At 42.4% G+C, this 144,179-nt stretch overlaps 1 protein-coding gene and 1 long non-coding RNA gene across 3 annotated transcripts; one reads left to right on the top strand and one right to left on the bottom strand.

The window, feature by feature from the left end:
* Positions 1-14,532: 14,532 nt before the first annotated feature.
* LOC113904107 lies at positions 14,533-109,862 on the bottom strand. Of its 2 annotated transcripts, XR_003514411.1 has the most exons (4): positions 109,764-109,862; positions 106,535-106,695; positions 20,332-20,456; positions 14,533-18,778 (listed from the first exon to the last, which is right to left on the bottom strand). It is a non-coding gene; the product is annotated as an uncharacterized LOC113904107 (long non-coding RNA). The 2 variants fall into 2 exon arrangements; XR_003514410.1 differs by lacking the exons at positions 106,535-106,695; positions 109,764-109,862 and adding an exon at positions 21,043-22,407.
* On the top strand, positions 54,310-57,604 carry LOC113904106 (serine/threonine-protein kinase MARK2-like). The gene has a single exon (XM_027560852.1). It carries the CDS (start codon positions 54,724-54,726, stop codon positions 56,647-56,649), a length of 1,926 nt encoding a protein of 641 aa, XP_027416653.1. The 5' UTR covers positions 54,310-54,723; the 3' UTR covers positions 56,650-57,604.
* Positions 109,863-144,179: the final 34,317 nt, after the last annotated feature.

Raw genomic sequence — 144,179 nt, forward strand, 5'->3', positions numbered from 1 at the left:
CCCAGTTTCACTAAAAGAGGGTGCTCTGGGGGGTTGGGGGGCAGGCTGTGCCCATGCTGCAGGTATTCGTGCTGAGCCGGATAAAGTGGTTCCTGGACCCTCTGTTACAGAGGCTTTTTTTTTTTTTTTTCATTCCCTTTACTTCCTCTCTCCCCCAAGACCTAGATTTTCACCTCAGAATCCTACACAAAACTGACAGAGAAACACTCCTTTTGCTGAGGTTTTACCAGAGACCTATCAATGGTCTCTTTTTCATTCAAATTGGCCAATTCTTGGCTAGATACAGGGACAGAGACAAGGGCTAAACAAAGCCTGGAAAACAGGAATAACGAGGAGGGGGGAGTATCATGGGCTCACATGGGCCATGATTAATTGGTGTCACCAGAAGAAAACCCTCTTTGAAAACTCAGTGAATATTCTAGCAAGGGCATATTTCACATCATCTCCAAGTTTATAATTATGCTCACTACACTCCAATGGAAATCTCTCCCCAGATTTTACTCTCTAATGGCCATGTAATAAAAGGCAATATATATTCTTATGCTAAGCCATAAATAGGGAGCACTCAGCAGCACTGTCTTTCTGAGGAAATCTCGGGTCTTCGGGGATGCATATGCGTTCACACAATAAGGAGACACAAATCAACATGGTGGCCAAGCAGGCATGGGTGAATGATGGCCTCGGCTCTTAATGAAACCAAACCATGAAAGGCATTAGAAAGATTGATTGGTGTTAAGTTAGCTGCCAGTGTTAGCTGGGGTACCCCAGGCTGTAATGAAACTGCCAGGGGTTATTTATGGAGACAGAGGGTTTAGGATGTAACTTATGTCCAGCAGGCTGGTGTGTCAGACACACATTCTTGACCCTCCACAGTGAACAGAGCAATAGACACCCACTTCCATGTGGCTCCTTGGAATGTATGAGAATGGCATTCTTTTCTAAAACTTTGCACCAGGTTGAAAAAGGACAGGTTGCCAACCAGAAGGAAAACGGATCAGGGTTAGGTATAGTTTGAAAATATTGACTTGAGGTAGGGCAAGAGAAGATGTCAAAACAATTCCTGCTGAAAGGAAACCAAACACATGTATTCATATGCAAAAACAATGCCATTGTCTAAGCCAGAGGATAAGATATAGGCCTATTTTCAATGTTTGGGAATCCTCTTCTACCCAAGGCTCCTTCCATGAGAGCCAGAAAGATGGGAGAAAGAAGGAAAACCAACATTAATTCTGATCATTCAGTCGTGTGCTCAGGCTCTGGGGACACAGAGCAGGGACAAGGGTGGAAGGTGGATCTGGGTGGAGGAGCAGAATTACCAGTGTGTTGCCACCTTCTGCAACCCAAGCCTCTGCTCTGTAGTGTTAGGTTTATGGGGATGTGGGGAAAAGGATGGGACAAAGCTGACAAATAGGACTTCCCGAAAGCCACAAAGAATACACAGATTGTAGCAGGGCCAAGAGGCTGGAAATGTCACCCGATCAGAGAGGATCTTTAATTTCTGCCTGATTGGCTCCAACAGAAGGAAAAGGGGAAATGGGGGCATGAACTTTGTGCTACAGGCATGACTCCTCAAAAGCCATCTCACTCTTAGTGTGTTGCCTCCAACTCTAAAGAGATGTCTATGAACTGGTCTTATGTTCTGGTGGCTCTGGCATCTGTGCTGCTCTTTGGCCTGTGGACACACCACTGCAGTCTCTGCCCTCCTCAGCACAAGCTGTCCTATTCTCCCCTCCATGTGTGCTCTGTGTCTTTTTCCTCTTCTTATAAGGACACCAGTCCCTGGATTAGGGCCCACCCTGGCCCAGTATGACATCATTATGACTACTTACATCTGCCAAGACCCTACTTCAAATACGGCTATATTCTGCAGTTCCAAGTGGCCATGATGTTTGGAGGGGATACTCTTCAACCCAGTATATCGCCCAAAAGACATCCATGTTGTATCTCTGGAACCTGGGAATATCACCTTCACACCAAAGGAATGGATAATATGTTAGATGGTCAAAGATGTAATTGAATTAAGGATTTTCAGAGACAGAAGACAGAGCTTCCCTGGTGGCTCAGTGGTAAAGCATCTGCCTGCCAGTGCAGGAGACATGGGTTCCATCCTTGGTCAGGGAGGATCCCCATGCGGTGCAGCGCCTAAGCCCGCGCACCACTACTACGGAACCTGTGCTCTGGAGCCTGGAGCCGTAACTACCGATTCCCGCCAACCCTAGAGCCCTTTTTCCACAACCATGGAGTTACGCAACTGTGAGGCTCTGCTGTCGAGCCCAGGAGCTGCAACTATTGATGCCCACGTGCCCTAGAACCTTTGGCCCACAACAAGAGAAGCCGTTTCAGTGAGGGCCTCTGTTATTGCACCGCAAGTACGGTAGCCCCTGCTCACCGCAACTAGAGAAAAGCCCATGCAGCAAGGGAGACCCAGCACAGCCATAAATAAATAAAATATGTTTTGAGAAAAGAGAGAGAGAGCGAAGAGACACATTCAGGCATGGAGGAGAAGCTGACATGATGATGGAACAGAGGGAGGTACAACCACAGGCTGAAGAAGGCCAACAGCCACCAGACACTGAAAGAGGAGAGGAGTGTCCCTTAGGGCCTCTGTAAGGCGTGTGGCCCCGTCAACTCATAGGTTTTACCCTTCTGGCCTCCACAACTCTGAAAGAATAAACTTCTGTTGTTTTAAGTCTGTGGCAGTTTGTTCTACAGCCTCAAGAAACTGTTATAAGGCACTTCCTAAAACCATTAATTTGCCTACTCTACTGTCAGTTTATCCTTATTCGAGCGAAAACACTCTTCTTGGTGCAATAAATAACATCAAACAACTGTCTCTTCAATACTTGCTTAGAAATCACCACCTAGCTCTGGCCACGGATCCGGAACTATTCTGTCACCTCTTTGCCCAACCCAAGAAAACCATTGAATGACTCATTAATGACTCGTCATTAAAACAGACCCCAGTAGCCTCACACATTTGTTCCTTTGCCTTCTCTCCTCCAATAAATCTACTAAGACTCTATCAATATAATGATCTCCCTTACTGAAATATGTTCAAGCAGCCAGTTTTCAATGCTAGAGACTGTGGTTCTTGAGCAAGCTAACCATTCTGACTAATAAGTCAGCTAACAGTGTGGGATATAGCCAGTGTAGTTGACAAGGGGAAAAAGGACTGAGAACTCTCGCTAAAAGACTGTGTCTTGAAGATACTGAGAATTTTTAGTCTCAGAACAGTGATCTTCAAAGTTGCAACTGTACATCTTCACTGGTACTTCATTGGTAAAATATTTTTTAATTCTAAATATTTAATATATATTTATGTTTATTTTTGTATAAGGTATTTGTAAGTTCTATTGTTTTATATACACTAAAAAGCACAGACAAAAATGCAAAATGTAATGGTTTGAAATGGAAATGAAATGAAAACTGCTTTAAAATAACTTTAAATTTGCTTATTAATACCACCAAAATTGTCAGTCATATATACCATGAAAAATAATATTACAAATATTCCTGTGAGAGTACTGCAATTAGGAAAATTATGAAAGTCTTTGAAATGCATAAAAGATTACTAGGTATCCTTTCAGGGGAATGCTGAGCATAATCTAGGAAACCCTTTAGGGTTATCTGATTCTATAGAGCTTTGCATCTTTGATTGTCTTGCTGGAATGTGCTTAGTTACTCAGTCATGTCCGACTCTTTGTGACCCCAAGGACTATAGGCCGTCAGACTCCTCTGTCCATGGGGATTCTCCAGGCAAGATTACTGGAGTGGGTTGTCATGCCCTCCTCCAGGGGATCTTCCCAACACAGGAATCAAACCCAGGTCTCCTGCATTACAGGTGGATTCTTTACCTTCTGAGCCACCAGGGTTGGAGCAGGCTATTTTACAACTCTATTAATTGTAAAGATGGGCTCGATAAAGGACAGAAATGATATGGACCTAACAGAAGCAGAAGATATTAAGAAGAGGTGGCAAGAATACACAGAAGAACTATACAAAAAAGATCTTCATGACTCAGATAATGATAATGGTGTGATCACTCACCTAGAGCCAGACATCCTGGAGTGTGAAGTCAAGTGGGCCTTAGAAAGCCTCACTACGAACAAAGCTAGTGGAGGTGATAGAATTCCAGTTGAGCTATTCGAAACCCTGAAAGATGATGCTGTCAAAGTGCTGCACTCAATATGCCAGCAAATGTGGAAAACTCAGCAGTGGCCACAGGACTGGAAAAGGTCAGTTTTCATTCCAATCCCAGAGAAAGGCAATGCCAAAGAATGCTCAAACTACTGCACAATTTCACTCATCTCACACGCTAGTATAAGTAATGCTCAAAATTCTCCAAGCCAGGCTTCAGCAATATGTGAACTGTGAACTTCCAGATGTTCAAGCTGGTTTTAGAAAAGGCAGAGAGGAACCACAGATCAAATTGCCAACATCCGGTGGATCATCAAAAAAGCAAGAGAGTCCCAGAAAAACATTTATTTCTGCTTTATTGACTATGCCAAAGCCTTTGACTGTGTGGATCACAATCAACTGTGGAAAATTCTGAAAGAGATGGGAATACCAGACCACCTGACCTGCCTCTTGAGAAACCTATATTCAGGTCAGGAAGCAACAGTTAGAACTGGACATGGAACAACAGACTGGTTCCAAATAGGAAAAGGAGTACGTCAAGGCTGTATATTGTCACCCTGCTTATTTAACTTATATGCAGAGTATATCATGAGAAACGCTGGGCTGGAGGAGGCCCAAGCTGGAATCAAGATTGCCGGGAGAAATATCAATAACCTCAGATATGCAGATGAAATCACCCTTATGGCAGAAAGAAGAGGAACTAAAAAGCCTCTTGATGAAAGTGAAAGAGGAGAGTGAAACAGTGGGCTTAAAGCTCAACATTCAGGAAACGAAGATCATGGCATCTGGTCCCATCACTTCATGGGAAATGGATGGAGAAACAGTGGAAACAGTGTCAGACTTTATTTTGGGGGGCTCCAAAATTATTGCAGGTGGTGATTGCAGCTGTGAAATTAAAAGATGCTTAGTCCTTGGAAGGAAAGTTATGACCAACCTAGATAGGATATTGAAAAGCAGAGATATTACTTTGCCAACAAAGGTCCATCTAGTCAAGGCTATGGTTTTTCCAGTACCACGGATGTGAGAGTTGGACTGTGATGAAATCTGAGCGCCAAAGAATTGATGCTTTTGAACTGTGGTGTTGGAGAAGACTTTTGAGAGTCCTTTGGAGTGCAGGGAGATTCAACCAGTCCATCCTAAAGGAGATCAGTCCTGGTGTTCATTAGAAGCTGTTCATTGGAAGGACTAATGCTGAAGTGTTCATTGGAAGGACTGATGTTCTTTGGAAGGACTGGGTGTTCTTCCAAAGAAGAACTGTTCATTGGAAGGACTGATGATGAAGCTGAAACTCCAATACTTTGGCCACCTCATGTGAAGAGTTGACTCATTGGAAAAGACCCTGATGCTGGGAGGGATTGGGGGCAGGAGGAGAAGGGGACGACAGAGGATGAGATGGCTGGATGGCATCACTGACTCGATGGACGTGAGTCTGGGTGAACTCTGGGAGTTGGTGATGGACAGGGAGGCCTGGCGTGCTGCGATTCATGGGGTCGCAAAGAGTCGGACACGACTGAGCGACTGAACTGAACTGAACTGATTACTAGCAAGGATATGATGATAATTCAAATTATTTTTACCCATAGAAATGCAAATGAGTTGCGTCTAGCAGAGGTGCACCTGATTCCTGCCCCATAGAAAACTGGTTTGCTGCCTCGTTGTTGTTTTTTACTCCTAAGTCATGTCTGACTCTTTTTCGACCCCATGGACTGTAGCCCACCAGGCTCCTCTGTCCCTGGGATTTCCCGGGCAAGAATACTTGAGTGGATTGCCATTTTCTTCTCCAGAGGGTCTTCCCAACCCAGAGATTGAACCTGAGTCTCTTACATTGGCAGGCAGATTCTTTACTGCTAAGCCACCAGCAAAACTCTACAGTTTGCTGCCTTACAGGCTATCAACCAGTTTTGTAAGTATTAGCAAATTCATTTTAGCATTCTTGAGTGACTGTAAATATGTCTGCTCTTCAGATTTTCCTTTGAATTGTATTAATCATCTTATGGATTTTTGTTTTAATTAATAAAGTAGATAAAATCTTTGACACATGTTCATTTTGTATGATTTTATATTTTTTGAAAATTATCCTTTAATGAATGGAAACAAATGTGTCCTTTAAAAAATCTTGCTTTAATCCTTTATGATACAATACGTTAAATGTCTGGTTCTAGGTTCAATTAATTTTGATGCTTGGTTTTAATGGATGCTATGGGACTTCCTTGGTGGCTCAGATGGTAAAGAATCTGCCTCCAATGCAGGAGGTCTGGGTTTGATCCCTGGGTTGGGAAGACACCCTGGAGAAGGGAATGGCTACCCACCCCCATATTCTTGCCTGGAGGATTCCATGAACAGAGGAGCCTGGTGGGTTACATCCATGGGCTCACAAAGAGTAGGAGATGACTGAAGGACTAACACATAGCCCCACCTCAGAGTGATCAGAAAAATCGTGGGATGGCCTTGGATTTCATTCAGGGCTAGGAGAAATGAGCCCCAGAGAGCAGATATGAAAGCATAAGGAAATAAAGTTCTCTTCTCTTGTACTCCAGGGAAATCCACTCTTTCAAGGTAATGGCTGTAAGTTTAGAATACGAACAGAAAATGTTCCAAAATGGTGGTACCCCCGAGCTGCAGCATTTCAGTGTGGGCAGGAATGGAGAGATGTGAGAGGCTGAGAAAGAACAGTGAGGAAAGGAGGCGGAACACCAGGAGCTGGTCATCTCATGGAAGCAGCTGCCTTTTCCTTTTAAATGCTACCCTATTTTTCCTGTATGCTCACACATCTCCCTACCCATAAACGCACTTAGTGTAATCCTGGAAAAGCTAGTAGGCTACTGACAGAAAACTTGTGAACTGAACTGACAGAACAGTCCTGCAAATAGTTTCCACCCAGCTGTCTCAGCATTAAAGATGGCAGGACTCTGTCCATCAAAGAGGTCTTTGTATAGGTACATGAATAATGAGATAATAGAACTGGGTTTATGGTGCCAACACAGAGCCAGAGCTGATGAGGTGGTATTGTTGTTCAGTCCTGTCCGACTCTTTGCGGCCCCATCGATTGCAGCGTGCCAGGCTTCTTTGTCCCTCACTATCTTCCAGAGATTGCTCAATCTCATGTCCATTGAGTCAGTGATGCCATCCAACCATTTCATCCTCTGTTGCCCCCTTCTCCTGACCTCAATCTTTTCCAGCATCAGGGTCTTTTCCAATGACTCAGCTTTTCACATCAGGTGGCCAAAGTATTGGGGCTTCAGCTTCAACATTAGTCCTTCCAATGAATATTCAAGGTTGAATCCTTTAGAATTGACTGCTTTGATCTCCTTTCTGTCTGAGGGATTCTCAAGAATCTTCTCCAGTATAACAGCTCGAAAGCATCAATTCTTCAGTGCTCAGCCTTCTTTATGGTCCAGCTCTCACATTCGAACATGACTATTGGGAAAATCCCAGCCTTCTTTTATAGATACATGAATAATGAGATCATGCAACTGGGTTCACGGTGCCAATACACAGCCAGATATGTTAGCCACAACTAATGAATGCTCTCTGCTTTTTATAACAACTTTCAACTATATAATGTGAGCAGTGAGCATAGCACATCATGCCCAGAGGACGGGAGAACAGGCATGTTCTCTCCTTTGAAAGGAAAGGAAGGAGGTGGAAAGGAAAGGAAAGAAATAAAAAGGAGGTGGGATTAAAAAAGATGAGAGACTTGCTAACCATGACTAAAGCCAGGACGACACACCAGGACACCTGAGTCTCACAGATTTTAGAAAACATTGTTTCTCTTCCTGAGATGCCTTTTATTTGCCTGACCCTTTAAGTTTACAGAGTGTGGTCAGCGACTTTATTTGAAGGTTCTCCATCCCCCTCATAAAACCCCCTGGTGGCTCAGAGGTTAAAGTGTCTGCCTGCAATGCAGGAGACCTAAGTTCGATCCCTGGGTCTGGAAGATCCACTGGAGAAGGAAATGGCAACCCACTCCAGTATTCTTGCCTGGAGAATCCCATGGACGGAGGAGCCTGGTGGGCTACAGTCCACGGGGTCACAAAGAGTCCGATACGATCCCCCTCAGCCTGTCAACTCCTAGTTCTCCCACAAAATCTAGCCCATTGTCCACATCAGTTCAGTTCAGTCGCTCAGTCGTGTCCGGCTCTTTGTGACCCCATGAATCGCAGCACGTCAGGCCTCCCTGTCCATCACCAACTCCCGGAGTTCACCCAGACTCACGTCCATCGAGTCAGTGATGCCATCCAGCCATCTTATCCTCTGTCATCCCCTTCTCCTCCTGCCCCCAATCCCTCCCAGCATAGAGTCTTTTCCAATGAGTCAACTCTTCACATGAGGTGGCCAAAGTACTGGAGTTTCAGCTTTAGCATCATTCCTTCCAAAGAAATCCCAGGGCTGATCTCCTTCAGAATGGACTGGTTGGATCTCCTTGCAGTCCAAGGGACTCTGAAGAGTCTTATCCAACACCATAGTTCAAAAGCATCAATTCTTCGGCGCTTAGCCTTCTTCACGGTCCAACTCTCACATCCATACATGTCCACATATCTAGGATCTAATAAATCCCTTAGTAAACAATCCTAGACTATTTGAGAGTCCTTTAGCTCATTTAAACAAAATAGAAATAATTTTCTATTTCTCATTGCATAGAAATGTTGAGAAGGTTAAGATATGGTAAGTACTCAATGCATAGAGGGATTCTTCAGTGACTCAGTGCTGCAATGCAGGAGATGTCGGTTTGATCCCTGGGTGGGGAAGATCTCCTGGATGAAATGGCTACCCACTCCAGTATTCTTGCCTGGGAAAACCCATGGACAGAGGAGCCTGGTGGGCTACAGTCCATGGGGTCACAAAAAGTCAGATACAACTAAGAGACTGAACAACAGCAATGCACAGAATGCCTTCCACGAGGGATTACAATTAATAGACACCATCATAAAGAGTTCAGTGGACAGCAGGGTGAGGAAAGGCACTGTGAGGACTCTAATCTTGGAGATAAATTCTTGTTAGCATCATAGACTTGCTTCCTTCCTGCCATTTGAATGGCATATCTTGGCCTGCCCAGGATCAGCAGGAACACACAATGCCTGTGCTCCATTATTGCAACATAAAAACAACAAGGCTCACGTGACTTCTCGGGCAAAGCCATTCCAAATGTCTCTGCCCCTTACTTAATCACAGTGATAAATACCATATAAAGAGCTGAGGCTAAATGCCAAACACATAAACCAGCTGGATGGCAGCAAAAACAGGAGCTATTAGGCCCTGTCACTGATGCCCAGGGGAGCTTACCTGTTCCTCTTTTTCAACAGGCACTGCAGTGGTAGGACTGTTTGATGTGTTTCGTAAGTCAGTATAGCAACAGCAGGGAGATATATATTTGAAGTATTCTGCAGCCAAACTTCTCTTTGAGTGCTTTTAATACCAGCTTATAACACAGAGACCAGCAGGAGTTGGTATTCAATAACAGAGCTAATAAGAGGTGCAGGTGTCACAGAAAATTCCACTTGTTTCCAGTGATGCGCAAGTGCAAAGCATTTTTATGAGATTTTCTCCAAGACCTCCTGAGCACCTGTGAAAAGTGGGTATTACAGTCCCATCCCAGACACTGAGGAAACGGAGACTAAGGTGGAGGAGCCAACAGTGGCAATGTGGGTAGCTCACATAATTTCTCTAAAGAGATGGACAGCCTCTAACATTCTGTGCCTCCAGACCCATTTTTTAAGCCAGGTCTCCAAAGTAGGAAATCAAAAGATACCTGGAGTAACAGGCAAGTTTAGCCTTAGAATACAAAATGAAGCAGAGAAAAGGCTAACAGAGTTTTCCCAAGAGAATGCATTGGTCATAGCAATAATCTTCTTCCAACAACACAAGAGACAACTCTACATATGGACATCACCAGATGGTCAATACCGAAATCAGATTGATTACAGTCTTTGCAGTTGAAGATGGAGAAACTCTATACAGTCAGCAGAAACAAGATTGGGAGATGACGTGGCTCAGATCATGAACTCCTTGTTGCCAAATTCAGATTTAAATTGAAGAAAGTAGGGAAAACCACTAGACCACCCAGGTATGACCTAAATCAATCTCTTATGACTATACAGTAGAAGTGACAAATAGATTCAAGTGATTAGATCTGATAGACAGAGTGCCTAAAGAACAATAGACAGAGGTTAGTGACACTATACCGGAGGCAGTACTCAAAACCATCCCCAAGAAAAAGAAACCCACAAAGGCAAAATGGCTGTTTCAGGAGGCCTTACAAATAGCTGGCAAAAGAAGAGAAGCTAAAGGCAAAGGAGAAAAGGAAAGATAGACCCATCTGAACGTAGAATTCCAAAGAATAGCAAGGAGAGAAAAGAAGGCCTTCCTCAGTGAACAGTGCAAAGAAATAGAGGAAAACAATAGAATGGGAAAGACTAGAGACCTCTTCAAGAAAATTAGGGATACTAAGGGAACATTTCATGCAAAGATGGGCACAATAAAGGACAGAACTGGTATGGACCTAACAGAAGCAGAGAATATTAAGAAGCGGTGGCAAGAACACACAGAACTATACAAAAAAGATCTTCATGGCCCGGATAGCCACGATGGTGTGATCACTCACCAAGAGCCAGACATCCTGGAATGCGAAGTCAAGTGGGCCTTAGGAAGCATCACTACAAACAAAGCTCATGGAGGTGATGGAATTCCAGATGAGCTATTTCAAATCCTAAAAGACAATACTGTGAAAGTACTGCACTCAATATGCCAGCAAATTTGGAAAACTCAGCAGTGGCCACTGGACTAGAAAAGGTCAGTTTTCATTCCACTCCCAAAGAAGGGCAATGCATGTTCTAACTATGTACAATTGTTTTCATTTCACATGTTAGCAAAGTAATGCTCAAAATTCTCCAAGCCAGGCTTCAACAAGAACTTCCAGATGTTCAAAGTGGATTTAGAAAAGGCAGGAGAGCCAAAGATCAAATTGCCAACATCTGTTGGATCATCGGAAAAGCAAGAGAATCCCAGAAAAACATCTACTTCTGCTTCATTGACTATGCCAAAGCCTTTGACTATGTGGATCACAACAAACTGTGGAAAATTCTTAAAGAGATGGGACTACCAGACCACCTGACCTGCCTCCTGAGAAATCTGTATGCAGGTCAAGAAGCAACAATTAGAACTGGACATGGAACAACAGACTGGTTCCAAATTGGGAAAGGAGTATGTCAAGGCTGCATGATTTCACCCTCCTTATTTACCTTATATGCAGAGTACATCACGTGAAATGCTGGGCTGGATGAAGCACAGCTAGAGTCAAGATTTCTGGGAGAAATATCAATAACCTCAGATATGCAGATGATACAACCCTTATGGCAGAAAGTGAAGAGGATCCTCTTGATGAAGGTGAATGAGGAGGATGAAAATGAAAATGCTGTCTTAAAACTCAAAATTCAAAAAACTAAGGTCATAATGTCTGGATCCATCACTTCATGGCAAATAGATGGTGAAACAATGGAAACAGTGATAGATTCTATTTTCTTGGGCTCCAAAATCACCTCAGATGGTGACTGCAGCCACAAACTTAAAAGACATTTGCTCCATGGAAAAAAGCTATGACAAACTTGGACAGCATATTCAAAAGCAGAGACATTACTTTGCCAAAAAAGCTCTGTCTAGTCAAAACTATGGTTTTTCCAGTAGTCATGTATGGATGCGTGAGAGTTGGACCATAAAGAAGGCTGAACCACTGAAAAATTGATACTTTTGAACTGTGGTGTGTTGGAGAAGACTCTCGAGTCCCTTGGACTGCAAGGTGGTCAAACCAGTCAATCCTAAAGGAAATCAATCCTGCATATTCATTAGAAAGACTGATGCTGAAACTGAAGCTCCAATATTTAACCACTGATATGAAGAGCCAACTCATTGGAAAAGACCCTGATGCTGGGCAAGATTCAAGGCAGGAGAAGGGGATGACAGAGGACGAGATGGTTGGAGAGAATTTCTGATTCAATGGACATGAGTTGGAGCAAGCTCTGGGAAATGGTGAAGGACTGTGAAGCCTGGCACGCTGCAGTCCATAGGGGCCCAAATAGTTACATGACTGAGTGACTGAACAACTACAGAAGCAGGCCCTGAGCAGAGAAGCAACAGCATGTGGTTTATTTTAGAGGGGTCAGAGATGCTGGCAGGGCAATGGCACCGTGACACAGGAGGAGGAAGGCAAAGAGGGGTTTGGTACATACTCAGTAACCACAGAGAACAACCAGAGTATCATTCCTCCAGAAATACATGGGAAGTTGTGAACAATGCCTGCCCCAGAAATATTCCAGCCAAGGCCTGAGGAGGCTGGGCTACTTACCCAACACCCAGCAGCTATTGGTTAGGCCCTCCATCGTCAGTTGCTTAGTCATGCCTGACTCTTTGTGACCCCATGGACTGTAGCCTGCCAGGCCCTCAGAATACTGGGGTGGGTTGCCATTTCCTTCTCCAGGGGATCTTCCTGAGTCAGGAATCAAACCCAGGTCTCCTGCATTTCAGGCAGATTTTTTACCATCTGAGACACCAGGGAAGCCCAGACCCTCCATTACCAGATATCATTTCCTGGTCAGGGCTCCAATAGCCTAAGACAGATTCAAACGAACAATTATTTCAACTAATAATAATGTTTTAATTTTACTCAATGCCATCTCAAGAACACAGATGTACAGGCACACATATACCTTTATAAAATAAACACATGTTAAGTATCCATTTTATATTGATATAGTTTATAAATATATATATATACTCACATAATTTAGCATTGAAATACCTTTATAACATATGGGTACACATATGCATACATATATACATATACATGCACATATATATATATTATATCCATTTTATAGATATAAGGAAATTGAAGAGTAGTGAGGTAGTATGTGAAGAAAAAGAACACAGTCTTTAGCACTAGACAGATTGAGATTTAAACCCTATCTTGGACTGAAACTAGCAGAGTGACCCTGGAGAAGTTATTTAACCTGTCTGTGCCTATAATTTGAGGATTATAATGCCCCTTTCCTTGGGTATGTAGGAGGACTAAATAAAGTAATGTTGTGATAATAACAGCTACCATTTGGGGGAATCTACCCTATACCTGGCATTGTGCTAAACACTTAATGTATGTGACTGCATTTCATTGTCTCAGTCTTATGTGACTAGTTTAATATTACACTTCCATAAGGACCACGAGAATTGAGCAAAGGCTTGTAAACTGCATACAACACTGTTAGCACAATGGTCTTATAAATCCAGAGGCTGAGGAAGAAGCACTGCCCAGGAGGAGGAAGACAAAGAGGTTGGGGGTGGGGTGAATGTGACACTCCTCTTTCCACACCCCTGCAGAAGAAGCTGCCCTGCAGAGTCAACTGCTTGACAGACTGCACCTTTTAAACAACGTTTTTGGTTTGTTTCTACTACTCCCATAAATCAGGCTGTCTAACAGTACAATACTTATTTCCTGAAAGAAAAAGATTTGATTTACCTATTTACTTACAGGGCAAGAGTAATGTGCGTGTGTGTTCAGTCGTGTCCAACTCTTCACAACCCCAAGGACTGTAGCTCACCACGCTCCTCTGTCCATGGAATTTTCCAGGCAAACTGCAGTGGGTTGCCATTCCCTACTCCAGGGGATCTTCCTGACTCAGGGATCGAAACTGTGTCTCTTGTGTCTTCTGCATCAGTAAGTGGATTCTTTACTGAGGCACCTGGAATTGATGCTTTTGAACTGTTGTGTTGAAGACTCTTGGGAGTCCCTTGGACTGCAAGGAGATCAAACCTGTCAATCCTAAAGGAAAGCAGTCCTGAATATTCATTGGAAGGACTGATGCTGAAGCTGAAGCTCCAATACTTTGGCCACCTCATGTGAAGAGTTGACTCACTGGAAAAGACCCTGATGCTGGGAGCGATTGGGGGCAGGAGGAGAAGGGGACGACAGAGGATGAGATGGCTGGATGGCATCACCAACTCAATGGACATGAGTTTGGGCAGGCTCCAGGAGTTGGTGATAGACAGGGAAGCCTGGCGAGCTGCGGTCCATGGGGTCGCAAAGAGTTGGACACAACTGAGCAACTGAACTGAACTAAGATACCTGAGAAGCCCCAAGAGTAACTTCATCATGGTCTAAATATACATTTATAAGTAAAGGCAGAAAATCAATGAGCAGGGTAACAGAAGTGACAGACCCTGTGCACTGTGCTGTGCGAGTGAGTGAGCACCACCATCTGACTTTTCCTGGCCCCTGAAATCCATGGTTATTTGTGAGGGCTACACCTCAAAATGAACTCCAATGGACAAGCATGCAGAAATGGAAAAGCCATACTGGCTTTGTTCCTGGCCCTTGAACCCATGCAACACAGTTCTGGCATTTGCTGTCCCTCCACCTGGAACAGCTTTCCCCCAGGGAGCCATGTGACCCACTCCCTGACTACATCCATTTCTGTGATCAAATGTGGATCCTGAGGCCCTTCCAGCACCTTATCCAAAACAACGTCCTCCCGACCGGCAAGCTCTCTCCCCAGTCCTGCTGCATCTGTCCTTTGTGGCATTTAGCACTACATGACACTTCAAATGTCACTGAATTCCTTTACTGTTGCTGTTAAGTCACTGTCACAATCAACTCTTCTGACCCTCAGACTGTAGCCCACTGGGCTCCCCTCCTCCAGGGGATCTTCCCAACCCAGGGACGGAACCTGTGTGTCTTACATCTCCTGCACTGGCAGGCGGGTTCTTCACCACTAGCACCACCTGGGAACCCATCGAAGTTTGAATCCACTAATTTTAAACTGCTCATCCTATGGTGACCTCATGCTACACTAGGACTGAGTGAGCACCACGGTTCCCATTCAAAAGATAGAGAAGCTCTGGTTCAGAGAAGTTAAAGGGCTTGCCCAAGGTCATGCAGCCATTTAGTTGTTGGGGAGACAGGTGGCTGAGGTTAGAACACAAAAATCTGGATTTGAATCTAGCGAATGTTTTCATTAGGCGCAAAATAGGAAACTGATTCCCTGCACATCACCACCAGCTGCCACAACACCCTCGTGATCACAGAAGACAGTGATCATCTACCAGTGGTTCTCCTTCCGCTGGACCAGGGCGGGCCTTCCAGTCAGCCTCCGTCAGGCAATAGATGCTCAAAGAGATTAACCTGCCTCCCCGCCTTCTATCATACTGCCTCTTTTGTTTTCTCCTGGCCACCTGGCCACAAGATGGAGACGACACATGGCTTAAGTTCTAGAAAGGGTCTTTAGGGATGACTTACTGAAAAGTTTACCAGTTGCTTGGCACTATTTCACAATATGTACAAGTATATTACTGTCATTGTGACATATTGTGCTGGGATGAATTGTGTATTTTATACACATACACACACAGAGTCATAAAATAGGATTATAAATTATGTGTAAGAACAGGAGTATATGCCTTAAAATATTTATTTCATTGCCATTACAGACGCAGCTCATATTTATACTTTATAGAAACTAGAAAGAATGAATCTAATCTTTGATACTAGAGGATTACATGTTTCAGAAGGTCCTAAATCTTTTGTGCCTGCAGTATCAGATTGAGGAAACTGGTCTTGATAATGCATGTGTTTTATTTGTTTTGCACAGGTCAAGACCAGAGAACTGTCTTCCTTTTAAGAAGTACATCCATGGAATTTGATTTATACCCAAGCAATAATTGTGATGCATGATTATTTTACAAATAGGTGGTCCTGGTAGAATTTCTTTATACCTGATTTCTCAGTAACTACCTGGGGTTCTAATTAAAATTCGCTCTTGGTATATGTAATAGCATCTGATAATGTTATCCTTACCTCATTATGTAATAATTACATCTGTGGCTTTTGGTTTTGTTTTTAATTAGCTTCCACAATTCTCTCACAAATGACGTGGGGCAACCAACACAGTTCACTTTCTATGATATAAAAACGCATAAAGGACATAAAAAGCATCCAGAGTTAATTAGGACACCATGAGGAAAATGTCAATGGCTTGAGATGGATAGACTGGGTTGTATTTTATGCATTCTGCTCTCTTGTACATCAGTTCCTATGACAGGGCTGTGCCCATGGCAGAGGAAACCTCGTGGATATTTTCAAAGGCAGACACCCGCTTCAAGTGGTGCCTCTGCATGCTGCTGACTTCATGGCCTTTAGTTTTGTTTCATTTACTTCACATCAGAGCCTTGCACCACACTCGCTGTGGAAGTCTGGAAAGCCTGGAGGGGTTGGCACATGATGATAGGCAGTATCAGAGAAAGAACCAGAGGAATAGGAAGTGGGGCTTAACCCAGGCCCCGTGGCCCATTTGAGGGGGAGTAAGGAGGATGGAGGGCTGCCGTCACGTCTAAACTCATCTCACCCCTTGGACTGGGTCTGTGCAAGAGAAAGATTTAAAGTCACTTGCTTCAGATTTAAAATGTCACATCACTTTATATGAAAAAGCTGGGGAGGCCAAATGACATCTGGGCTACAGCAATTTTATATTCAAAATAAAAATTCAGCAGGCATCTGTTGAGAACATGAGGCTCTGTGCCAGGGGACTGTTCTTGAGCGGAACATAATAATGCCTTAGTTGTGGATAATAACTATCTTGTTTCCTAACTAATTTGCTAATTCAGTTTTACCTCCTGGGCTTGAGACCTGTCACATCCCTGTTTAAGAACCTTCAGTGGCTCTTTTCTACTATCTAGGAGATCAATGCTAAGTGCCTAGACTGGCATCAAAGACTTCCAGAGAGGTCCCCCAAATATACATCTTGCTGGGCTCTCTAGTGTTCCTCCTAAAGAACATTCCATTCCAATCTTTCTGGTGCCAAAAGTCAAGCTTTATACATTTCTACTTCTGTGCCTTTCTCTCTCTCCCCTCTGCTCTCCACATCCTACCCACACAAACATGAAGCCTTAGCATTCACTTCATACTCTTATTTCTTCTATATAAGCCTGACAGATCCTGGTCTTTGCACTGCAAGCCCCATGTGTCACTATCTTGAGTGTACAAAGACTCTGTGACTTCATACATGAAAGACCTACTTAGGAGCAATGGAGAGCTGAGGGCTAAATTGTGGTTTTCTGAGTCAGAAAACCATCACCCCACTCTCCACGTCCATACCTGGCTGCCTGTGTTCATGTGTAAGAAACATATAGGCCCACGTGCTGCAGTCTCACTCACCGTGATGACCCAGTTAGATATTCCGAGACAGTTTACACAGCAAACAGTTCTGAGTACTGGTCAAGTGAGGAACCTCAGTGAGAAGTTTATATGAACCATCTCACAGGGACACTCACAGCACCTTGTGAGGTTAGGGTTAGGTAGGTTGGGGTTATGTATATCCTCAAGAAGGTAGGTAATTCAGGCTCAGTGAGGTTAAATGACTCGTCAGAGGTCACATAGCTAGAATGGAACCTGGCAGGGCACATGTATTATTTCACATCCCTAGCAATTACTGGTAAGGGATCCCCTCACCTAGTCACTGAAGACTGTTCCTACAAGGTCACGGCTCTGGGAAAGTCTCCCAAAAGCTTGCATGGCTCCAGTTCGGCAGTGTCCTGCCAAAAGTCAGAGATTCAGAACAATTAGGAAGTTTGTGCATTCTCATTCACAGGTTGGACTATATGGCTTCAAGTCAAATTTACTGGAAGGATGATGACCAACAGATTGTCTCGTTCAGAATACCACTCTTTTCCTTACATTCTGTCTTCCCAAGGAAGGGAAGGCTTAAGGACAACTGCAAGCATGATGTCCTTGCAGGCTTCACACATCTATCAGACTGAATGGCCATCTTCATCCTCATTTGCAGAGCTCTCTGTCACTTAGAAGAACAGCATTAACATTAAGTCATGTGATTCTCACAAAGACATTGTCAGAAAGGAGAGAACAGTGGTGTTAACGATTTTCAGTGTTCCCAATCATAGGTAAGGAAACAGAAGCTTTGAATGACGGAAATTATCCATGAGCTTGTAGACAAAAAGAAAAGGTATAGACAGAGTTCTCTTTCTTCATCAGATTAGCAGTTACATGATATTCATTTTGTTCTCATTCATTGAGCTGTGTATTCTGCTTTGTGCAATTTTACATATGTAGCACACTTGCAACAAAGAAAGGTTAAAGATGGGTATAAAAGGACATAATTAATTTAACTGAATCTCAAGACCATACATATTTCACACACACATTTCAAAATATACATATTTCAGATACACACACATACTGTTCATTGTCATCTTTGTCAAAGCTGTGTAGTATTCCATTTTATAGATTAACAGTAGTTTACTTCACAGTATCTTCCTGATTGAATTCGCTGCTAGTCTTTGGTGCTAACTTTACATACTACAAAACAATCCAAGTACACGTTCATATGTGCATATGCGTGGGTAAAATACCTTATTTAAAATATTAGTCCTTCAAGAGGACCCTGGGGTCTGGCCCCTCTCCTTCAGACCAGGTCTTACAAACGGGGTGGAAAGCTCCTCCTCCCTTCTATAAAAATACTTTCTGTACTGATAGCGGTCTGTGTTCTCTTTCCTCTTGTGATCCCAGGGAGGCCAGAAAGCAAAGGCATGCATCCTCTCTTCCACACTGTGTCTCGATTTCTGAAGAATAAATGATGAGGGAATTCTTGCAGTTCAAAAAATAAAAATAAAATATTAGTCCTTGACCAAGCATTTGTATTAAATTTGATAGTTACTGTCAAATTGCCCTCCAAAAATCTGTATCTGTTCTTGATAAAAATTCTTATTTCTTCACACCTCACCAATATGATGATAATCAAACTGACAAACCAATCCAACCTGGACAAACTCCTCATTGGTGTTGTAATGTTCATTTCTTTACTTATACATGATGCTGAGCATTTTTCCATATGCTAATAAGCCAATTTTATTTTTTTTTAATCAATCAGCTTACTCATGTTTCTTTTGACCAAATGATCTCTTACTAATTTGTAATAGCTCATTATGCAGGAGACCTGGGTTCGATCCTTAGGTCGGGAAGATCCCCTGGAGAAGGGAAAAGCTACCCACTCCAGTATTCTGGCCTAGAAAATTCTATGGACTGTATAGTCCATGGGGTTTCAAAGAGTTGGACATGATTGAGCAACTTTCACTCTCACTTTATCTGTTGAGAAAAACAGTCCTTTAAGTGTCATTCATTACACTTTTTCTCCTGGACGGAAATGTTATAATTTTATGTAGCCAATTTTTTCAGTCTTTTCTCTTAGAAAGAAAAGTGAAAGTGAAGTAGCTCAGTCGTGTCCGACTCTTTGCAACCCTGTGGACTGTAGCCCACCAGGCTCCCAGAATCCCACCATGGGATTCTCCAGGCAAGAATACTAGAGTGGGTTGCCATTTCCTTCTCCAGTGGATCTTCTAGACTCAGGGATCAAACTTAGGTCTCCTGCACTGCAGGCAGACACTTTAACCTCTCAGCCACCGGGGGGTTTTACAACTTGTTTGGGAGGAAACTCTCCATTCCAAGATTGCTTAAGGACATATTTTCTCTAATGCTGCATTCTTAAGGGGATTTGCCTAATAAGATTTTCCTGTCTCTGGGCAACTGAATGTTGTCAACAATATTCAGGTATGGTCCTAACCAGATGAATTTCATACCTAAAGGGTTCTTTAATCTGACCTTCTACAAAGACGATCAAAAGATATAACTGAACACGACTATTGCCACTATATAATATGGTAAATAGGGTTTACTGAACCATGGACTAAATTTTTATATTGTACAACAGACTACAGATACTGTTTGGTGGGTTTCTGCTACCCAACCATCATTCCTCATCACAAAGGAAATGAAAATAGTTAGCCAGACATAGTCTAAGCTCTCATCTAATTCCTCTTCCTTTTGCCTTTTCTGTTATTTTTTAAGTTGAGATATAATTGACAAACAACATTGTGTAAGTTTAAGATACACAACATGTTGATCTGAAACATTTACTTATGCAATGTGATTATCACACTAATCATATTAGCTAATACCTCCAACATGTCACAAATTATCAATTCTTAAATTCTTTAAATTAAATGTCACACCTCCCAGCTGATCTAGTCTGAAATGCTTCTTCATGTGTTGAGATCTCTATTACTTCTGTGGAGTTGGCAGGTTGAGTCTCAGTTTCTACTGTGCAAAAGGGTCAAAGTTCACTCAACATACAGAGGCCTTACCTCAAGTATTCCAAGGAAACTTGCTTCCTTCAGCAGAATATGAAACATCTGTGCAGCTAGTAGGTGATTATCCCAAGATGTTTCCATTTGCTGTCACTCCTTCACTGCCTTGCCCTCTGCTGTCTCTGGTTTGGGGAAGAGAAAAAACAGGCTCTAGCAGTTGTAAGACCAGCCACTGCTGTTAGAGCCTATACACAAACTACTACCTCACTACTTCTTACACTACTTACAGAAGAGAAAACAGAGGCCCTCAGAGTGATTTGCCCACCATGCAAGGCCAGAGAGACATACAGGTAGGAACTAAATCTAGGTCAAACTGCAGATTGACCTCTTAAGTATCACACAAGATATCCATGTGAGAAATTAACAGGTATCACAGGACCTCAATGGAGAGGCAAAGAAAGAATACCTTTGCCTGAAGAGATCCACAAAAAAGCAGACCTTTGGGAAGAGTCTCAGTAATACCAGGTGCCCCCTCTCCCCAGGTTTAGCACAACAATAGTCCTTTACAAAGAATATCCTACACCCGCTCATTGGAACAAACAGGGCTCCCAGGGACTCCCCTTTCCCTTGCTGGCTTGTTCTCTGATAGTTGCAGATGGCGGCATGGCTGGCTGACTTTTTGTCTAGACAGAACCGACTCCCCACAGCTCACATAATCCCTCAGATGCTGCCAGGCCACCTCCACCTCCTCTCTTCCCTCCTCCTCACTATTCAGTATTCTCCGGGCTGCTGCCATCCTGTGGAAAGGAACACATCAAAGCCAGATGGAGTCATTCTTTCTGGGCGCTCGTGTCCTTTCTCTCTTCTCCTTTTCCTGGAACATTAATATTAATAGCTTGTTTCTTTGCAGCTGCTTTCTTCTCCAACCTCAAGGGACCAGAACCTTTTCTTGGACTTTGTGACAGACGGAGGAGGCCTCATTTGAAGGCGGGGAGAGACGCACTGGGGGAGCACAGGCGCGGATGCTGTCTCTGATGTAATCCCGGGCCGCCCAGTGCAAGCATGTGACGTTGCTCCACTGCCAGCCCAGTCCAGCCAAATATTCTGTGTAATATGTGTCCCTTCAGAGGAGGAGAAAGAGATCTGCAAACAATCTAGCCAAAGGCCCGTGAAATCATCCCTGATCAATAATCAGTGGTTCTGCCGCCAGACTGCACTAGTATCTCATCTCATATAATCACCATAATTCTACCAGCTTAATATTGGTATCCTCCTTTAATAGACAGGGAAACTCAGGCTCAGAGAGAGGCAGCCAATTGCCTACATGTCACACAGCTTGGGAGGTTGAAAGTTAAAACTCAAATCTCCTTCTAACTAATTTCCCATACATTTCTTTTTGTCTGTTTTCTGAGAGTTCAGCCTGCTGCTTTTGTGCTCGGTGGACCCCATAACATCAGCACTTGAGAGCTGACACGGTAAGACCAGACTTTGTGGGTCTGACTTCTCCCCTCTCATGCCCACTCCAGTCAAATCTGACATGGTCTCTGAGGTTCATGGAAGCTCTGGAATGGAGACTCGTGAAGCCAGAAGGTATTGGCCAGATCTGTGCTCACCGGCCCTCAGAGAATGGTCGATTCCCTCACTGCGCTTTCCCATGGTGGGCTGGAGGGCAGCCGCACATCCAGAATAACAAAAAGGAGATGTTCCAGGCTGACTGGGGTGAATCCCAAAACATCAGCGGCCGTCTTGGCAAGGGGAAAGCTGACAGCGCTCCAACTTCAAGCTCATGGACACAAGATACGAAAGTGACAAAAGACACCACACCTCTGTAGTTTTAACTTTCAATGCATTCTCAGGACATTCAAAGTCTAAAATGGTCAAAATATCTGGAAATTTCATGATTTACAAGGCTTTGTGTGATATGGCTTTGGCGGGCTTTTACAGTCTCACCGTGAACAACTCTTTCTGACTCTCAGCTCTGATCAAGGCAGCCTCCTTTTGATTCCTCAAATACAACAGATTCCTCCCTGACTGATGGCTTTCCAGGCTCAGGGCTGCTCCCCCTGCCATTTATTTGAGTGAGTGAAAGTCACTCAGTCGTGTTCGACTCTTTGCAACCCCATGGCCTATATAGTCCATGGAATTCTCCAGGTCAGAACACTGGAGTGGGTTGCCATTCCCCTTCTCCAGGGGATCTTCCCAACCCAGAGATCGAACCCAGGTCTCCTGCATTGCAGGTGATTCTTTACCAGCTGAGCCACAAGGGAAGCCCAAGAATACTGGACTTATCTCTACTAGTCTTTTGGGTTGGGAACAGCAACCCACTCCAGTATTCTGGCCTGGAGAATTCCATGGACTGTATGGGGTCTCAGAGAGTTAGATACAACTGAGCAACTTTCACTTTCACTACTTATCTTTTGAGCTTCTTTGTTCTGCCATGTCAGATTAGGTGAGTTCATCAGACTGGGCAGCCACGGGGCACTGATTTACATAGGCCGTTCAAACATCAACAGTGCATTTTCCTATGAAGAGCCAGATAGTAAATATTTTCAGCTCTATGGGTCGTATAGTTTCTGGTGCATCTACTCAATCCTGCTGCTGTAGTGTGAAAGCCAGTACAGATAATACATAAACGAACAGGTGTAGCTGTGGGTTCCAAAACAACCTTTTTCACCAAAACAGGTGGCAGGCTGGATTTGACCTGTGGGCCATAGTTTGCTGACCTTTCCTCTAGGACATCACTGAAATATAGAACTTTGGAAGCAGTTAACTCAGGTTTACACAGTAAACTAACAAAACACACAAACCAATCTTAATTTCAGAAATGTTAATCATACGTTGAGTATAAACTGAAGCAAATATTTCTTGCTGGGCTGAGCCCACCTGTGATGCATATTTTTTAAGAGATGCAAGCTAAGACAGGGCACAGCCAAATAAATTAATCAATTTTTTTAGAAAGGGGGGGACCTTCCAAGTAGTGTAGTGGCTAAGACCCCTTGCTCTCAATACAGGAGACCTGGATTTAGACCCTGGTCAGGGAATTGAACCCCACATGCCACAACTAAGAGTTGAAATGTCACAACAAAGATCATACAAGACCCAGCTAAGACAGGGTGCTGCCCAATAAATAAATACATGTTAAAAAAAGATGCATATTATCAGCAGTCAGCTGAGATCTGGACTCCTAATTCATGGAGTGAAATGGGAGCAAATTATTTTCATATACACATATTGGATCATTTAACATGTTTCACAAGATGCTGTCTCGGGAAATTGCAAAAGAAAACTTAAGCGAGAATAAGAACTATGGAAATGTAGAAAACATTTTGCTTAAAGTATGCAAGACTATCAATTCTGCTTGTCAGTGGAAGTGAATTAATGGATGGAACTATTTTGGTATACAATTTTAATTAATCTAGCATAAGTTTCTCGGAAGTCTGGCTACAGGCAAGCCACAGGTTCCATGGCTGTGCCCTCTGTTTGTTCCACCCACCTCTCTCAGGCAAGCCAAATTACAGGCTCTGCTGCTATCAGTTTTATTTTTGGATACACAGACCTCCCACCAGCTTCCAGTGTCTGCTGGAGCCTAGCAAGAGGCAGACAGAGGAAGTTTTCTTCATGCTTCAGCCATTACTGGGACACTTACTATGGGTCAGGGGACACAGGTGAATGAAACACTGAGTCTACCGATCAGGATCTCCCTGATCAGGTAAGTAGGCAGGTAACACTCACACATGGAATGCAATTCAAAGGAATCAAAATGACGCGCAGCACTGAAGAATGCAGCCACATACGAGGACCACCTACGCCGTGTAGCGCTGAACCGTGTGCATCCTTGTAGTCAGCTTGCAGCCGGAGCCTCGGGCTGTCTGGACACAGGCAGAGGTTACATAGGGGCATTGTTGTTGTTGTTACTGTTGAGTCACTAAGCCGTGTCTGATTCTTTTGCTATCCTGTGGACTGTAGTCCCGCCAGGCTCCTCTGTCCAAGGGACTTCCCAGGCAAAATACTGGAGTGGGTTGCTATTTTCTTCTCCAGGGGATCTTCCGCACCCAGAGACCAAACTCAAACCTGCATCGCCTTCTTGGCAGGCAGATTCTTTACCACTGAGCAATGGGGGAAGCCAATACTGGGGCACTGGAAGACATCAAGGGCTAAGAGTAAGGGTGCTGTTGGAGAACACGGGTGACCAGAGCAAAAGAAAAACGTGTTTAGATTTTGCATGAGGTCAGGTTCCCCCAGACTCTCCCACAAATGCCCATTAGATCAGTTGGTTAATTGAGTTATAACTCTTCACTGGCCCATGGGTTATAGATGGGGCGGCACTGCCAGGAACAGAATGCTTTCCTTTAATTCTTGCCTCTTTTCTACCTCCCTCACTAATTAGCGTGATTTCCAACCACCCTACCTCCCACCACCAAATATCTCACTCAGTTATAGCAAGATAATTGCTGAGAGTCCCTAGCAGTGTCATATGGGGGCCCCATAGATGTAGCAAGAACTAAAAGGAGAAAGCCATTAGGTTGTGTGAGATGCTTAGAAGCATTCTGTAACCTTCCCAGCTATGGTACAAGAAGAAATGGTGCACCCAGAATGCAGATGTTAGGACTGGGTCACCAGCCTAAACAAAGATGGAAGACAGACTTGTACTCCTCCGACCTGGTGGATCTGTCACTCTGCAAAAGCTGCTAGCGACAGATCTGAGATCATCTCACAAAGCACATTGATAAATCCATGCCTGTCTACCACATTAATATGTATTCTCACTCACATACATATCCTGAAAAGATCTTTAGTAAAATGGACATGGAACAATGGACTGGTTCCAAATTGGGAAAGGAGTATGTCAAGGCTGTATATTGTCACCCTGCTTATTTACTTCAATGCAGAATACATCATGTAAAATGCTGGGCTGGATGAAGCACACGCTGGAATCAAGATTGCTGGGAGAAATATCAATAACCTCAGACATGAAGATGACACCACCCTTATGGCAGAAAGTGAAGAGGACCTAAAGAGCCTCTTGATGAAAGTGAAAGAGGAGAGTTAAAAAGCTGGCTAAAAACACAACATTCAGAAAAACTCAGATCATGGCATCTGGTCCCATCACTTCATGGCAAATAGATGGGGAAACAATGGAAACAGTGGCAGATTTCATTTTCTTGGGCTCCAAAATCACTGCAGATGTTAACTGCAGCCATTAAATTAAAAGATGCTTGCTCCTTGGAAGAAAAGCTATGACCAACCTAGAGAGCAAATTAAAAAGCAGAGACATTACTTTACCAGCAAAAGTCCGCCTAGTCAAGCTATGATTTTTCCAGTAGTCTTGTATGGATGTGAGAGTTGGACCATAAAGAAAGCTGAGTGCCAAAGAATTGATGCTTTTGAACTGTGGTGTTGGACAAGACTCTTGAGAGTCCCTTGGACTGCATGGAGATCCAACCAGTCAATCCTAAAGGAAATCAATCCTGAATATTCATTGGAAGGACTGATGATGAAGCTGAAGCTCTAATACTTTGACTGCCTGATACGAGGAGCTGATTCACTAGAAAAGACCCTGATGATTGGAAAGATTGAAGGCAGGAGGAGAAGGGGATGACAGAGGATGAAGTGGTTGGATGGCATCTCTGATGCGATGGATGTGAGTTTGAGCAAGCTCTGGGAGTTGGTGATGCACAGGGAGGCCTGCAGTGCTGCAGTTCATGGGGTTGCAAAGAGTGGGACATGACTGAGCAACCGAACTGAATTGAACTACTAAAATGGAATGATTTTTTCCTAAGTCAGTTTCTTCCTACCTCCAATAAATACGTTTGTAAGCATACCAAATGATTAGCTTGTGTGGGGCAACTATACTTTTGAGTCCCTCTGATACATTTTCTCAGTGCTTATCTTATACTTCTTTTTCATAGAACTTTTCAAAATTTCAATTAGTTAATGTTTTGCTAACTCTTTTCTTTATTGTCTCTCTCCTGACTGTGTACCACATGAGGACAGGGAACCCGTTGGTTGTATTGTTTAGCTTCCTTCAACATTCATCTGCTAAGGGGTTTTCCTGATGACTCAGTGGTAAAGAATCCACCTGTTCAGTGCAGGAGATATGGGTGCGACCCCTGGTCCAGAAAGACCCCACATGCTGTGGAGCAACTAAGCTCGTGTGCCACAACTATCGAGCCTGTGCTCTAGAGCCCACGTGCGGCAACTGCTGAAACCGTGTTCCACGACTACTGAACCTGCGCGCCCTAGACCCCACGCTCTGCACAAGAGAAGTCATCTCAGTGAGAAGTACGCGCACCGCAACTAAGAGTAGCCCTCACCAGCCACAACTAGAGACAAGCCCAAACAGTAAAAAAGACTCAGCACAGCCAAAAAAAAAAAAAATCCATCTGCCGAATGAACAAAGGGATGAAGTGGACACTCCATGGACTTATTTATCACACCTTTCATGGGAAAGCCTCCATTTGGACTGATAGTCTCTGGCTGTAGACACAAACCTGTCAGTATCAGATGCTCCATCTAGAAAGCCCCTCCCTGACATGGGGTGGAACCATCCCCACCAATCCTTGTGGTGGGAAAACAGGATGAGAGGACAGAAGGAAAGAGCTGGTTGGGAGGGAAGACACTTGTCCACTTTGCAATCCAGTTATTAATATTCTGTGGAAAAGAAGAAACCTGTTTAATATTCTATGGCAAATAGGAAACCCAGCACAATAACAAACAACTTTCTGCTGGACATTTCAAGTAATCCAGACACTAATTCTTCTGTTTGAAAACCTGTTTGAGTCCTGGAGTCAGAGAACCAAGGCTGAGGTACAGTTTGCAACGCCAACATATTTCTGAGATCACTCCAGGAGACCTAATGGGAAAATTCAAATGAGGCCACCTGCTTTATTACATGTCGAAAGGAGCGTCTCCCCTCTTCCCCGGGTGCAATTTATTCTCCTAACCTTACAGCACGGGAAATGGAATTTTTCAATGGATCTTTTTTCCTTCAAAAGTCATCATCTTTACCAAGCCACCAAGCTTTTCATTGAAAATGGATTTAGATAATTTGGAGTTTGGTGTGTCAGATTTCTATTATTATTTTTTTTTCTTTTCAATTTTCTTTTTCTGTTCAGGAAGAGACCCATTCTGCTGTAGTCACGCCCCACTGAACAGAGTCAAACCTGGATATAATTATTTCCTCTGAGGTGAAAGCAGCCTAATATGGAAGAAGCTACTGAAATTGAAATCTCAGAAAACCACCAACCCAAGGCAGGGATATTTTTATAATGATGCATTCTCCCAAGAGGCAGGTTATTAAAATGTCAATTCTATGTGTGTGTGTATGTGTATATGTATATATATATATATATATATACATACACACACATATATATTCACATACATATGTTCACACATATATGCTTATGTGCATATAAATACATATATAGTTTTATATATATACATATACGTATATAGTCTTCAGGAGGCAGATACACAGTGATTAGTATAGACAGCAGAATCACTTACATCTAATTACAATGGAAACAGAAGTCATCTTTATAAACTGTCATATATTTAATTAAGAAAACTTAGCATTTGGATGCATGGCTACCAGTTGGTAATGAGGTGAAGAAGAGCAAGTTTCAAGAAAACTGGGATAAGTTCTAAATGTACACTCTGCACCACACTCAAATAACCAAAACAGACCCTCTAACTGGAGCAGCCATGTACTAAGTTAAAACTCAGGCTCCATCAGGTTTCTCTTCTTGTTATAGAACCACTGGAAGGACTTCCCTCATGGTACAGTGGATAAGGATACTCCTGCCAAAGCAGGAGACATGGGTTCGATCCCTGGGCCGGGAAGATTCCAGATGCCTTAGAGCAACTAAGCCCACACGCCACAACCACTGAGCCCGAGTTCTAGAGCCCGCGCGCTGCGACTGCTGAGTCCACACGTCAGTACAACTGAAGCCTGCGCCCCTAGAGCCTGTGGTCCGCAACGAGAGAATCCACTGCAATGAGAAGGCCACGCACCACAATTAGATTCTAGCCCCTACTCGCCGCAACTAGAGAAAGCCTGCAGGCAGCAAAAAGACCCAACACAACCAAGAATAATTTAAAAATTAATTGAAAAAAAAATCACTGGGAGCACATCCAGCCACACACCCCGGCTTTAAGAGTTTTCTGTTCTTTAGAAGCGAGCACAGCGGTGTCGTGTGGGCGTGCTGCCCCCTGCTTCCTCTCTAGACACTAAGAGAGACCACTAAGATGCTTAAGGCCTGAATGTGAAGCTCATACAGAAGCTTGATGCTCCACGTGTCTCTCACCAGACAGGATTTCCAGCAAACAACAGTCTGCTCCTGCTACCAGCCTGGCTTGGCTGGTCCCTAGGTGTTTCTGTTGCATGTTTATCTTTTTTGGTTTGTTTGTTTGAGCCCTGATTTGACTTTTACAGAAAATCCACCAAGACAGTTATTTTAGTCCATTCAGACAGCTATAACAGAATTCCACAGACTGGGTGGGTTAGAAACAACAGAAATTTGTCACAGTTCCAGAGGTTGAGAAGTCCAAGATCAAGTGGCCAGCAGATCTGGTGGGAGCCTTCTTACCACAACCTCACATGGCAGAAGGGATGAGAGATGTCTCTGGGTTTCCTCTAATAAAGGCACTATCCCTACTCATGAGGGCCCTACCTCCATCTCCAAAAATCATCATACTATGGATAAGGTTTCAACATATGCATTAAGCAGGGATACAAACATGCCATCCATAGCTGCTGTTGTTATTTAGTTGCTGAGTCTTGTCTGACTGTTTGTGACCCCATGGACTGTAGCCCACCAGGCTCCTCTGTCCATGGGATTTCCCAGGTGAGAATACCGGAGTGGGTTGTCATTTCCTCCTTCAGGGGATCTTCCCAGGGATTGAACCTCCGTCTCCAGCATTGGCAGGCAGGTTCTTTACCACTGAGCCACCTGGGAAATTCGGGGACTCTGAAACTTGTACTTTGTGCTCTGTGTTGCAAAATTTCTTGGCTTAGAGAATGCTAGAGATCGCCAAAGTGAGTGAAATAAGTCAGACAGAGGGGAACTACTGTATGACATTCCTTATATGTGGAATCTTAAGAAAAATATGATACAAATGAACTTACTTACAAAACAGAAAGAGACTCACAGACTTAGAGAATGAGCTTATGGCTGCTAGGGGGAAGGTAGACAGGGGGAAAAGCTAGTTAGGGACATGCACACGCTGCTATATTTAAAATGGATAACCAATGAGGACCTACTGTATAGCACATAGAGCTCTGTTCTGTGTTATGTGGCAGCCTGGATGGGAGGGAAGTTAGGGAGAGAATGGATACATGTGTATGTATGGCTGAGTCCCTCATCACAACATGGTTAATCGGCTATAGTGGTGGTGGTTTAGTGGCTAAGTTGAATCCAACTCTTTGCAACCCCGTGGACTGTAGCCTGCCAGGCTCTTCTGTCCACGGGATTTCCCAGGCAACACTACTGGAGTAGGTTGCCATTTCCTTCTCCAGGGGATCTTCCCAGCCAAGGAATCGAACCTGCATCTCCTGTATTGGCAGGCGGTTTCTTTGCCACTGAGCCACCAGGGAAGCCTTTTATATACAAGTCTCTATAAAAAATCCTGGTGGAAGGATGGGGTGGAGAAGGTGGCCTGTTACAAACAAACAAGAATCATATCTCATCTGTCTTAAGAACCTAAACCCAGCACTGTACCTAGAGCCAACTAACTGTCTGCATGTTCTGCTTCCCCCTGACCTATTATGCTCTGACTTCTGTGCTTTTGTATAAGCTATTCCTTAGACATTGAGCTCTCATTATTCTCTGCCTGTTTTCACCTGATTATGCCTGATTCATCTTTCAGACATGCAATTATAGGTGACCTCCTCCAGGAAGCCCTCATTGGAAATCCCTATACACACATCACCATATTGTCCTTAAGCACCTTTGTCACGGAGCCCTCCATCCTAGAATTTAACACTTGAGTTCAATCTCCTATCATCTCCCACTAGATTGAACATTCCATGAGGATACAAATCCTGTCTTATCCAATAACAAATAACCACAGTACTTCCTTGTTATCATCTGCTCAAAGAAATACCATTGAAGGAATGAATCAACTAATGACTTTAAAAATGAGTAGATGAAACCTCAACTTCTTCTATATTGTTTTGAGATGGTTTACTCCAGTGTTTCAATGCCTTAGGTGCCTTACAAGAGAGGAAGGAATCTATGTCCTTTATTCATCCTCGTGTTTAATTCAGAGTCATCACCCAATTCATCTTCAAATATCCTTCTCTCTGGCCAAAATTTGAATTTATCATTTTTCATTTTATTTCTAAGTTGTTAAAGCTCCCCTTGTTGAGTAGAAGACATTTTCAGAGCTCTCCACTCTAAAGCCTATACATTCCTTACATGCCCATACCACCCCCCCGACACACATACATACATGTGCATACATATTTAAGGACTTTATTTTCTACATTTAAAATGCAAGATGCGGCCATGACTGCTTCTAGAGAGCCTACTGCTTCTGACACTCTGATTTCACAATCCTATAGCTGCTTCATTACCATCTCTTCGACAGTGCTTTTTTTCCCTCCCTTAAATTCCGGAACCTCTGACCAGCTTAACTGTTTCTAAGCAATCTTAAGGAGGATTAATCTTGTCTGGAAGAAGGTGATATGTTAGGTCATTACTCCCTCCTTGGATGTGAAGAAAACTTTTCTTGTCATCATCAAGACTGGCTGAAATTCCACCATTCACTGATTCAGTTTTATGACAGGAATGTGCCAAGTGCTATGCCAGATGTTTTCCCAGAGGCAGGTCCATGGGCGCTAAGGAACCTCTTCTCTTCCTCTCACAGGCCACTTGCTTGCCAGTGATGTAATCTCTGAATAAAACGGGATGTAACCTGCTCTCTGCTTAGGGAATTTGTTTTATACTTTGATTCATTCTTTCTTGGGGCAAGTTTCCTGTGACCCTTAAACTAAACCATCCACCCCTGCAATCTGTCCCCACATCATCCAGTATAACCCTCCTCACACCTGTCGTAACTACCTGCTTATTGTTTATCTTTCCCAACAGAGAATAGGCTTCACTGGGAGCAAGGTTTGTGACTCTTACCTAACCTCTGCTTCCCAGTACTGGGAAAATTATTCAAATGCTTTGTTAACAGGCACGTAATAAATAATTTGTTCAGTATATGAAAGAAAACTTTCTGGTCTGGTTGAGACTGAACTGGGAGTTAAATTCCACAGTCAACACTGGATTATTCAATTCTCAGGCTAAGCGCGTGCTTAGGCAAAATAGTCGGAGAAGGCAATGGCACCCCACTCCAGTACTCTTGCCTGGAAAATCCCATGGACGGAGGAGCCTGGTAGGCTGTGGTCCATGGGGTCGCGAAGAGTCGGACACGACTGAGCGACTTCCCTTTCACTTTTCACTTTCATGCATTGGAGAAGGAAATGGCAACCCACTCCAGTGTTCTTGCCTGGAGAATCCCAGGGACGGGGGAGCCTGGTGCGCTGCCGTCTATGGGGTCGCACAGAGTCGGACACGACTGAAGTGCCTTAGCAGTAGCAGCAGCAGGCAAAATAGTGGGGGTTGGGGAGAGAAGACAGTTAAAAGCATAGAACTCCTTTGACAAACTTATTCAGAGATTTGAAATCAAACTATTCGATAAGTAGCTATTTTAACATTAGCATCCATAAGCATTTTGTTACTTCTAAAAAAGTAAAATCCATAACCATTTTCTTTCTAGAGTAAGAAGGCCATCATTACATTTGTTGTTGTTTAGTCATGAAGTCATGCCTGACTCTTTTGCAACCCCATAGACTGTGGCCCACCGAGCTCCTCTGTCTATGGGATTTCCCAGCAAGAACACTGAGTGGGCTGCCATTTTCTCCTCCAGGGGATCTTTCCCATCCGGGGATGGAACCCGTGTGTCCTGCATTGGCAGGCAGACCCTTTACCTTTGAGCCACCAGGGAAGCCCCATCATTACATTTATTAAAATTAAATATTGTTCTTCTTCAGTTGCTAAGTCATATCTGATTCTTTGCGACCCCATGGACTATAGCACACCGGGCCTCCCTGTCCCTCACCATCTCCTTGAGTTCATCCAAGTTCATGTTCATTAAATAGGTGATGCCATCCAACCATCTCATCCTTGGCTGCCCTCTTCTCCTTTTGTATTTCCCAGCATCAGGGTCTTTTCAAATGAGGCAGCTCTTCACATCAGGTGGCCAAAGTATTGGAGCTGAATGAATGGTCTCTAAAGTCTTGGTTAAATTTATAACTCAAAGGTCTTAAATTATCCTTATCTAATCTTCTATTTATACTCTTGTTACAACTTCCCAACTAAACAACTTTCCAGTAACAGGCTAAATGTTTGAAGTGAAAAAGAGAAACCAACAGTTCTGTGCCTGATGAACATATGGAGAAAGGAGGAAACTGGATCTGGACTTGGCTAGCTCTGGCCAAGTACTGAGGCTGTTGGAGTGTTGGGTAAGTCATTACTGAGAAAATGTTCCAGTAAACCTCATCTGTTATTTCATATGTGTAAACCTGAGTGCATTTAGCAGTTCCCACCTTTCAAATGTGTTCAATTTCAAAAGCACATTTCTTTGTCAGATTTTCTTAAGAATTTGAAGTCTTTTTCCCATAGAAACAATATTGTGTTTGTAAGTTTTCCAGGCTAGCTCACCAAAACCCATTTATTTCATAATTTAACTGAAATACATGTTCAACGACAAAAGTAGAAAACAATGCTGTAAAGGCATTGATTTTTTTTTTTAATGCCACAAACCATGTCTAAACATGGAGGGTAGAGCAAAAATACATTTAAAAGTCATGATAAGTTTTCAGGCCTTAGATATTTGGCAAAACTAATACAATTATGTAAAGTTTAAAAATAAAATAAAAATTTAAAAAAAGGATACAAAATTTAAAATAAAGAAAATTAATAGGACCTCAGTTTTATGTTGCCAATTAGTATCTGTAAAAGCAGCATGGAAATCACATCTACCTGCTTCCTAACATCCAGTCTCTCTTTCTTCCTTTAGAAAGGAAAGTAACACTCAATCTGTAGCTGAATACAGAGCCAACCAGAGTAAAAAGCATATTTCACAGCCACCTGTGCTCCTAGGTATGACCATATGATTAATTCCACCAGAAGAGTGTACCTGGAAGTGATGCTGTAACTTCTGAGTTACGTTCTTAAAGTCCCTAACCTTCCTCAACTGACTGGAACACAGAGATACTGGAGAGTCATCCTAGACAGTACAATTGGAGGTGGTACCCTGGGAAATGATGAAGCACAGGACAGGCTTCTTAGACAATCTTATGGAGCAAGGCCTCTGCATCAGTTCTGAACCATCTACTTACGGATTGCTATGTTAGTTCTAACTTGTTTAATCACAAAAAGATTCAAAATAAACGAGTTAGAAAATTGTCTCTCTCTATATAGAAATTTGTCTCTTTAGAAGATTGGGGCCTACCAGGTGGTGCTAGTGGTAAAGAACCCGCTGCCAATGCAGGAGACATAAGAGATGCAGGTTCGATCTCTGGGTCGGGAAGATCCCCTGGAGAAGGGCATGGCAACCCACTCCAGTATTCTTGCCTGGAGAATCTCACGGACAGAGGAGCCTGGCAGATTACAGTCCATAGAGTTGCAAAGAGCCGGACACAACTGAAGTGACTAAATATACACATAAAGATTATATATATATATATATATATATATATAAAATCTATACATACATATATATATTATATAGCCGTAACCAGTGTAAACAAATGATGATGATATAGTGAAGAATCCTAGGGGGTTCTGAAGGAAATAACTCTAGAATTACCAGAATGTGGCTAGTACAAAAAAATTTTGCTCAAAACTCAAAATTTTTCTCTTTGAAAAAAAAAAATATTTTTTAACTTCAGGAATATATGCCAAGATATGTCATGGAGATATTTTCTCTGGATCATATCCTATGGGCTAAACCAAAATTTTGATTATAACTTTCCTCTTTCCTTCCTTCTTATTTCTTTCTTCTTCCTTTTTTCCTCTCTTCCTTTCCTTCATTATTTGAACCTGAAGATATAGGCTGAATGTATAGCTGTAAAGCTTCATAAGGCACAGTATTCTTCAAGGAAGTTACAGATGCATAGGAGAGACAGAAAAAGAAAGCACTAATAGCCATGCTCTGTGAAAAATGCTATAATGCAGTTATTTCCAAAACTCTGGGGGAGCCAGAAAAAAAAAATGCCTTTTGGAAGTTATTGGAACCTTTGGTTGAAAAACTGAGAAAAGAGGTTTTTTAAGAGTCACAGTTATAGAGTATGGGTTTCCTTTTGAGTTGATGAAAATGTTCTAGAATTGATTGTGGTAATGGCTGCCCAACTCTGGGGATATATGAACAGCCATTGAATTGTACAGAGGATGAGATGCTTGGATGGTATTATTGACTCAATGGACATGAGTCTGAGCAAGCTCCAGGAGACAGTAAGGAACAGAGAAGTCTGGCATGCTGCAGTCCATGGGGTTGTGAAGAGCTGGACATGACTGAGCAACTGAACAATTGAACTGTACACTTTAAATGAGTGAATTGTATGGTATGTAAATTCTATCTCAAAAAACTGTCACCAAAAAAAAAAAAAAATATTACTGGGAAAAGATTCAAAGCTTCATTGGAAAGAATTTTTGTTAGCTTGCCTTTTCCAAAATGACTGGATACATTGAACATATATTCATCTCTACATATATGTGAGTGAGTGAGTGAGTGCTTTCTCAGTCGTGTCTGACTCTTTGTGACCCCATGAACTGTACCCACCAGGCTCCTCTATCTATAGAATTCTCCAGGCAAGAATACTGGAGTGGGTTTCCATTTGCTTCTCCACAATACATACATGATTATGTCAAAATAAAGTTAATATGATTTTTATTGTAGATCCAAATTTGCTCGATGACAAGTCAGAGACTCAGGCACCTTTCATAGAGATTCTGATTCAGAATATTACATTTAACATATTTAATAGAAAACATAGGACAGAGCGCAAGGATGGTTCCAGTTCTTCACCCTTTCTTGACTCTTTGCCATGGAGTATCAGTGGGCACTAAAGAATCAAAGCTTGAAAAGTCCTTAGCGTTATTCTTGTACTTTTGACACTGTCATGAGGAAAATGTGTCCTCTCTAAATTGCTGACCCAGGAGAAGGATGAGAGACTTGTGAACCAGCTGGGATCAGCTCAGAATAGATGACTCCCAGGCGACAGCAGACTCTCATGTCAGCCCAGCTGAGACAGGAGACCAGATACCCTATAAGCCAAGTTCAGTGTAGACCGGCTGACCCCCACCCAACTGACAGAAAACAGGTAAGCTCAATAAGTTCCACTGGTAAGGTGGTTGTTACACAACAAAATTATGGCCATAGTACTGATATGAGGTCAAAGAGCATTACGATCAGGCGAGGCGAGGACAATTTTCTTGTCCTTATTACCACCCTCTTTTTCCTCTTAAATGCCAAAAACTGCTCCTGACATTCCAAGTATAACCTTGTCACTCCTGGGACGCTCACTGCTTAAAGTGCTACATGTACAATTGCTTTAAACTCTGAGGCTGGAGGAACAGAGGTAAATCAAAATCTTCCTGTTGTAGACAGAGAAACTTTTTTTTTTTCTAATTTTATTTTATTTTTAAACTTTACATAATTGTATTAGTTTTGCCAAATACCGAAATGAATCTGCCACAGGTATACATGTGTTCCCCATCCTGAACCCTCCTCCGTCCTCCCTCCCCATACCATCGCTCTGGGTCGTCCCAGTGCACTAGCCCCAAGCATCCAGTATCGTGCATCGAACCTGGACTGGCAACTCGTTTCTTACATGATATTTTACATGTTTCAATGCCATTCTCCCAAATCTTCCCACCCTCTCCCTCTCCCACAGAGTCCATAAGACTGTTCTATACGTCAGTGTCTCTTTTGCTGTCTCGTACACCGGGTTATTGTTACCATCTTTCTAAATTCCATATATATGCGTTAGTATACTGTATTTATGTTTTTCCTTCTGGCTTACTTCACTCTGTATAATAGGCTCCGGTTTCATCCACCTCATTAGAACTGATTCAAAAGTATTCTTTTTAACGGCTGAGTAATACTCCATTGTGTATATGTACCACTGCTTTCTTATCCATTCATCTGCTGATGGACATCTAGGTTGCTTCCATGTCCTGGCTATTATAAACAGTGCTGCGATGAACATTGGGGTACACGTGTCTCTTTCCCTTCTGGTTTCCTCACTGTGTATGCCCAGCAGTGGGATTGCTGGATCATAAGGCAGTTCTAGTTCCAGTTTTTTAAGGAATCTCCACACTGGTCTCCATAGTGGCTGTACTAGTTTGCATTCCCACCAACAGTGTAAGAGGGTTCCCTTTTCTCCACACCCTCTCCAGCATTTATTATTTGTAGAGTTTTGGATCACAGCCATTCTGACTGGTGTGAAATGGTACCTCATAGTGGTTTTGATTTGCATTTCTCTGATAATGAGTGATGTTGAGCATCTTTTCATGTGTTTGTTAGCCATCTGTATGTCTTCTTTGGAGAAATGTCTATTTAGTTCTTTGGCCCATTTTTTGATTGGGTCATTTATTTTTCTGGAGTTGAGCTGTAGGAGTTGCTTGTATATTTTTGAGATTAGTTGTTTGTCCGTTGCTTCATTTGCTATTATTTTCTCCCATTCTGAAGGCTGCCTTTTCACCTTGCTAATAGTTTCCTTTGATGTGCAGAAGCTTTTAAGGTTAATTAGGTCCCATTTGTTTATTTTTGCTTTTATTTCCAATATTCTGGGAGGTGGGTCATAGAGGATCCTGCTGTGATGTATGTCGGAGAGTGTTTTGCCTATGTTCTCCTCTAGGAGTTTTATAGTTTCTGGTCTTACGTTTAGATCTTTAATCCATTTTGAGTTTATTTTTGTGTGTGGTGTTAGAAAGTGGTCTAGTTTCATTCTTTTACAAGTGGTTGACCAGTTTTCCCAGCACCACTTGTTAAAGAGATTAGACAGAGAAACTTTAAGTCATTCTCTCTCATTATCAAGCTGTTATCCTTGGCTTTTTGCTGCTAGTCAACATCCACATTTCAAAGCCTCGACTCCTGTGTGCCATAGAGCAAAATCAATAGCATTGATCCCAGGAAACAATAGAGGCCTTTGCACACAAACTCATTTTTCTTTCTAAAACCCATGCTTCGTTTTCAAGTTCATGTGACTTATTCACTCAACATGAAACATGTGCTTAAGATGAAATAGAGGGAGGTAGTTGCTGTACCATGTTTTAAATTTTCCCTTATGTGTGATTTTATCTGTGCCCCCAATCCAGGGTTTTTTTTCCCATAAGTACTGACATGGGCTTTTAATAGTTAGTACTGCTCTTCAGGTTCTCCCAGGACTAAGAGAAGTTAGGATTTATCTTTTGCAATAATCACAGAATTGCAAATATTTGATTCGATTTTTGTAATTGTCTGTTATTAGATTGCATGTGAATTCTCAGTGTTAGCTTCCCAGTGTTTGTCACAATGTCAAACACATGCTCAGTAGATGCTTGTTATGTGTCTGAAGTCAAATAAAAATCTTTATAGACAGAATTTCTATTTTAGACTCAGGATTAGATATTCTCTAAGAGGTCCTAAAATTCAGATGATGAATGACAGCTTCCAATATTACATACATACGTGTGTATGAAGGGAAAGTCAGTCAGTTGTGTCCGACTCTTTGCAACCCCATGGACTGTAGTCTGCCAGTCTCCTCTGTCCATGGGTTTCTCCAGGCAAGAATACTGGAGAGAGTAGCCTTTCCCTTCTCCAGGGGTTCTTTCCAACCCAGGGATCAAACCCAGGTCTCCCGCATTGCAGGTGGATATTTCACTGCCTGAGCCACCAGAGAAGCCCAAGAATACTGAAGTGGGTAGCCCATCCCTTCTCCAGGGGGTCTTCCTGACCCAGGAACTGAACCGGGGTCTCCTGCCTTACACGTGGATTCTTTATCAGCTGAGCTACCAGGGAAGTCCATACGTGTGTAAATATAATCAAACCAGCGTAGAGAAGTTTTCTTCTTTAAACTGTGAGCTTTAGAATCAGATAAACTTACATTTGAATCCTGATTCTGTTATTTTCTCTTTGTCTTTTTGGCAAATTAGTTTACCTGTCTATGCTTCCAATTCCCCATCTGTAAAATGGAGATAATAAAGATTTCACAGAATTATTGTAAATTAAAATCACCTATGTAAAACATAGCATATTCCACATGCACAGCAATGCAATAAATGGGAATAAACTGAATGACTTTTAAAAACCTAGATTATTTTTGTTAATCTTTTTAAAAAATAGAAAAAACATATCAATTTTAAAAGAAGGGTGTGTCACTTCATAGATACTATTCCATTAGGCTTTAGAATCTTACTTTTGATGAATTAATCACTCTGATCATATAACTATGGAACAGCGTATGTGTGGCTGAATTAGAAGCTCAACAGGAGCCATAGAGACTGGGTTACTAGTGGAGAGTGAACTAATTCCCCAAAGTGCCCATGGGGAACAGAGGATTTGTAAGCGGTGTCCGGCCTTCTAGTGCTAGGTCCACTTTACTCAAGGTGTTCTTTGCTGTCAATGAACATTTTGTAAGCCATGGGGCTAGAGAATTAAGTACAAACACCTAACCACACTGCGATGGAGCAACATCCTCTAAACCTAAATATATTTCCCCAACTAAACTCAAAACCTTGGTGGCCTCATACGACTAAGGTCCAGGCGTTAATAATTTCTGAATCCCTGGAATAAAATTAGTACCTGGCCGGTAGCCTGAGCTAACTAAATATTTTTTAACTGTTCATGCAATCAATGAATATCTTTTACAATAGTCATGCTGGCAAATAGTGTCCTTTTAAGGTCAACGATAATAGCCTTAAACATTGAAGAAAGCAGCTCATTACTGCTTTCTCACTACATGCTGCTCTGCCTCTCTGTGCAATCCAGATGGAACTGAGACACCCCCAGACTGGGCCATGTCAAATGATATCTGAAATGACAGGGTTCACCCCACTCACTCTTTGGAAACAAGTCTGAAAACACTGTGTGAGCATGCTTACACAGACACACACTCACACACACGCTCACACTCACACACACACTCACACTCACACACACACTCACACTCACACACACATACACACACACACACACACACACACACACACATGCTCACACATTTCACACAGAAGTAGGGAGCACCTTCACTAAATATTCATCCTAGGATTAGGAACAGACATTCAGTTTCCCAAAGAGGCACAGTATAAAAAATATTCTGATCTGGTTCCAGGAATCATACACTTATGGAGAGTATTTAAATCATGATTTTCTAAGGAATATTCCAGAAATGATAACTATATTTAAAATAATGAATAGAATGATGGCATTCACCAAATAAGCTTGATTGGCTCATGCTTGCCCATGGGCTCCCTTTACATGGGGTTTAGTCTAAATGTATAAAAATACATAGATTCCCAATCCTTATCCCTTGAGATCATCCTAATTCTGTCCCAGTAAGTCTATGCCCTGGGTTTCTCTAGTTTTAGAAGCTTCAGGCTGATTTCAGTTCCAGGTATGAGAACCACTCACTTGAATCAACTCAAAGACCTTTCTGTTCCTAAGAGTCAATGAGTCAGCCAGGTGAGTAAGCTGTAACATCTTGTCACCCCACAGATATTGACATGCCTGGTATGGTTCCCTGGAAATAGGCATCTGACTTCATTAGGCCGCCTCTTAGATGTGCATCTGAAAGCTGCAAGCCAGGTATGAGAGGATACCCATCCAGTTTTATGTCAGTTCCTCAGTCAAGAGTATACTGTTTACTGGGATCCCCTGCACAAACTTCAGAGATTTTCTCAGGATCCTTGTGTGAATCTGATGAGTTCAGATGTCAGTCACCATCCATGCTCTGTGTTTCTCCAGTCCCCGGAGCTAAGCCAATCACCTAGAGGCATCAGCTCATGGTAGAAGATTCTATCTCTTGCTCCTAGGTTCTTTCCTTATTGAAACCTCAAACCCCATTTCGTCTAGACCCATGATCTGAACTTTCCTCTTTGCAAAATGTCCAGAACCAAGAAGCAACATTGAAACTTTGTCACCTGGGTGTGTGTAAGGACTTGGGGTAAGTACAACTACAGGATGGACAATCACCCTGTAATCTTCTTTAGCACGCCACATCAATAGGAGCCAATAATTCTTTCTGCAGCTTTTCTCTGATAGCACCTAACACCACTGTAATCTGACAAACACTTGTGTACTTTCTTACCCAATAAGTCTCCTCCAGAAAACTACTGTTATGAGGACAGAGACTTGGACTTGCCTTGTTCACTCACATCCCCAGCACCTAGCAAAAAGCCTGGCACACAGTGCTGAGGGAAGTTTCACTCAATAATAAAGGACAAGAGGAGAGTGAAAAAGTTGGCTAAAAGCTCAACATTCAGAAAACGAAGATCATGGCATCTGGTCCATCACTTCATGGGAAATAGATGGGGAAACAGTGTCAGACTTTATCTTTTTGGGCTCCAAGATCACTGCAGATGGTGACTGCAGCCATGAAATTAAAAGACGCTTACTCCTTGGAAGGAAAGTTATGAGCAACCTAGATAGCATATTCAGAAGCAGAGACATTACTTTGCCAACAAAGGTCTTTCTAGTCAAGGCTATGGTTTTCCAGTAGTCATGTATGGATGTGAGTGTTGGACTGTGAGGAAAGCTGAGCACCGAAGAATTGATGCTTTTGAACTGTGGTGTTGGAGAAGACTCATGAGAGTCCCTTGGACTGCAAGGAGATCCAATCAGTCCATCCTAAAGGAGATCAGTCCTGGGTGTTCTTTGGAAGGAATGATGCTAAAGGTGAAACTCCAGTACTTTGGCCACCTCATGCAAAGCGTTGACTCATTGGAAAAGACTCTGATGCTGGGAGGGATTGGGGGCAGGAGGAGAAGGGGACGACAGAGGATGAGATGGCTGGATGGCATCCCCAACTCGATGGATGTGAGTTTGGGTGAACTCCGGGAGTTGGTGATGGACAGGGAGGCCTGGCGTGCTGTGATTCATGGGGTCACAAAAAGTAAGACACGACTGAGCGACTGAACTGAACTGAACTGAACTGAACTGAATGGGTCTTCTTCTGGTTGCACGGGATGCTAGTTTCCTGCCCTGCAAGATAATCACGATGGTGTAATCACTGACCTAAAGCCAGACATTCTGGAATGTGAAGTCAAGTGGGCCTTAGAAAGCCTCACTACAAACAAAGCTAGTGGAGGCGATGGAATTCCAGTTGAGCTATTTCAAATCCTGAAAGATGACGCTATGAAAGTGCTGCACTCAATATGCCAGCAAATTTGGAAAACTCAGCAGTGGCCACAGGACTGGAAAAGGTCAGTTTTCTTTCCAATCCCAAAGAAAGGCAATGGCAAACAATGCTCAAACTACCGCACAATTGCACTCATCTCACACACTAGTAAAGTAATGCTTAAAATTCTCCAAGCCAGGCTTCAGCAATACATGAACCGTGAACTTCCTGATGTTCAAGCTGGTTTTAGAAAAGGCAGAGGAACCAGAGATCAAATTGCCAACATCTGGTGGATCATGGAAAAAGCAAGAGAGTTCCAGAAAAACATCTATTTCTGCTTTATTGACTATGCCAAAGCCTTTGACTGTGTGGATCACAATAAATTGTGGACAATTCTGCAAGAGATGGGAATACCAGACAACCTGACCTGCCTTTGAGAAACCTGTATGCAGGCTAGGAAGCAACAGTTAGAACTGGACATGGAACAACAGACTGGTTCCAAATAGGAAAAGGAGTTTGTCAAGGCTGTATATTGTCACCCTGCTTATTTAACTTATATGCAGAGTACATCATGAGAAACGCAGGGCTGGAAGAAGCACAAGCTGGAATCAAGATTGCTGGGAAAAATATCAACAACCACAGATACGCAGATGACACCACCCTTATGGCAGAAAGTGAAGAGGAACTCAAAAGCCTCTTGATGAAAGTGAAAGTGGAGACTAAAAAAATTGGCTTAAAGCTCAACATTCAGAAAACGAAGATCATGGCATCTGGTCCCATCACTTCATGGGAAATAGATGGGGAAACAGTGGAAACATTGTCAGACTTTATCTTTTTGGGCTCCAAGATCACTGCAGATGGTGACTGCAGTCATGAAATTAAAAGACGCTTACTCCTTGGAAGGAAAGTTATGACCAACCTAGATAGCATATTAAAAAGCAGAGACATTACTTTGCCCACAAAGGTCCGTCTAGTCAAGGCTATGGTTTTTCCAGTGGTCCTGTATGGATGTGAGTGTTGGACTGTGAAAAAAGCTGAGCGCCAAAGAATTGATGCTTTTGAACTGTGGTGTTGGAGAAGACTCATGAGAGTCCCTTGGACTGCAAGAAGATCCAACCAGTCCATTCTTAAGGAGATCAGTCCTGGGTGTACTTTGGAAGGAATGATGCTAAAGGTGAAACTCCAATACTTTGGCCACCTCATGCGAAGAATTGACTCATTGGAAAAGACTCTGATGCTGGGAGGGATTGGGGGCAGGAGGAGAAGGGGACGACAGAGGATGAGATGGCTGGATGGCATCCCCGACTCGATGGATGTGAGTCTGAGTGAACTCCGGGAGTTGATGATGGACAGGGAGGCCTGGTATGCTGCGATTCATGGGGTCGCAAAGAGTCGGACACGACTGAGCGACTGATCTGATCTGATCTGATCTGAGTGGGAAAAAAAAAAGTACAGAGAGGTCTAGTAAGTTTCTTGAAACTGCACAGCTAAAAAGTAGCTGAGCCAGAACCCAAATCGTCCACACTGTTAACCTGAACTCTTCATCTCTAGGCTACAGTGCCTAGCAAGTTCATATCTTGCAAGTCTTATCAATGCATTCCTTTTAAGGAAGGAACCACTTTCTTCCTTTTTCTACCCTCTCAAGGAAAACTGTGTTTAGAATGTTCTGATAATCCTATTACAATATAAAAACCTCAGAGAAATGTGAAAACATTGAGTTCTAATAGCACTGCAGGTGCTGTGTGTATTCTGATTTTACTAAAGTAAAAAATTGGATTGCAAAAGAAAATCAAGTAGTAAGAGAGATAACATCAGGCACCAGATCTGGCTCTCCCTGATGACATTCTTACTCATGGGTATGGTAGCCAAGAAGAAACAAATTTTAAAAATGCCCAAATCATCACCCCAAAAGTAGATGATATGTAAGCACTAAAAATTATTTTATTCTGCTCTGGGGCCCACTTTATACTCCACTCTTCATTTCTCCAGCTCCTTATGAGCCTGTGCTGCAGAAGCTCTCTATCCCCAAGTGGAAGTGCTCATTTCCCCACTTATCTGAGGGGGCAACAGGTCAAGATAACACGATGTACTGAGAAATGACTGGGTCCTTCCAGGGTTTACATGTCCTTAGAGTAATAGGTCCAGAGGACCCCTGACTCCTGCCTGGAGACTTCCGTTCCCCACCAGACGGAAGTTCCATGAAGACAGAAGAGCATTTACCCTCCTCGCTGTCATAGCCCCAGCGCTTAGCTCAGAGCCCCTCCTGTCAGGTGTTCTCAATAAATACCCCACGGACGTAAAACCTGCTTGCAGCCAGTGGTGCAACTGGAAGCAGTTTTGTCCCCGAGGGACACTGGACAGTGTCTGGAGAAGTTTTTGTCATTATACCTCATGAGGAAGGGGTGGAGAGGACCGATACAACGGGCTACCTGGTGGAGGTCAGGGATGCTGGTAAAACCCTAGGATGGACAGGACAGCTTCCATAACAATCTCCCAAAGTATCAACCCTGCTGAGGTTGAGAAACTCTGTTCTAATACACTGTAGCCCTTCGATTAATTAAAAAAAAACAAAACTGAGAACTGAAGAGATGATATTTGTGACTCAATCTTGCCCCTCAGAATGGTGGCAGAGTCAGACCTAGGGCCTGACTCCCAGTCCAGGCTCCTTTCCTCACTTATTACTACTCCAAAAATCAGGACAAGCCTCTTCACAGCTCTCGTGCGGTTTCTCAGGCCAAACAAGCTCATGCTAAAAAGAGAATGCTATTTTCACTTAAAAAAAAAAAAAAAAAACTACATATCTTAGTGTATATAAATAAGGCAAATGTTGCATATATATGTAGACTTGACTGCCTTTTCCTTCTTTAGTTTTCTCCAGACTGTTGAGACACTGCTTTTTTATCATTCATTTTTCTAAAGATGGGTTTATATCTAGTTGTGTGCTGTGCTAAATCACTTCAGTTGTCTGACTCTTTGTGACCCCATGGACCATAGCTCACCAGGCTCCTCTGTCCATGGGATTCTCCAGGCAAGAATACCGGAGTGGGTTGCCATTTCCTCCTCCAGGGGATCTTCCTGATCCAGGGATCAAACTTGTGTCTCTTCTGTCTCCTGTATTGGCAGGTCGGTTCTTTACCACTAGCACCACCTGGGAAGCCCAGTGGTTGGTTTAAGGGTGATAAATAAGGACAAGAAGGCGACTCTTGAGCTCTCTTTCTTCATTCTATCTTTAAAGGGAGTCATCTGAAACAAACAAGGAAAAGTTAAATCTGCTAAATTTGAACAGTAGGTGCATTAACAACTTTTGTATTTTTCTAACTCTAAGCAACATGACCTGAACGCAAGCATTTCCTCAAGTCGCTGACCATCCCCTAGATGACCATGTTGCTACAAGTCCTCTCTTTGATAAGGAAGATTAATATCACCTTCTTTAGATAACATTTTCCAAAGCACTTATCCTTGCAATCCTAATACATGCACTTTGTTGATGTCTAAATTGGTCTTTAATATAAAACTATATTCCTGTGTATGGTGAAGGGGTAGGCTTCCTCTAATGCAGTTCCGATTATCTCACTTCTAACGAGTGAGTTCGCTTGGCTAAGAGGAAGAGAGCGGGCTGCGCTGGTGAACTCTAAAGACTTCTGACCCCTTTTTACATTCCTCCAGGCTCTAGTCTGACAAATTCTCAAATTTACTGTAGGATAAGGCACTAGGAGAAGAAAATAAAAGAGAACCACTGGTGTAAGACACATGGATTGGTGTTCGGCTGACTACCCGAAAAAAAACCAAGACTAACAAGATTAAAATAACTTCAACACTTCATGTGAAAGAGGCACGGATGAGCACTCATTAAGGCAGCACAGAAAAGAACATAGCAGTTTTTGGTACAAGCAGCCTGGTCTTGGGAGCCTTGACCTTGCATAGGAGGAAAGAAAGAAAACAGGTGGGAGCAAGTCAAGCCTGTCCCATCAGTGTGGAGAACGGACTTCTGCTTTTGATAACAGAGTCTCTCTTCCCTGACCCCAAGGCCCATAGCAAACACACTCAGGAGCATGCATCAATCCATCCATCCATCACTCTGCACCATGTCCTGTGTGTGGCCTAACAGATCGTAAGATGATTAAACCATCACTGTTGCTCTCAAGTGCCTGGAAGTCTGGCTCAAAAGACTGATAGAAAACAAGAAAGATTAAGGCAATATAACCTGGTAAATGAAACAAAGATAATCGAAACCTAGATTTTGTACTTCAGGTCTAAGCAGGGGGCCAGAGCAGAAAAGATGGCTCAGTTTAATACAGTTCTTAAGAGCCAGGGTGGAAATTCAAAGTGCCATTGGCATTAGCAAGCAGAGTCGGGGATGCCTTCTCAAAGCTAAAATTTCACAAGGATCTCACCAGGCTGAAAGATCAGGCAGGGAATTCCAGGCCAATGGAAAAACATGCCAGAAAGCTTACTGGTGGGAAAGCCCAAGAAATAGCTTCAGTTCAGTTCAGTCACTCAGTCGTGTCTGACACTTTGCAACCCCATGGACTGCAGCATGCCAGGCTTCCCTGTCCATCACCAATTCCCAGGGTTTACTCAAACTCATGTCCATTGAGTCAGTGATACCATCCAACCATCTCATCCTCTGTCATCCCCTTCTCCTCCTGCCTTCCATCTTGCTCAGCATCAGAGTCTTTTCAAATGAGTCAGTTTTTTTGCATCAGGTGGCCAAAGTATTGGAGCTTCAGCATCAGTCCATCCAATGAATATTCAGGACCGATAACCTTTACGATGGACTGGCTGGATCTCCTTGCAGTCCAAGGGACTCTCAAGAGTCTTCTCCAACACCACAGTTTAAAAGCATCAATTCTTCAGCACTCAGCTTTCTTTATAGTCCAACTCTCACATCCATATGTGACTACTGGAAAAACCATAGCTTTGTCTAGCTGGACCTTTGTTGGCAAAGTAATGTCTCTGCTTTTTAATATGCTGTCTAGGTTTGTCATAACTTTCCTTCCAAGGACCAAACGTTTTTTAATTTCATGGCTGCAGTCACCATCTGCGGTGATTCTGGAACCCCCAAAAGTAAAGTCTGTCACTGTTTCCACTGCTTCTTTTAGAAAAGGCAAATATACTTATGGATATGTACTTATGGACTTGTAAATCCATAAGTCATGTGGAGTCAAAGAAAGGCTTTTAACCATGGAAATTACACAAAACAGATTACAGTGGAATCCTCAAGGAACTGTGCAGAGGAGTTGGAGAAGTAAGCCCAGAGGCAGGAGAACTGTTAGAAGACCCAAGACCAGGTCGTAGATGAGGCCCTCGATTAAGGCAGTGTCTTTAGGGACAGAGAAGGGATAATGGATTTGGTAGATATTTTGGACAAATAGCTAAATCAAGATGTACCACATTCTTGAGTAAATATTTGAACTTGACGCTGTGCTACAACTGGGGTCCCAAAAATTAAAGGAAATGACAGGTACTAATATCTCCCAGCACAAGTGTAGGAGAGCTACCATGAAGAAGAGTCACTTTATTCAGGCATTTGTGCTCTGCAAAGATGCCAGGACAAAACTAAATACTTTATTTCACTATGTATTTACGAAGTACTTCACTCACCCCAAATTTTCATTTGGGATGTATTACACTCCCTACATACAGAATCTCATTCGCTATCTTAAAAAAGGTTTTAAAAAGAAGTTTTATTATTTTACATATTTTTAGACAATAAAGCCAAGTTTTATGTTTTAAGTACCTTGACCAAGGTCACAGTTAATAAACTGGTGGCTTACACATATCTGGGAACAAAGCAAGAAAATATTTCAACAATATTACGTTGAATTTAAAAAAGTCTGTATCCCAGAAGTTTATGTGGCCAAGTCTCTGACCATTAAATAAATACCCAGAGGAGACAGTTTCTTTCAAACATTGCTGGTGGAAATGAAAATTGGTGTGCTCCATCTGGAAGGGAATTTGGAGATACTTAACAAAATTTCATATGCACCAATGTTTTGACTCAGCAATTTCACTTCTAGTAATTTATCCAACAGCTACACCTTCAAAAATATGAAAATAAATATGAACATTTTTTGTTGTAGTATTGCTTTCATATGCAAAATACTGGAAACAACCGAAATGTCCATAAATTGAAGAGTTATTGAATAAACTATAGTCCATCCATACACTGGATGCTAGGTAGCCCTTAAAAAAGAGAGGTGTGTGTGTGTGTGGGGGGGCAATTTCCCCGAATTGGTATGGAATGACTTTAATGATCTGATTTTTAAGTGAAAAAGAGCTGTCTAAACTGTTTTCTGTAGAGTATGTTATAGCAAGAATCCTGTTAGGTCATTTAGCCAGACGCCCCCCTTCCCCTAATGTTTTCTTAACCACTGCCTTGTTCTTTGGCTACAAATTCCCATTGGCCCAGGCTGTACACAGAGTTGAGCCCAATCTCATGACTCCACTGTAAAATCCCACTACAATGGTCCCTCCACCTACCATGATGGTCCTGAACAAAGTCTGCCTTACCATCTGTAACACACATCATTGAGTATTTTTTCTTTAACATTAGCAAATTTGTTTGTGATGCAAGGGTGTGAGTTAGAAATTCGGAAACTAGTTTACATGTATACTTGGATTATAGTAAGTGACTATGAGGTAAAAAATGAGGGCCAAGTTTCTCCCAGTCAGAGAAAGGAGCTATAAATAAGGAAAGAAAGTGACAATAAACCCAGTGATGTGGCACTGGGATTAGAACTATCAGTATGAGCTCATAGTTTTAATATGTGTGTGCATAGATAGACACAGAAATGAACATATATATGCATATCTTACATTAATAATACATACTTTTTAAAGCTATCTTTCCTGAGAAATCTGAGAAGCAATAACATCTCAGCAGCAAAAACATAGGATATCTAGTGGACATCTTTCAGTTTCTAAGTATATTTGATAAAAGGAAATAGAGATCCTTGAAGATGTAGGAAATTAGAGGACAGGAGCATTAAAAATCACATGTATAAAATGAGCCTGGACTATTTATGGCACCAAAAATTAAGAAGGAAATATTCAATAAATGATGTGAACATGTTAAGAAAGACACATGGACTAAATTGAATAAGCTCCCACTGACTAAATCTGGGACAGTTTGAGCAACAACATAAATAAAAGTAGTAACAATTATAGGCTAAAATTGTAGGCTAAAATAAATATCTATGAATCCACACTAATACAAAAAATAAATGAATAATAAATAAGTGGAGATGAAGGACTTGCTCTTCCTTACAGTACAATTCAATTAACAATTTTATAAGGAATGATGAAAATTAAAAATGACCACTAGTAAACATCACAGTGAATATTGTTGCAGAAAAGTAATCACTGAAGGATGCTAAAGTTAATGGGCAAAAGTGAGATGAGAAACAGGGTACTTGAATAGTCTCAAAGTACCTCCCCACAAGATATTTATTCATGACAAATGCGAAAACACATTTACAGTGGATAATTCTATCATTCAGCACCTTAACCAAGTGATCAAAATCGATATCATTAGTGGCACAAACTGCACTCATGCACCTTCTGAAATGACGCACAGACAAGGATAAAGGTCATAACATCACTTCAGTAGTGATCTTGCCAAAAATGCTTTATCCCTTCTAATCAGACAAATCCAGGCTGAGGGGCACTTGATAAGATAACTACTAGGTTGTTGTTGTTTAGTTGCTAAGTCGTGTCCAACTCTGCAACCTCATGGACTGTAGCCCATCAGGCTCCTCTGTCCATGGGTTTCCCCAGGCAAGAATACTGGAGGGGGTTGCCATGTCCCTCTTCAGGGGATCTTTCCAACCCAGGGATCAAAGCCATATCTTATGCATTGGCAGGTGGATTCTTTACCACTGAGCCAGCAGGGAAGCCCAATAACTACCTGGTAGTACTCCTCAAAAATGTCAAAGCCATCAAAAAGAAGGAAAGAAAAAAAGGTAAAAGGAAGGACAGAAGAGGGAAGGAAGGAAAGGGAGGGAAAAAAAAAAAAGGGAATGAAAGACCAAGGATTTCACAGAGAGACTAAAAAAGACAGATAACCAAGTTAAAGAAGGAGTCTAGACCGGATCCTGGACTGGGAAAAAGACGGATCCAGTCCAGTGGAATAACTGGTAAAATTCAAATATGGTCTATAATAACTAGTACATCAATGTTAATTTCCTGATTTTAATCACTGTAATGTGTAAAATACCCACATTAGGAGAAGCTGGTTGAAGGTACATGGGAATTTTGTGCTATTTTTCAAGTTTCCATAAGTGGAAACGGTCTTATTTTTGTTGTTTAGTCACTAAATTGTGTCTGACTCTTTCAGATCCCATGGACTATAGCCTAACAAGGTCATTTGTCCATGGAATTTCCCAGGCAAGAATACTGCAGTGGGTTGCCATTTCCTTCTCCAGGGATCCTCCTGACCCAGGGATCAAATCCACGTCTCCTACGTTGGAAGGCAGGTTCTTTACCACTAAACTAACCAGGGAAGCCCATGTTACTACCATACCGTCTTGATTATTATGGTTTTGTAGTAAGTTCTGAAATTGAGAAGTCTGAGCCCTCTTACTTTGTTCTTTTTTTTTTTTTTTTAGATTGTTTGGCTACCCTGGGTCCTTTATAATTCCATATGAATGTTAGGATCAGCTTGTCAATTTCTGCAAAGAAGTTAGGGTTTTGATAGGCATTATCTTGAGTCTGCAGATCAATTTGCTGTCATGTGAATAATACACAGTTTTGTGCTCCATCAATTTATGATGTATTTTCATTTATTTAGTAGGTCTTCTTTCATATCCTTAAAACTTTCCTATGGTTTTATACTTTTTACTTATTAAAACTCTTCCCTCTATGATCAACTGGTTTTGAACTTTAAACTCATTTAACATGGGTCTGCTTCTTTACTCTAATTATACTCCATGACTCATGTCTATTTTGAGTCTACTCATGTCTACTCAAAATGCATGGATGCTGCTCTATTTCACTTATAACAGCTTTGCAGGACCCTTTGACATCAGATAAGGGAAGTCTTTCTATACTTCCAATAATTTGCTTTTCTCAAAATCTTTTGTCCTCACTCATTCTCCCATATGAATGTCAAAATTATCTTAAGTTCTGAAAAAAAAAGAATTCTACAGCAATCTGAATTGGAAATAACTGTTTCAGTTCATTTAATGGAATAGGGTCCATTATAGCACTGAAAGAACCTTTATGTGTTCAACTTTTATGTTATTTATGTTTCAAGAAAGTGTTATATTTTCTTTATGGGTCCTGTGAGGGTTAATTTTATGCATCACTTCTCACCCATACCTGATCAGGTGACATTTTAATGAGAGTTTAGACTTGGAATCAATGTTGGAATGGCTTAAGACATCTAGGGATATTGAGATTACTGTATTTTAATAGCACATGAGGATGGACATGAATTGGGGGAACGAAAGGCAGAATGCTATAGACCAAACTGTCTTCCCTCAAAATGTATATTCTGAAGCCCTAAGCACCAGTGTGACTCTATTTGGAGATAGGCTCTATAGGGAGGTTAGTGGTTAAATGAGGCCAAAGGCTGGGGCCTTAATCCAATAGGAAATGTCCTTCTAAGAAGAGGAAGAGACATCAGAACACTCTCATTCTGTGTGTACACAGAGAAGAGGTTATGTGAGGATGTAGACAGAGGAGCCTGGGGGGCTACAGTCCTGTCCATGGGGTTGCAGAGGAGTCGGACATCATTCAGTGACTTCACAACAACAATACTAGAAGGCGGCTGTGTACATGCCAGTAAGAGAAGTCTGATCGAAACCAACCCTGACAACACCTAGATTTTGGACTTAAATCTTTAGAACTGTGAAAAAATATAAATGTCTGCTGTTTAAGGCACCCAGTGTGTTTTTCTGTTACAGTGCCCTGCAGACTATTTGGGCTTACTAGGAACAGAGGAGCCTGGTGGGCTGCCATCTATGGGGTCGCACAGAGTCGGACACGACTGAAGCGACTTAGCAGCAGCAGCAGCAGGTAGCGCTAGCAGTAAAGAACCCACCTGCCAAGGCAGGTGACACAAGAGATGCTGATTCAATTCCTGGGCTGGGAAGATCCCCTGGAGGTGGGCATGGCAAGCTACTTCAGTATTCTTGACTGCAGAATCCCAAAGAGAGAGGAGCCTGTCGGGCTATATAGTCTATAGGGATACAAAGAGTTGTACATGACTGAAGTGACTTAGCACATATGCACACAGACCATTACTAATACAGGGTCTACACATTTCATAAAAAATTCTATTGGATATTTTTTACTATATTGTTCAAGGTGGTATCCGGAATACAGCTTCTGAGATGTTACTGCAAGTATTGCTAGTGTTCCTCAGTTCCATTTCTTGAAGTCTGCTCTTATTGCTATTTATTGCCTCACATCAGTTTATTTTGTAGCTTCTGTCACTTAGCTGATGCATTCAAAGGGATCCAACCCTGGTTTACCTTCATATTGGAAGACAAGACTTACAAATGCTATCCTTGAGGTCAGAAACATACATTTATTTCAGAGACTAATTAGATTTTCCCCCAAATTAAAAAAAGAAGTATTAGAAATGTTTATTATATATTAGTCTCAAATCAAATTGAAAAAAAAAATGGAGCTTCAAATCAAAGTTACAATAGTGTTAGCTTTCCTTTTTTTTAAACTTTTATACTCATCTTTCAGTGTCATATCTTTTTGTCTAGACAGTGTGTTGAAAAGCAGAGATGTTACTCTGTCGACAAAGGTCTGTAGAACCTTCCCAATGGTCACATATGGTTGTGAGAGCTAGACTGTAAAGAAGGCAGAGTGACAAAGCATTGATGCCCTTAAACAGTGGTGCTGGAGAAGACTCCTGGGAGTCCTGTGGACAGCCAAGAGATCAAACTAGTCAATCTTAAAGGAAATCAACCCTGAATACTCATTGGAAGGACTGATACTGAAGCTCCAGTATTTTGGTCACCTGATGCAAATAGCTAACTCTTTGGAAAGGTCCCTGAAGCTGGGAAAGATTGAGGGCAGAAGGAGAAGAGGGCGTCAGAGGATGAGATGGCTGGGTGGCATCACTGACACAATGGATACGAACTTGGGCAAACTTCAGGAGATGGTGAGGGACAGGGAGGCCTGGCATGCTGCCATCCATGGGGTCACAAAGGGTCGGATACACCGCCGTGACTGAACAACAACAACATAGCTAATGAACAACGTGATAATTTCAGGTGACAAAGAAGGAACTCAGCCATACATACACGTGTATCCATTCTCCCCCAAACTCCTCTCCCAGCTAGGCTGCCACATATCATTGAGTGGAATTCCTTGTGCTATACAGTAGGTCCTTGCTGGTTATCCATTTTAATTAGAGCAGTGTAGCGATAGTTTTTGGAGAAGGCAATGGCACCCCACTCCAGTACTCTTGCCTGGAAAATCCCATTTCTTGCCTGGAAAAAACTCCACCAGACGGAGGAGTCTGGTGGGCTGCAGTCCATGGGGTCGTGAAGAGTCGGACGCTACTGAGCAACTTCCCTTTCACTTTTCACTTTCATGCATTGGAGAAGGAAATGGCAATCCACTCCAGTGTTCTTGCCTGGAGAATCCAGGGACGGGGGAGCCTGGTGCACTGCCGTCTATGGGGTCACACAGAGTCGGACACGACTGAAGTGACTTAGCAGTAGCAGCAGCAGCACTACCTTTTCTAATCATCCATTTATCTCCTTTTACCAGAGATCTTCATCTCTTCATAAGGCTTGGAGTTACTGTTGAGGATCTTTCATTCCAACCTGAAGGACTCCCTGCTCAGGAAGGTCGGGTGGTGGAGAATTCTCGCACCTCTCATGAACTGGGAATGCCTTAATCACTGTTTCATTTTCGAAGGACAGTTTTGCTAAACATAGGATTCTTGGTTAACAGCTTCTTTCCTTCAACGTTTCAAAGACACTGACCCATGTCATCTGACTTCTGAGGCTCCCGATGAGAAATCTGCTCTTGATCCTCCTGGAAAATCTTCTCTCAGCTTCATAAACATTAATAATGTGCTTTACTAGTGTCTCACACAATAGAACATTTTCCTGTAGTTTCAAGTCAGTTAAATCATCACTTTGCGACCAGAGTTTAAGGAAAAGAATTGAATATTACAAGTGTAGACATAATGAGGTCTTTTAAATTATTATTAATTTTTCAAACAAGAAATGAAAAAGTTGCTGGGGCTTCCTACAGATTTTAATTTCTAACAAAGTGAATACCAGTCTCTAATATATTTAAAGAAAAATCTCTTGGGGACCTTTTTGCTAAGTGTAAAGAGGCCTTGAAGCTGAAAAGGGAGAAAACCACTGGGTTTATCCCCAGCCACGACTGGTCCATTTCTTGCTCTGACCTCACAGGGCATCACTATGATGAAACTCACAAAAACCCTTTATAAGACCCTGGCTGGGTGCAGGTTTTTGTCCACAGAGCCCAGGAAGCTGATTTTGGTGACCTGACGGCTGGACCTACAGTTAGCGAGATTTTTTCCGTGTTTTTATAGTGTTGCTGATTTTTTTCCTTTTTCTCATTTTTATTTTTCTCTTTTTCATTTGTCTTTTTCTCATTTTTTAAATTTTTCTTATCATTTTTTCTTTCATTTTTAGTTTCTCATTTTTTTGTTTCTTTTTTTTCCCATTTTTTCCCCTTAGTTCTTTTTCTCATTTTATCTTATTATTTTTTTTTTAGTTAGTGTTGCCAGTACTAGTATAGAGAGTATCATTGATATAGTTAGCATAGTTGGTATAGCTAGTGGTTTGTTAGCATAGATAGTACAGTTAGTGTTAGCACTGTTAGTATCCTTGCTACACTTAGCATAAGTTAGTATAGTTAATAGTTACTGACATAGTTAGTGTTAGCACTGTTAGTATAGTTATTAGCATTAGGATAGTTTATAGCACTGTTAGCATACACGGTATTGTTAGAACAGTTAGCATTCTTAGTGAGGGCTTAGCGGTAGTGAGTATAGTTAGTGGTAGAGTTAGTATAGTTAGGTAATTAGTATAGCTTAGTGGTAGTTAGTGTAGTTAGGGATCCAGGACCTCATGGCCATCTCTGTTAACAACAGTGTTCATATTGAGAATTATGATATCCTTCAAACAATTGGTGAAGGCCAATTCGCCAAAGTGAAGTTGGCCCGGCATGTTCTGACCAAGGAGGTGGTAGCCATTAAGGTCATTCAAAAGACCAATCAGAGCTCCTCCGGCCTCAAGGAATGGAATCAAGAGATTAATAGCCTAAAAACAGTAAGCCACGCAAATATTGTAAAACTACTGGAAGTTATTGATACGGAGGAGGCTCTATTTATAGTAATGGAGTACGTCAGTGGAGGAGACTTGTTCACCTACTTGGAGGCCAAAGGCCGCTTGACGGAGGGGGAGGCCCGAGGCCTGTTCCGCCAGCTGGTCTCGGCTCTGCAGCACTGCCACCAGCGGGGCGTGGTGCACCGGGATTTGAAGCTGGGCAACCTCCTCCTCGACGCCAACAACAACGTCAAGATCTCTGACTTCGGCCTTAGCAACCAGTGGCACCCAGGAAAGAAGCTAGACACTTTCTGCGGCAGCCCTGCGTACATGGCCCCAGAACTCTTCCTGAGGATGCCTTACACAGGCCCAGAGGTGGATGTGTGGAGCCTCGGCGTCATCCTGTACACGATGGTAACTGGATCCCTCCCCTTCAGGGGACAAGATTTCTGGGAGCTGCAGCAGCGTGTGCTTAGGGGGCAGTACCATGTGCCCAAATCTCTATCCAATGAGATAACAGACCTTTTAGACAGAATGCTAACGCTCAGTCCAACCAACAGAGGTACTTTAGATGATGTTTGGCAGCATCCATGGGTGAACATGGGCCAGGAAGAGCCACTCCCACCAGCCTGTGAAGAGCACCCTGGGATGACAGGAGAGTTGATACTGGGCTGGTGCAGGGACCAAATCCAGGGCTTAGACACAAGCAGTATCAGTGACATGAATGTACCCAAGGTGAGGGTACGCACCATCATTGTGAGGCCGGCTGTTTCCTCCGACCTCAGCAGCCAAGAACATATGCCTCCCGCCACCCCTGAGGAGTCCGTGCTTATTCCCGACTGGCTTTGGGAGACCATTCAGCAGGAGAACCAGGAGTCAACGGAGAAGACCAGAGAGCCTGCCACTCCCCCACCCTGCCCGGAAGCGAGGACCGTCACCCCCAGCCCAGCCCCCTCCACCTACAACACCAGAGATGCCAGCAGCCCCCGAGCCACGGATCACGCCAGTGACCGGCATGACACGTGTGGGACCAGGCTCACCTGCGACACCTGTGGCAGAAGTGACAGCAGCCACACCCATGATACCAGTGTTACTCGTGGCACCAGAGACGCCTGTGACACCATCAGCACCTGCGACACCATCAGCACCTGTGACAGCTGCGATACCAGAGGTACCAGCCTCACCTGTGATGCCTGCAGCACCTGTGACACCAGCCTCACCTGTGATCCCAGCCTCATCTATGACGCCCTAAGCACCCAGGACACCACTGGGGCCTGCAACCTATACGACAACCATGGCACCTGTGATACCTGTGACACCAGTGTCACCAGTGACAGCTGCCTCACCAGGGACACCAGAGGCACCCGTGACACCAGTGGTGACCACGCCACCCATGATACTCATGCCACCGTTACCCATGACACCAGGGGCACCCGTGACACAGATGGCACTCACGGCACCTGTGACACCTGCAACACCAATGGCACCCATGACATCGGCGGTAAAGTCCCAGAAGGAACCCACTGCCTCCCGGATGTGCCTGATGCGGGAAGCTCCACCCTTGTTGGGCAGCCCGAGAATATGTCCCCAGTCACTCCCTCTGGCCTCACCCAGAAAAAGAAGGGGGTGGCTGGGAGAATCTGGAGATGTCTATCTAAATATCTTTGTTGTGGGCTGCCCAGCATGAGGACTAATAATAAAGTTATACCAGACAAAGATAGTGGATGACCTGCAAAGCTCCCTGGGACCTGGTCATGTTCCCACCTGGAGGACGGGATTCAAATCCAGTACCTCTACCGCCTTCAGGAAAGCCTCCTATCCAAAACCCTGGCCAGCTCAGACGATGCTCTGGAGTGGTCTGGGTGACCAGAAGAGGCACCACCCTGGCCTGGCTGCCTCTCCTCCTCTGCTGGGTGAAACTTCAGAGACTGGACTGTCCCCTGGGGCATGTCCCCCACCCCCCACACTTCTGTCTTTCATGTTGGTGGGGGAGGGGATAGTTATTGCCAACTCCTTGGTTCTTCTCTTGGTTTAGTCTTAATAAACTTTATGCTCCAGAAAGATGTATTGCACTGCTCTGCGTTCTCTCTGGTTAGAGAAGTGTGTAGTCATGTAGTACTTAGAGTTAATGACCAAAGAATTAGTGCAATCATTCCCAAGAGCAAATATTGCTGCCCTGCACTGCAGTGCAGACATGCAAAAAGAGTGTATTATCCCCCTGCACTGACATTACCTAATATTTTCAGAAGGGGCAAAGGAAACTTTGGGTCCCTGCGCCAGGGCTAATAGGACCGGGACGTCTAGGATAGGATAATAAGTCCTGTGAACCAGCCAGTGTGTGGTGTGGTCAGGTCCCTGTGCGGATGACTTTCCTGAATATCCTGCAGGAGCTGGGCTCTCTCCTTCCCCTATGGGGAGGGACCCTGATGCGTGGCGTTTTTAAAATTTTTTGGATGTGGATCATTTTTACAGACTATTGAATTAAATAAAATGACGGGTAGAGGAGAGGAATTTTGGCAGTCCTTGCACTAGGCAGAAGGAAGAGAGATGAATAGTCTGTGCCCTCTGGGTTTGCTCACGCATGTTCTGCATGCTTATGCATGCAGATCTCCATGTTCTGTTTTACCTCTACCTTAAGAAGCTCTTTGTGCCAGTTATTAAAATTGTTATACTTTAATTGTTATTAAATTATTATTCAAGTAATAAATATTTATTACTTAAAATTACTTAAAATTACTTAAAAAATAAATTATTTAATTGCCATTAAAATTATACGTCCTGGGGTCTAATCTAGAACACTTTAAAATCTGATTCTGCCATCTACTTAGCAGCATAACCATGAAAGACTTGTTTATCCCTTCAGCTACACAAAAAAGTGAAGATAGTATTTACTCTGAAGTGTCAAGTGAAAGTGAAAGTGTGAAAGTGAAAGTCGCTCAGTTGTGTCCAACTGAGTCGTGTCCATGAAACACTCTAGGCCAGAATACTGGAGTAGGTTGCTGTTGCCTTCCCCAGTTGGGATTTTCCCAACCCAGGGACTGAACCCAGGTCTCCTGCATTGCAGGCGGATTCTTTACCAGCTGAGCCATAAGGGAAGCCCAAAATGTCAAGGTGAAGTTAAACAAGGCAGGTAAGGTAAGCTTAAGACAGTGCAGTATAATAAATCATTGCTATGAGTATTGTACTTTTTCTAGCATTTGTTTATCAATGGAGACACCATTGCTTAGGGCTGGATGATTCTGCTCTATGCAAATCTTTCTAGAGTGTTTCTGCCCACTAAATACCAGTAACGTACCCCAAGTCATTGGAACAAACCAAACTGTCCCCAGATATGTTCAAACATGGAGAACAAACTATTATGCCTCCTGGTTGAGAACTTAGATAGCAAACTTCTTAAGGACTGATTAATTTTCGTGTTCTCAGTCTAATACTGTGATGAACACAAAACTCAATAAACACCCTCAACAGAAACAAGTAGAGAATGAATAAAACAATATGATTTTATACATATGCTTGAAATGCCTCCATATAGATTTATAACTTTTGTTTGTATATGGTTCTACTAAATGTCTAGGATTCCTCATTAAATTGCAGGTAGTTCCGAGGGGAAATACTCTCAGCTGTTACGAACTAACGTCAAGGTGGGTGGATGCCAGCTGTGACAAAAGCCCTGCAGGAGTAGTTCACGGGACAGGAAACATGGAGAGACAGTAGTGTTCAATATAAATTCAAAACTGAGAAGCTTTGTATGGTCTCTAATTGTCTCTCTGCAAAAACCTGTGCGTTAAAATAACATGTGTGACAATGGGAGCCCAATGGGAGACACATCTCTTACCTCCATTTTATTCTAAAAGAAATGGAAACCCAAGGTCCTTTTCCATCTATCATCATTTTTTCCTCTTTCTTTCTTACAGAATTACACCACATCCCATATTTCTCTTTTCTCGGTAATCATTCTTCCTGAGACACTAATCTGAAATTCTTTATTTAATACCAGTTTTTATTTAATTAGTCAAATTCTTTTCATAATTCCTTGAGAACTCATTCCCCAGGAATGAATGCTCAATGTTTTTGCCCTCAACTCTCTAAAAGCCAGTGGACTTCTGAGCACTTTGGTTTTCTTTCCAGCTCTCTCAAAGCACTTTATTCTCAAGAACATATCCATTCTCATAGCCTCAACAATGACAACTTATCTTTATTTGAGTACTTACTATCAGAAACCCCAAACTCACAAAGGTTAATTCTGTAAAAAAGATTCACTACACAACTGACAATTTATAACAGTTAGTCTACTTTTAAGATCCCTCCCCACTTAACACACAGATCTGCTAATGTACTGAGACAACTGAGGCAGCATACACTGCTGAGCACATGCATACATCTATTAGCACCACGAAATATAAGAGCAAATCCATTTCAGAAAAGAATTGTACATCTTGTAAAAGATGCAGGATTTCATGATAGCAAAGCACAGTTCAGACACTTAGAAAGGCACTCATATGGAAGAGTTACTTCAGTGAACAAATGAAGATAAATTTACAGGGATGATGACACGACAGATACTTCAAAGACTTCACACTGATTTGAGTATCAAAAAATTAAGAAAGATTCTTAGAAAAAACTGATGAACCCTCACAAATGTTTTACACATTTTTTCCTCTTTATAACTGTGTCAAAACAGTAAACCTGGAGAGCTTGAATAGCGAAACACTCTTGAAAAAGAAGAACAAGGTTAAAGGTATCACACTTTCTGATTTCAAGCTTCTTGCAAAGCTTCCATGGTGGCTCAGACAGTAAAGAACGTGCCTGAAATGCAGGAGACCATGGTTCAATCCCTTGGTCTACAAGATCCCCTAGAGAACGGAATGGCTGCCCACTCCAGTATTCTTGCCTGGGAAATCCCATGGACACAGGAGCCTGGAGGGCCAAAGCCTATTGACGGAAAAGAGTCAGACACAACTGAGTGACTACCATGCTTTCACACTGTAATCAAGTGTGGTATTTTCATAAATGCAGACAGAACAATGGAATAGAATAGAGAGCCAAGGATAAGGATAGCCAAGACCATTCCACAGAAAAAAAAGACAGCATTTTCAACAAACGGTTGTGGGAAAACTAGATATCCACATGCAAAAGAACAAGTTGTTTCATTACCTTACACCATATAAAAAATTAACTGAAGATGGATCAAAGACCTAAATGCAAAACCTAAATCTATGAGTCTTAAAATACAGAAGAAAAGCTTCAGGACATATTTCACTGTAAATTCTTAGAAATTTGGGGGAATTTTTTTTTTTTTTTTTTTTACTCCACCTTCTTGGGATCCCTGGCTGGCTTTGAAAATTAAATTGATCAAGATAGAGTAATAGGAGAAAACATATAAATTTATTTAATGTAAGTCTTAAGAAACATTAGGGTCTTCATAAGAAAATCAAGATCTGAAGAAAGAGTGAAATCTGAGTATTTTCACACTAGATTTGATCAAGAGTGGATACTCATGGAGAAATATAACAGGCCAAGGAGTATGAGGTGAGTGTAGTACACTGGGGAAGATTTAGCAAGGCCTATTTGGAGTGTTTCTGGCATCCTTTTCTCTTTGGAGATGAGGATGCACCTTTGCTTCTATAGGGAAAGCATTTCTCACTTAAGAGTATTATGACCTACTTCAGGGGTGAAAGGTGAGCAGAGGGTCAAAGCAGCATCTGCTGTTTTCTCAAATTTTCAACGTAAAATATAAAATATGCCAAGGTGCCATCTTTTAGTGTAGCATGGTCTGAACTTCATATGATACGACACCAAAAGCACAGACAAACAAAGTTAAAAGAAATAAACTGGACTACACCACAATGTACAACTTTCGTCCATCAAGGACATAATCAATAGAGTACAAAGACAACCATGCAATGGAAGGAAAATTTGCAAACCATATATCTGACAACGAGTTAAAATCCAGAATATACAGAAAACTGTAAGATTCCACAACAACAGAAACAAAACAACCTGATTCAAAAATGAGCAAAGAACAGTTTTCCAAATAAGACATACGAATGGCCAAAAGCACATGAAAAGATGTACATCTCTAGTCATTAGGGAAATGCAAATCGAAAACACGGTGTGATATGCAGCTCATACCCATTAAGCTGGCTATTATAAAAAGACATATAAAAAGGGAACAACTGTTGACAAGGCTGTAAAAAACTTGGAATCTTTGTGCGCTATTTTATATTTATTTATTTACGACTGCACTGAGTCTTCATTGTGGCTGAGTTGGGCTTAGTTGCCCTGCAGTAGGTGCAATCTTCCCAGACCAGGGATCGAACCCTTGTCCCCTGAATTGGCAGGCAGATTCTTAACCACTAGACCACCAGGGAGGTGCCTTTTGGACTATTAATAGGATGAAAAATAGTGCAGTCACAATGGAAGAGCATTGCAGTTCCTCAAAATATTAAAAATTAAATTGCTGATTGGTTCACCAATTACATTTGAGTATACTCTCAGAAGACTTGAAAGCATGGTCATGAAGAGATATTTGTAAACCCATGTTCCTAACAGCACTACTCACAAAAGCCCAAAGGTGGAAGCAACTCAAATGTCCACTGATTATATGAATGGATAAACAAAATGTGATGCATGCATACAAAAGAATAGTATTCAGCCATAGAAAAGAAAATTCTGACATGTGCTATAACCTGCATAAACCTAAAAGACATTATACTAAAATAATCCAGTAACAAAAAGACAAATACTGTGTGACTGATTACACTTACAGCAAGTATCTAGGTACTCAGACTCCGAGAACAGAAAATATCACACAGTGGGGACGTCCCTAGCAGTTCAGTGGTTACGACTCTGCACGCACACCACAGAGAGCCCAGGCTCCAACCCTGCTCAGGGAACTAAGACCCCACATGTCTTGTAGTATGGTCAAAAGTGAGGGGAAAAAAAGAAAGAAAAGAAAACGTCACAATGGTAGTTTCTAGGTGCTAAGGGCAAGGAGACATGGAGAGCTGTTGTTTAAGGGTTATGGAGTTTGAGTTTTGCAAGACTGAAACTTCCTGGGTATGGTTTGCACAACGATGTGAATGCACTTAACACCACTGAACTGCACCCTTGAAAATGACTGAGATGGTATTAAGACATTTATATTATGTGTCTTTCACCACAATTTTAAAAAATATCAAGACAGCTCAAGGGAAACAATGATAAAAATCTAAAAGGATCTTGCATTCAGATAAGTTACCAAAAGTCTTCGAAGTTTTATCCATGCTGAAGAGTCCAAGACTGACTTTTTCACTATGTGTGAGATTGTGCATAAAAGACCAACAAATCTCAAATCAACATACCAATGATTTCTTTAAATAAAAACACCAGGTGATGACAAAAAGACTAGAAAATAAGTCTGCATTTATACAGTTTTTTAGAAAGTAAGATGGAGTGTAGATTTTCAGAGACTAGTGCACAGATTCACTGGATATATGGAAACAGTGACAAGAAGAAATTAATTCTTTGTTCATTCTAAGGATTAGTGGCCAGTTGGAATTGGAATACAAATTGTTTTAAATGTAAGATACAAGTAACTGTAATCACTTTTTTCCTTTAAAATTTTTCCACTATTTCCTGATATACAGTGGTGCTCTGTATGAAACTATTTAAATGATCTTTTTACTATATATCTCTGGATAATAAAGACCTCCTTCAGTTCCGTCCTCCATGCAGATGACTTTCAACTCTATGTTTGGGCCAGAGCAATCAAAGATTTCCAAATGCCCCTGGACATTTTTACTTAAAAATGTTTCTCTATTAATTCAAATTCAACATAAAAATGTCAAACCTATCATTGCCCTTCTAAATATTACTTTCCCATTTCTCAAAGTTATCATACATGCCACACTAACTTAAATGAAAATACTGGTGTCATTCTGTCTTCTTCCATTTGCTCATGTGTCATTTAATGTGTCCAAGCCCTGCTGACTTCTCTTTTGAAGGCTATCTTGCATCTGAACTCCCTTTGTCCTTCCCTCGTTTCTCTCATTCTGACCCTTACCACTCGGGCCTAGGTGAGCACAACAAACTTCTCTTTTGCCTCCTCACTCCTTCTATTTTTTCCTGTTCTAATTCTACCCAAATTCATCCCTGTTAACCTTTTGTGTTGCTCTTGTTGTTTATGTGGGTGCTTTGATTTTGTTTTTTGGCAGTGCCACACAGCATGTGGGATCTTAGTTCCCTGACCAGTGATCATACACACACCCTTTCAATAGGAAGCTCAGACTCTTAACCACTGGACTACCAGTTAAGCCCGCAATCCTGTTAATCCCTTAATGCAGCTATGCTTCATCCAAAACACTATATCTTTTCTTCCACAAACATGATTTTTTTTCCTATCTCTTGGCTTTTATATCATTATCTTCTCCATGTTTTCTAACTCTCTAAATCCCATTCAGATCCCAATGCTGCCTTTCTTGATGAGCTCAAGACTAAGTGCTCTCTCCCCAGGAACACATTTTTGCCTGTATTACTCAGAAGGCAATATTCTATGCATGTAAAACCAGAAGTAAGAGACCAGGATACTTCTTAATTATATAATCATGACTTATGTGCGGTGTGTATGACAACCAATAGTTGCTATTTACTGAATACACAATATGTTAAGCACTTTCTATTTACTAATAATACCGACCATTTGTTGAGTTTTTCTTATGTGCTTGATCCTAAACACATTACATGAATGAGTCCACATAAAAGTTCTGTAGGCAGGATTATTCACCCATTCCAGTGCTTCTTGGTTCGCTGATTCCTAGAATGTTTTCATTCACTCTTGCCATCTCCTGTTTGACCACTTCCAATTTGCCTTGATTCATGGACCTCACATTCCAGGTTCTTATGCCATTATGTCTACTACCGTGGGCAGGAATCCCTTAGAAGAAATGGAGTAGCCATCATGGTCAACAAAAGAGTCCGAAATGCAGTACTTGGATGCAATCTCAAAAACGACAGAATGTTCTCTGTTCATTTCCAAGGCAAACCATTCAATATCACAGCAATCTAACTCTATGCCCCAACCAGTAATGCTGAAGAAGCTGAAGTTGTGAAGACCTGTGAAGACCTACAAGACCTTTTAGAACTTAAACCCAAAAAAGATGTCCTTTTCATTATAGGGGACTGGAATGCAAAAGTAGGAAGTCAAGAAACACCTGGGGTAACAGGCAAATTTGGCCTTGGAATACGGAATGAAGCAGGGCAAAGACTAATAGAGTTTTGCCAAGAGAACGCACTGGTCATAACAAACACCCTCTTCCAACAACATAAGAGAAGATTCTACACATGGGCATCACCAGATGGTCAACACCAAAATCAGATTGATTATATTCTTTGCAGCCAAAGATGGAGAAGCTCTATACAGTCAGCAAAAACAAGACCGGGAGCTGACTGCGGCTCAGCTCATAAACTCCTTATTGCCAAATTCAGAATTAAATTAAAGAAAGTAGGGAAAACCACTAGACCATTCAGGTATGACCTAAATCAAATCCCTTATGATTATACAGGATCATATAGAAGTGAGAAATAAGATTTAAGGGACTAGATCTGATAGAGTGCCTGATGAACTATGGACAGAGGTTCATGACATTGTACAGGAGACAGGGATTAAGACCATCCCCATGGAAAAGAAATGCAGAAAAGCAAAATGGCTGTCTGGGGAGACCTTAAATAGCTGTGCAAAGAAGAGAAGTGAAAAGTAAAGGAGAAAAAGAAAGATATTTCCATTTGAATGCAGAGTTCCAAAGAACAGCAAGGAAAGATAAGAAAGCCTTCCTCAGTTATCAACGCATAGAAATAGAGGAAAACAACAGAATGGGAAAGACTAGAGATCTCTTCAAGAAACTTAGAGATACCAAGGGAACATTTCATGCAAAGATGGGCTCGATAAAGGACAAAATGGCCAAACAGAAGCAGAAGATATTAAGAAGACGTGGCAAGAATACACAGTAGAACTGTACAAAAAAGACCTTCACAACCCAGATAATCATGATGGTGTGATCACTGACCTAGAGCCAGATATCCTGGAAGGTGAAGTCAAGTGGGCCTTAGAAAGCATCACTACAAACAAAACTAGTGGAGGTGATGGCATTCCGGTTGAGCTATTTCAAATCCTGAAAGATGATGCTGTGAAAGTGTTGCACTCAATATGCTAGCAAATTTGAACAACTCAGCAGTGGCCACAGGACTGGAAAAGGTCAGTTTTCATTCCAATCCCAGAGAAAGGCAATGCCAAACAATGGTCAAACTACCGCACAATTACACTCATCTCACAGGCTAGTAAAGTAATGCTCAAAATTCTCCAAGCCAGGCTTCAGCAATATGTGAACCGGGAACTTCCAGATGTTCAAGCTGGTTTTAGAAAAGGCAGAGGAACCAGAGATCAAATTGCCAACATCCACTGGATCATCAAAAAAGCAAGAGAGTTCCAGAAAAACATCTATTTCTGCTTTATTGACTATGCCAAAGCCTTTGACTGTGTGGATCACAATCAACTGTGGAAAATTCTGAAAGAGATGGGAATACCAGACCCCCTGACCTGTCTCTTGAGAAACCAGTATGCAGGTCAGGAAGCAAAAGTTAGAACTGGACATGGAACAACAGACTGGTTCCAAATAGGAAAAGGAGTACATCAAGGCTGTATATTGTCACCCTGCTTATTTAACTTATATGCAGAGTATATCATGAGAAATGCTGGGCTGGAAGAAGCACAAGCTGGAATCAAGATTCCCGGGAGAAATATCAACCTCACATATGCAGATGATACCACCCTTATGGCAGAAAGTGAAGAGGAACTAAAAAGCTTCTTGATGAAACTGAAAGAGGAGACCGAAATAGTTGGCTTAAAGCTCAACATTAAGAAAACTAAGATCATGGCACCTGGTCCCATCACTTCATGGGAAATAGATGGGGAAACAGTGGAAACAGTGGCTGACTTTATTACTGGGGGCTCCAAAATCACTGCAGATGGTGATTGCAGCCATGAAATTAAAAGACGCTTACTCCTTGGAAGGAAAGTTATGACCAACCTAGATAGCATATTGAAAAGCAGAGACGTTACTTTGCCAACAAAGTTCTGTCTAGTCAAGGCTATGGTTTGTCCTGTGGTCATGTATGGATGTGAGAGTTGGACTGTGAAGAAAGCTGAGTGCTGAAGAATTGATGCTTTTGAACTGTGGTGTTGGAGAAGATGCTTGAGAGTCCCTTGGACTGCAAGAAGAACCATCCAGTCCATTCTAAAGGAGACCAGTCCTGGGTGTTCATTGGAAGGACTGATGTTGAAGCTGAAACTCCAATACTTTGGCCACCTCAGGCAAAGAGTTGACTCATTGGAAAAGACCCTGATGCTGGGAAGGGTTGAGGGCAGGAGGAGTAGGGGACAACAGAGGATGAGATGGCTGGATGGCATCGCCGACTCGATCGGCATGGGTTTAGGTAAACTCTGGGAGTTGGTGATGGACAGGGAGTCCTGGCGTGCTGCGATTCATGGGGTCGCAAAGTCGGACATGACTGAGCAACTGAACTGTAGTGAACTGAGGCAGGATTATTAGCCCATTTTTCCAGGCAAGGAAACTAAGGTAGAGAGAAAACATACAACTTAACAAAGAAAGTTGCTAGTAATAGTGGGAAGAGCTAGAATTCAAACCCAGGCAGTTCAGATGCTCAATCCACACTCTTGACCACTACCCTGTGTTAAATTATAATGTGTCATTTAATTGTACAGTAACCCACCAAGATATATATTGACTTACCCACTTTGAAGATTAACAAAATGAAATCCAAAGAAGACAGGAAATATCTTCAGCCACAGATATGATTAAGTGGTAATGCTCAACTTCACACCCAGGTCCATCAGACTCCATTAAACATTATTTTATATGCTTGTGCTCTTGAGATCAACACAAGTGTGTTCAAAGGCTGAAAGTGAAGTGAAAGTCACTCAGTCATGTCTGACTCTTTGCGACCCCGTGGACTAAACAGTCCATGGAATTCTCCAGGTCAGAATACTGGAGTGGGAAGCTTTTCCCTTCTCCAGGAGATCTTCCCAACCCAGGTGTCGCAACCAGGTCTCCCGCACTGCAGGCAGATTCTTTATCAGTTGATCCACAAGGGAAGCTATGGGAATTAAATAAGACCATGCATATGTTTTATAAATGCTAAATATACCATAATGATGTTGGATTGAATTTCCTGTGAACACAGTCTTTTGTCACCACCATGCCTATTAACATTAAACAAATAGTCTCTAAATTTTAATCCTATACGTCTATTGGTCTGTTTGTTGGTCTTAAAATGTAATAGTTCATGTATAAATTCAATATATGCATTACTATACTAATAAATCATGAGTCTGTCACATATTAGCTAGTTGTTCCTATGCCAGTTTCTTATCCTATCTGTTCTTCAGCTTCCTAATTCTTTAAATGGGGACAATAGGATATATATATATTAGGTGCTGTGAGAGTTAAGCTAATTAATAGAAGTAGAGCATTTGTAACAGTACCTGGTACACAAGAAAGTGCATAAAACACCAAAATTAACTGTGATTGTGTCTATAAGAAAATATACAAAAATAAACTTTAAAGAAAATGAGAAATATGAGCTAAATAAATTTTATTTTAGTGTACTGATTAATGATATAAACTTTCCTGTCTTACCTAAAACTTTAGCAAGAAAGTATAATTGAACATGTACCACTGCTTTTTAAAGCCTGGGTATAAAACTTTGTGAAACAGTGGTTTGATGGCTTGGTTCTAAATCTCTTTTGGTTTTTAATAGCTGTCTAATTGAAAAATATACATCACAAAGAAACACAGGTCCTTATGGAAAAGTATATCCATATACAAGTCTTGGGGCTTCTCTGATAGCTCAGTTCGTAAAGAATCTGCTTGCAATGCAGGAGACCCCAGTTCGATTCCATGGTCAGGAAGATCCCCTGGAGAAGGGATAGGCTACCCACTCCAGTATTCTTGGTCTTCTCTTGTGACTCAGCTGGTAAAGAATTTACCTGCAATGCGGGAGACCTGGGTTTGATCCCTGGGTTGGGAAGATGCCCTGGAGAAGGAAAAGGCTACCCACTCCAGTATTTTGGCCTGGAGAATTCCATGGACTGTATAGTCCATGGGGTCACAAAGAGTTGGACACGATTGGGCAACTTTCACTTTCATATAAGTCTTATATTTGACCAATGAATTTCCATCTTCTATAATGTTAATCTCTTTTTTTACAAATTAAAAAAGGTATTTAGTATTTATATTTTCTACAGATGACCTTAAAGCCTACCTGAAGTATTCATTTGGACAGTTTTTTAGGAAATTAGAAAATGCATTTTCAAAGCATTATTAACATTGAAATATGAGAGTTTTACAGGTAAAATGAATCAGTCTTAATCAGGAACAAAAGCCCCATAGTGATGGAAATTTTTTTATATATGCTTTCAAAATACTTTCTCCAAAGCATGAGGTTTTTGTTTTTTTTTTTTTTTTTCAAAAGCCATTATTTTCTCATTTATTGTCAAAAATGTCACTTTTATTTCAAAAAGATTGGTTAAGTGGGCATATTTTGTCCAAAAAAATTGGTGCTAGATAACACAGCACCAATAGCTATTGCTTTTAGCTCACAATATATCTAAGAAAGAGTTCAAACCCAGAGGGGCTATGCTTTTCTTCCATTGTTTCATTGTTGTTAGTATTGACCTAAATTATTAGGATCATCTTGACCAGTAGATTCTTTGCAGAAAATATTTTAAGTCACTTGCACATTTTAAGAGTGTTCATTTATCATAATCAGTAATGCAGTGTATAAATCCATTTGACCAAGAACATGTAAACTAGAACATATCACTGTATGTTCAGAATAAGGAGGCCATCAATAACTCTGAGTCACAGAGCTCACACTTTCCTTGCAAACCATTGACACAGAATCACCCACTCTCGTGACTAGTGACAGAGCCAGTATCAATCATATATTCAATACTAGCAAAGTTTGGTGTATTTCTATTTTCTCAAGATTAAAAACTAAATAGAAATTGGAGTTCTAAAACCTGGTGCCTCAGTGGTAAAAATAATCCGTGTGCCAATGCAGGAGACACTACTTCAATCCCTTGTGGGCAAGAGCCCCTGGAGAAGAAAACGGTAACCCACTCCAGCGTTCTTGCCTGGGAAATCCCACGAACAGAGGAGCCTGGCAGCCTACAGTGCACAGGGTCACAGAGAGTCAGACATGACAGCGCCTAAACAACAACAAAACATTTTCTTCAGGCACCTTAAGGGACAACCTTGCACATCCCTAGAATGTACACACCCTATATTGGAAATGACTGCACTAAGCTGTCTCATGCCAACAGTGACACCACATGGTCACCAAGGAATAACACAATTTATGTTTTTTCCCAGACCTCTATTCTTCCCATTAAAGAGACTCAAGCACTCACAGCTTGCTTCTTTCTGTTCTTCACTATCCTAATTGTCAGATTGGAACTTGTAGCCTGAACCTAACCAGGTCACTTGCCTGATAAACACGAATATTTATGTTTTGACAGGATTTATCTATTTCTGCTTTTTGACTATGCCAAAGCCTTTGACTGTGTGGATCACAATAAACTGTGGAAAATTCTGAAAGAGATGGGAATACCAGACCACCTGATCTGCCTCTTGAGAAATTTGCATGCAGGTCAGGAAGCAACAGTTAGAACTGGACACGGAACAACAGACTGGTTCCAAATAGGAAAAAGAGTATGTCAAGGCTGTATATTGTAACCCTGTTTATTTAACTTATATGCAGAGTACATCATGAGAAACGCTGGACTGGAAGAAGCACAAGCTGGAATCAAGATTGCCGGAAGAAATATCAATAACCTCAGATATGCAGATGACACCACCCTTAAGGCAGAAAGTGAAGAGGAACTAAAAAGCCACTTGATGAAAGTGAAAGTGGAGAGTGAAAAAGTTGGCTTAAAGCTCAACATTCAGAAAACAAAGATCATGGCATCTGGTCCCATCACTTCATGGGAAATAGACGGGGAAACAGCGGAAACAGTGTCAGACATAATTTTTCTGGGCTCCAAAATCACGGCAGATGGTGACTGCAGCCATGAAATTAAAAGACGCTTACTCCTTGGAAGGAAAGTTATGACCAACCTAGATAGCATATTGAAAAGCAGAGACATTACTTTGCCAACAAAGGTCCGTCTGGTCAAGGCTATGGTTTTTCCTGTGGTCATGTATGGATGTGAGAGTTGGACTGTGAAGAAGGCTGAGTGACGAAGAATTGATGCTTTTCAACCGTGGTGTTGGAGAAGACGCTTGAGAGTCCCTTGGACTGCAAGGAGATCCAACCAGTCCATTCTGAAGATCAGCCCTGGGATTTCTTTGGAAGGAATGATGCTAAAGCTGAAACTCCAGTACTTTGGCCACCTCATGCGAACAGTTGACTCATTGGAAAAGACTCTGATGCTGGGAGGGATTGAGGGCAAGAGGAGAAGGGGACGACAGAGGATGAGATGGCTGGATGGCATCACTGACTCGATGGACGTGAGTCTGAGTGTACTCAAGGAGTTGGTGATGGACAGGGAGGCCTGGCACGCTGTGATTCATGGGGTCGCAAAGAGTCGGACACGACTGAGCGACTGATCTGATCTGATCTGATCTGAAGTGAGGTCAAGAGTCTCCCAATGTAACATGTGAAATGCGCAGGATATTGTTCAATTCAAGATTACTCAGCATATGAAGATCCAGGAAGTCCTCCATCCACTAAGAAAAGACCAGCAACAGACAGCGACCTCAAGATGACAGGGGTTATGACCTGCAGTGTGTGGCCCCCAAATTCAGGCACTGAAGCCCCAACCACCAGTACCTCTGGTGTGACTACATTTGGAGACAGAGTCCTTAAAAGGAGATTAAGTCAAGATAAGCCATTGGGGTTGGCTCTAATTCAATCTACTCAGTGTCCTTATAAGAAGAAAAAATTCACACACACAGAGACACCAGGGCTGCCCACGTACCATGTGAAAGCCCACATGAGACACAGCAGGAAAGCAGCTGTCTGTAAGGCAGGGAGACACCAAACCTGCTGGTAGTGCCTTAACCTTGGACGCCCAGCACCAGAACTTCGAGAAAACTAATTTCTGTTGTTTAAAGCACCCAGTCTACGGCGCTCTGTCAGGGCAAACTGAGCAAAGTAACACACTGATCTCATCATTTTCTGCAAAAACTTTTTAAAATGCCACAGCAAGCAGTAGGGAATATTCTCACAATGACTGGAAATACAGGAAATCTCAGCAGAGAAATAAAGACTGGAATGGAAATTTTAGAAAGGTAAGGTGTAACAACCATATCTACATATGTGTACATATAGACATATACACACTAGATGGACACTGAGATGACAGAGAAAACAGTGAACCTGAAAATAGATCAAGAGAACTCATCCACTCTAAACAACAAAGAGAAAGGAGACTGAATAAAAATTAACCAAGTCACAGGGACCTGTGAGGCAAAAATAAAAGGCAAAAATCCTAAAATTAAGGTCCCTTGTGTCCCAAAATTAGAGGAGGAGGAGGATGGTGCTAAAAATACTGGGGGAAACAATGGCTTTAAAAACCCCCAAGTCTTTAGTAAAATACTTAAACCTACAGATTCAAGAAATCAAGCAAAACTCTGACAGGAGAAACTCAAAGAAATCCACACATAGGCCAGTGGGTAGTGGAGACCACAGGACTAACGAATACAGGCAGAAGGGAACATGAATTTTGAACTGGGTATATGTGAAGCCAGACTGTTTTCATATTCAAAGTCACAGCCCAGAGACTTCTCAGCAGTCCTGCTGATAAACAGACCCTAAGTGCCAGCAAAGAATCCAAAGGAGAACTGAACACCCCCTTGAAGGCGAACCAGAGCGTGTTAACTACCAGTGGTGACACCACAATTACAGGCAAAGGTTTGCTGGGCAGAAGGGGGCGCCTGTGAAACGCCGCAGGGCATCGACACAGTGAGCAGCAAGTTCCACCAATTAATGAAGTGCTTCTGAGCAGTTCTGTCTACAAGGTTTCTGAAAGAAGCCACGGCTGCACCAGCTAAGGCCCCTGGGAACTGGGAACAAACTCATTCTCTGGCAGCGGGGATGCGAGAAACCCAGCATCGCCATGGCTACCAGCAGAGCCTCTCTCAAAGCCTTTCAGGAATCTCTACTATTTGTGGAAACTGGGGAGCATTCCCCAAAGGCCAGCATCCCTCTGCTCTCCAACACTTCCAGTGGTTGCCTCTCTTAACCGTCCCTCAATCCAGTTGAAAAGCAAGAGGGCGCCCGTACACTCCACTCATGCTTGGGACCCTTCCTTGGTGACACTCATCAGGAATGCCTCCATCAGACACCCTGCTGGAGAGGTGATCCCAGCATTTTCACTTTGCCAGAAGTCCTGTATATTCACAGATCCCGATCTGGAACCTCGGTAGCATGCTCTTAAACTCCTTACATGATTGGAGGGGAAAAATAGATCCTCATTGATGTGACCAATGTACCAGTTAAAGGACCCAAGCCTTTCTTTTGCTTTCTGTGTTGTTTTCCCAACATAATTGCAAAGAGAGGTGAGTGACAACTAATGTAATCTCTGTTGTATATTTGCCAGGAAAGCTTCCTACGGGGGCCAGCGGTGGATGTTCATCTGCATTTTTTCAAAGAAAATAAGGAAAACATGTAGATTGGTTTAATAAGTTAATGTTTTGGAGAATAATAGAAATTGATTTTTCAATTAGCTTAAGTTCTTATTATAAATCCAGACTCTCCCAATCAACTAACAAAACAAATATTAAAAGAAACTATCCAAAAAAGAGAGTCTGTGAGGTCTTCTGTTCGGTGGTTCCTCCCAACACTGCACATCTATTTGTCTTTTCTGGTCAGTATATCTCCATTATTCCAGGAGGGATCTCAATTCACTTTTAGAATGATGTCTCTGAAAATTGCCCCTTCTGCAGCCTCTGGCCAAATATGAGGCTCCGTTGGGAACCACCAGTGATCATATCTCAATTGCTTAACCCTGGGGTTTGCATCTGACCCACAGCAGGCCAAAGTTCTTCCCAGTGATTTTCAGAATACAGTTAAAGAGGAAACATCTGTTCCCTTTGGGTGGGAAGCTGAAGAAGGGATCCCTGGGTTCCAGATATGGACAAGTGCTTTGTGTAAAGGAATGAAGGTGACCTGCAGAGAAAGGCAAAGACATGGTAAGAAGACATTCTGGTCCTTGGTCTCGGGTGTATTTGGTGGATTGATACATAATGGGCCCCAATAAGCCACGCCTCCTGGGACACACAGCCTTGCACAGTCCCCGTCCACATTAACTTGGTTGGGTCTTGGCCAAGTGACTTGCTTTGGCCATAGGACATCAGCAAACGCAATGCAAGCACAGGCTTGGAAAGCACTTGCACAATGGGACCTACACTTTCTCTTGCTGCTTTCAGAACTTGGTCTTCCAGCCTGCTGGAGATAGATGACCCAGCCAATAGTCAGCAACAGTTGCCAGACATGAAAAAGATCATCATAAACCATTTGGTCCCAGTCACGCCATGATGGAAGGTAAAAGAAAAGCCCAGGTGTCCCAGACACCCCAGCCATCTAGCTAAGGTCACAGCAGTAAAACTACGCCCAGGTGACACCACATGGAGCAGAGATGAGTTTCCCAGATGAACCCAGCCCAAGTCACCAATCCACAGATTCATCATCAAGTAAAGATTTGTCTGAATTTAAACTAAAAGTCACTCGATTTTCAAGTGACTTGTTATGAAGACAAAGCTGACTCATACAGCCTTCTTGAAGGTACTCTATTCTTGCTTTTCTCATAAAGGCAATATATTCTCCAGTTTGTCCAATTTGCTGTGTAGGATTAAGTGCCTTCCTAATGGCCAATCACTCCTTTTCCTTTGACTACAAAATCTTCATTTTGTGTAGGGAGGCAATGTACCTAAGTAAACTACTCACTCTGTCCACTTCTCTTTCTGTAGATATCATCATATGACACAGTTAAAGCCTTAGAGAAGGATATGAACAATCAATGAGACAGACCATACCTTTTCCACTTTCTACCTTCTTTCATACTAGAACACAGATGTGATGACTGGGGTCTCAGCAGCCACTTTGATTAAATGAGGGAGAAAAAAAAAAAAAAAAGAGTAAATGAGCCATGAGTGAAAAATAAAAGACATCAGATCTGATATTGTTGAGCTTCTAAAGCAATGCCATGAGCATCTAACTCCAAAAATGTTACTGTAACAGAAGGGAAAGTGGCAGGGCACAACTTCTCAAGATACACCCCAAGAACGACATACCCCAAGGGCACAACATCAACAAACGAGAATTAAATTGGACCAAGATGGCAAGACCAAGACCTTGATCCTCAATCAGCAAGTGAAATGACACACCCAAGGTGCCCTGACAGTTCCAAGGCAGTTAAAAGACCAAGGAGTGGGTGCTGGCCCAAATCTCCGCCCCTTCCCAAAAACAGTTGGAATAATCCTCCCACTCATTAGCATGTGAAATTACCCAGCCTATAAAAACCATTCTGTCTGTGGAGTGTCCTTCTCTCTGAATCTGAATAAATTCACTTCTTACCTATCACTTTGTCTCTCACTGAATTCTTTCTGTGATGAGACATCAAGAACCTGAGTTTCATTAGGTCCGGAAACCAAGTATCATGGGTTTTGGCTGGATTTGAGTTCCAGCCACGTGGGTTCGTATCCCAAACTGGGTTTTGGCTGGCTTCAAGTCCCAGGACATGGGTTCAAGTCCCAATCTGTGGTAAATGGTTTCATTACTGTACAACATAATCAGAAACTTGGTTCTGAGACAACTGTGTAGAGTGAGTGTCAGGTATACAAAGCCAAATACAATTTTAAATGATTTAAGTTACAGTTTTGTCACTTGTGGCCAGAAGAGTCCTGCCTAGTGATTGGGGCTTTCCTCTGGGGAGTCCTCTGGCTATTTCTGAATGCCACACCTTGAGGTGCCTGACCCCTCTTGACTCTCTGATTTGCCTGCAGACACAAAGTCATTTCCATTTTCCTTCTTAAAATACATGAGATAGTGGATGCTTCCAAAATATATTTCATTAAAGTCCAAAATAATAAAACACACATATAAGAAATACAAAGGGCACGTAAATGTCATGTTCCCATATTTGATCCTAAAAATGCCAAAAAAGCTTAAGAGCCCCTATTCTAATCTCTTTACTTTATGGTACTAGTTCTCAAAGTGGAGGCCCTGACAGGAGCATCAGTATCTCTGGAGAACTTGTTAGAAATGCGAATTCCCAGGCCAGCCCAAACCTACTGAATCCAAACCATGGTGGTAGGGTGTTTTGCCAAAAGTTTTCACTTTCGTTTCTGGTTCAAAGGATTTGTTAACAAAATAAACCACTCATTTTATACAAATAAATATTCCAAATATTTACTAGAGAATTATAGAGCTTACTTTCAATATACTAATATTAAAAGAGAAATAGAAATAGCAGAAGATACATCACCAAATTGGAGTCAACATGCCGAATTAAATAGCGCTGGGAAGTCCCAAGTCACAGCACATCTGGAGTCCCATTTGGGAAAAGGTCCCAGGCAGCATGTCTGGTCTGTGTGTGAGACCTCAAAGATTGCAGTTCAGAGTTCCACTATTAATCCCAGGATACAAATAGATACCATCACCAATGTGTGAGCAAACTGCAAGCCTGGGTTCATGGTAATGCTGTTTGTTTTGTCTTGTACAACTCGGAATGTTGTCAAGCCTGGGACTTGGTTGGCCAGGCCCCTCCAGGGGCTCAACCATCTCCACATTCATCTCCCATCTTATCTATGGTGCTGCAAGTTTTGCACTCACGGCAGGCAGTCATTCCTGGTCACTCACAGTCAGGGCAGTGTCCAGGCAGGTTAGAAGCAAGGTCAGAGGCCTGCTTTCTTTGTCTCTGAAGCCTAAGCAAGACCATTTATTTAATTTCCCTCACAGTTAGCTCCAGGATTGTTTAGGCCAAAGAGCATAGGAATAAGGCAAAATAACATGAGCAGTCTTTTTAATTTCTATAAACACCAATGTAGAACATATTGTAGGTTTTAGGGAAAACAGTCCATTCATAGTAATTGATGAAGTGCTCCAATAAGTGGGGTTCTCAAACTCTAGAAGTTGGTCCTTTCACAGGCTTGTCACAGTCTGTCAGTAAATGGGCACAGTTATCAAAGCCTAGATAATTTAACCACCGCTGCAAGAGTCTATGACTTTATGTTTCTACTGGCCAATGGTAGGGCAGGTGAAGCTGTCTTGGGTGTTGGCCAGGTGATATTCTTGTATGACCACGTGGAGATCCATTTGCTTCATTCTCAAAGAACAAACTTAACAAGAGGGTTAAAGAGGCATACATGTAGAAGAGCTGTCAAGGTGCCTAGAATAAAAGCTAGCCAGGAAACCAGGACCAGACTTTGGCCCATGATGTTACTGTTTCTCTAGGTATGAGAAGATGCAAGAGTTTGGGTTCAGAAAAAAGGAAAAACAAAAAAATCTTTACCTGAAAACATCTATCTGAAGGCCTGTTTTGCCCATTTTTCCCAGAGCACAGAGGGAGTACCTAATTTCTGATATGACCCTGAATTCCTTTAAGGGGGTGCTGAAGTTCAGCAGCGTAGTAGCCAATATTTCATCTTTGCAGTGGCAGTCTGCAAGTGCCAGGCTCCAGGGAGCAGGGCCCCTTCATAGCCGTAGATTTGATCATGTTTTGGGGGCATTTCATGGCCATTGGGTCCCATGATGCTGGAAAGGACTCATTCCCAGGTCTAGCGAAGATTCCATCGACAGGCCACTCAGTGTGCTATTAAAGGACCAGGCCCTATGAATAAAAAACGTCTCTGGACCATTCCTGTCTTACTAGCCTCTTGGGCCAGGAAACGATTCCCTCTTGTTGCTTCTTCCCATACCTGGTGTTACATTATTATAATCATTGATCTCATATTTTATCAGTGGCTCAGTCACATACTTGGTAATGTAAGAGATAACAATTTTCTGCAACAGGTGACATAGACAATGATATAGATCGCAATTATCAGTAAGGTCACAAGCAAGAATTTAAGTCAAGAACTTTCATTAGGTATAGCCCAGTATACCCCAGATCATCTGACTTAGTTAAATGATTACAGCCAGGTATTAATCTCCTGGTTGTACATCACGGAACATCTGATCTTTATCCAGAGATTGACTATTGATATAAACTTTAGAAACAAAATTAGCGTGTCTTTTAATAACTGAACTAAAATTTTAACAATAACACTTAACAAGGAACCATTTCAGAAGTGAGTAACAAAACTAGAATTTAATGTTTAGTGAAACATAAACATTTTTCCTTGTGAGAGCATTAACCTTGCAGCCAGGGAAGGCTTTATCCCATCAAATAAAACTGAGGTTTGTCAGGGAGCTGGGAAAAGCCAAGCGGCCATCTTGGATTTCCCATAGCCCTGACTGATTCATAGCTACCTCTTACCCATTTTAAATTCCCCAGTTTAGGAACAGACTATTGCCATGTTTTAAGGACATCAGGATAGCAACAATCTGGCAGTGAGGGGTTAATTTTGTAGAAGCAGAATGACCTTTAGCTACATGTACCAAAATCTTCATAGATCATTGTGCAGTACTGCACATTTACTTTACTAAAGTAACAAAAGATTTTAACAAACATAAATCACTTCAAGGAGGAGAAATTCACAACCTATTGCTCAAAAGCTGCATTCTAAGAAAAGTTTGTTCTCTTAACAGAGAGAGCAAACCAAATTCCAGTCTGGTACCAGCTCACTGTGAGTAACAAAATTTGTTTATCTGGTTAATCTTTGAAAGATTTCTTCATAAATCTGAAAAAAGTAATAGTGTTCTTTCAAAGGTATGAGAGTAAAACCACAGAAGGCATTTTTAAAATCTCATTATATTGCAATTGACAAAGCAACCTGGTCATTACTCTGACATGCAACACTTTACTATGATAACTGGAATTATAATTGACAACATTTTATCAGGATACATCAGGTGTTTATGAATTCCACATATTTTTTAGCATATCCATAGTAACATCAACCACAGGGTTTAACCTGAGAAGATTTATCACTCCTTAAACAATACTTCCCATGTAATTTAACATGTCAAATGAACCCATGTAGTTTAATATCTCTCTTTGAGAAGTCTCAAGGATCCTCTGAAGTACCCCAAAGTGAGCTAGAGGTCAAAAGAACTTCATTAGAATTTAATTTTAGGAAGTTTTGCCAAAACATCAAAAGGTTTTATAATACTTAGTGAGATAGGATCATTTAGGTCACTATGCAACAACAGTTATTCACTTAGCCAAAGTTAACAAAAGATTTCAAAGTAAACATAGAACAGAGCACTTTAGGCATAAAGAAACTTAAAATCCATTATCAAAGGCAGTTCAACATCTCAAGAAAATTTGTATTATGCACTAACCTCTTTCTTGGGGTCTACTTGCCATAAAACCTGTCTCTCTCTAGTTTTGTTTTTTTAATCACTTTGCTCATTTAGAAACAGCCACCTGTAAGTCAGACCTACTTTCTTTTTTCTTAATAAAACGTAATTATATTTCTCATACTTTTTTTAAACTAAAAACACAGTCTCTTTTCCTTAAGCAATCATGAACTGTCCTTTATATTAGCATTCTATAGATTAGTGAACATAAATACCAGTGATAATTTCTAAAAACATTTGCTTTCTTAGAGAGAACATCTCAGGATGGCACCATACATATTCATTAATTGTCCAAAATCTCTTTAGTTTCTCTGTAAGAGGAAGTTATAGCATCATGCACGCTAAGTTGCTTCAGTCATGTCTGACTCTTGGAGACCTCATGGACTGTAGCCCACCAGGGTCCTCTGTCCATGGGATTTCCCAGGCAAGAATATTGGAGTAGGTTGCCATTTCCTCCTCCAGGGGATCTTCCTGACCCTAATATTCCTGCTCCTCCTGCACTGTCAGGCAGGTTCTTTACCGCTAGTGCCACCTGGGAATCCCCAAGGGGAGGTTAGTGTTCAGTAATTAATGTTTCAAAATCTTATTTATTTGGAAATGACCTAGCTATTCAATAAACTTTCATCACTTAGTTTAGCACAACCCTAGAAATCCAAATTACCCCAATCTGGAGAGACTATTTAGACAGACATTCCTAAACTTGAATTATTCTTAATAGAGTTTATCTAAAAGCTCTTGTCTCATTTATATTTTTCGTTTTTAAAGTTTCTTCACTCGAGTTACTTTCCTTGTTGACAAAGTTAGTTTACATTAAGCCTAGGCACAATGAAAGTATTACACAATATCGATGACTCAAGACATGTCTTAATTAGATTCGCAAACAGATATCTCTAGTTCACCTGAACCTGAAATGCATTTAGGTTAATTTCTCTTCTAATTGTTTAATTTGTAAGCACTTGCTTTGTTTAAGTCAATTGAATTAGAGCTCATTTACAAACCAACTTCAGCAATGTGACCCAAAAGCAAAGATGTCCACTGAGACATAATACATAAATCCAGACAGAGATCTCATAGTTTTCCCCTTGAGATTTAAAATGTCTCTCTCTTTTTGTTTCCCCCCATGACTTGAAATTCTAATTTGGACAAGGCTGAGGACAGATCCAACCAGGCCATTCTGAAGGAGATCAGCCCTGGGATTTCTTTGGAAGCAATGATGCTAAAGCTGAAACTCCAGTACTTTGGCCACCTCATGCGAAGAGTTGATTCATTGGAAAGGACTCTGATGCTGGGAGGGATTGGGGGCAGGACGAAAAGGGGACGACAGAGGATGAGATGGCTGGATGGCATCACTGACTCGATGGACCTGAGTCTGGGTCAACTCCGGGACTTGGTGATGGACAGGGCGGCCTGGCATGCTGTGATTCATGGGGTCGCAAAGAGTCGGACACGACTGAGCGACTGAACTGAACTGAACTGAGGACAGACAAATTGGGCTGTGCATTTCAAGGACGTGACAAAGGTTGCTTGCTGTGCTGAGTCACTTCAGTCATCTCCAAGTCTTTGCAACCTTATGAAATGCAGCCCACCAGGCTCCTCTGTCCATGGGATTCTCCAGGCAAGAATACTGGAGTGGGCCGCCATGCTCTCCTCCAGGGGATCTTCCTGACCCAGGGATTGAACATGGGTTCAATGCATTTCCTGCATTGGCAGTCAGTTTATCTACCACTAGCACCATCTGGACAGCCCAGGCAAAGGTAACTGGAGGCTTTTTTCTAGGTAGGCTTTTTAACAAGCTCAGATCAGATCAGATCAGCTAGCTGTCTTTCATTGCATATGCAAAAAGCACTGGTTTTGCAGTTTCAAAGGAAAAAAAACAATTTCATTTCAATCAGTTTGCTCCAGAATCTAAAGAATATCATGGCCATCCTGTGTCCAAAAGTGTCATCTTTTATAGCCAAAATATAGATCAAATGGTGTTCACATTGTCTCTGACAACAGGGGCAGAAAAGAAACTTGCTAGAGTGGGGGAAGGAGTTGGGGAAGCTAGGTTCCCCCTCTCCTCTGAGAAATAGAGGAAGCTAGAAAGCCATTAGCTGATACAGAAGGAAACAGAGGAAGAAGGGGGGCAGATAAGGCAGCAGCATGATAGCAAGTGGACAAAGAAAGGAGAGAGAAAGGAGAGTTAGGGCTGTGGACTGGCTCAAGGGAGAGCTGACCTAAAGGAAAATGAAGATTGATCAGTTAAATATAATTTTGGCATGGTAACATGGACAACCATCCTCACAGATCACATAATTCATTTTCCAATTGTAACTTCTCTCTAGACAATTTTAAGTTAGCTTCACGTACCTTACAGGAGGCAGAAAGGAGGATCAAGCCTCTTATCCAGCACGGCACATTCTTATCCTTTCTCAGTCAGTGTGACCCACAAACATTCAATAACTTTTAAAGGTTTGGCCCACTTTAATGTAAAGTTCCAATTCTCACACAATCCAGTGAATCTGTCCCATGTGTTAGCTAATGAGCAATAAGGTGAATCTTCCCATCTGGGAATAAAAAAAACTTCATCAATCTTAATCTCTATCTTATTATTATTAGAGTGGCATTTTGTTTCACAAGTCCTGCTCACAGCACCAATTAATGTTTTGCCGGAAAGTTCTCCTTTTCGTCTCAGGTTCAAAGACTTTGTTAACAAGATAAGCCACACATTTTATGCAAATAAATAATACAAATAATTATTAGAGAATTATAGAGCTTAATTTCAATATACTAACATTAAAAGAAGGCAGAAATAGAAACAGCAGAGGATACATCACCAAATTGGGTTCAACATTCAGACTTAAACAGAGCTGGGAAGTCCCGTGTCACAGCGTATTTGGAGTACCAATTGGGAAAAGGTCCCAGGCAGCGAGTCTCCTCAGTGCGTGAGACTTCCAAGGCTGTAGTTCAGGGGTTCCTGCTTATAATCCCAGGACCCAAACTGATATCATCAATCTGTGAGCAAATTGCAAGCCTGGGTTCATGTTAATGCTCTTTGTCTTGTACAACTTGGAATGTTGTCAAGCCTGGGGCTTGGTTGGCCAGCCCCGCTCCAGGGGCTCAACAATCTCAAGATTCATCTCCCATCTTATCTGTGGTGCTGCAAGTCTTGCACTCACAGCAGACAGTCACTCCCGGTCACTCACAGTCAGGGCAGTGTCCAGGCAGGTTAGAAGCAAGGCCAGAGGCCTGTGTTGCTTTGTCTCTGAAGCCTAAACAAGACTATCTATTTTACTTCCCTAACATGGGGGTTGCAATAAGTGCTTTAAAAAGCTATGCAGGAGATTCTGATGTAGCCAGTGTCTGACAGCCACTACCTTAGAATACTTATCTGCCAGTTTCTTGTGGCTTCTTTTCTTCCAGGCAGTGTTAGGTAGAGCCCAGGGTTTGGAATCGGAGTCCTTGGTGCCATATTGTGACCTCAGCATATCATCTGTGACATCTTGGGCCAATTGACCAACCCCTAACTCTGGGGTCTTAATTTCTGCACAGGTAAAATGGGATATTCCTTGACATGATTGTTGAAAGGTTAAGTGAGATGAGACCAGACAAATGACAACTCATCTGTCCCACTGCATGCAAGTACTGAACAAAGTCAGCGAGTCCTCTTAAAGTCTGCATCTCAGTTATGTGGCCATGGGTCAGTCTGGTGTGTACAGTCATCTTATCTTAAAAAAAAAAAAATTCTCTAAATTCAGTTCAAATCTCCTAATACCCCTAGATACTCCCACTCCAGTCAGGTGTCAAGATGAAGAGTCCAGTTTATTTCTTAACTGATTTACTACAATTACTGACACATCACTCCCAGGCCTTTCCTGACTGAGGATGGAGGAATTTTCCTCTGGAGCATTTCCATCCTCCCCAACTTCAACGGGCTTCCATCAATCTGCTTCTCTCCACTAAATCATAAACAGCCTCCAACCGTATCATAAATGCTCTCAGAGTAAATCACATTCAGAATCAACCATTCACTCACAGGAACCAATATAGAAACATCAGAAGGTAAGATGGACACAGGAACATAGTCCATTTTTATGTTTGTTTGTTTGTATGTTTAATAGTTTATTATTTTGAATAAGGAATCCATACTGTGATTAAAAGGTTTAAATATGATAAAAGAGAATGTAATGCATAGTTATTCTCTTTCCCACCTTTGGCACTTACGTTCCAACTCAAGGCAACCATGTTTATGAATTTTTAAGTAAACTTACAGAAAGTCTGTATGTGCAAAAATCACGGGGGAAAACTCATTACGTGTGTGTGTGTCTGTGTATCTCATCCTTTGTTTTCCACAAAATGTAGAACATTATACACAGTTTGTACCAGGAACATGGAAAGCATGACCAATAAGATTAACAAGAAATCCGGATAATCTGCAAAGTCCAACAGAGGGCATGCCTGATAATCTGGGTGATGTTTCTGCAATAAAAGAATCGTACCCTGCCTTTTGTGTCTCTGGCTGCACAGCTGCTCTTTTGATGGCTGTGTCCGCGTGTGTGTGCATGTGTGCGTGTGTGTACACACAATGTCCAATACTTGCTCAGTAGATGCTTGCTATATGTCTGAAGGCAAATCAAAATCTTTATAGACAGGATTTATATTTTACACTCAAGATCAGATATTCTCCAAGTGGTCCTAAAATTCAGATGATGAATGACAGCTTCCAATACTACACACATATGTGTCTATAATCAAAATAGACAGCGTAGAGAAGTTTTCTTTTTTAAACTGTGGACTTTAGAATTAGACACACTTAAACATGAAGCCTAATTCTGTTATTTTCTCTTTGTCTTTTTGGAAAACTAGTTCAGCTATCTATGCTTCTATTTCCCTATCTGGAGATAATAAAAGTCTCACAAAATTGTTGTAACTTAAAATCACCTATGTAAAACTCTCCGCGTATTCCTCATGCATAGCAATGGAATAAATGGGAATAAACTGAATGACTTTTAAAGCCTTCCCAGATTATTTCTGGTATTTTTTCATAGAAAAAATATATCACTTTTAAAGGAAGTGTGTATCAGCTCATAGATACTATTACATTAGGCTTTAGAAACTTACTTTTGATGAATTAGTCACTCTGATCATTTAACTATGGAAACAGCATATGTGTGGCTGAATTAGAAGCTCTCAGACCTGCTCTACAGGAGCCATAGAGACTGGGTTACTAGTGGAGAATGAATAATTCCCCAAAGTGTTCATGGGGAGCAGAGGACTTGAAAGAGGTATTGGACCTCCTAGTGCTAGGTCCCGTTTACTCTCAGTGTGATCTTTGCAGTCAGTGAACACTGTGTAAGCGATGGGGCTAGAGAATTAAGTATAAACCTAACCACACTGCAGTGGAACAGCCTTTTCGCCTAAATACACTTCCCCAACTAAACTCAAAACCTTGGTGGTCCCATATGACTAATGTCCAGGCCCTAATTCTCTCTGAATCCCTAGAACAGAAATAGTTATCTGGCACGTGGCCTGGGCTAACTATTTGTTACTTGCTGATGGAATCAATGAACGCCTTTTACAATAGTTATGGTGGCAAACAGTGTCCTTTTTAGGTCAACAATAATCGCCTTTAAGGGGCTTCCCAGGTGGAGCCAGTGGTAGAGAATACACCTACCAATGCCAGGGACACAGACACATGGGTTTGAGCTCTGGGTAGGGAAGATCCCTGCAGAAGGAAATGGAAAGCTGCTCCAGTATTCTTCCTGAAAATGTCCATGGACAAAGGAGCCTGGTGGACTACCATGGGCTATAGGCCACGGGGCTGCAAAGAGTCGGACACGACTGAGCAAATACAGACAAGAGCCTTTAACATTGAAGAAAGCAGCTCACCTACATGCTGCTCTGCCTCTCATCCGTGCAATCCACATGCAACTGAGAGAACCCACACGGGGCCATGTCAAAGGACATCTGAAACGCCAGGCTCACCTCACCTACTCTTTGGAAACAACTGCCGAAAACATTCTGTGAGCATGCTTTCACAAACACACACTCACACACACTTTTCCCACAGAAATAGTGAGCACCTTAACTACAAATTCATCCTCAGGATTAGGAGGAGGCATTTAGTTTCCCAAAGAGGAATAGTCTTAGAAGTATTCTGATCTGGTTCTGGGAATCATACATTAATGCAAAGATTTAAATCGTGATTTTCTAAGTAATATTCCAGTAATGATAACTATTTAAAATTAATGAAAAGAATAATGTGTTAGTCACTCAGCCATGCCCAACTCTTTGCAACCCAATGGACTGTAGCCCAACAGGCTCCTCTGTCCATGGAATTCCCCAGGTAAGAATACTGGAGTGGGTTTCTATTCCCTTCTCCAGGGGATCTTCACACCCATGGATCAAATCAAGGTCTCCTGCATTGCAGGCAAATTCCTTACCATCTGAGCCACCAGGGGCCCTTTCTGACTGGCTCATGCTTGCTCACAGACTCCCCTTACTTGGCATTTACTCTGAACATATAAAAATATACAGATTCCCAATCCTTATCTCTTGACATCATCCTAAATCTGTCCCAGTAAGTCTACGCCCTGGGTTTCTCTATTTTTATAAACTTCAGAGTGATTCCAGTTCCAGGGATGAGAACCATTCACTTGAATCACCTCACCCCTTTCCATTCCTAACAGTCAATGAGTGAGAAGCTGTGACAGGTGAGAAGGCTGTAACAATCTATCAGCCCACAGATCTTGAGGGGCCTGGTGTGACTCCTGGAAAGTTGCACCACCCGCCAACCCCTTAAATGTCCATGTGAAAGCTGCAAGCCAGGTATGAGAGGATACCCATCCCAGCTATATGTCAGCTCCTCAGTCAAGAGTATACTTTACTGGGATCCCCTGAACAGACTTCACAGATTTTCTCAGGCTCCTTGCATGAGTCTGATGAGACCACATGTCAGTCACAATCCATGCTCCGTGTTTCTCCAGTCCCTGGAGCTAAGCCAATCATCTAGAGGCATCAGCTCATCGTAGAAGATTCTACCCCTTGTTCCCAGGTTCTTTCCTTATTGAAACCTCAAACGCCATTTCATCTAGACCTATGATCTGAACCTTCCCCTTTGCAAAAAGTCCAGAGCCACGAAATGACATTGAAACTTTGTCACCTGGGTGTGTGTAAGGACCTGGGGTAAGTACCACTACAAGATGAACCAATCACCCTGTAATCTTCTTTAGCACCCCACATCAATAGGAGTCAATCATTATTTGTGCAACTTTTCTCTGATAGCACCTAACACCACTGTAATCTGACAAACACTTGTATGTGTGGCCTGGTGCGCTGCAGTCAATGGGGTCACAGAGTTGGACACGACTGAGCGACTGAACTGAACCGTGTAATTTCTTACCCAATAAGCCTCCTCCAGAAAACTAGCGTTATTATCATAGAGACTTGGACTTGTTTTGCTCACTCACATCCCCAGCACCTAGCACAGAGCCTAGCACACAGTGCTCAGGGAAGTCGCACTCATTAATACAGGAGAATGGGTCTTCTTATGGTTGCACAGGATGCTACTTTCCTGCCCACTAAGAAATTTCTCTTTCAGAATCAGTTTGTGACTATATTGCTCATACCAACCATGGGGATTCTGAATTCCCTCACGAGGTTCAGAGGATTAAGTAACCATAAGATGCACAAGGAAGCTCAGGAAGTTGTAGGTATCCTGCCATGTTGAAGTCTCAAGTCAACAACCAACAGACACAGGCTGTCTATACTAGTTGAGGAGAAGGGTGATGGACAACTCTACAAGACCCCTGTTCTGCTCCTCTGATACCTACCACCCTAGATACCGCAGGCAAGTACGCACTGCAGATTAAATGCCCTGCTTCTGACAGAGAAGAGGCATCAGAAGCCTGTATTCTGAAGGGTATTGACTGGGACTTGAGGAAATAGCAGAGGAAGGGACATACAGCGGAATGGGTAAAAGGAGAGAAAAATCTTAAGGGAGAAAGACAAGTGAGTCCAAATGTGTTTAACCAGTCAGTCAAGGTATATTTTTATCCTGACTTACGAAGTACTCCTTCTACCAATAAGCTGAAGCATCTTTCTTAAACCCTCACCTAATATTTGAGCAACATAATGGGGATTAAATCAATTTTTCATATTTTATAGAGCCAAAGAAGCTACAATGAGTTTGTAAGAATCCAGAATGATTCAAATTATCAGAGGTTTTGGAGATGGGATGGATCTTCCAGAAATCTTCCCATTCAAATGCTTGACTTTGGATAACGCTTAATTTCCCCCATTTTATAGATAACACAAGCTAGTTCTAGGACTGAGATTCGGTGAGAAAGGTGTGAAGGGCCTCAAAAGAGCATAACCTGGTCCATTATACACAGCATTTGGCAAAACTATGCTTATGACTCAGATAAGCTAGGACCTTATCCAAGTAACCCAGAGATTCCCAGACTCATCAAAATTTATTTCAAAAACTTTTTAATAACTGATTTCTATAAGCCAGTTTCTGTTCAAAAACCTTTAATCCTCACAACAAGCTGGTGAAGTAAATACAATCAGTATTTTGATTTTACTAGCAAAAAAAAAAAAAAGTACAGAGAGGTCAAGTATGTTTCTTGAAATTGCACAACTAAAAAGCAGCCAACCAATTCTTAAAATTGGCAATAAAAAAGATAATCCAGGAGATCTCCCTCATATGGAAGGAGGCTTTACCAACAGCCCTCCTCCAAACTCACATTGCTCCGAGAGAACAGGTTGGTTTTAGCCCCTATGAGATATTGTATCAGAGACCATTTGTTTATTTCAATGACCTCTTTTTAGATCCAGAGACCCAAACCCTTAGAACTTACACTATGGTCATTGGGTAATTCCAATAAGAAATGTGATTGTGGGGTGTCAACCACGACCCAAAGGAATCTGACGGACCTCCACTGTATACCCCTACCTACTAATTAAGGTTTGGAAAGATGCTTTCCCAAAAGTTCAACTCCAGCCCACACGGAAGGGCCCTTACCCCGTAATACTCTCGCCCTCCACAGCACCCAAGTTACCAAGGCATGGCTCCTGGATTCACCACTCTCAAGTTAAGTTGTGGAATAAAATAGGAGAAGATACCTGATATATCTGCGAGCCTCTGGAAGACTTCTGGTATCTATTCAGGACTACAGATAAGTGTCATTCTGATGAATATCCAAAAAGTTAAGCTCCTGGGGATAAGCTTTCTTGGGACGGTGCCTGTGTTCAGTCTGAGCTACTTCATTGTCTCTCTCTTGGTTTGTGTTAGTCAGGGAGATCCTTTGCATGTCTGTTATCGGTTCCCATAAGACCATACTCAGGACACCCCGATGTGGTTCATGTACCTCTGGTGCTGTTACTCTTATATATACTCCTTAGGTCTAGCCACCACAGAAATCATGAACATGCTCAATAAGACTAGCTGTGGTATGTTCTAACCCAAGTCTTAAAAAGCTGACTTATATCAATAGGTCAGGACTGAGCACCCAAAACTTATTCAACACTAATCAAATCCTGGACAAGGTCACCACAGCAACCTGGTTTCAGTCAATAAGGATACAGTCCTACCGTGCTTTGGGCCTAAAATTCTGTTTGCTCCCTCTTTCCTCAACTTACTTAATTTACTTCTTCTCAGGTGAACAATGGAGAAGGACATGGCAACCCAGTCCAGTATTCTTGCCTGGAGAATCCCAGGGACAGAGGAGCCTGGTGGGCTGCCGTCTGTGGGGTCGCACAGAGTCAGACACGACTGACGTGACTTAGCAGCAGCAGCAGCAGGTCAACAAAATACAGGCTCAACTTCTGATACAACAGGGATATCAACCCCTGACCCCTCTGACGACTTCCTCAAGCCACTCCCCCTTGGATAGACATCAGCAGCCCTTACTGGCCCTCCTCATTGACAGCTAGCAAGTGATGGACACCCCAAGGCCCCTCACTGCCCCAACTCAGCAGGAAGTAGCCAGAATGAATGACACCCATTTCCCCAATGAATTGGGGTCCATACACTTGAGGGGGGACTGTTACGTAGGAAGTTAAACATGAGCAACTTGAAGGGAGGCCTGGCTGAAAGGGATGTAAACTCATCTCTAAACTCCATCCCAGACACACCCTGGAGAGCGCACAGATATATTACAAAATAACCACAGAGACTTTTCAACTCCTGCACATGCGCCTAGGCACACCGTGGAGACAAAAAGACCACAGGGGCTTCTCCTAGTAACCTTAGGCAGTTAGGAGACCATTAAGGACTCATGAATATTCTACATCTAACAGACAGAATTATGGGAAGACAGAAACAACACAGCCAGCTGCTAGACAACTTATAATTGTCAATCAGCCTTGAGCATATGCCCATTTGCATTCCCTTTCATTGACTGGTGCTGGGTACAAGCCCTATTTGACCTGGGCATAAGCAAAAGGAAATGTAAAAAGGGGAAGCCAAGAGGGATCAACGGGGTGAGGAGGACTCCTCTGGGAGCGCTGGACTAGGAAAAGATCTGTCTGCTTGAGCTGAACTGAGCTGTGACTTGTCTGCTGTTCCACACCTTTTGGTCCATCACTCCACAATTTTGTTGCGACAAAACAGGAAACGAGGAAGAGAAATAAACCAACCTGACAGCTCTAGTGTTGTTAGCATCCTCGTCACTGTTAGCACACTTAGCACGCTTAGTGAGGGCTGGTAGTAGAGTTAGGGATGCAGGACCTCATGGCCATCTCCATTAGGAAGGTGGCTCATATTGAGAACCATGAGATCCTTGACACAATTGGTGAAGGCCAATTCGCCAAAGTGAAGTTGGCCCAGCATGTTCTGACCAAGGAGGTGGTAGCCATTAAGGTCATTCAAAAGACCAATCAGAGCTCCTCCGGCCTCAAGGAATGGAATCCAGAGATTAATAGCCTAAAAACAATAAGCCACCCAAATATTGTGTCATCGGGTCATCATTGAAGTCATTCAAAAGACCAATCAGAGCTCCTCCAGTCTCAGGAAGAAATCAAGAGGTTAATAGCCTAAAAACCATAAACCACCCAAATATTGTGTCATCGGGTCATCATTGAAGTCATTCAAAAGACCAATCAGAGCTCCTCCAGTCTCAGGAAGAAATCAAGAGGTTAATAGCCTAAAAACCATAAACCACCCAAATATTGTGTCATCGGGTCATCATTGAAGTCATTCAAAAGACCAATCAGAGCTCCTCCAGTCTCAGGAAGAAATCAAGAGGTTAATAGCCTAAAAACCATAAACCACCCAAATATTGTGTCATCGGGTCATCATTGAAGTCATTCAAAAGACCAATCAGAGCTCCTCCGGCCTCAAGGAATGGAATCAAGAGATTAATAGCCTAAAAACAATAAGCCACCCAAATATTGTAAAACTACTGGAAGTTATTGATACTGAGGAGGCTCTATTTATAGTAATGGAGTACGTCAGTGGAGGAGACTTGTCCACCTACTTGGAGGCCAAAGGCCGCTTGACGGAGGGGGAGGCCCGAGGCCTGTTCCGCCAGCTGGTCTCGGCTCTGCAGCACTGCCACCAGCGGGGCGTGGTGCACCGGGATTTGAAGCTGGGCAACCTTCTCCTCGATGCCAACAACAACGCCAAGATCTCCGACTTCAGCCTTAGCAACCAGTGGCACCCACAAAAGAAGCTAGACACTTTCTGTGGCAGCCCCACGTTCATGGCCCCAGAACTCTTCCTGGGGAGGCCTTATACAGGCCTAGAGGAGGATGTGTGGAGCCTCGGTGGCATCCTGTACACCATAGTAACTGGATCCCTCCCCTTCAGGGGACAAGATTTCTGGGAGCTGTGGCAGCGTGTGCTTAGGGGGCACTACCATATGCCCAAATATTCATCTAACAAGATAACAGACTTACTAGACTGTATGGTAACACTGAACACTACCAAAAGAGGTACTTTAGAAGATGTTTGGCAGCATCCATGGGTGAACAGGGGCCAGGAGGAGCCACTCCCGCCAGCCTGTGAAGAGCACCCTGGGGTGACAGTGGAGACAATACTGGGCTGGTGCAGAGACCAAATACCGGGCTTAGACATAAGCAGCGGCAGTGACATGAATGAACCCAAGGTGAGGACCCGCACCATCACTGTGAGACTGGCCGTTTCCTCCAACCTCAGCAGCCAAGAACATAAGCCTACTCCCAGCCCTGAGATGTCCATGCTTATTCCTGCCTGGCTTTGGGAGACCATTCAGCAGCAGGAGAACCAGGAGTCAACGGAAAAGACCAGAGAGCCTGCCACTCCCCTACCCTGCCCGGAGGCGAGGACCATCACCCCCAGCCCAGCCCCCTCCACTTGCAACACACGCGATGCCAGCAGCCCCTGAGCCACCGATCATGCCGGTGAACACCACAACACGTGCAGGACCGGGCTCACCTGCGACACCTGCGACAGGCATGACAGCAGCCACACCCGTGATACCAGCGTTACCCGAGGCACCAGGGACACCCGTGACACCATCAGCACCTGCGACACCATCAGCACCTGCGACAGCTGTGATACCAGAGGTACCAGCCTCACCTATGACGCCCTAAGCACCCCGGCCACTACTGAGCCGTGCAACGTATATGACACCCGTGGCACCTGCGATACCTGTGACACCAGTGTCACCAGTGACCGCTGCCTCACCCGTGACACCAGAGGCACCCATGACACCAGTGTCACCCGCGGACCCGCATCGCCCACAACACTCACAGAACCCATGGCACACAGGACAACCACATCCCCTGTGACACCTGCAACACCAATGGCACCCATGACATCAGCGGAAAGTCCCTGAAGGAACCACCTGCCTCCCGGATGTGCCTGATGCGCAAAGCTCCACCCTTGTTGGGTAACCCGAGAATATGTCCCAGTCACTCCCTCTGGCCTCACCCAGAAAAAGAAGGGGGTGGCTGGGAGAATCTTGAGATGGCTCTCTAAATATATTTGCTATGGCCTGCCCATAAAGAGGGCTAATATTAAAGTGATAAAAGAAACAGCCAAAGGATGACCTGCAAAGCTCCCGATGACCTGGTCATGTTCCCACCTGGATGATGGGATTCAAATCCAGCACCTCCACCACCTTCAGGAAAGCCTCCTATCCAAAATCCTGGCCAGCTCTGAGGATGCTATGGAGTGGTCTGGGTGACCAGAAGAGGCACCACCCTGGCCTGGCTGCCCCTCCTCCCCTGCTGGGTGAAACTTCAGAGACTGGACTGTGCCCTGGGGCATGTCCTCCATCCCCCACACTTCTGTCTTTCATGTTGCTGGGGAGGGGATAATGCTTGTCATCTCCTTGGTTCTTCATAGTCTTAATAAACTTTATGCTCCAGAAAGATGCATCACACTCTGTTTTGCCTTCTCTCTGGTTAGAGAAGTGTGCAGTCATGTAGTACTTGGCGTTAATGACCTAAGAATTAGCACAATCATTCCCAAGAGCAACAATTGCTGCACTCCAGGGCAGAAAGATTATTATCCCCCTGCACTGACATTACCTAATATTTTCAGAAGGGTCAAAGGCAACTTTTGATCCCTGCAGCCTGTGTTAAAGGGACCAGGACGTCTGGGATAGGCTAATAAGTCCTGTGAACCAGCCGGTGTGTGGTGTGGTCAGGTCCCCATGCAGATGACTTTCTTGAATATCCTGCAGGAGTTGGGTTCTCTCCTTCTCCCATGGGGAAGGGCCCTGATGTGTGAGATGTTTAAAAATTTTCTGATGTGGATCATTTTTAAAGTCTATTAAACTCGTTACAATATTGCTTCTGTTTTATATTCTGGTTTTTCGACCTGGAAGCTTGTGGAATCTTTGCTCCCCAACCAGGTTGAACCTGCAACCCCCTGTGCTGGAGGGTGAAGTCTTAACTACTGGACCACCAGGGAAGTCCCTCTTTTATCTTAATTTTTTTTTACTGTGTGGGTTTGACTACAGGGACTGGCTGACTATCAAAAATATTAGATCTGTCAGCGTTCCCTGGTTCCCTGGTTCAAGGAGCCACTGAACACAGGGGTGACTGGAACAGGGTCTTCTTCCCAGAGGCCTGGCTCTGGGGGCGCACGCTCTGGGGGCACACCCTCTCAGAGGCATCAGCTGCACCGTTCTGTGGGCTCTTGTGTGCTTACATGTCACTTGCTGACTGCGCATTTCTTCACCTCCACACGCAGAGCATTCTGGCCGCTCGCCCGCGAGCCACCTCCTGGCGCAGTCACAAAATGGTCTACAAGATTCTAAGACAATCAGGCTCTTTCTGTTTTTCTTCTCAGCTCTTAGCTCTTTGTTTTCTATATCAACAGAGTCACTGACTTTTTTTTTTTTTCTTTTTTCTTCTCTTCACCTGGATTCTGTAGCAAGGATTCTGGGATCCTAGGAACTGGCCCAGTATACAAGGATCCTTCCCCTTTCTTCTCATTTCTTCATTACTGTCTCTCAGTTCTGCATCAGAAAAAAAAAACCCATGTGCCAAGTTAGTGAAAACAGATCTCTCACTGCAGAGGGGGAGAAAGAGAGACACTGACAGACCAAACAATAATTATGTTAATTGGATGGGAAGGAGAGGAAGACTTGAATGGATTCTTCCTCTACTATAAAACAAAGGTAATCAGAGAGCAACGAACTCTGGATACATGGTACATCCTAATGGCAGTCAGGAAGGAATAAAGCAATCTGATGTGAGGAGATGGGCTGGACTGCTGGTCATCCCACATCTGAGATGACATTCTCAGCTGGCTTTTAGGTGAACCCTTCTGTCTCAAATGAGGGATTTCAATTCGTTCACAGGATAACCACTTTCAGCCATCAATTTCTCTGATAAACATCATTCATATGCACAGAGTGAAATGTGTTCATTTTGGATATTTCCTGAAATCCAACTCACTAATTCACAAAGCCTTGGGAGTATCTCCCTACAAGATGCTTATTAATTACAAAGTTGAACTTTAAATCTACATTGGAGAAACCTCACAGACACCACCTTAAACACATGGTCAAAGTCTACCTCACTAGTAATAAAATGTGTCAACCTCGTATACCTTTGTGGAGCTTCCCTGGTAGCTCAGCCATAAAGAATCTTCCTGCCAATGCAGGAGACATGGGTCTGAGTGTTCAATCCCTGGGTCAGGAAGGTCCCCTGGAGAAGGAAATGGCAACACACTCCAGTGTTCTTGCCTACAAAATCCCATGGACAGAGGAGCCTGGCGGGCTACAGTCCATGGGGTTGCAAAGGAGTTGGACACAACTGAGCAACTAAACAACAACCTCATGCACCTCTGGATGCGACGCACCGGGAAGGGGATACCATCGTGTCTGTGCAGAGACCTTCCCAACCATCTCGTCCACACAGCGTAGTGAGCACAGTACCACGTCTCCTGTGTGCTGTCCTCCTGTGCACTTCCCCACTCTTACTCCAAATCACAGCAATGATGCCTGTGCATGTGGATGCTGAAATATCTTAAGTTCAGTTGACATTACCAACAACAATCATCAGGCAATGGAACTGTGTTGATGCAAAACAAGCCCTCATTCTACTTGGGGAAAAATTCAATTAACAACGGAATCATGTAGAGCCACCCGGTGGTGATGGAGATTTAGTGGCATACTGCAGTTGAAAGCTGCCTGTAGGGGCCATGGGGCTATTTCCCCTTTATTCTTGCTTTGCCAGCCCCCAGCAACCATGCTGGTTGCCACTCATCACAAATCAAATGAAACAAAAATCACCAGGGGTTAAAAAGCCTACACTGGATTATAGTCACGCCATTTGGAACATAAAATTTTACTGGTAAGTGCATTCTGCTGAATAAATATCCTGACATCAGCTTATGGCACATAGTATTCTGATGGTGATTATTTTCACTTAAATGTGTCTGCCTCTAAATAAAATAGGAAAAGGTACAATGACACGAGGTTTGGAGATGGAATGGATAGTCTGTTCATTAAACCAGAGGTTCTGGCGTGGAGTTAGGATTGTGGGTGAAACAAATTACACAGAGATTTATTTCACATTATGTCTTTGCAAAGTTATCTATTGAAGCCATACACTTAACGGTTTTCAAACTCTGTTGTATGTATATAGAGCCAGGGGCCAGAAGTACAGAAGCTGAGGCTCTTTCCCAGACATTCTGTATTCAAATCTTTAGGAGCAAGACTCAGGAATCTACACTCTTAACACAGTTCTCAAGTCTTCAGTGAACTGCCATTTTGACGAATACTGTTCTAAATGTTTACCAGTCTTATTCCAAGGTATCAATGATGATTCAAGTATAAATTGATCTAAAAAGCACAAAGTCTACCACTGGAAATAGGCCAAGGAACAGCAAGTATGATTCATGGGTCAAATCTGACTCACCAACTGTTCTTACATATAAAGTTTTATTGGAACACAACCATGTTTATTTGTTTACAAATTATCTACAGCCACTAAAGGCAGAGGAAACAGAGATCAAATTGCCAACATCTGCTGGATCATCGAAAAAGCAAGAGAGTTCCAGAAAAACATCTGTTTCTGCTTTATTGACCATGCCAAAGCTTTTGACTGTGTGGATCACAATAAACTGTGGAAAATTCTGAAAGGGATGGGAAATACCAGACCCCCTGACCTGCCGCTTGAGAAACCTGTATGCAGGTCAGGAAGCAACAGTTAGAACTGGACATGGAACAACAGATTGGTTCCAAATAGGAAAACGAGTACGTCAAGTCTGTATATTGTCACCCTGCTCATTTAACTTATATGCAGTGTACATCATGAGAAACACTGGGCTGGAAAAAGCACAAGCTGGAATCGAGATTGCCAGGAGAAATATCAATAACCTCAGATATGCAGATGACACCACCCTTATGGCAGAAGTGAAGAACTAAAAAGCCTCTTGATGAAAGTGAAAGAGAAGAGTGAAAAGTTGGCTTAAAGCTCAACATTCAGAAAATGAAGATCATGGCACACAGTACCCAAAACAAAACCAGAGAAAGTTCTAGATATATTTTTACTATTTTTATGATCATTCTTTATTTTTTATTAATTTTTTAAAAAAAATTTAAGTCCTCTATTATTTCTTTAATTTTCACTTTTATAACCTACTATTACTTTGCAACAACAACAAAAAAAAGACTCTTAATTTTTTTAAAGCAAACTTCATATATATATTTTTTATCATTTTTGTGACCTTGTTTTTTTTTCTTCTTTTCTTTAACATTGTATTTTTGAAATTCCAGACTCTACTCTAGATTTTTAACTTTTGCTTTGTGGTATTTGTTATCAATTGTGTACCTATATTTTCTTTATAATTTTTGCGACTTGGTTTGTTTTCTGTTTTTTCTCTCTTTTCCTTCTTCTTTTCTTTAACATTGTATTTTTGAAATTCCAAACTCTACTCTAGATTTTTAATTTTTGCTTTTATATATTTGTTACCAATTTTGCACCTTTAAGAACCCAATCTTCAGTACCCATTTTTCAGTAGGGAGCGAGATTACTGGCTTGACTGCTCTCTCCCTCTTTGGACTCTCCTTTTTCTCCACCAGGTCACCTGTGTCTCCTCCCTAACCCCTCTCTACTCTATGCAACTCTGTGAATTTCTGTGTGTTCCAGACAGTGGAGAACACTTAGGGAACTGATTACTGGATGGATCTGTCTCCCTCCTTTTCATTCCCCCTTTTATCCTCCTGACCACCTCTGTCGCCTTCCTCCTTCTTCTCTTCTCTGTATAATTCCGTGAACATCCTGAGCAGTACAGTTGTGGAGTGCACATAAGGAAGTGATTACTGGCTAGCCTGCTCTCTCCTCTATTGATTCCACCTCATCTCATTCAGGTCACCTCTAACTCCCTCCTCCCTCTTCTCTTCTCCATGTAACGCTGTGAACGCTGGGTGGCCCTCATGGTGGAGAAACTTTTCATCTTTAACGTAGATGTTTTATCAGTGGTGCTGTATAGAAGCAGAAGTTTTGAAACTACTGTAAAAATAAGACCGATAACTTACTTAAGCAGGAGGCTTAAGTCCAACCCCTAACTCCAGGGAACTCCTGACTCCAGGGAACATTAATTGACAGAAGCCCATCAAACACCTCCATACCTACACTGAAACCAAGCACCACACAAGGGCCAACAAGTTCCAGGGCAAGACATACACCAAGCAAATTCTCCAGCAACACAGGAACACAGCCCTGAGCTCCAAGATACAGGCTGCCCAAAGTCACCCCAAAACCATAGACATCTCATAACTCATTACTGGACACTTCATCGCACTCCACAGAGAAGAAATACAGCTCCACCCACCAGAACACCAACACAAGCTTCCCTAACCAAGAAACCTTGACAAGCCACCTGTACAAACCCACACACAGTGAGGAAACGCCACAATAAAGAGAACTCCACAAACTGCCAGAATACAGAAAGGACACCCCAAACTCAGCAATTTAAACAAGATGAAGAGATAGAGGAATACCTAGCAGGTAAAGGAACAGGATAAATGCCCACCAAACCAAACAAAAGAGGAAGAGATAGGGAATCTACCTGATAAAGAATTCTGAATAATGATAGTGAAATTGATCCAAAATCTTAAAATCAAAATGGAATCACAGATTAATAGCCTGGAGACAAGGATTGAGAAGATGCAAGAAAGGTTTAACAAGGACCTAGAAGAAATAAAAGAGAGTCAATATATAATGAATAATGCAATAAATGAAATCAAAAACACTCTGGAGGCAACAAATAGTAGAATAACAGAGGCAGAAGATAGGATTTGTGAATTAGAAGATAGAATGGTAGAAATAAATGAATCAGAGAGGAAAAAAGAACAACGAATTAAAAGAAATGAGGACAATCTCAGAGACCTCCAGGACAATATTAAACGCTACAACATTCGAATCATGGGGGTCACAGAAGAAGAAGACAAAAAGAAAGACCATGAGAAAATACTTGAGGAGATAACAGTTGAAAACTTCCCTAAAATGGGGAAAGAAATAATCACTCAAGTCCAAGAAACCCAGAGAGTCCCAAACAGGATAAACCCAAGGCGAAATACCCCAAGATACATATTAATCAGATTAACAAAGATCAAACACAAAGAACAAATATTAAAAGCAGCAAGGGAAAAACAACAAATAACACACAAAGGAATTCCCAGAAGGATAACAGCTGATCTTTCAATAGAAACTCTCCAAGCCAGGAGGGAATGGCAAGACATACTTAAAGCGATGAAAGAAAATAACCTACAGCCTAGATTATTGTACCCAGCAAGGATCTCATTCAAATATGAAGGAGAAATCAAAAGCTTCTCAGACAAGCAAAAGCTGAGAGAATTCAGCACCACCAAACCAGCTCTCCAACAAATACTAAAGGATATTCTCTAGACAGGAAACACAAAAGCGGTGTATAAATTCGAACCCAAAACAATAAAGTAAATGGCAATGGGATCATACTTATCAATAATTACCTTAAACATAAATGGGTTGAATGCCCCAACCCAAAGACAAAGACTGGCTGAATGGATACAAAAACAAGACCCCTACATATGCTGTCTACAAGAGACCCACCTCAAAACAGGGGACACATACAGACTGAAAGTCAAGGGCTGGAAAAAGATTTTCCATGCAAACAGGGACCAAAAGAAAGCAGGAGTAGCAATACTCACATCAGACAAAATAGACTTTAAAACAAAGGCTGTGAAGAGAGACAAAGACGGTCACTACATAACGATCAAAGGATCAATCCAAGAAGAAGACATAACAATTATAAATATATATGCACCCAACACGGGAGCACCACAATATGTAAGGCAAATGCTAACAAGTATGAAAGGAGAAATTAACAATAACACAATAACAGTGGGAGACTTTAATACCCCACTCATACCTATGGATAGATCAACTAAACAGAAAATTAACAAGGAAACACAAACTTTAAACAATACAATAGACCAATTAGACCTAATTGATATCTATAGGACATTTCATCCCAAAACAATGAATTTCACCTTTTTCTCAAGCACACATGGAACCTTCTCCAGGATAGAACACATCCTGGGTCATAAATCTAGCCTTGGTAAATTCAAAAAAAACTGAAATCATTCCAAGCATCTTTTCTGACCACAATGCAGTAAGATTAGATCCCAATAACAGGAGAAAAACTATTAAAATTTCCAACATATGGAGGCTGAACAACACGCTGCTGAATAACCGACAAATCACAGAAGAAATCAAAAAAGAAATCAAATTTGCATAGAAACGAATGAAAATGAAAACACAACAATGCAAAACCTGTGGGACACTGTAAAAGCAATCCTCAGGGGAAAGTTCATAGCAATACAGGCATACCTCAAGAAACAAGAAAAAAGTCAAATAAATAACCTAACTCTACACCTAAAGCAGCTAGAAAAGGACGAAATGAAGAACCCCAGGGTTAGCAGAAGGAAAGAAATCTTAAAAATTAGGGCAGAAATAAATGCAAAAGAAACAAAAGAGACCATAGCAAAAATCAACCAAGCCAAGAGCTGGTTCTTTGAAAGGATAAATAAAATTGACAAACCATTAGCCAGACTCATCAAGAAACAAAGGGGAAAAAAAAAAAAGAAACAAAGGGACAAAAATCAAATCAATAAAATTAGAAATGAAAATGGAGAGATCACAACAGACAACACAGAAGTACAAAGGATCGTAAGAGACTACTATCAGCAATTATATGCCAATAAAATGGACAACATGGAAGAAATGGACAAATTCTTAGAAAAGTACAACTTTCCAAAACTGGACCAGGAAGAAATAGAAAATCTTAACAGACCCATCACAAGCACGGAAATTGAAACTGTAATCAAAAATCTTCCAGCAAACAAAAGCCCAGGTCCAGATGGCTTCACAGCTCAATTCTACCAAAAATTGAGAGAAGAGCTAACACCTATCCTACTCAAACTCTTCCAGAAAGTTGCAGAGGAAGGTAAACTTCCAAACTCATTCTATGAGGCCACCATCACCCTAATACCAAAACCTGACAAAGATGCCACAAAAAAAGAAAACTACAGGCCAATATCACTGATGAACATAGATGCAAAAATCCTTAACAAAATTCTAGCAATCAGAATCCAACAACACATTAAAAAGATCATACACCATGACCAAGTGGGCTTTATCCCAGGGATGCAAGGATTCTTCAATATCCGCAAATCAATCAATGTTATACACCACATTAACAAATTGAAAAATAAAAACCATAGGATTATCTCAATAGATGCAGAGAAAGCCTTTGACAAAATTCAACATCCATTTAAGATAAAAAAGAAAACTCTCCAGAAAGCAGGAACAGAAGGAACATACCTCAACATAATAAAGCTATATATGACAAACCCACTGCAAACATTATCCTCAATGGTGAAAAATTGAAAGCATTTCCTCTAAAGTCAGGAACAAGACAAGGGTGCCCACTTTCACCATTACTATTCAACATGGTTTTGGAAGTTTTGGCCACAGCAATCAGAGCAGAAAAAGAAATAAAAGGAATCCAAACTGGAAAAGAAGAAGTAAAACTCTCACTGTTTGCAGATGACATGATACTCTACATAGAAAACCCTAAAGACTCCATCAGAAAATTACTAGAACTAATCAATGATTATAGTAAAGTTGCAGGATATAAAATCAACACACAGAAATCCCTTGCACTCCTATACACTAATAATGAGAAAACTGAAAGAGAAATTAAGGAAACAATTCCATTCACCATTGCAACTGAAAGAATAAAATACTTAGGAATATACCTACCTAAAGAAACTAAAGACCTATATATAGAAAACTATAAAACACTGGTGAAAGAAATCAAAGAGGACGCTAATAGATGGAGAAATACACCATGTTCATGGATTGGAAGAATCGATATAGTGAAAATGAGTATACTACCCAAAGCAATTTATAGATTCAATGCAATCCCTATCAAGCTACCAACGGTATTCTTCACAGAGCTAGAACAAATAATTTCACAATTTGTATGGAAATACAAAAAACCTCGAATAGCCAAAGCGATCTTGAGAAAGAAGAATGGAACTGGAGGAATCAACCTGCCTGACTTCAGGCTCTACTACAAAGCCAGTCATCAAGACAGTATGGTACTGGCACAAAGACAGAAATATAGATCAATGGAACAAAATAGAAAGCCCAGAGATAAATCCACGCACATATGCACACCTTATCTTTGACAAAGGAGGCCAGAATATACAATGGATTAAAGAAAATCTCGTTAACAAGTGGTGCTGGGAAAACTGGTCAACCACTTGTAAAAGAATGAAACTAGAACACTTTCTAACACCATACACAAAAATAAACTCAAAATGGATTAAAGATCTAAACGTACGACCAGAAACTATAAAACTCCTAGAGGAGAACATAGGCAAAACACTCTCCGACATACATCACAGCAGGATCCTCTATGACCCACCTCCCAGAATATTGGAAATAAAAGCAAAAATAAACAAATGGGACCTAATTAACCTTAAAAGCTTCTGCACAACAAAGGAAACTATAAGCAAAGTGAAAAGACAGCCTTCAGAATGGGAGAAAATAATAGCAAATGAAGCAACGGACAAACAACTAATCTCAAAAATATACAAGCAACTCCTACAGCTCAACTCCAGAAAAATAAATGACCCAATCAAAAAATGGGCCAAAGAACTAAATAGACATTTCTCCAAAGAAGACATACAGATGGCTAACAAACACATGAAAAGATGCTCAACATCACGCATTATCAGAGAAATGCAAATCAAAACCACTATCAGGTACCATTTCACGCCAGTCAGAACGGCTGCCATCCAAAAGTCTACAAGCAATAAATGCTGGAGAGGGTGTGGAGAAAAGGGAACCCTCTTACACTGTTGGTGGGAATGCAAACTAGTACAGCCACTATGGAGACCAGTGTGGAGATTCCTTAAAAAACTGGAAATAGAACTGCCTTTTGATCCAGCAATCACACTGCTGGGCATACACACTGAGGAAAGCAGAACTGAAAGAGACACGTGTACCCCAATGTTCATCGCAGCACTGTTTATAATAGCCAGGACACGGAAGCAACCTAGATGTCCATCAGCAGATGAATGGATAAGAAAGCAGTGGTACATATACACAATGGAGTATTACTCAGCCATTAAAAAGAATACATTTGAATCAGTTCTAATGAGGTGGATGAAACTGGAGCCTTTTATACAGAGTGAAGCCAGCGAGAAAGAAAAACACCAATACAGTATACTAACGCATATATGGAATTTAGAAAGATGGTAACAATAACCCTGTGTACGAGACAGCAAAAGAGATACTGACATATAGAACAGTCTTTTGGACTCTGTGGGAGAGGGAGAGGGTGAGATGATTTGGGAGAATGGCATTGAAATATGTATAATATCATATATGAAACAAGTCGGCAGTCCAGGTTCGATGCACGATACTGGATGCTTGGGGCTGGTGCACTGGGACGACCCAGAGGGATGGTTTGGGGAGGGAGGAGGGAGGAGGGTTCAGGATGGGGAACACGTGTATGCCTGTGGCGGATTCATTTCGATATATGGCAGAAGCAGTACAATATTGTAAAGTTTAAAAATAAAATAAAATTAAAAAAAATAAAAATAAAAGTTTAACATTTAGAAAACTAAGATCATGGCATTCAGTCCCATCACTTCATGGCAAAAAGATGGGGAAACCATGGAAACAGTGGCTGACTTTATTTTGGGGGGCTCCAAAATCACTGCAGATGGTGATTGCAGCCATGAAATTAAAAGACGCTTACTCCTTGGAAAGTTATGACCAACTTAGACAGCATATTAAAAAGCAGAGACATCACTTTGCCAACAAAGGTCTGTCTAGTCAAGGCTATGGCTTTTCCAGTGGTCATGTATGGATGTGAGAGTTGGACTTAAAGAAAGCTGAGCGCTAAAGAATTGATGCATTTGAACTGTGCTGTTGGAGAAGACTCTTTAGAGACCCTTGGACTGAAGGAGATCTAACCAGTCCATCCTAAAGGAGATCAGTCCTGGGTGTTCATTGGAAGGACTGATGCTGAAGCTGAAACTCCAATACTTTGGCCTCCTGATGCAAAGAGCTGACTCATTTGAAAAGACCCTGATGCTGGGAAAGATTGAGGGCATGGGGAGAAGGGGATGACAGAGGTGAGACAGTTGGATGGCATCACTGACTCATGAGTTTGGGGAGGCTCTGGGAGTTGGTGATGGACAGGGAGGCCTGGCGTGCCGCAGTTCATGCGGTCGCAAAGTGTCGGACACGACTGAGTGACTGGACTGAACCTAACTGAATGTGCTCAGTGCATATAACCACAACAAACAGTTGTTATTTATTGAATGCCCACTGTTTTAAGCACTTTCTATTTACTAATAATAGCCATCATTTGTTGAGTTTTTCTTATGTGCTAGATCCTAAACACATGGCATGAATGAGTCCACATATATTTCTGTAAGGTAGGCAGGATTATTAGCCCACTTTTCAAGGTGAGGAAATTAAGGTCGAGAGAAAACATACCACTTACCAGAAAAAGTTGCCAGTAATAATGGGCAGAGCTAGAATTCAAACCTGGCAGTCTAGTTCCTCAATCTACATTCTTGACCACGACCCTATGTTAAATTATAATGTGTCATTTAGTCCTACAGTAACCCACAAGGATATATATTGGCTTGCCTACTTTAGAAATTAACAAAATGAAATCCACAGAAGATAGGAAAGACCTTCAGTCACAGATATGGTGAAGTGGCAATGCTCAACTTCATACCCAGGTCCATCAGACTCCATTAAACATTATTTTATATGCTTGTGCTCTTGAGTTCAACACAACTACCTCTGGAAGCTTATTATGGGAATTAAATAAGACCACCCATGCGTTTTATACATGCTAATATACTATACTGAATGTTGGATTGAATTGCCTGTGAGCACACCGTTCAGTCATCACTATGCCTATTAGCATTAGACAAATAGTCTCTAAATTGCAATCCTGTATGTCTATCAGTCTGTTTGTTGATTTTAAACTGTAATAGTTTATGTATAAGTTACATACGTGCATTATTATACTAATATATCTTCAGTCTGCCACATATTAGCTAATTGCTCCTGGCAGCTTCTTATCCTATCTGTGCTTCAGCTTCCTCATTTTTAAATAGGGACAATAGTATTTATATGAGGTGCTGTGAGAGTTAAAGTAACTAATAGAAGTAGGGCATTTGTAACAGTACCTGGTACATAAACAAAATGCATAAACAATAAAATGCATAAAATAATATGATTGTGCATAAGAAAATATACAAAAATAAACTGTAAATAAGAAATGAGTTAAATTTTATTTTAGTGTACTGATTAATTATATACACTTTTCTGCCTTACCCTAAAGTATTACTAATATCACTAATTTTAGCAAGGAAGTATGATTGAACAAGTACCACTGCTTTTTATGTCTGGATATAACATTTTGTCACATAGCTATTTGATAGCCTGGTTCTAAGTAATACTGCAGTGGGCTGCCATGCCTTTCTCCGGGGGATCTTCCCAACCCAGGAATCGAACCCAGGTCTCCCACACTGCAGGCAGATTCTTTACAGTCTGAGCCACCAGGGAAGCTACTGGAGTGGGTAGCCTATCCCTTCTCCAGGGGATGTTCCTGACCAACGAACTGAACTGGGGTCTCCTGCATTGCAGGCAGATTCTTTACCAGCTGAGCTGCCAGGGAACCCTGATTTTAGCAACGAAGTATGACTGAACATGTGCCACTGCTTTTTAAAGCCTGGATATGACATTTTGTGACACAGTGATTTGATGGCCTGGTTCTAAACTTACTTTGGTTTTTCATTGTAGTGGTTGCCTAGTTGAAAAATATACTTCACAAAGTAATACAGGTGCTTATGGAAAAGCATATTCATATACAAGTCTTATGTTTGATCAATAAATTTCCATCTTCTATAACGTTAATCTCTTTCCTTAACAAATTAAAGGAAGGTATGTAATAGTTATATTTTTACAGATGATCTTAAAACCTACCTAAAGGCTTCATTTGGACCGTTTTTTAACAAATTAGAAAATTCACTTTCAAAGTATTTTTAATATTGACATATAAGAGTTGTACAGGTAAAATACATCAGTCTTAATCTCAGGAACAAAAATCACATAGTGATGAAAATATCTTTAAACATGCACTTTCAAAATTCTTTCTCCAAACCATGAGTTTTCTTCAAAGGCCATTATTTCCTCATTTATTACCAAAAATATCACTTTCATTTCAAAAAGATTGATTAAGTATGTATATTTTCTCAAAAAAAAATGCTGCTAGATAACATATCACCAATAGCCATTGTTTTTAGCTCATGATATATCTGAGAAAAAGTTCAAACCAGGATGGAGCATGCTGTTTTTCCATTTTTCCGTTGTTCTTATTATTGACTTGAATTATTAGGACCGTCTTGACCAGCAGTTTCTTTCCAGAAAATATTTTAAGTCACTTATACATTTTAAGAGTGTTAATTTATCATACTCAGTAATAGTGTATAAATCCATTTCACCAAGAACATGCAAACTACAATACGTCACTGGAAGTTCAGAATGAGGTAGGTGCCACCAACTCTAAGTTACAGAGCTCCCATTCCTCTTGCAGACCATGTGATGCAGAATGCTCTACTTGAGTGATGAGTGATGGAAGCAGTATCAATCACATATTCACTACTAGCAAAGTTTAGTGTATTTCTCTTTTCTCAAGATAAAATCTTAATAGAGTTTGGAGTTCTAATATCTGGTGACTCAGTGTACAGTATCCACCTGCTGATGCAAGAGATGCTAGTTCGACCCCTGGGCAGGCAAGATCCCCAGGAGAAGGAAATAGCACTGGGAAATCCCATGGACGGAGGAGCTCGGCAGGCTACATTCCATGGGGTTGCCAAAGAGTCAGACACAACTTAGCGACTAAACAACAACAACAAAATATTTTCTTCAGGCATCTTAAGGGACAGTCTTGCACTTCCCTAGAATGCACACACCATAATTCGGAAGTGACAGCACGAAGCTGGCTCATGTCAACAGTGCCACTGCATGGTCATCAGAGAGTAGCATGAGTCCTATTTTTGCCTCAGACCTCTATTCTTCCCATTAAGGGCACTCAAGCACTCACAGCTTTTCTCTTTCTATTCTTCACTATCCTTATTATCAAACTCAAATATATTAACACACAGGCACACTTTTAAACTCCATCTCTCGTTTCATTCTTATATCTCTCCTCCATGAATCTTCCTCTCCCCCATGCTTATTTTTCTGTGAACTGAAAAATTAATCACTCCTTAGAAGCATAAAGATAGTCATTAGTCATATGCCAAAGATAGAAACTCTCCATTTTCATCTAAAATTAAACAATGAAAAGTAAAATGTTAGTCTCTCAGTCGTGTCCCACTCTCTGAGACCCCATGGACTATAGCCTGTCAGGGTCCTCTGTCCATGGACTTCTCCAGGCAAGAATGCTAGAGTGGGTTTTAACCACCGATATATAAACATGTACATGCAAAGACACACACACTCACACATACATATGCATTGTTGTTGGCCAGTCACTAAGTCCTGTTGGACTCATTGTGACCCCATGGACTGTAGCACACCAGATTCCCTGCCCTTCGCTATAATACATGCATTTTATAAATATATTTAATATGCAGTTAAGATTTCAACCTATGACTTCTGGGGATACACACACAGCAGTAGTCATGGTAAATTCTAGAAACAACACTTTTTTAACCACAGACATATAAACATAGATACGCACATACACATATACTCACTCCCTGGAGCTCAGATGGTGAAGAATCCACCTGCAATGTGGGAGACCTGAGTTCAATCCCTGGGTAGGGGAGATCACCCTGGAGGAAGGCATGGCAACCCAATCCAGTATTCTGGCCTGAAGAATCCCCATGAACAGATGAGCCTGGCAGGCTATAGTACAAGGGGTCACAGAGAGTCAGACATGACTGAGCAACTAAGCACAGCACACATACACACTTACATATGCACACGTATGTAAGTAATATACACAGTAAGTGCCAGATGGTCAGGACCACATGGCTACGAGCAGAAGCGCTGGACGCGCACAAGCACTTACCTGCCCTGGGATCTGAGGGAGACACGTCTTGCTGGAACTATTTCAAGGTGTTTAGCAAGTTGAGAGCGATGCTTGAGAAGAAACTGCTAATCTTCCAAGCAAGAAGGTTCTTGGGAAGGGCTCCAGAGGCCTTTGTCCACTCTGACAGGTCTCTGAGGGTCCTAGTGGAAAATCAGACAGTAAAGAGCGATTTGTGACAGGGGCTGTTGTCTCAATCCAAGTCACCGAGGCAACAGCCCACGGCCTGGTCAAAGGACACAGCGAAACCCCAGAGGAAATGCTATAGTTTCCACACAGACCATCAATATCTCCTGAACATCCAGAGGGTGTGACCACAGGTTGACCCTGGAGCTGGTCCAGACAATGAGGCTCCTCACCCTCCTCTAGCTTTAAAATGTATGCCCACAGGTCCTTCCCTGTGGAAGGGAGCCATTTTCAAGGAGGTAGTTTTGAGAGATTGGGGTGATGTTGAGACCCTTTGAATTGTTCAAACTTCTCTATAAAGTTGAGATTTTGAAGAGCAGGGGAGGAGATCTACTCGCAAGGGTGAGCAAGTAGCATGTGATCATCACTTGTATAAATAAAAAGATTTGCAGGTGAAATCCTGCTGTTGTTTAGTTGCTGTGTCTGACTCTTTTCTGACCACATGGACTACGTAGTCCACCAGGCTCCTCTGTCCATGGGATTTCCCAGGCAAGAACACCAGGTCCATTAAACATAGTGCTTGGCACAATTATGCTCGTGACTTGGATAAGCTAGGACCTTATCCAAGTGACCCAGTGATTCCCAGATACTATTTCAAAACTTAATAAGTGATTTCCATGTGCCAGTTTCTGTTCAAACTCCTTTAATCCTCACAAGAAGCTGGTGAGGTAAATACTATCAGGATTATGATTTTACCAGTGGAAAAAAAAGTACAGGGAGATCAAGTGACTTTCTTGAAGTTGCACAGCTAAAAAGTAGCTGGGAGAGCACTATGGACCCAAACAGTCCACCCCTGTAGCCTAGACCCTCTCAGCTATAGTGCCTACAACTTTACACCTGATCAGTGCATTCCTTTAAAGCAGGAACCACTTTCTTCCTTTTTGGACCCCTCTCAAACTGGGTTTAGAATGTCCTCATAATCCCATGAAAACAGAAACACCTCAGAGAAATGTGAAAACACTGAGTGCTAATAGCACTGCATGTGCTGTGCTTATTCTGATTTTATTCAAATAGAAAGTGGAACTGCAAAAGAAAATCAAGTGCTAAGAAAGGTAACTCCAGGCACCATGTCTGGCTCACCCTGCGGCATTCTATCCACGCATATGGTAACCAACAGGAAAATAAACGGGCCCGAATCGTTACCCCAGAGGTATATGGTATGTAAGCACGAAGAATTATTTTATTCTGCTCTGGGGCCCATTTTATACTCAACTCTTCATTTCTCCAACTCCTTATGAGCCTGTGCTGCAGAAGCTATCCCCAGGTGGAAGTGCTCATTTTCCCCACTTATCTGAGGGGCCAAGAGGTCAAGATAACACATTGTACTGAGAAGTGATTGGGTCCTTCCAAGGTTTACATGTCCTCAGAGTAATAGGTCCAGAGGACCCCTGACTCCTGCCAGGACCTGAGCATAACACCCGTTCCAGTGTCTCCTCACAGCCTGGAGACTTCCCTTCCCCACCAGACTGAAGCTCCATGAAGACAGAAGCACATTTACTCTCTTTGCTGTCATAGCCCCAGCACACAGCTCAGAGCCTCTCCTGTCAGGTATTCTCAATAAATACCCAGCGGACGTAAAGTCTGCTTCTAGCCCGTGGTGCAGATGAAGATGTTTTTGTCCCCCAAGGGACACTGGACAGTGTCTGGAGAAGGTTTTGTCATCACACCTCGTGAGGAGCGGGTGGAGAAGAGAGGCACTGCGGTCTGCCCGGTAGAGGTCAGGGATGCTGGGAAAGCCTAGGATACACAGGACAGCCTCCATAACAAAGAATTTCTCAAGGTATCAACCCTGCTGAGGCTGACAATCTCTGTTCTAATTCACTGCATCCCTTTGATTAATGAAAAAACTGAGAACTGAAGAGATGATATTTCTGACTCAATCTTGCCCACCAAAACAGTGGTAGAGTCAGACCCGGGGCCTGACTCCCAGATCAGGCTCGTGTCCTCACTGATTAATACTCCAGAAATCAGGACAAGTCTCTTCAGAGCACTGGTGTGGTTGCTCAGGCCAAACAAACTCATGCTAAAAAGACAATCTTAGATTATAGCATGATTCCCTGCTATTTTCATTAAAAAAAAAAAAAAAAAAACCTACATAGCTTATTTTACTACACTGTGGAGACACTGGTTTTTTATCACTCATTTTTCTAAAGATGGGTTAATAGCTGGTTGTGTGCTGTGCTAAGTTGCTTCAGCTGTGTCTGACTCTTTTGACCCCATGGACCATAGCTCACCAGGCTCCTGGGCCACCTGGGAAGCCCAATGGTTGGTTAAAGGGTGAAAAATTAAAGACAAGAAGGTGACTCCTGAGCTCTTTCTCTCTCATTCTCTTAAAAGAGGAACAAATGGAGAAGAGTTAAATCTGCTAACTATGAACAGTAGTTGCACTATTAACTTTGTATTTTTCAAACTCTTAAGCAACACGACCTGAGCTCAAGCATTTCCTGAAGCCGCTGACCATCCCCCTGGCTGCCTTGTTTTCACAAGTGCTCTCAGGCTCCAGGAGGAGGCAGAGTGGAAGACAAGCAGAAGCTAAACCTTAGGGTCTAGACACCTCTGCCACTTACTCGGGCAAACTCAAGAGCCTCTCTGAAACTGAATTTTCTTATGAAAATGGAAAATTTATAAAGGATGTATAGAACAGTCTTTTGGACTCTGTGGGATAGGGACGGGGGATGATTTGGGAGAATGGCATTGAAACATGTATAATATCATATAGGAAACGAATCGCCAGTCCAGGTTAGATGCAGGATGCAGGAGGCTTGGGGCTGGTGCACTGGGATGACCCAGAGGGATGGTATGGGGAGGGAGCTGGGAGGGGGGTTTAGGATGGGGAACACACGTACACCCATGGCGGATGCATGTTGATGTATGGCAAAACCAATACAATATTATAAAGTAAAAATAAATAAAAGAACCAAACAAATTTAAAAAAAGAAGAAAAAAAAAAGGAAAAACAATTATAGGGATATTTTTAAAAATGTAAAGATGAATTAAGTTCCTCCTGAAAAGATTGAGCACTTACTTGGTAAAGAGAACAGATGTCTGCTTTTAACTGTCAACAGAGCTTTTACTTTTTTTCTTCCTTTTCATCCTTCAAAAGACTAAAAATACAAAGGCTAGAATTAATAGCTAAAATATATTCCTCCCCGTCCTCTTCCTCTCCAGTCAGTAACGCTAAATTCTTCAGGCACTAGAACATGATGTTGAACAGTTTGCTCTGGGAGCTAACCTGATGACTTTTGTCTGTTACCGGCTCCATAGATCTGTTAACACTGATTATCTAGTGTGGATTTGTTACTGCACTAGACATTCTCTGGTGGCTCCGACAGTAAAGAGTCTGCCTGTGGTGCAGGAGACCAGGGTTCAATCCCTGGGTCGGGAAGCTGCCCTGGAGAAGGAAATGGTGACCCACTCCAGTATTCTTGCCTGGAAAACCCCATGGGTGGAGGAGTTTGGCAGGCTACAGACCATGGGGTCACAAAGAGTCAGACACGACTGACTTCACTTTCACTTTAGACATTCACAAGGAGGGAGGGAGGGACCGACAGGAAAGACTCTGATCTATACCCTGCCCTCAGGAAACTCACAGTTTAGTGAAGAGACAAGATGAGAGCACATACAATCCAAAGCCACGAACAACGGGGTGCATGCATGTCTGAGACAGATAATTCTTCCACACTTTCAAACATCAGATTCCACTTGTGCCTGGCTGCATGTGCTAACTAACGTTAGTTCAGTTCAGTTCAGTTCAGTCGCTCAGTCGTGTCGACTCTTTGCGACCCCATGAATTACAGCACGCCAGGCCTCCCTGTCCATCACCAACACCCGGAGTTCACTCAAACTCACATCCACCGAGTCGGTGATGCCATCCAGCCATCTCACCCTCTGTCGTCCGCATTCCAGCCATCTCATCCTCTGTCGTCCCCTTCTCCTACTGCCCCCAATCCCTCCCAGCATCAGTCTTTTCCAGTGAGTAATGTTAGACACCCTTTAAACATCACTTGCTGTGGCACATATGCGCTGACGTTAGATACCTCCTCCGACAGCACTTGTGGTTTGGCGCATGCGCTGCCGTTAGACACCCTTCAGGAGTCTTGGCCGTTGGGAATGACGGTTTGGGGCGGGGAGGTTGGGCGCATGCGCTGACGGTACACACCTCCTCAAACGTCGCTTGAAGTTTGGCGCATGCGCTGATCTTAGACACCCTTAAGGATCACTGGCGGGCGGTTGGGCATCACTAGCGGTTGGGCATCACTAGCGGTTGGGCACATGCGCTGGAGTTAGACACCCTTCAAGGATGAATAGCATTCAAGGAGAGTTTTCAGGGAGGAACACATTTCAGCAGAAGCGAAGAACCAGGTTCCAAAAAGCAGAGAGCATTGGAGTGTAAGAAAAACGCTTTCCCAGGAGGGCAGGCTCTGCAAAGGGGCCTAATGGGACTGAAGATAAAAGCAAACAGGCTTAGAAAAGAGAAATCTACCTGTTTTTTGTTTTTTTTTTAATTTATTCCATATTATTTTATTTATCCCCTAGGCAGATGGGAACTGCTCAACATTTTGGAGCAGTAAGGGATACTAACTGAGAAATGTGCTTTCCAGACGGTTCTTTGGCAACTCTAGGAAGAACAGATGAGTCGATTGGTTCAGGGCAGGGAAGAGACTAAAAGCAGAGTGAAGCTCTTCAACTAAGACCAGTTCATTTTCTCCTTGGTTTGAATTAGAAGTAGGGTCTGATGTTTGGAAGGGGTCTTAAAGGTCACTTGGTGCAACCTTGGACCCTGTGCCAGACAGTAATGGGAGGGTCACTGGGACACAGAAATGACCCAAGGGGTTAGTGAAGAGCTCAGCTCCACAGCAGACAGAGAGGTGCAGGCCTGGGCACCCATCCCTCCTGCCCAGTGAGCAGAGCAACCTCAGGCAACCTGAGGCAGGCTACTACCCTCTGGGTCTTGGTGCCCTTCTTTGTGAATATTAACTTTCAACGGACAGAGACGTAGTGATAACAAAATTATATCTCCTACCCACTGTAGCCTGGGCTACCTAAGGTGGTGCTGGTAGTAAAGAACCCACCTGCCAACACACGAGACATAGGAGACACGGATTTGATCCTTCAGTCAGGAAGATATCCTAGAGTAGAGCACGGCAACCCCCTCTAGTGTTCTTGCCTAGAGAATCCCATGGACAGAGGAGCTAGGAAGGCTGCAGTCTGTAGGACTGCACAGACTCAGACACAACTAAAATGACAGCACACGCCCCACTGTGGCCTAGCACGGGAGACACACACCACCTCTTGGTTGCAGCCAAAATCTTCCTGCTTTTTTCACTCATCCATAGGACCAAATTTCATCTCCTAAAAACACACAGGGCATGTTTGATACCAATTTCCTAAGACAAATACTAGAAGATAGAAACCATGTTGCCACAAGTCTTACCTTTGCTAAAGAACATTAAATATCACCCTCCTCAGATAACATATTTTCCAAAGCACTTATCTTTGCAATTCCTAATACATGTACTGTGATGCCTAAAATGGTCTTTAAAATAAAACCATATTCCTGTGTATCGTGAGGGTTAGGCTCTCACTAATGCAGTTCTGAGTATTTTACTCCTACAGAGTGAGTTCATTTGGCTAAGAGGAAGAGAGGGGCTCTGTTGCTGACCTCTAGAGACTTCTGAACCCTTTTGCATTCCTCCACACTCTAGTCTGACAAATTCTCAAGTGTACTCTAGGACAAGGCATTGGGAGAAAAAAAAATGAGAACCACTGGTTTAAGACACATGTATCAGTGTTTGGCTGACTACCCAAAATAAATTACGATTAACAAGATTAAAATAACTTCAACACTTCATGTTAAAGAGGCAGGGATAAGCTCTCTCTAAGGCAGTGCATAAAAGAGCAGAGCAGTTTTCAGTACAAGCAGCCTGGTTTGGGGACCCTTGGCCTCCCATAGGAGGAAAGAAAGAAAACACGAGGGAGCGCATCATGCCTGTCCCATCAGTGTGGAGAACAGACTTCTTCTGCTTTTGAAAATGGGAGTCTCTCTTCCCTGACCCCACGGCCCACAGCAAACACACTCAGCAACATGCATTATTGACCCCTCACTCTGGACCAGGTTCTGTGTGAGGTCTTACAGATGGTAAGGTGATTAAACCATCACTGTTGCTCTCAAGCAGTTGGAAGTCTGACTGAGGAGACTGTTAGAGAACAAGAAAGATTAAGGCAATATAACCTGGTACATGAAACAAGGATAATCAGAACCTAGATTTTGTACTTAAGGTCTAAGCAGGGTCCAGAACAGCTGTTAAGACCTAGGGTGGAGATTTCATCCAAAGTGCCATTGGCAGTAGCAAGCAGTCACGGACAGCTCAAAACTAAAATTTCACAAGGATTTCACCAGGCTGAAATATCAGGCAGGGAATTCCAGGCCAATGGAATAACATGCCCAAAAGCTTACTGGTAGGAAAGCCCAAAGATTATCAAGGAAAAGGCAAATATACCTATGGGCTTTAAAATCCCTAAATCATGTGGAATCAAAGAAAGGCTTTTAACCATGGAAATTACACAAGAGATTAAGTGGAATCCTCCAGAACCGTGTAGAGAAGGAGGTGGAGGAGCGACTCCAGAGTCAGGGAGAGCTGTTAGAAGACATGAGACCAGGTCACAGGGAGCCCTGGATTAGGGCAGTGTCGTTAGGGATAGAGAAGAGATGGTGGGTTTGGTATATATTTTTGACAAATAGCCAAATCAAGATGTACCACATTCTTGAGTAAATATTTGAACATGACGCTGTGCTACCGTTGAGGGCCCAACAATTAAAGGAAAGGACGGGTCCTAATATCTCCCAGCACAGATATAGATGAACTACTGCGAAAGAGAGCCACCTTATTGAGGCATTTGTGCTGTGCAAAGATGCCAGGAGAAAATTAAATACTTTATTTCCCTATGTATTTATGAAGCACTTCACTCATCCCAAATTCTCATTTATTGACAGGCACCATAATACACTCCCTACATACATAATCTCATTTACTATCTTAAAAAAGCTTTTAAAAGCAAGTTTTATTATTTTACATATTTATAAACAATAAAGCCTAGTTTTATCGTTTAAGTACCTTGCCCAAAGTCACAGTTAATACATTCCTGGCTTACACATACAAAGGAGCAAAGCAAGAAAGTATTTCATCAAATATTAAATTGAATTTTAAAATGTCTGCATCCCAGAAGTTTATGTGGCCCAGTCTCTGACCATTAAATAAATCCCCAAAGGAGATAGTTTCTTTCATACATTGCTGGTGGAAATGAAAATTGGTGTGCTCCATCTGGAAGGGAATTTGGAGATAGTTAACAAAATTTCATACACACCGACCTTTTGACTCAGCAATTTCACTTCTAATCCAGCAGCTACACCTTCAAAAATATGAAAGTAAATGTGAACATTTCTTCAGCATTGCTTGCATATGCAAAATACTGGAAACAACCTAAATGTCCATAAATTGAAGAGTTACTGAATAAACTATACTCGATCCATACACTGAATGGTAGATAGCCGTTAAAAAAGAGAGGTGTGTGGGGGGTGGGGGGGACAACTTCCCCAAATTGGTATGGAATGACTTTAATGATCTGATTTTTAAGTGAAAAAGAGCTGTCTCAACTGTTTTCCGTAGAGTATGTTATAGCAAGAATCCTGTTAAGTCATTTTAGCCAGATCCCCTTTTTCTCCCCGTAATGTTTTCTCACCCACTGCCTTAGTCTCTGGCTATAAATCCCCATTGGTCCAGGTTGTATACAGAGTTGAGCCCAATCTCATGACTCCACTGTAAAATCCCACTACAGTGGTCCCTCCACCTACCATGATGGTCCTGAACAAAGTCTGCCTTACCATCTGTAACACACATCATGGAGTATTTTTTTCTTTAAGATTAGCAAATTTGTTTTTGATGCAAGACTGTGAGTTAGAAATTCGGAAACTAGTTTACATGTATACTTGGATTCTACTAAGTAAATCTGTGGTGAAAAATGTGGACCAAGTTTCTCCTAGTCAGAGAAAGGAGCTATAAATAAGGAAAGAAAGTGACAATAAATCCACTGATGTGGGACTGGGATTAGGACTATTAGTATGAACTCATAGTTGTAATATGTGTGTGCATAAATAGATACAGAAATGAATATATATGTATATTTTTCATTAGTAAATAAATCATTTCATAGCTATCTTTGCTGAGAAATCCTAGAAGCAGTAACATACCAGTAGTAATAACTATAAGTAGTGCCCATCTTTTGGTTTATAAATATCATTATTGGATAAAAGGAAATAGAGATCCTTAAAGATATAGGAAATTGGAGGACAGAAGCATTAAAAATTTTATGTGTAAGATGAGCCTGGAATATTTATGGAACCAAAAATTAGGAAAGAAATGTTCAACAAATGATGTGAACACGTTGAGAAAGACACATGGACTAAACTAAAAAAGCTCCCACTGACTAAATCTGGGACAGTTTAAGCAACAACATAAACACAAGGATAGTGATGGGTTATAACCCACAGACTAAAAAATATCCATGATCCATACTAATACAAAAAATAAATGAATAATAAGTGGAGATGAAGGACTTGCTCTTCTTTACAGTATAATTCAGTTAATAATTTTATAAGGAATGATGAATATTAAAAATGACCATTAGTAAACACCAGTGAACATTGTTGCAGAGAAGTAATCATTGAAGGATGCTAAAGTTAATGGGCAAAAGTGAGATGAGAAACAGGGTATTTGAATAGTCTCAAAGTATCTCCCCACAAGACATTTATTCATGACAAATGTGAAAACACATTTACAGTGGATAATTCTATCATTCAGCACCTTAACCAAGTGATCAAAATCGATATCATTAGTGGCACAAACTGCACTCATGCACCTTCTGAAATGATGCACAGACAAGGATAAAGGTCATAACATCACTTCAGTAGTGATCTTGCCAAAAATGCTTTATCCCTTCTAATCAGACAAATCCAGGCTGAGGGGCACTTGATAAGGTAACTAGTAGATTGTTGTTGTTTAGTTGCTAAGTCGTGTCCAACTCTTTGCAACCCCATGGACTGTATCCCATCAGCCTCTTCTGTCCATGGATTCCCCCAGGCAAGAATACTGGAGTGGGTTGCCATGTCCCTCTCCAGGAGATCTTCCCCACGCAGGTATCAAAGCCACATCCCCTGCATTGGTAGGTGGATTCTTTACCACTGAGCCAGCTGCTGCTGCTGCTGCTGCTAAGTCACTACAGTCGTGTCCGACTCTGTGTGACCCCATAGACGGCAGCCCACCAGGCTCCCCCATCCCTGGGATTCTCCAGGCAAGAACATTGGAGTGGGTTGCCATTTCCTTCTCCAATGCATGAAAGTGAAAAGTGAAAGGGAAGTCTCTCAGTCGTGTCCGACTCTTCGCGACCCCATGGACTGCAGCCTACCAGGCTCCTCCATCCATGGGATTTTCCAGGCAAGAGTACTGGAGTGGGGTTCCATCGCCTTCTCCAACTGAGGCAGCAGGGAAGCCCAATAAGCACTAGATAGTACTTCTCAAAAGTGTCAAGGTCATCGTGAAAAAGGAAAGAAAGAAGGAAGGAGGAGGCAAGAAAGGAAAGGCAGAAAAGAAAGTAACAAAAGACCAAAGATTTCACAGATTGGGCACACTAAAAAGACAGATAACTAAGTTAATCAAGAAGTCTAAACCAGATCCTAGACTGGAAAAAGGACTGATCCAGTTTAGTAGAACAACTGATAAAATTCAAATATGGTCTATAATAACTACTACATCAATGTTAATTTCCTGATTTTAATCATTGTAATGTATAAGATATTCACATTAGTAGAAGCTGGTTGAAGGCATATGAGAATTTTGTATTATTTTCCCAGTTTCTGTAAGTCCTAAATTGTTTCAAAATAAGTGAAATACATACATATCCAAAATTCCAAAATGGTCTTATTGCTGTTGTTTAGTCATTAAGTCATGTCTGACTCTTTGTGAGCCCATAGACTGTAGCCTACCAGGCTCCTCTGCCCATGCAGTTTCCCAGGCTGGAGAATACTGGAGTGGGTTGCCATTTTCTTCTCCAAGAATCTTCCCAAGCTAGGGATCAAACCCATATCTCCTGCATTGGCAGCTGGGTTCTTTACCACTGAGCCACCAGGAAAGCCCACGTTAGTACCATACTGTTCTGGTTTTTACGGCTTTGTAGTGTATTTTGAAATTGAGAAGTCTGAGTCCTCCAACTTTGTTCTTTTTCTAAACTCTTTTGGCTATCCTGGGTCTCTGTATTTCCATAAGAATGTTAGGATCAGCTCATCAATTTCTGCAGAGATGCTGGGATTGTGTTGAATCTGTAGATCAATTTGCTGTCATGTGAATAATACTAAGTTTGTGATCTATCAGTATATGATATCTTTTCATTTATATAGGTCTTCTTTCATGTCCATAAAAAACCTTTCTCTGGTTTAATACTGTTCATTTTTTAAAACTCTTCTTCCGTCTATGATTAACTTCTTTTGAACTTTACTCATTTAACATGGATCTGTTTCTGTATCTAATTATACTCCACGACCTATGTCTATTCTGCACTGATGCTGCACTATTTTACTTACAACAGCTTTGCAGGACATTTTGAAATCAGAAAAGGAAAGTCTTTCTATACTTCTAATAATCCGTTTTTCTCAAAATCTCTTGTCCTCAGTCATTCTCCCATATGAATGTCAAAATTATCTTAAGTTCTGAAAGAAAGAATTCCACCGCAATCTGAGTTGGAGGTACATGTTCCAGTTCATTTAAGGGACTGGACTCCTTTATAGCACTGAGAATACCTTTACTTGTTCAACTTTTCTGTTATTTGTTTTTCAACAATGTGTTATATTTTTCTTTACGGGTTCTGTGAGGGTTAATTTTGTGCATTACTTCTCACCCATACCTGATCAGGTGACATTTTAATGAGACTTTGGACTTGGAATCGATGTTGGAATGGCTTAAGACTTCTAGGGATGTCCAGATGAGGTGAGTGTATTTTAATAGCACATGACAAGGACATGAATCTGGGCAGGGGTGGACAAAAGATGGAATATATAGACCAAACTGTTTGCCCTCAAAATGTATATACCAAAGCCCTAACCACTAATTTGACTGTATTTGGAGATAGTGTCTATACGGAGGCTAGTAGGTAAAAGAGGCCAAAGGGTAGGGCCTTAATCCAACAGGAAGTGTCCTTACAAAGAGAGGAAGAGACACCAGAACACTCTGTCTTTGTGTGTACACAGAGAAGAGGTTATGTGAGGACGTGACAGAGGGGCCTGGGGGGCTACAGTCCTGTCCATGGGGTCGCAGAGGAGTTGGACATGACTCAGTGACTGAACAACAACAACAATAGGAGGTGGCTGTCTACAAGACAGTAAGTCTGATCCAAACCAACCTTGACAAAATCTTGATTGTGGACTTCAACCCTCTAGAACTGTGAAAAAATATTAATTTCTGCTGTTTAAGGCACAAAGTGTGTGCTTTCCTGCTATGGTACCCTGCAGACTATTAGGGCTTAGTAGGTGGCACTAGTGGTAAAGAACTTGCCTGCCAACGCAGGAGACACAAGAGATGCTGGTTCAATTCCTGGGCTGGGAAGATACCCTGGAGGGAGGGCATGGCAACATACTCCAGTATTCTTGCCTGGAGAATCCCATGGACAGAGGAGCCTGGCGGGCTACAGTCCAAAGCGTTGCAAAGAGTTGGACACGACTGAAGCAACTTGGCACATATGCACACAGATTTACTAATATAAGGTCCTACACATTTCTTAATTTTTCCCAGAATTTGTTACTGTAATATTATTCAAGGCAATATCTGGAATTCAGGTTCTGAGACTTTTCTGCACCTATTACTAGTTCCTTTTTTTGAACTAGTTCAGTTCCTTTTCTTGAAGCCTGCTCGTAATGTTATTGCCTCACATGAGTTTATTTTGTAGCTTCTGTTATTTAGCTGTTTCATTCAAAGGGACCTGACCCTGGTTTACCTTCATATTGGAGGACAAAGATTTCCAAATGCTATCCTTGAGATCAGACATATACATTCATTTTAGAGACCAATCACATTTCTCCCCCAAAGTAAACAAACAAACGAAAAGTATTAGAAATGGTTGCTATATATTAGTCTCAAATTAAAAACAAAAAGTGGGGCTACAAATCAGTTACAATAGTACTAGCTTTTCAGTTTCTTTTTTCTAAGCTAATTTTATACTCGTCTTTGTGTCATATTTTTGTTGAGACAGTGTGTTGAAAAGCAGAGACGTTACTCTGCCACCAAAGGTCCATATAGTAAAGGCTCTGCTCTTCCCAAAGTTTGTGAGACCTGGACTGAAAGAAGGAAGAGCACCAAAGAATTGATGTCCTTGAACTATGGTGCTGCAGAAGACTCCTGAGAGTCCTATGGACAGCCAGGAGATCAAACTATTCAATCCTAAGGAAAATCAACCCTGAACATTCATTGGAAGGACTGATGCTGAAGCTGAAGCTCCAGTATTTTGGTCACCTGATGCAAACAGCCAACTCATTGGAAAAGCTGCTGATGCTAGGAAAGACTGAGGGCAGAAGGAGAAGAGGGCATCAGAGGATGTGATGGTTGGATGGCATCACCGACACAATAGTTTAAGTAAACTCTGAGAGTTGGTGATAGACAGGGAGGCCTGGTGTGCTGCAGTCCATGGCGTCACAGAGAGACGGACACGACTGAGCGACTGAACTGACTGAGGGACAGGGAGGCCTGGAGTGCTGTAGTCCATGGGGTTGCAGAGTGGGACATGACTAGGTGACTGAACAACAATAACACAGCTGATTGACAATATTGTGATAATTTCAGATGGCCAGAAAAGGGATTCAGCCATACACACACATGTATCCATTCTCCCCCAAACTCCTCTCCCATCCAGGCTGCCACATATCATGGAGTGGAATTCCTTGGGCTATACAGTAGGTCCTTGCTGGTTATCCATTTTAATTACAGCAGTGTAGCACTTTTTTCTAATCATCCATTTATCTCCTTTTACCAGAGATCTTCATCTCTTCATAAGGCTTAGAGTTACTGTTGAGGATCTTTCATTCCAACCTGAAGGACTCCCTGCTCAGGAAGGTTGGGTGGTGGAGAATTCTCGCACCTCTCATGAACTGGGAATGCCTTAATCACTGTTTCATTTTCGAAGGACAGTTTTGCTAAACATAGGATTCTTGGTTAACAGCTTCTTTCCTTCAACGTTTCAAAGACACTGACCCATGTCATCTGACTTCTGAGGCTCCCGATGAGAAATCTGCTCTTGATCCTCCTGGCATATCTTCTCTCAGCTTCATAAACATTAATAATGTGCTTTACCAGTGTCTCACACAATAGAACATTTTCCTGTAGTTACATCAAGTCAGTTAAATCATCATTTTGCAACCAGAGATTAAGGAAAAAGAACTGAATATTTCAAGTGTAGACATTATGAGGTCCTTTACTACTACTACTACTACTACTACTACTACTACTACTACTCAGCCGCTTCAGTCGCGTCTGACTCTGTGCGACCCCATAGACGGCGGCCCACCAGGCTCCACCATCCCTGGGGTTCTCCAGGCAAGAACACTGGACTGGGTTGCCATTTCCTTCTCCAATGCATGAAAGTGAAAAGTGAGAGTGAAGTCGCTCAGTCGTGTCTGACTCTTCGTGACCCCATGGACTACAGCCTACCAGGCTCCTCTGTCCATGGGATTTTCCAGGCAAGAGTACTGGACTGGGTTGCCATTGCCTTCTCCGATGAGGTCCTTTAAATTATTACTAATTATTCAAACTAGAAATGAAAAAGTTGCTGAAGCCTCCTGCAGATTTTATTTTATTTTTTTTTTTTTTTATTCTTCCAATTTTATTTTATTTTTAAACTTTACATAATTGTATTAGTTTTGCCAAATATCAAAATGAATCCACCACAGGTATACATGTGTTCCCCATCCCGAACCCTCCTCCCTCCTCCCTCCCCATACCATCCCTCTGGGCCGTCCCAGTGCACCAGCCCCAAGCATCCAGCATCGTGCATCGAACCTGGACTGGCAACTCGTTTCCTACATGATATTTTACATGTTTCATTGCCATTCTCCCAAATCTTCCCACCCTCTCCCTCTCCCACAGAGTCCATAAGACTGTTCTATACATCAGTGTCTCTTTTGCTGTCTCGTACACCGGGTTATTGTTACCATCTTTCTAAATTCCATATATATGCGTTAGTATACTGTATTTATGTTTTTCCTTCTGGCTTACTTCACTCTGTATAATAGGCTCCAGTTTCATCCACCTCATTAGAACTGATTCAAATGTATTCTTTTTAATGGCTGAGTAATACTCCATTGTGTATATGTACCACAGCTTTCTTATCCATTCATCTGCTGATGGACATCTAGGTTGCTTCCATGTCTTGGCTATTATAAACAGTGCTGCGATGAACATTGGGGTACACGTGTCTCTTTCCCTTCTGGTTTCCTCAGTGTGTATGCCCAGCAGTGGGGTTGCTGGATCATAAGGCAGTTCTAGTTCCAGTTTTTTAAGGAATCTCCACACTGTTCTCCATAGTGGCTGTACTAGTTTGCATTCCCACCAACAGTGTAAGAGGGTTCCCTTTTCTCCACACCCTCTCCAGCATTTATTGCTTGTAGACTTTTGGATCGCAGCCATTCTGACTGGTGTGAAATGGTACCTCATAGTGGTTTTGATTTGCATTTCTCTGATAATGAGTGATGTTGAGCATCTTTTCATGTGTTTGTTAGCCATCTGTATGTCTTTTTTGGAGAAATGTCTATTTAGTTCTTTGGCCCATTTTTTGATTGGGTCGTTTATTTTTCTGGAGTTGAGCTGTAGGAGTTGCTTGTATATTTTTGAGATTAGTTGTTTGTCGGTTGCTTCATTTGCTATTATTTTCTCCCATTCTGAAGGCTGTCTTTTCACCTTGCTAGTAGTTTCCTTTGATGTGCAGAAGCTTTTAAGGTTAATTAGGTCCCATTTGTTTATTTTTGCTTTTATTTCCAATATTCTGGGAGGTGGGTCATAGAGGATCCTGCTGTGATGTATGTCGGAGAGTGTTTTGCCTATGTTCTCCTCTAGGAGTTTTATAGTTTCTGGTCTTACGTTTAGATCTTTAATCCATTTTGAGTTTATTTTTGTGTATGGTGTTAGAAAGTGGTCCAGTTTCATTCTTTTACAAGTGGTTGACCAGATTTCCCAGCACCACTTGTTAAAGAGATTGTCTTTAATCCATTGTATATTCTTGCCTCCTTTGTCGAAGATAAGGTGTCCATATGTGCATGGATTTATCTCTGGGCTTTCTATTTTATTCCATTGATCAATATTTCTGTCTTTGTGCCAGTACCATACTGTCTTGATAACTGTGGCTTTGTAGTAGAGCCTGAAGTCAGGTAGGTTGATTCCTCCAGTTCCATTCTTCTTTCTCAAGGTCGCTTTGGCTATTCGAGGTTTTTTGTATTTCCATACAAATTGTGAAATTATTTGTTCTAGCTCTGTGAAGAATACTGTTGGTAGCTTGATAGGGATTGCGTTGAATCTATAAATTGCTTTGGGTAGTATACTCATTTTCACTATATTGATTCTTCCAATCCATGAACATGGTATATTTCTCCATCTATTAGTGTCCTCTTTGATTTCTTTCACCAGTGTTTTATAGTTTTCTATATATAGGTCTTTAGTTTCTTTAGGTAGATATATTCCTAAGTATTTTATTCTTTCCGTTGCAATGGTGAATGGAATTGTTTCCTTAATTTCTCTTTCTGTTTTCTCATTATTAGTGTATAGGAATGCAAGGGATTTCTGTGTGTTGATTTTATATCCTGCAACTTTACTGTAGTCATTGATTATTTCTAGTAATTTTCTGGTGGAGTCTTTAGGGTTTTCTATGTAGAGGATCATGTCATCTGCAAACAGTGAGAGTTTTACTTCTTCTTTTCCAATTTGGATTCCTTTTATTTCTTTTTCTGCTCTGATTGCTGTGGCCAAAACTTCCAAAACTATGTTGAATAGTAATGGTGAAAGTGGGCACCCTTGTCTTGTTCCTGACTTTAGAGGAAATGCTTTCAATTTTTCACCATTGAGGATAATGTTTGCAGTGGGTTTGTCATATATAGCTTTTATTATGTTGAGGTATGTTCCTTCTATTCCTGCTTTCTGGAGAGTTTTTATCATAAATGGGTGTTGAATTTTGTCAAAGGCTTTCTCTGCATCTATTGAGATAATCATATGGTTTTATTTTTCAATTTGTTAATGTGGTGTATTACATTGATTGATTTGCGGATATTGAAGAATCCTTGCATCCCTGGGATAAAGCCCACTTGATCGTGATGTATGATCTTTTTAATGTGTTGTTGGATTCTGATTGCTAGAATTTTGTTAAGGATTTTTGCATCTATGTTCATCAGTGATATTGGCCTGTAGTTTTCTTTTTTTGTGGGATCTTTGTCAGGTTTTGGTATTAGGGTGATGGTGGCCTCATAGAATGAGTTTGGAAGTTTACCTTCCTCTGCAATTTTCTGGAAGAGTTTGAGCAGGATAGGTGTTAGCTCTTCTCTAAATTTTTGGTAGAATTCAGCTGTGAAGCCGTCTGGACCGGGGCTTTTGTTTGCTGGAAGATTTTTGATTACAGTTTCAATTTCCATGCTTGTGATGGGTCTGTTAAGATTTTCTATTTCTTCCTGGTCCAGTTTTGGAAAGTTGTACTTTTCTAAGAATTTGTCCATTTCTTCCACGTTGTCCATTTTATTGGCATATAATTGTTGATAGTAGTCTCTTATGATCCTTTGTATTTCTGTGTTGTCTGTTGTGATCTCTCCATTTTCGTTTCTAATTTTGTTGATTTGATTTTTCTCCCTTTGTTTCTTGATGAGTCTGGCTAATGGTTTGTCAATTTTATTTATCCTTTCAAAGAACCAGCTTTTGGTTTTGTTGATTTTTGCTATGGTCTCTTTTGTTTCTTTTGCATTTATTTCTGCTCTAATTTTTAAGATTTCTTTCCTTCTACTAACCCTGGGGTTCTTCATTTCTTCCTTTTCTAGTTGCTTTAGGTGTAGAGTTAGGTTATTTATTTGACTTTTTTCTTGTTTCTTGAGGTGTGCCTGTATTGCTATGAACTTTCCCCTTAGGACTGCTTTTACCGTGTCCCACAGGTTTTGGGTTGTTGTGTTTTCATTTTCATTCGTTTCTATGCAAATTTTGATTTCGTTTTTGATTTCTTCTGTGATTTGTTGGTTATTCAGCAGCGTGTTGTTCAGCCTCCATATGTTGGAATTTTTAATAGTTTTTCTCCTGTAATTGAGATCTAATCTTACTGCATTGTGGTCAGAAAAAATGCTTGGAATGATTTCTATTTTTTTGAATTTACCAAGGCTAGCTTTATGGCCCAGGATGTGATCTATCCTGGAGAAGGTTCCATGTGCGCTTGAGAAAAAGGTGAAATTCATTGTTTTGGGGTGAAATGACCTATAGATATCAATTAGGTCTAACTGGTCTATTGTATCGTTTAAAGTTTGTGTTTCCTTGTTAATTTTCTGTTTAGTTGATCTATCCATAGGTGTGAGTGGGGTATTAAAGTCTCCCACTATTATTGTGTTATTGTTAATTTCTCCTTTCATACTTGTTAGCATTTGTCTCACGTACTGTGGTGCTCCCGTGTTGGGTGCATATATATTTATAATTGTTATATCTTCTTCTTGGATTGATCCTTTGATCATTATGTATTGACCTTCTTTGTCTCTTTTCACAGCCTTTGTTTTAAAGTCTATTTTATCTGATATGAGTATTGCTACTCCTGCTTTCTTTTGGTCCCTATTTGCATGGAAAATCTTTTTCCAGCCCTTCACTTTCAGTCTGTATGTGTCCCCTGTTTTGAGGTGGGTCTCTTGTAGACAACATATGTAGGGGTCTTGTTTTTGTATCCATTCAGCCAGTCTTTGTCTTTTGGTTGGGGCATTCAACCCATTTACATTTAAGGTAATTACTGATAAGTATGTTCCCGTTGCCATTTACTTTATTGTTTTGGGTTCGAGTTTATACACCGTTTTTGTGTTTCCTGTCTAGAGAATATCCTTTAGTATTTGTTGGAGAGCTGGTTTGGTGGTGCAGAATTCTCTCAGCTTTTGCTTGTCTGAAAAGCTTTTGATTTCTCCTTCATACTTGAATGAGATCCTTGCTGGGTACAATAATCTGGGCTGTAGGTTATTTTCTTTCATCATTTTAAGTATGTCTTGCCATTCCCTCCTGGCTTGAAGAGTTTCTATTGAAAGATCAGCTGTTATCCTTATGGGAATTCCCTTGTGTGTTATTTGTTGTTTTTCCCTTGCTGCTTTTAATATTTGTTCTTTGTGTTTGATCTTTGTTAATTTGATTAGTATGTGTCTTGGGGTGTTTCTCCTTGGGTTTATCCTGTTTGGTACTCTCTGGTTTTCTTGGACTTGGGTGATTATTTCCTTCCCCATTTTAGGGAAGTTTTCCACTATTATCTCCTCAAGTATTTTCTCATGGTCTTTCTTTTTGTCTTCTTCTTCTGGAACCCCTATGATTCGAATGTTGTAGCGTTTAATATTGTCCTGGAGGTCTCTGAGATTGTCCTCATTTCTTTTAATTCGTTTTTCTTTTATCCTCTCTGATTCATTTATTTCTACCATTCTATCTTCTAATTCACTAATCCTGTCTTCTGCCTCTGTTATTCTACTATTTGTTGCCTCCAGAGTGTTTTTAATTTCACTTATTGCATTATTCATTATATATTGACTCTTTTTTATTTCTTCTAGGTCCTTGTTAAACCTTTCCTGCATCTTCTCAATCCTTGTCTCCAGGCTATTTATCTGTGATTCCATTTTAGTTTCAAGATTTTGGATCAATTTCACTATCATTATTCGGAATTCTTTATCAGGTAGATTCCCTATCTCTTCCTCTTTTGTTTGGTTTGGTGGGCATTTATCCTGTTCCTTTATCTGCTGGGTATTCCTCTGTCTCTTCATCTTGTTTAAATTGCTGAGTTTGGGGTGTCCTTCCTGTATTCTGGCAGTTTGTGGAGTTCTCTTTATCTGGCGTTTCCTCACTGTGTGTGGGTTTGTACAGGTGGCTTGTCAAGGTTTCCTGGTTAGGGAAGCTTGTGTCGGTGTTCTGGTGGGTGGAGCTGTATTTCTTCTCTCTGGAGTGCAATGAAATGTCCAGTAATGAGTTATGAGATGTCTATAGTTTTGGGGTGACTTTGGGCAGCCTGTATCTTGAAGCTCAGGGCTGTGTTCCTTTGTTGCTGGAGAATATGCTTGGTATGTCTTGCTCTGGAACTTATTGGCCCTTGTGTGGTGCTTGGTTTCAGTGTCGGTATGGAGGCATTTGATGAGCTCCTGTCAATGAATGTTCCTTGGAGTCAGGAGTTCCCTGGAGTCAGGGTTTGGACTTAAGTCTCCTGCTTCCAATTATCGGTCTTATTTTTACAGTAGTTTCAAAACTTCTCCTTCAATACAGCACCATTGATAAAACATCTACATTAAAGATGATAAGTTTCTCTACAGTGAGGGTCACTCAGAGAAGTTCACAGGGTTACATGGAGAAGAGAAGAGGGAGGAGGGAGTTAGAGGTGACCCAAATGAGGTGAGGTGAATCAATAGTGGAGAGAGTGGGCTAGCCAGTAGTCACTTCCTTATGTGCACTCCACAACTGGACCACTCAGAGATGTTCACGGGGTTATACAGAGAAGAGAAGAAGGAGGAAGGTAACAGAGGTGGCCAGAAGGATAAAAGGGGGGAATGAAAAGGAGGGAGACAGATCCAGCCAGTAATCAGTTCCCTAAGTGTTCTCCACCGTCTGGAACACACAGAAATTCACAGAGTTGGGTAGAGTAGAGAGGGGTTAGGGAGGAGACACAGGCGACCTGGTGGAGAAAAAGGAGGGTCCAAAGGGAGAGAGAGCAGTCAAGCCAGTAATCTCACTCCCTAGTGAAAAATGGGTCCTGAAGATTGGGTCCTTAAAGGTACAAAATTGGTAACAAATACATAAAAGCAAAAATTAAAAATCTAGAGTAGAGTTTGGGATTTCAAAAATACGATGTTAAAGAAAAGAAGAAGGAAAAGAAAGAGAGAAAGAACGAACAAAGAAAAACAAACAAGGTCGCGAAAATTATAAAGAAAGTACAGGTACAAAATTGATAACTAATACCAGAAAGCGAAAATTAAAAATCTAGAGTAGAGTTTGGAATTTCAAAAATACGATGTTAAAGAAAAGAAGAAGGAAAAGAAAGAGAGAAAACAAACAAACAAATACGAACAATGTCACAAAAATTATAAAGAAAATACAGGTACAAAATTGATATCAAATACCAAAAAGCATAAATTAAAAATCTAGAGTAAAGTTTGGAATTTCAGATATACAATGTTATATAAAAGAAGAAGAGAAAGAAACAGAGAAGAAGAAAAAAAAAGGAAAAAAAAAAAAAAGTCACAGAAATTATATAAAAAAAAACTATAGGTACAAAATTGATAACATATACCAAAAAGCGAAAATTAAAAATCTAGAGTAGAGTTTGGAATTTCAAAAATACAATGTTAAAGAAAAGAAGGAAAAAACAAAAACAAGAACAACAACAACAAAAAAAAACAAGGTCAAAAAATTATAGAATATATATATATTAAGTTTGCTGAAGAAGAAAAAAATAGGGTCTTTTTTTTTTTTTGCAAAGTAATAGGTTATAAAAGTGAAAATTAAAGGAACAATAGAGGACTTAAAATTTTTTTTTTAATTAAAAAAAAAAAAGAAAGAATGATCGTAAAAATAATAAAAATATATCTAGGGCTTTTTTTTTTTTTGGGTGTTGTGGGTTCAGTTCATTTTTGGCTAGTTCCTTGGTCAGATTTATATTTCTCAAGATCTATAGGCCCCTTCCTATGTAGTCCGTAGTAACCACAGGGTTTTGATCTATTGCCTGTAGCTTCCAAGGCGTTTCCCTCTGTTATATCTTCTTCTGTTTGTTAGTCTCTTCAGTATCTGGTTTCCGCCCTGACTCAAAGGGCACGGTGGAGGACACTTTTTTTTTTTTTTTTTTTTTAGGCTTACTTGTTCAGTCGCGCTGTGGGGAGGGATGCTGCAAACAAATAACACTGGCGTGGGCTCGCAGTGCCTCAGCCACCCTGGGTCTGCCCCCACTCACGGCGCGTGTAGCCTCCCTGTCCACACTGCTCGGACTCTAGGTTGTTCCGCCGGGAACAATCCGAGGCTGGCCCTGGGCTGCATGCACCTCCCAGGTCCAAGCCGCTCAGGTTCAGGCACTCGGGTAGTCCTCAGAGGCGCAGACTCAGTTGGGCCTGCGTTTTCTGCTCTTCCCAGGTCCGAGCGCCAATTTGCTCTTCCCAGGCGAGCGCCAATGCTGCGACTTATCGCCTCCCCGCCACTCGGTTATCTGGATGTAAAACCGGCGCACCTTCTCAGGCAGATGTTGACCGTCCAGACCCCCAAGAAGTTTTAGTTAGCAAAGAAGCCTGCTTACAATTTTATAGATAATGTCTCTCTGGGGCTGCGATTGCCCCCTTCCGGCTCTGGCTGCCTGTCACCGGAGGGGGAAGGTCTGCAGCCGGCTATCTCTGTTCAGTCCTTTGTTCTGTGCGCGGGCCTGGCGGTCTTAGGTTAGGGCTGGCTTTTCGCGTGGTAGGTATCCCACAGTCTGGTTTGCTAGCCCAAATTATTTCGCTCAGATAGCGCTCAGGGTATTCAGGCCAGATTCTTACTCTCAGCTATGCAGCCCACACCGCACCTCCCTGCCCAGCCCCGGTTTGCTAATGGCGGATGCAGGCGTCTGCGCTGCTTCTCTGCTGGGGGAGTTACCGTAGGGCTCGCAATCTGCGAGTTTTAAATTGTTTATTTATTTTTTCTCCCTGTTATATTGCCCTCTGTGCTTCCAAAGCTCGGCGCAGATTCGGCTGTGAGAAGGTTTCCTGATGTTTGGAAACTTCTCTCTTTTTAAGATTCCCTTCCCGGGACGGAACTCCGTCCCTCCCTCTTTTGTCTCTTTTTTTTTGTTTTTAATATTTTTTCCTACCTCCTTTCGAAGAGTTGGGTTGCTTTTCTGGGTGCCTGATGTCCTCTGCCGGCATTCAAAAGTTGTTTTGTGGAATTTACTCGACGTTTAACTGCTCTTTTGATGAATTTGTGGGGGAGAAAGTGTTCTCCCCGTCCTACTCCTCCGCCATCTTGGCTCCTCCGTCCCTCCTGCAGATTTTAATTTCTTATCAAAGTGAATGCCAGTCTCTAATATATTAAAAGAAAAATCTCTTTGGGACCTTTTTCCTAAATGTAAAGGGGCCTTGAACCTGAAAAGGGAGAAAACCACTGGGTTTATCCCCAGCCATGATTGGTCCGTTGCTTGCTCTGACAGCACAGGGAATCACTGTGATGAAACTCACAAAACACCCTTTATAAGACCCCCAGCTGGGTGCAGATTTTGTCCACAGAGCCCAGGAAGCTGATTTTGGTGACCTGATGGCTGGACCTACAGTTAGCGAGCTTTTGTCCGTGATTTTGTGATTTTGTTGATTTTTTCCTTTTACTCTCTTTTTTCTTTTTCTTTTTTTCCTTTGTTATTTTCTCATTTTTTAAATTTGTGTCTGATCATTTTTTTCTTTCAGTTTTAGTTTCTCCTCATTTTTTTTGTTTTTTTCCCATTTTTCCCCTTAGTTCTTTTTCTCATTTTATCTTATTTTTTTTAGTTAGTATAGCTAGTATTAGTAGAGAGAGTATCATTGATATAGTTAGAATATTTGGTATAGATAATATTGTTAGCATAGATAGTATAGTTAGTGTTAGCACTGTTAGTACCATTGGTATACTTAGCAAAAGTTTGTATAGTTAATACTTTATTAGCATAGTTAGTGTTAGCACTGTTAGCACAGTAGTGAGCATTAATATAGTTGTATAGCACTGTTTGCATATGCAGTATTGCTAGAACAGTTAGGATTCTTAGTGAGGGCTTAGTGGTAGTAAGTATACTTAGTGGTATAGTTAGCATAGTTAGGTAATTAGTATAGCTTAGTGGTAGTTAGTATAGTTAGGGACGCAGGACCTCATGGCCATCTCTGCTAACAAGATTGCTCATATTGATTATTATGACATATTTCAGAAAATTGGTGAAGGCCACATTGCCAAAGTGAAGTTGGCCCAGCATGTTCTGACCAGGGGAGAGGTATCTATCAAGGCCATTAACAAGACAAATCAGAGCTTCTCCAGCCTAATGGAACTGTTTTCAGAGGTTAACAGCATGAGAATCTTAAACCACCCAAATATTGTCAAACTCCTGGAAGTGATTGATACTGAGGAGACTCTGTTTATACTATAGGAGTACCTCAGCGGGGGAGACGTGTTCACCCACTTGGAGGCCAAAGGCCGCGAGACGGATGGGGAGGTCCGAGGCCTATTCCACCAGGTGGTCTCGGCTCTGCAGCACTGCCACAAGGGGGCGAGGTGCACTGGGACTTGAAGCTGGGCAACCTCCTCCTCGATGCCAAAAACAACGTCAAGATCTCCGACTTTGGCTTTAGCGACCAGTGGCCCCCAGGAAAGAAGCCAGACACTTTCTGCGGCAGCCCTGCGTTCACAGCCCCAGAACTCTTCCTGGGGAGGCCTTACACAGGCCCAGAGCAGGATGTGTGGAGCCTTGGCGGCATCCTATACACCATGGTAACTGGATCCCTCCCCTTCAGGGGACAAGATTTCTGGGAGCTGCGGCAGCGTGTGCTTAGGGGGCAGTACCATGTGCCCAAACATATAATGAGATAATAGACTTCTAGAAATAATGCTAACACACTCAATCTATCAACAGAGGTACTTTAGATGATGTTTGGCAGCATCCATGGCTGAACGTGGGCCAGGAGCCACTCCCAACAGCCTGTGAAGAGCACCCTGGGATGACAGTGGAGACGATACTGGGCTGGTGCAGGGACCAACTCCAGGGCTTAGACATAAGCAGCAGCAGTGACATGAATGAACCCAAGGTGAGGGCCCGCACCATCACTGTGAGGCCGGCCATGACCTCCAACCTCAGCAGCCAAGAACATAAGCCTACCCCCAGCCCTGAGATGTCCATGCTTATTCCTGCCTGGCTTTGGGAGACCATTCAGCAGCAAGAGAACCAGGAGTCAAGGGAGAAGACCAGAGAGCCTGCCACTCCCCCACCCTGCCCAAAGGTGAGGACCGTCACCTGCAGCCCAGCCCCTCCACTCTCAGTGCTCACGATGACAGCAGCGCCCTAGCCACTGACCACACTGGTGACTGCCACGACACGTGCGGGACCAGGCTCACCTGTGACACCTGCGGCAGGTGTGACAGCAGCCACACCCGTGATACCAGCGTTACCCATGGCACCAGAGATGCCTGTGACACCATCAGCACCTGCGACAGCTGCAATACCAGAGGTACCAGCCTCACCTGTGATGCCTGCAGCACCCGTGAAACCTGCCACACCTGGGATACCAGCCTCACCTATGACGCCCTAAGCACCCAGGCCACGACTGGGGTCTGCAACATATATGACACCCGTGGCACCATTGATACCCGCATCACCAGTGACACCTGCCTAACCCGTGACACCAGATTCATCCATGACTTCAATTGATGCTCGTGACGTCAGTGAACCCATGATAGCTATGATACCAGCAGCACCAGCCTCACCCATGATGCCGGTGGCACCCATGACACAAGGGGCACCCGTGACACCAGCCACACCTGTGACATCAGCCTCACCTCTGACACCCTGAGCACCCAGGACACCACTGGGGCCTGCAACATACATGACACCCATGGCAACGGAGATACCTGTGACACCAGTGTCATGAGTGACACCTGCCTCACCCATGACACCAGAGGCACCTGTGACACCAGTGGTGACCATGGCACCCATGATACTCATGCTACCAACATGACCCGTGACACCAGGGGCACCCATGAGACCAGTGTCACCCATGGCACCCGGGTCACCCACAACACTCACAGAACCCATGGCACACAGGACAACCACATCACCTGTGACACCTGCAACACCAATGGCACCCATGACATCAGCAGTAAAGTCCCAGAAGGAACCCACTGCCTCCTGGATGTGCCTGATGCGGGAAGCTCCACCCTTGTTGGGCAACCCGAGAATATGTCCCCAGTCACTCCCTCTGGCCTCACCCAGAAAAAGAAGGGGGTGGCTGGGAGACTTTGGAGACGTATATTTAAATATCTTTTCTATGGGCTGCCCAGCAAGAGGGCTAATAATAAAGTGACACCAGAAACAGACAGTGGATGACCTGCCAAGCTCCCTGGGACCTGGTCATGTTCCCACCTGGATGATGGGATTCAAATCCAGAACCTCCACCACCTTCAGGAAAGCCTCCTATCCAAAACCCTGGCCAGCTCAGAAGATGCTCTGGAGTGGTCTGGGCGACGAGAAGAGGCACCACCCTGGCCAGGCTGCCCCTCCTCCCCTGCTGGGTGAAACTTCAGAGACTGGACTGTGCCCTGGGGCATGTCCCCCATTCCCCACACTTCTGTCTTTCATGTTGGTGGGGGTGGGTATAGTTATTGCCAACTCCTTGGTTCTTCTCTTGGTTCAGTCTTAAGTTGGTATAGTTAATAGTTTATTAGCATAGTTAGTGTAAGCACTATTAGCATAGTTGTGAGCAGTAGAATAGTTAGCAGCAACAGCATCATAGCACTGTGAGCATACCCAGTATTGTTAGAACACTTAGCATTCTTTTTGAGGGCTTAGCGGTACTTAGTATAGTTACTGGTATAGTTAGTATAGTTAGGTAATTAGTATAGCTTACTGGTAGTTACTATAGTTAGGGATGTAGGACCTAATGGCCATCTTTGCTAAAAAGGTGGCTCATATTGAAAATTATGAGATGCTTCACACAATTGGTGAAGTCCACTTTGCCAAAGTAAAGTTGGCCAGGCATGTTCTGACCATGGTAGTGGTAGCCATCAAGCCCATTAACAAGACAAATCAGAGCTTCTCCAGGCTCCAGGAACTGTTTTGAGAGGTTAATAGGCTAAGAATCGTAAACTACCCAAATATTGTGAAACTTCTTGAACTGATTGATACTGAGGAGACTCTGTTTATAGAAATGGAGTACCTCAGCGGGGGAGACGAGTTCACCCACATGGAGGCCAAAGGCCGCGAGACGGATGGGGAGGCCTGAGGCCCGTTCTGCCAGCTGGTCTCGGCTCTGCAGCACTGCCACCAGCGGGGCGTGGTACACGGGGACTTGAAGCTGGGCAACCTCCTCCTCGATGCCAACAATGAACCAAGATCTCCGACTTTAGCCTTAGCGACCAGAGGCCCCCAGAAAAGAAGCCAGACACTTTCTTCAGTAGCCCTGCGTTCATGGCCCCAGAACTCTTCCTGGGGAGGCCTTACACAGGCCCAGAGCTGGATGTGTGGAGCCTTGGCGGCATCCTATACACCATGGTAACTGGATCCCTCCCCTTCAGGGGACAAGATTTCTGGGAGCTGCGGCAGCGTGTATATAGGGGGCAGTACCATGTGCCCAAATATCTAATGAGATAATAGACTTCTAGAAATAATGCTAACACTCACCTACAAACAGAGGTACTTTAGATGATGTTTGGCAGCATCCATGGGTGAACGTGGGCCAGAAGGAGCCACTCCCACCAGCCTGTGAAGAGCACCCTGGGGTGACAGTGGAGACAATACTGGGCTGGTGCAGGGACCAAATCCATGGCTTTGACATAAGCAGTGGCAGTGACATGAATGAACCCAAGGTGAGGGCCCGCACCATCACTGTGAGTCTGGCCGTTTCCTCTGACCTCAGCAGTCAAGAACATACGTCTACACCCAGCCCTGACATGTTCATGTATTCCCGCCTGGCTTTGGGAGACTATTCAGCAGCAGGAAAACAGGAGTCAAGGAAGAAGACCAGAGAGCCTGCCATGCCCCAACCCTGCCCAGAAGCGAGGACAGTGACCCCCAGCTCAGCCCCTCCAGCTGTGACACCCGCGATGCCAGCAGCACATGAGCTGCCGATGATGCGGGTGACCACCACGACACGTGCAGGACCAGGCCTCACCTGCGACACCTGTGGCAGGCGTGACAGCAGCCACACCCATGATACCAGCGTTCCCGTGACACCAGAGATGCCTGCGACACCATCAGCACCTGCGACAGCTGCAATACCAGAGGTACCAGCCTCACCTGTGACGCCTGCAGAACCCGTGACACCAGCCACACCTGGGATACCAGCCTCACCTATGACGCCCTAAGCACACAGGACACCACTGGGGCCTGCAACAGAGATGACAAAAGACAAAAGAGACAAAAGACAAGACAAAAGAGAGCCTCTCCAGGTGCCAGAAACTGTTTTGAGGGGTTAACAGCCTGAGAATTTGGAACCACCCGAATACTGTGAAACTACTGCAGCAATTGATATTGAGGAGACTCTACTTATAGTAAAGGAGTACCTCAGCGGGAGAGACTTCTTCACCCACTTGGAGGCTAAACGCAGACGCTGAGGCCTGAGGCTCTTTCAGCGAATACTACAAGGGGAGTGGAAGCCATCAAGGTCATTAACAAGACAAACGGAGCAACTCCAGCCTCTAGGAACTGTTTTGAGAGTTTAAGAGCATGAGAATGTTCAAACACCCGAATATTGTGAAACTACTGGAACTGTTGCTTATAGTAATGGAGTACCTCAGCGGGGGAGATTTCTTTACCCACTTGGAGGCAAAAGACAGAGGCAGAGGCCCGAGGCCCGTTTCGCCAGCTGGTCTTGGCTCTGCAGCACTGCCACCAGCGGGGCATGGTGCTCAGGGACTTGAAGCTGGGCAACCTCTTCCTCGATGCCAACAACAACGTCAAGATCTCCAACTTCGTCTTTAACAACCAGTGGCCCCCAGGAAAGAAGATAGACACTTTCTGCGGCAGTCCCGTGTTCATGGCCCCAGAACTCCTCCTGGGGATGCCTTACACAGGCCCAGAGGTGGATGCATGTAGCCTCGGCGGTGTCCTGTACACCATGGTAAGTAGATCCCTCCCCTTCCGCGGACAAGATTTCTGGAAGCTCCAGCAGCGTGTGCTTAGAGGGCAGTAACACGTGCCCAAATACCTATCCAATGACATAACAGACTTCCTAGAAAGAATGCTAACGCTCAACCTACCAAGAGAGGTACGTTAGATGGTGTTGGGCATTCATGGGTGAACATGGGCCAGGAGGAGCAACTCCCACCAGCCTGTGAACAGCACTCCCACCCAGGACAACTCCTGGGCTCGGGCCTCCTCCTCCGTTACATCATTTTTGGCCTCCAACAGGGTAGACAGGTCTTCCCATCTAATATATTCAATTACCAGAAAGAGTGAGATGATACTGAGCTGGTGGAGGGACCAGATCCAGGCCATAGACGTACTCAGTGGTAGTACCGCGTGCACGTGAATGAACCCTACAAGGGGGCCCGCACCATCATTGTGAGGCCGGCTGTTTCCTCCAACCTCCGTATCCAAGAACATACACTTCCCGCCAGCCCTTAGCTGTCCATGCTTATTCCCGACTGATTTTGTCATACCATTCAGCAGCAGGAAACCAGGAGTCAAGGGAGAAGACCAGAGAGCCTGCCATGCCCCGACCCTGCCCAGAGGCGAGGACCGTCACCCCTAGCCTAGCCCCCTCCAGCCGCAACACCCGCGATGCCAGCAGTGCGTGAGGTACCGATCACCCTGGGAAACGCCAGAACACATGTGGGACCAGGCTCACCTGCCACACCTGTGGCAGGCGCGACAGCAGCCACACCCATGATACCAGCATTCCTGTGACACCAGAAATGCCTGCGACACCATCAGCACCTGCGACAGCTGCGATACCAGAGGTACCAGCCTCACCTGTGATGCCTGCAGCACCCATGACACCAGCCACACCTGTGACATCAGCCACACCTATGACGCCCTGAGCACCCAAGACACGACTGGGGCCTGCAACATACATGACACCGATGGCAACCGAGATACCTGTGACACCAGTGTCACCAGTGACACCTGCTTCACGCATGACACCAGAGGCACCCGTGACACCAGTGGTGACTATGGCACCCATGATAGTCTTGCTAGTAACGTCACCGTGACACCAGGGGCACTCACAACACAATGGCACCCATGGCAACTGTGATACATGGAACACCAGGGGCAACCGTGACACCAGCGTCACCCGTGGCACCCGCGTCGCTCACAACACTCACAGAACCCATGGCACACAGGACAACCACATCACCTGTGACACCTACAACAACAATGGCACCCATGACATCAGCGGTAAAGTCCCAGAAGGAACCCACTGCCGCCCGGAGGTGCCTGATGTGGGAAGCTCCACCTTTGTTGGGCAGCCTGAGAATGTGTCCCCAGTCACTCCCTCTGGCCTCACCCAGAAAAAGAAGGGGGTGGCTGGGAGAATTTGGAGATGTATATTTAAATATCTTTGCTATGGGCTTCCCAGCAAGAGGGCTAATACTAAAGTGATAAAAGAAACAGCCAATGGATGACCTGCCAAGCTCCCTGGGACCTGGTCATGTTCCCACCTGGATGACGGGATTCAAATCCAGCACCTCCACCACCTTCAGGAAAGCCTCCTATCCAAAACCCTGGCCAGCTCAGAGGATGCTCTGGAGTGGTCTGGGCGACCAGAAGAGGCACCACCCTGGCCTGGCTGCCTCTCCTCCCCTGCTGGGTGAAACTTCAGAGACTGGACTGTGCCCTGGGGCATGTCCCCCATCCCCCACACTTCTGTCTTTCATGTTGGTGGGGGAGGAGATAATGCTTGCCATCTCCTTGGTTCTTCATAGTCTTAATAAACTTTATGCTCCAGAAAGATGCATCACACTCTGTTTTGCCTTCTCTCTGGTTAGAGAAGTATGCAGTCATGTAGTACTTGGCGTTAATGACATTACAATTAGCACAATCATTCCCAAGAGCAACAACTGCTGCACTCCAGGGCAGACATGCAGAAAGAGTATTATCCCCCTGCACTGACATTACCTAATATTTTCAGAAGGGTTAAAGGGAACTTTTGATCCCTGCAGCCTGTGTTAAAGGGACAGGGATGTCTGGGATAGGCTAATAAGTCCTGTGAACCAGCCGGTGTGTGGTGTGGTCAGGTCCCCATGCAGATGAGTTTCTTGAATGTCCTGCAGGAGTTGGGTTCTCTCCTTCTCCCATGGGGAAGGGCCCTGATATGTGAGGTGATTAAAAATTTTTTGATATAGATCACTTTTAAAGTCTACTGAACTTGCTACAATATTGCTTCTGTTTTATATTCTGGTTTTTCGGCCTGGAAGCATGTGGAATCTTTGCTCCCCAACCAGGCATTGAACCTGCAACCCGCTGCGCAGGAAGGTGAAGTCTTAACTACTGGACCACCAGGGAAGTCCCTCTTTTATCTTAATATTTTTGCTGTGTGGGTTTGACTACAAGGACTGGCTGACTATCAAAAATACTAGATTTGTCAGCGTTCCCTGGTTCCCTGGTTCAAGGAGCCACTGAACACAGGGGTGACTGGAACAGGGTCTTCTTCCCAGAGGCCTGGCTCTGGGGGCACACACTCTGGGGGCACACCCTCTCAGAGGCATCAGCTGCACCGTTCCGTGGGCTCTTGTGTGCTTACATGTCACTTGCTGAGTGCGCATTTCTTCACCACCAGCATGCAGAGCACTGGCCACTCGCCCGCGAGCCACCTCCTGGTACAGTCACAAAATGACCTACAAGATTCTAAGTCAATCAGGCTCTTTCTGCTTTTCTTCTCAGCTCTTAGCTCTTTGTTTTGTATATCAACAGTGTCACTGACTTTCTTTTCTTCTCTTCACCTGGATTCTGTAGCAAACTGGAGCCTAGGAACTGGCCCAGTATACAAGGATACTTCCCCTTTCTTCTCATTTCTTCATTACTGTCTCTCATTACTGTCTAACTTGACCCATGGGCCAAGTTAGTGAAAACAGATCTCTCACTGCAGAGGGGGAGAAAAACAGACATCGACACACCAAACTACAATTATGTTAATTGGATGGGAAGGAGAGGAAGACTTGAATGGATTCTTCCTCTACTCTAACACAAATGTAATCAGAGAGCAATGAACTCTGGATACATGGTACATCCTAATGGCAGTCAGGAAGAAATAAAGCAATCTGAGGTGAGGAGACGGGCTGGGCTGCTGGTCATCCCACATCTGAGATGATATTCTCAGCTGGCTTTTAGGTGAACCCTTCTATCTCAAATGAGGGACTTTAAGATTCGTTCACAGGATAACCACTTTCAGCCATCAATTTCTCTGATATACATCATTCATATGCACAGAGTTAAATGTGTTCATTTTGGATATTTCCTGAAATCCAACTCACTAATTCACAAAGCCTTGGGAGTATCTCCCTACAAGATGCTTATTAATTACAAAGTTGAACTTTAAATCTACATTGGAGAAACCTCACAGACACCACCTTAAACACATGGTCAAAGTCTACCTCACTAGTAATAAAATGTGTCAACCTCGTATACCTTTGTGGAGCTTCCCTGGTAGCTCAGCCATAAAGAATCTTCCTGCCAATGCAGGAGACATGGGTCTGAGTGTTCAATCCCTGGGTCAGGAAGGTCCCCTGGAGAAGGAAATGGCAACACACTCCAGTGTTCTTGCCTAGAAAATCCCATGGACAGAGGAGCCTGGCGGGCTACAGTCCATGGGGTTGCAAAGGAGTTGGACACAACTGAGCAACTAAACAACAACCTCATGCACCTCTGGATGTGACGCACCGGGAAGGGGATACTATCGTGTCTGTGCAGAGACCTTCCCAACCATCTCGTCCACACAGCGTAGTGAGCATAGTACCACGTCTCCTGTGTGCTGTCCTCCTGTGCATTTCCCCACTCTTACTCCAAATCATAGCAATGATGCCTGTGCATGTGGATGCTGAAATATCTTAAGTTCAGTTGACATTACCAACAACAATCATCAGACAATGGAACTGTGTTGATGCAAAACAAGCCCTCATTCTACTTGGGGAAAAATTCAATTAACAACGGAATCATGTAGAGCCACCCGGTGGTGATGGAGATTTAGTGGCATACTGCAGTTGAAAGCTGCCTGTAGTGGCCATGGGGCTATTTCTCCTTTATTCTTGCTTTGCCAGCCCGCAGCAACCATGCCTGGTTGCCACTCATCACAAATCAAATGAAACAAAAATCACCAGGGGTTAAAAAGCCTACACTGGATTATAGCCATGCCATTTAGAACATAAAATTTTACTGGTAATTGCATTCTGTTGAATAAATATCCTGACATCAGCTTATGGCATATTAGTATTCTGATGGTGATTATTTTCACTTAAATGTGTCTGCCTCTAAATAAAACAGGAAAGGGTACAATGACACGAGGTTTGGAGACGGAATGGATAGTCTGTTCGTTAAACCAGAGGTTCTGGCGTGGAGTTATGACTGTGGGTGAAATAAATTACACAGAGATTTATTTCATGTGATGTCTTTGCAAAATTATCTATTGAAGCCATACACTTACAGTATTCAAACTCTGTTGTATATATATAGAGCCAGGGGCCAGAAGTACACACACTGAGGCTCTTTCCCAGACATTCTGTATTCGAATCTTTAGGAGCAGGACTCAGGAATCTACATTCTTAACACAGTTCTCAAGTCTTTCAGTGAACCGCCAGTTTGACGAATACTGTTCTAAATGTTTACCAGTCTTATTCTAAAGTATCAATGATTATTCAAGTATAAATTCATCTAAAAAACACAAAGTCTACCACTGGAAATAGACCAAGGAACAGCAAGTATGATTCTTGGGTCAAATCTGACTCAACAACTGTTCTTACATATAAAGTTTTATTGGAACACAACCATGTTTATTTGTTTACAAATTATCTACAGCTACTATATTTCTTCATTAAAAAAAAAATTTTTTTTTTGTTACTTTCTTGTTAAAACGGCAGAAAGCAGTTGTGACAGAGACCGTATAACCTGCAAAGCCTGAAACAGTCACCACCTGGCCTTTGTGGGAAAAAGTTTGCCAACACCTGATATAAACAGATATCGGGGACTGAGGGACCAGGAAAGTGAGTCAACTAAGAGAGACAGGCAGGTTGAGCTGCTGGCTCCTGCCAAACTGTCAAATCCCTTCTTTGCTTTCTTCTTTTTTTTAAAGTGGTGGATGCACTCTGTAATGTTTGCAGATTTACTGAAATATAATTGATATATAATATTGTGGAAGTTCAAGGCATACCATGTAATTATTTGATACATGTATATACTAGAAACTTCCCAGGTGGCTCAGTGGTAAAGAACCAGCCTGCCAATGTAGGAGACACGGGTTTGATCACGGGTCAGTAAGATCCCCTGGAGAAGGAAATGGCAACCCACTCCAGTATTCTTGCCTGGGAAATCCCATGGGCAGAGGAGCCGGATGGGTGATAGTCCATGGGGTCTCCAAAGAGTCAGACATGACTGAGCACCTAAATAACAACAACAAAGTATGCTATAAAAGAATTTCCATAATAAGGTTAGTTCACACATCTTCCAGCTCATAGAATTACCCTTTTCTTTCTTTTTGTGGTCAAAACATTTAAGATCTACTCTTAACAACTCTCAAGTATACATTACAACACTCTATGGTATTATAGTCACCATGCTATATATTAGACCCCTAGAACTTAGTCATCTTATGTTTATGTCCTTCGACCAATACCTCCCAAGCGCCCTCCCCCCTCAAACAACAAACATTCCTCCAAGCATTTGGCATTTTTAGATTCCGCATACAAGTGAGATCGTACAGTATTTGTCTTTCTCTATCTGAAGTATCTCACTTAGCATATGCCCTCAAGCTTCATCCATATTGTTACAAATGGGAGGATTTCCTTCTTTCTCGTGGCTGAATAATATGCCACCATACATATACATATACATATAGAATACGTATGAATGTATATATACACACACCATATTTTTGTTATCCACCTTTATTCATCTGTCAATTGACACAGATTCTTCTATTTCTTGATAGTTTCAAATAATGCTGCAATGAACACTGGGGTACAGAGAGCTCTTCAACATACTGATTTCATTTCCTTTGGCTTATTTCCCAGAAGTGGGGATGCCGGATCATATGGGAGTTATCTTTCACTTTTTGACTTATTATCATAACTGTTTTCCATAATGGCTAGGCCACTTTCCTTGGATTCTAATCTCAGCTCTGCCTCATATTAGAAGGACTTAACCTTCCTGAACTTCACTTTTCTTTATCTATAAAAATGAGAAGGATTAGACTTAATAAAATGACAAATAAAGGAAAGGCATTTTGGCAGTCCTTGTACTAGGTTTAAGGAAGACAGATGACTAAATCATAGTAGGTGCCCTCTGGCTTGGGCTCGAGCATGATCTCCAGGTTCCATTTTATCTTCAGCTTAAGAAGCTCTATGGTCCAGTTATTAAAATTGTAGGTTCTGGGGTCTAATCTAGGACTGTTCAAAAACTGGTCCTGCCATTTACTTAGCAACATAACCTTGAAAGACTTTCTCCTTTCAGCCATTCATGAAAGTGGAGGTAGTTTTTACTCCAAAGTGACAAGGTGAGCTTAAATTAAACAATGCAGCCAAGGTGTTTCAGACAGTATGGTATATAATAAATCACTGCCACTAGTACTTATTCTTTTTCTAGCATTTGTTTATCAATGGAGACACCACTGCTTAGGGCTGGATAATTCTTCCTTACGCAAATCTTTCCACAGTGTTCCTGTAATGTCCCCCAGGTCACTGGAACAAACCAAACCACCTCCAGATATGTTCAAAGATGGAGAGAATATTCTTATGCCTCCTGGTTGGGAACTACGTAGACAGCAAACTTCTTCTAAGGACTTGTTTATTTTTGTGTTCTAAGAATAATACTGTGACTAGCACACAACTCAGTAAACACCTTTAATAGAAATGGGTAGAGAATGAATAAAACAATATGACTTTATAGATATGCTTGAAATGCCACCATTATATATTTATACCTTTGTATGTGTGTGTGTATGCTTCTATTAAATGTCTAGAATCCCTCATTAAATTGCAGGTAGTTTCAAGGGGAAATTGGAGAAGGCAGTGGCAACCCACTCCAGTACTCTTGCCTGGAAAATCCCATGGATGGAGGAGCCTGGTAGGCTACAGTCCATGGGGTTGCGAAGAATCAGACATGACTGAGCAACTTCACTTTCACTTTTCACTTTCATTCATTGGAGAAGGAAATGGCAACCCATTCCAGTAATCTTGCCTGGAGAATCCCAGGGACAGCAGAGCCTGGTGGGCTGCCATCTATGGGGTCGCACAGAGTCTGACATGACTGAAGCAACTTAGCAGCAGTAGCAGCCAAGGGGAAATACTCTCAGCTGTTACTAACATCAAGGTGGGTGGATACCAGCTGTGACAAAAGCCCTGTAGGAGTAGTTCATGGGACAGGAAACATGGAGAGACAGTAGTGTTCAATATAAATTCAAAACTGAGAAGCTTTGTATGGTCTCTAATTGTCCCTCTGCAAAAAATCTGCACACAAAAACAAGAACATGTGTGACAATGTGAGCCCAATGGGAGACACATCTCTTACCTCTCATTTTATTTTAAAAGAATTGAAACCTAAGTTCCCTTTCCATCTATCAGCCTCTTGCCTTCTTTCTTCCTTACAGAATTACACCACATCCCACAGGTCTCTTTCCTCCCTAATCAGTCTTCCTGAGAAACTAAGCTGAAAATTTTTATTTAATACCTGTTTTCGCTTAATTAGTCAAATTCTTCTCGTAATTCTTTGAAAACTCATTCTCCCACCCAGGAATATTCAATATTTTTGTCCTCAACTCTAAAAGTCAGGGGCCTCGTGTGTATTTTGGTTTTCTTTCCACTTCTCACAAAGCACTTTACTCTGAAGAACATACCTATTCTCGTGGACTTAACAATGACAACTTATCTTTATCTGATTATTTAACATCAGAAACCCCAAATTCACAGCTTAATTCTGTAAAAAATATTCACTACACAACTGACAATTTATAAAAATTAGTCTCCATTTCACATCCCTCCCTACGTAACACAAAGATCTCCTAATGCATTGAGACAAGTGAGGTAGCATTCACTGGTTAGTACATGTAAACAACTGTTTTCACTATGAAATACAAGAGCAAATCTATTTCAGAACAGAATTGCACTTCTTGCAAATAATGCAGGATTTCATGATGTCAAAACACAGTTCAGACACTTAGAAAGGCACTCGTATGGAAGAGTTACTCTACTGAACAAATGAAGATAAATTTACAAGGCTGATGACAGAATGGTGACTTCAAAGACTTCACAGAAAATTACTTGAATATCAAAAAATTAGGAGACTTAGGAAAAAAAAATGATGAATCCTCATGTATGTTTTGCAAATTTTATGTTTTGCCCTCTTTATAACTGTGCCATAACAGTAAAGCTGATAGCTTCAATAGCCAAAACAATCTTGAAAAAGAACAAGGTTAAATGTCTCACACTTTATGATTTCAAGCTTATCACAATGCTATTGTAATCAAAACAGCGTGGTGTGTGTATAAATACAGACAGAACAATGGAATAGAATAGAGAGCCCAGAAATAAACCCTCACAATCACAGCCAAATGATTCCTGATAAGGAAGCTAAGACCATTCAATGGCGGGGGGGGGGGGGGGGGGACCCTTTTCAACAAACAGTTGTGGGCAAACTAGATATCCACATGCAAAAGAACAAGTTGTACCCTTACCTTACACTATAGACAAAAAGAACTGAAAATGGATCAAAGATCTAAATGTAAGACCTCAATCTAGAAAACTCTTAGAAGAAAACAAAGAAGAAAAGCTTCATGACATATTTCATTGTAATTTCTTAGAAATTTCGGGGAAATTTTTTTTCTTTACTCCACCTTTTTGGGATCCTTGGCTAACTCTGAAAATCAAATTGACCAAGACAGAGTAATAGGAGAAACCATATAAATTTATTAACCTAAGTCTTAAGAAACATGGGAGCCTTCATAAGAAAACCAAGATCTGAAGAAAACAGTGAAACCCGAGTGTTTTCACACCAGATTTGATGAAGAGTGGATAGTCATGAAGAAATATAACAGGCCAAGGAGCATGAGGGGAGTGTAGTATACTGGGGGAAACTTAGCAAGGCCTCTTTGGAGTCTTTCTGGCATCCTTTTGTCTTTGGAGATGAGGACGCACCTTTGCTTCTATAGGGAAAGCACTTCTAACTTAAGAGTATTATGACCTACTTTAGGGGTGAAGGGTGAGCAGAGGGACAAAGTAACCTTCCTACTCCTGCTGTTTTCTCAGAGTCCTTCAACTTAAAATATAAAATATGCCAA

This window comes from Bos indicus x Bos taurus, chromosome 14, assembly GCF_003369695.1.
Source record: "Bos indicus x Bos taurus breed Angus x Brahman F1 hybrid chromosome 14, Bos_hybrid_MaternalHap_v2.0, whole genome shotgun sequence".
Taxonomy (NCBI): Eukaryota; Metazoa; Chordata; class Mammalia; order Artiodactyla; family Bovidae; genus Bos; species Bos indicus x Bos taurus.

Bases quoted from the DNA above. Each gene is read 5' to 3' on its own strand.
- LOC113904106 (XM_027560852.1), top strand. From the start codon at position 54,724: ATGGCCATCTCTGTTAACAACAGTGTTCATATTGAGAATTATGATATC.